Raw genomic sequence first — 144,179 nt, forward strand, 5'->3', positions numbered from 1 at the left:
ATTACCGGTTGAAGACGGCTTAGCATTGATTTAATTAGTTTCGGAATATCATATTTCAATGGTATTTTTCCCCACTCTTCTATGATGAATCTTATTAATTCCGTTTTATTAGTTGGCGAAGTAGGAATTCTTTTTAAATGAACCCACAAATTTTCGATTGGGTTAATATCGGGACTTTGGGCGGGAGTATCAATAACTTTGATGCAGTTGTAGACTAACCAGGGCCTGCATAAATAAGATTTATGTTTGTTATAATTATCTTGATAGTATTTGTATTTAAATTTGTTCGAATTTTCCGGGTCAACAAAGCCGAATTTTCTAATACTGGAAGTCAATTCGTTTTTTAAAATATCAAGATATACTTCCTTGGTCATTATTTCGTCCAAAATTATGATTTCACTCACTTCCATTGTTGATATACATATAACCCCAAACCGTACTGAGAGTTTTCCAAACTTTACGGTAGGGATACTATTTTTGTTTTGTAGTGCTGTGAGAGGCTTACGCCAAACTCTCTGGGGTCCATCATGGTAGTAGAGCATCATTTTCGTCTCATCTAAGAAAATGACGTTATCCCAGTACTCTGTGGGAAGTGATATGTGCTCGGTGGCAAATCGCAAACTTTTACCAGCGTTTTGTGCTGATATCAGGGTTTTTTTCCTAACCACTCTTGAAAAATATTTGTGTTTTTGCAACACTTTTTGAACAGTTTCATAAGAAACTCTTAACCCGTAGTCTTTCTCCACTTGAAGAGCTAAACCTCTTGAACTGCTATGCGGGCTTTTTTAAATAGTTATAATAATTTTGCGTTCAATTCACTGCGTCATTTTTTTTTGGTCTGCCTGTAGATCCTTTCAACTCGAGTCTTTCTTCATTGTCAGCGCGGTTTATTATATTAAAGGGTCAACGATATCACACTGCTTGTAAGAAAGCTCATGACATTAACATTCTAATGACAGTTCAATATATTGTTTATAAGCCATCAAAAGCATTTGCGTCTCAGTTTTGTTGAATTTTTTTTTCTGTGATGGAATTCAAACGTAATAGTGTGATTGCGTTATATTTGGCTCAAAAATCACAACCAGCCATTGTTCGTGAGCTCAGTCACCTCAAAGTGAATGAAATGTTTGTGTATCGCACTATAAATCGTTACAATGATATTAATAGTATTGCAAAACGCTATGGAGGTGGACCAAAAACAACCGCAACAACGCCAGAAATGGTTCGGAAAGTGAAGGCTCCACTTGAACGAAATCCACGTCAAAGTGGAAGAAAAATGGTTGTTGCGCTTGCACGAACGTAGCGAATTTCCTAACATTGTGTTCTCTGATGAAAAAAATTTCCCAATTGAGCATTTCATAAACACTCAAAATGATCGTGTTTACTTGACCGAACGCTCATACGAGAATTTGAGCCTACGTATGGCCACTCGAAGCAATTTCCCATCGCAAGTAATGGTTTGAGCCTCAGCGACCGCTGATGGACGCTCTCTAATCGTTTTTATCCAGCCTGGTGTCAAAGAGAATGCGACTTATTATCGGGAAAATGTTTTAGAAGCTGCCTTAGAGCCGTGGACACGCAAACATTTCGGTCGTAGACCATGGACGTTCCAACAGTACTCGGCACCGTCTCATAAAGCTCGCGTGAACGAAGAATGGTTAAAAAATCATGTTCCACATTTCGTTTCGTCCACACAATGGCTTTCGAATTCGCAGACCCAAATCCGATGGACTATTCCATCTGGTCTATTTTGCAGAGCAAGGTGAGGACTAAGAAATATGCTAGTATGGATGCGCTGGAAAAAGCGATTATATATTACGAGAATGGGCCAAAATACCTCAAGATCACATTCGTGCAGCATGCAACTCATTTTTTGACCGTGTGAAGGCTATAGTCAAGGCAAAAGGTGGTCATATCGAGCTAAAGTGAATTTACATATGTGTATATTAAAATTGTAATCATTTTTGAACAATTTTGTTTTGAAATCAATAAAAAATAATTTTACACAAAAAAGTTAAGGTGTTTTCAATAGATAACACTTCATATCGTTCACCCTGTATATACAGTTCTAATTTTGAGGGAGAACATCGGCGATTTCTCTGGCTGATTCGCCTTTGTAATTATTGAAATACACTAATTGAATAATATATTTTGAAACTCGTTTTCCTTACATTTTTTTTATTAAAATCTGAGATCACTTGTAGAACTGAAGACAATCACTTTATAACTAAATAATTTCTTACCCCTTTCACATTCCAATGGCCACTATTATTTATTATGAACTTTTGGAACCAAACCAGACGATAACTGCTGATTATTATTCGCATCAGCTATCAAATCTGAATGAGGCACTTAAAAAATCGACCGTCTTTAGTGAGTACACGCAAAGTTTTGTTTCACCACGACAACGCAAGACCTCATACCGCAAGGCAAACATTAGGCAAGCTGAACGAGCTCGGCAAGCTGGGAGCTAATGCCGCATCCACCATACTCTCCGGATATTGCAACTTGTGATTAGCACCTTTTCCGTGGACTTCAATCCCATATGAGTAACAAGAACTACTCCTCAAAAGAAGCTCTAAAAAGGGCTATCGAAGCGTATTTTGGTTCCAAGGACAAAAATTGTTTGAGCAGGGAATTAAAAATGTGCCTAAACGTTGGGAAGATATTGTAAATAATGAAGGAAAATATATTATTGATTAATAAATACTTTAAAAATCTTTTTTATTAATTTAAAAAAACGCACGAACTTATGGACTGACTGATATTACGAATGTACATATGTATGCACAAACGTTTCTCATGTTTTATTTTGCACATACGTACCTCAGCCTTCAGTTGAGCCTATCTCTTTTCGACAACTCCAATACTTAATCAGACAGCGTGATTGAATAACTCTGAAATAGTGTTTTGGACACCTTTGACAGCTTGCGCCCATGGGCAGGAGATGTACTGATTTTACCAACGGATAATTTCTTATGAGACGACGGTGATTTTTTAACAAAAAAAAAAAAGAGATTTGACGGTAGGAGACTTTTCTTCGTCATAATTTTTGGTTTTTTTTTCCTCTGTTACATTCTTCATTTGATTTAATTTCACTACTATCTAAATTAATAGTTTCGACGTTTTCAGTCCATATTTTGGTGCATGTGTGTTTGGATTCTTTCACATAAATTTTAGCCAATCTCTCTGCTGAAGACTCAAGCATATCCACAAGTAAATCGTCTCCTACTACTAATGGATCTTCGAGCCTTATAATAATATCCAAAAATGACACTAGACTCAGTTGTTGAAATCGCTTATAAACTCCGGAAAATCGCCTTTCGTCAAAAGTCACCCATCTTTTCAGGATAATTGACTTATTTTACCACGGCTCAGTTAAATTGTTTTTTTCTTGATTGTTTCAGAAATTAGATTTTGTTCCGTTGTAACCAAATGGGTTGGTGTGTGTCATTTGGTAGAGTCCGGAATCGAAACCCAGTGTGGGATGAAACACCAAATGAAAGAAAAGATTTTTTCTAATAAGTGCCTCTATTTTGTGGGAGAACACCATGATGCACACCACAAATAGGAAGAGGAGCTCGGGTGAATACGTAAAAGAGGTATATGCGCAATTATATATACATATATATATTTTTTCCTACTCCCAAAGTTTAAGCCTTGTTCGCAAACGCGTGATCTAAAACGGAAGGCGAAGGTATTGGCCTCAATCAAGTAAAGGGGCCTAAAATATTATAGTGCCGACAAATATGAAAATCGTTCTGACAAGCAGAGCCTTGAAGCAAAGACGTACTAAACTTCTTTACATGTTAACAAAATGTATTTAAAATTTACGAAACGTATGCCTTCATTCAGCATAATATCATCTTTAAAATGTTGGCCTGACATGGACATCAAACATTACTCTACAGCAACCGTGAAATGATACTTCGACAATGTAGTGGATGTGATCTCTAAAAATGTTGCTTAAATGGAACATTACTTCAATGGAAGGTGTTGAAAGGATAATGAAGTCAATTAACCCCTTGAGTGGAAACTACAGGCCTGAGAGATTTTTCGATATTTTCTGTACTATATTCAATTTTGACGGGTATTGTCCGCAGTATATTTTATTGTTTGTTTATTTCACCTTAATTTCATTATTCAATTTTATTTATTTATTCAATATTACCAGTACTTTATAAACAAAAATATTTTTTTTAATTTTTTTTTTATGTGTTATTTTATGTTACTTTTTCGCATAGAATTGAGCTGAAATTAATTGTCTGCATGCTTACTAGCCCTCGGGATTTAATCGTAAGTCAGGGTGTTAACACAAATGGTAGTACATTTTTGTATAACAAGGAAATATTAATTTTTTATGAAAGTATTATAAATATCATTTCTTTCAAAATAAAAATTCTGGACTTTAGTTTTCTTTCCGAAGTTATAGACATTTTTAAGCGTACACATTTTAACTGATTGACTTTTATTGCTTTAATAAAATATTTTTAACTTCTACACAACTTTTGGCTATCGTCTATCGTGCATTCGAACTTATTGCTGCGTTGACGAACAAAACATTTAGATTTTGGCTTAGTTCGGCACATTTTAACTTTCTTTACGCGATCACTTTTCATAAGACACTAATATTTAGGTATAATAAAAAAGCAAGTACACCCTTATTATACATGTATGTAATAGTGGAAGTTATAAAATATCCCTTTTGAGATTTTTGTATTTTTCGACAGTTTTTCATTGCAGAAATGCTATTGGAAAATGTTTCTTTCATTTGAGCTTTCAAGGCCACTGTCGGAATCGTTCCCAGAAACAACAGATTTATTGCCATGCGTCAAGCCAATGACTTATTTAGAGCGAATAAGACATTGGTGATATTTTTCTACAAAAAATGATTCGTGAAATCGAATATTTTCAATCGTTTGTCGAAACCTGTACGGAACTTTACTCACATATCTTCCAAAGAAGCTGCTATTGCTTGCCCTATAAAGAAGTTGTCATTTTCACTGCCATTTTTACTTGTGTTGGGTCCATTATTACTTTTACTTCTTCGTCGTTCATTCCACCATATGAACACGAGCGAGTCAAATGGAGCTATTTTTTAACTGTTTTCACTGCCGGTTTAGTTTAATGTTTTCATTTTACTCGAACTCCCTTGATTATAAATATGGTGCCATCACCTTTTATAGAAAGTGTAGTTGTACTTCCTAAGTTACTACCGCTTTCTCTTTTAATATTTCCGGCTGCAAATTCAGCTTCGTTATTTTTTGTGAAATATCATCCACAGATACTTTTGCTGGATTTTCATAATTTTTTCCGATGTTTTTCTTCAAATCGCGTACCACAGTGTTATCAGAGCATAAAACCTCACTCCCTAAAATTATTTATTTTAAAATTTTAGCATAACCTTTTATTCAACATTTCGCGTTTTCAGGATGGTACAGCTGGCAATGCACGTTCCTCCATTTTCTTTTCGGTTTCCTCGATACTTTCTTGGACTGCTCTGCTTAAGTAATCGTTTCATTCTAAAAGAACTAAAATCATCGCTGCATGAGGGCAACTCATAAAGGCGACCCCATAACGTCTGTTTTCTTGTTTCTTTTATATCTACCAATATTTCGTGGCGTACTTCTGGCGGCAAGCTTTTAAACTGTTCAATACGCACATCAATTTCTTGTGAATTTGCATTATATTCACGCCAGGGTTTGAATTTCTGTGGACGTAGATGTTTCAAATAATGTGATCGTATTTATTGTATCTTTGTATTCACTTGAGAGCTCCGGTAATTTGAAAATATCATCTTTCACTTGCCTTTTGGTAGGTGACTTTAATAAAAGTTGAGCGCTAATACTACGCTAGGGCTTGTTGTATTGCTATTGGAAGGGTTGAGGCAATAGAACCTGTATACTATCATCTTCATTGTTTAATTTACTGCGTTGTTACAGCCATTGGGCCTAAAAATATTCATAATTTCATTCTCTTTCAAAATCAATATTGCACATATGTATGTAAATATTTTAAGATACTTACAATGGTATCCCATTTAAGCTGTCGAAAACAAAAACAGGTCGTACGTGATAATAAGGTAATTTCCATAAACGGTGAAAAAGGCTAAATGGACAGGCGGCAGCAAAGAGCCTTTGTTGTCTTGAAATCCTTTGACAGCCTGATGTAGTCATATGGAAATATCTGAAAAGATGCTGCAATATTTTTAAAAGAATTTCTGAAACCAATTCATTCCCCACCGGCTAGTATTTTGCCCTTTAAAGTTTCTACCGGCACAGGACTACCACACGGTTCAACAAGTTTCCAAAGGTCTGTTACTGCCATAGCTTTTAAAATATTATCTAAGTATGTAAATAGTTATTTAAGTACGTAAGTAGTACAAAATGTATGAATCAACTAAACAGACTTGGCAACTTGGAGCAATAATAAAAAAGTAAAGCTGTCAAACAATCGGCGATAGTATCGATAGTTTGGTCAATTGAAATAATGATCGGTAGTTTTATCGACTATCATTTCATTGATATCGTATTTTCTACCTAGCGTTTTTGACACTTGGACATATCTGTTGGAAGAGAGCAAAACTTGGCAACATTATTTCTAAAACTGTAATTTTCTATATTATTTTAAATAAATAAAATAAATAAAAATAAAATAAATAAAATGCAAGCGACAAAAAATTTGCTAAATGTAACTATTGTGGCAAGAATACCGCACTAGTGGTATAATGAATAATAGGAAAATAGTGAGTATCTAGCTACATATATCTTGCGGTATGTAAACTTCCCGCGGAAAGGAGGTGTAATATTTATAGAAGTGACATGACAAAGCTTGAAATATGCCGCTTATAATACGTTCACATATAAATAGATCTACTTTTTCGCGCTTTACTCAAAATCAGTAATTAAAAAGCGCGATTCCCATAGAAAATTTCTCTCCAGAAATCTGAGTTTATAAAATAATCTCAGATAATAATGATACTTTTTGACATACAACCCTATGTTTTCTGTGTTATCGATAACTATTATTACGAATGTAAGGGGAAACATCACAATAAAAACTAAATTAAATGGATTCATTCATTGGCTGCTAACAATAAACAGTCGAAGGAAATCCGTATGCGACGTTTACTGAGGTTGCAAAAAAGTATGGCAGTAATACATATTCGAAATTGGATATTACGATTTATAGTAAGTAATAAGAGGACAAAACGTTTATGGACACACGCTTTTTTCTCTAAAATGAGTCCCTAATTAATAATATTTAACAAAAACTTTATTAGAATTATGTTTACAGACCAGTTTTCTTTGCCGACATCCATTTCATTTAGTTTTTATGTTCTATGCCAATAAGTATCGTTATTACCTGGGATTATTTGATAATCTCAGATTTTGGGAGAGAAATTTTGTATGGGAAATCGTGCTTTTTAATTACGGAGTTTGAGTTAAGCGCGAAAAAGTAGATCATCTACTTATATGTGAACACACACAGATTATCGCAAGACATCGTTGGTCTCACTAGGTAGAATTTGATTCGCTAAGTGAGCAGTGATGAGCTACTTTTTGGTACCCAATATATCGAAAATTTTTAGGTACTCAATACTTATTATTCGGTATTCTATATCTAATACGCATGTTTACGGTAAAATGTGTGCAGATTGGGTTTGATTACATTCTGCACTATGTATGCGTCCACTATGTCCTTGGTTATGCAAGGATGATATATGTATGTATGTATTACAAAGTTTGGCCATCCAAAGCGAAATGGTGAGAGTAACTTCGATTGCCACGTTATACGGGATTCGGCAGTAGAATTGTAGCCGCTCATTTCATTTAGCTTCGGTAATTTTTTCTTATATCACCAACACAATCTCAGTTTTATCGTAAACAAACCGCTGTCACATCCCCTGCTATGCCAGTAAATCAGTTGAATCCTTCACAATCGCTTAAAGCCGGTTAAGTGCCTAATGCTGGCCATACATTCTGAATTCTCTAAGCCATAGTTATGGAAATTTTGTTTGGCGAACACCGTGCAATTGTTGTTGCACCGAAAGAAAAAACGAGAGAGAGCTAGCCGACTCTCACAGCGAACGAAATTTGTGCAACCCAAGGAGAATTAAGTATCATAGGTGGAGCCTTCTTAAAACGGTTACTTTATTTTTCGCGATTTTGACAAGTCTGACGTCAGTTTCCTTTCCAATATAAAACAAACGCACAGAGCAAACAAACGGAGGAGCAATTACTTCTTTGTGAAAATTCATTTCAATAGTTGTTTCCATTGCTTGCGCCTACTCTTATTCTTCAATTCCCCTTCCTTTTGCTTGTTTATTAACGGGCTCTTACGACACGGCGAATTCGGAAGGCGCAATGGTGCATTCTATCATTCTTGCTTCCCAACTGTCTTTCAGAAGTGCTCCTCCAACGTGCGGTTGAATCTTTCGACCATTCCATCTGATTGGGGGTGCAAGGGTATTGTAGGTGGTTTTTTTAATTCCTTCTTTAGTCTGAAGGGAACTCAACAGGTACTCCAAACTGAGTCACCCAATTCTGACCTCTTGGTTTGCTAGAGCGTACACTTCTGGCCACTTACGAAAGTGTCATAAATTCGTGGTAATAAGTAACTAAGTAAAGAAAAGGTAATAGCATGAGCGATGATGAGGAAGTTATTTATTTATTTTTTAATATTATGGCATTGTATAACACAATGCGGCAAATCTTCAATCAACTATTTGTGGTTACGGCAATTCACTTCTAATCGATTACCATGGTTGGTTTGCCCATAGGTTGGTTTGATCAGCTGATTTATGTGGTTATGGTTATGACATCTCTACAAATCTTCGCCTATCTTCTTCTTTTCATACTTCATACTTCGCTTTTGTCAAACTTCACAAAAATGATTCACACAAGGCGAATTTATTAGAAGGCAAAGTGGATTTATTAAGGTGATGGCAACCACCCAGCTGAACTTTTCGCCGTAGATAATGAACAACGTCAAAATCAGAGAACGTAAATTCAGAGTTGTTGTATTTGCAGAGAACTTAAATTCATAGAAAAGGCTCAGGCTTGCATATATATCTGCAATGTTACAAACTTATAATACGTTCACATATAAGTAGATGATCTACTTCTTCGCGCTTAACTCAAAATCCGTAATTAAAAAGTGCGATTTCCCATACAAAATTTCTCTCCCAAAATCTGAGGTTATCAAATAATCCCAGATAGTAACGATAATTATTGGCATAGAACCCTGTGTTATCGATAATTATTATTACGAATGTAAGGAGAAACATCAAAATAAAAACTAATTGAAATGGATGTCGCCAAAGAAAACAGGTGTGTAAACATAATTCTAATAAAATTTTCGTTAAATATTATTAGTTATGGATTCATTTTACAGAAAAAAGCTTGTGTCCATAAACGTTTTGTCCTCTTTTTACTTACTATAAAATTTAGTATCCAATTTCGAATGTGTATTACTGCCAAATTTTTGCAACCACAGTAAACGTCGCATACGGATTTCCTCCAATTGTTTATTATTAGCAGCCAATTGCGTAATTAAATTAGCTATTCCTTCTCCTTGTATTTTCTTCATATCATTAATAATAATTAAAGAAACCAAAACCACCGAAATATTCCACCAAAATAATTTCAATGAAGAAAACTCTCTCAAAGCAGTACTGACAGCTTTTGTAGATTTTGGATTTATAGGTGAGTAATGCATATGTGAACGTATTATTACTCTGAAATCAGAGATTCGAAGGTTACTGTAAAGGCGAATTTATTACAGGTGACAGCAAACACATATAAGTAAAACCCTACATGTATTTGTTGTTGCATTTGGTGCAAGCATCATGTCAAAATCAGCAAGCAAATGTAAACATACGAATGTAAACATACCAATACATACAAACAAAGCATATCATTTTGACGTAAGCCATACCTACGGCGAAAAATTCAGCTGGGTGAATGCTGTCACCTTATTAAATCCACCTTGGTTACTGTGCATACAATGCTCTGCCTATGAATGTGCGCTGGATGTGGCAAGTGCACATACATACACACAGCATATACATATGTGTATCTGGGTATATGTATATAAATTCTCAAATTTAAATTTGCATATGCCATCTTCCTGTGTGTCTGGTAACGAGCGTTTTCTATAGAGGATTTTGATTCGGTCGAGGGAATTCAACAAAGTTTTACAGAAGGCAGACATAATATATGCATATGTATATATAATTTTATATGATTTGGAAAAAATTCAAATATATAGTCATATGTAAAAGCTACCTAACATTCTTTGCTTCTAGTCCGCAACAAATTCTTATCGACTGCTGCTAAATTTACATAATTCAGTCCCTTACTGTTTTGGTGAAAAATTTGTCTGTGATGATTAGTCTTCACGTGACGAGTACCCCTCAAAATTCCATACATTCCTGTCTTTTAGACTTCTCTATACATTAACGTTCTCTGAGCTCAGAGAAATGTAAACATATGTATGTATGTAAACATACAAATACAAACAAGGCATTGTCATTTTGACGTTGTTCATATCTACGGCGAAAAATTTAGCTGGCTCGTTGCCATCATGTTAATAAATCCACGTTGTGAAAAAAAAATGTGAGGGGAACTTCGGTTGCCACTTCACGGGACTGATCCGTCAGACGAATTCTGCACGATCATTTCAAATGTATTTACGCACTCGTTCTTCATTAGCAAAGAAGAAACATAAGCGAAGGCTGTGTTGATTTTTTTTCATCTATCACTAACACAATCTTATCGGCCAAAATCTGCACGATAACTTCTCACATTCCTACGGGAACTAAAAAGATGGCAAGTCGGAAATAAAACCTATAATTTTGTGAAAGCCTTTCTATTGAATCGCAAATTTGCCGTTTCGATAAACAATTACACTTCCAATACCCATCCCATGCATAATGGCATACCACAAGGCTTACCACACACTGTTTATTATAGCATTCAATGAACTTAGCTCTTTAATATCCTCGAACCCAAATGTAGATCACCTGATTTATGCTGACGATGTCGTTATATTTTATACAGTTAAAGATCTTGGCCAAATTAAAACCTCCTTCACAAATATCTTAAACGAAAACGAACGCAGAAAAAAGTTCAACTTTTCACGTTTGCAGAAAACGCAAATGTTCTTTCCCAACCCTATCCATATCTAACACCCAAATACCCCATACTAACACGCTTAGAACACTTAGTATAATTTTTGATAAAAAACTCACTTATAAGGACCACTGTAAATACATTAGAATAAGTTTAATATCGAGACTTAACATTGTAAAGTACAATACATCTAAACACAGTTGTATTCATATGTCGACGCATGTAAATACAACAAAGGCACTGATGTTATCAAAGATTGACTTTGGACTGGCGATCTACGGACACTGCGCTAAGAAACATCTTGCACTGATTCAAACTCCTTATCATGCAGCAGTTAGAAGAAGCATTCGAGCATTTCCCACTTCACCTCTCAAAGCGGTGTTAACCGAGGCAGGCGTGCCCAGCATTCAAGACAGAATGTTACACAATACAATGTTGCTTATACCAACGATTCTCCAAAGCAAGAATACACACATGTTTGCCTTAACCAACTCAGCAAGACATAAGCGAAATTTGACAAAAGAACCGTCAGTGATCATGCAATGCTTAATGCTCATCAAACATCTCAACATAATATCGATACCAAACCTCACCGCCCTCAGTGGCAGATCCTTAAAGCTTCATTTATATGCAATATCTTCAAATACCAAAAAATAATACTAACAATAACGAATATATACATACAAATATTTAACGAATGCGCTGAACCTCACAAGTCAGAGTGGGAATTTATATATATTATATAAACCGACGCCTCTAAATCCGATACCCACACCACGTTTGCAGTCACAAGCGACCAGAATACGACCATAAAAGTTGGCGCCTTGCCACAGTACTGCTCTATATACACAGCAGAGGCAGCGGCACTGTATGAAGCGGTTGCCTTCGTCTCGCGATCAGATAAAAAATGTATAATTTGCACAGACAGTAAATCGGCAATAGAGGCTCTTCAATATTCTCGATATCCTATATCGCTGCAAAAGCATAATAAAAATTATGTGGGTTCCGGGTCACGCTGGTATCAGAGACAATCACCTAGCAGACGAGCGGGCTAAAGAAGCAGCCAGAGAACCACTGGAACTGTTTACGTATATTACAACGAAAGATATTCGTAAGCATGTTTCAGATAAGAAAGATATTCGTAAGCAGAGTGGAGAAACTACCAACACCATTACAAGGAACAGCCACCAAATTGTTTATGCAGAGATTTAAGAACGTTTACTCGCCTTAGAATAGGCTACCCTTTAAAAACACATTGCCACCTTTTAAATGGTTCCGACAGTCCGAACTGCTCACAGTGTAACTCAAGGCTCCCTAATTGTTATTCACATCCTAAAAATTTTATTCGGAAATCTTCAACCATCCAACCTTCTTAAAGCTACCACCTATGAAAACATCAGTGCCATTATCAAATCTCTTTAATTATGTAATATTAAAGACATTTAGATATATTTCATAGACATACGGTATTATTATTATATCAGTTTGTAAACCAATTTTATACATATATAACGTAAGCCGAAGGCCTTAGCAGCCTGTGCTTATTACCTCAGTGTATCAACAATTTATAGCTGGCTCTCTTGTAAATAAATAAATAAATAAATAAATAAATAAATAAATAAATAAAAATTTCTCACATATTTATATTGGGGCGCACCTACGTTCTCGCAGTTTTTTTGATGAAAATACAATTTTATTCTGAAAAAAATTGTTACACGTGAATCATTGAAAGTATTGCCCATCTCTGGCTACTACTTTTTCCTATCTTTCTGGTAGATCTCGTACACCGTCGCGGTAAAACTGTTCATCTTTTGAGGCTATCCACGGATCAAGCCATTTTTTGACGTCTTCATATGAATGGAACTGCTGGTCAGCTAGACCATGAGCCATCGATCGGAACAGGTGATAATCGGTCGGCGCAATATCTGGAGAATATGGCGGGTAGGGTAGAATTTCCCATTTCAGTGTTTCCAAGTAGGTTTTAACGGCAACGTGAGACCGAACGTTGTCATGCTATAATCACTTCTATAGAATCCCTGCTATAGAATCACTTCCTCGTACCTCTCCGTGTTTGCTGCCGCTTCTTGCTCAGTGCTCGGCTCAATCGCATCAATTGAAGTCGATGCCGATTCCCAGTAATAGTTTCATAATAGTTCATAATAAATAACTACAACTTGGTCCCACCATATACATAACATAACCTTCACAGCGTAAATATTCGGCCGAGGCGATGACGTAGAAGCATGATCGCGCCGTCCCCATGACTTGCTTTTCTTTGGATTGCTGTAATAAATCCATTTTTCATCACCCGTCACGATGCGATGAAGAAAACCCTTCCTTTTTCGCCGCAGGAGCAGTTGTTCACAAGCGAAAAAACGACGTTCAGTATCCCTTGGTTTTGACTCATAAGGAGTCTAAGTCCCCTGTTTCTGAATTATTCCCAAAGCATGCAATCGCTTGGAAATGGATTGGTGGGTAACTCCTAATACTGAAGCAAACTCTTATTGCGTTTGGCACGGATCCTCATTGAGCAATGCTTGCAATTCAGCGTTTTCGAAGGTTTTTGGCCTTCCTTCACGCGGACGGTCGTCAACATTAAAATCACCGTCTTTGAAGCGACGGAATCAATCTCGGCACGTTGTTTCACTCAAAGCAGCATCTCCATACACATTTGTAGTTCTCGATGCGCTTCAGCCGCCGTTTTTTTTCGAATGAAAGAGGAAAATCAACACTTCCCGCAAATGACGATTATTCGGCAAAAGTATATGATACCAAAACAAAATCACTAATGTGTCGAAGCAGTTTGTTTACCATATGTCTAAGCTTGGTCTATGACGTTTAGATTAGCACACACTGCTGGGGGCATCTATTGACAAACAGCTGGAACTTAGTTGCGCTACTAATACATTCCCATATTCCCACATTCGTCCAATCAGTAGTTGTTCAGACGGCAACGAAATGACATTGTAAATTTTTTTCGTATATCACTGACACATTCTTACTTTTTTCGTAAACAAATCGATGCGTAGCCCAACGGCCGATTCTGTCAAATTCGCTGAGAGCCGGTTACCGGTCTTACATTGGCCACACCATAACAATCTTTTCACCATGATGCCAGTATAATTCGAAGTAGTGACTATGTTATTACTTACTCAATGCTAGGGACTGGGACAAAATAAAATTGAAACTAAAATACCATATTGACCGTTTCCCACAGGCATTTCGTTGTCTTGTGAAATGGTCTATTTGCACTTATTCTGAAATTCAATTTCGCTAACGTTGCGACACGTGTAGGGGCTGATCGTGGGAACCGTGTAGTTTGACAGTTGGAAAATAAGCTAAATTGATTGCATAAAAACGAAACGGGTAGAAGTTCAGAAGTCACGAATTGTTCAAGGCGAGGAAATAATGGTCAATTATATTAGATAATATTAGATAATTTTTTTTTATTCAACATGTTTACTTAATATACTTACATAAATATTTTTTCTTGTATATAAAATTTCAATGACAAACAAATATTAAATTTAACTGATTTTTAATTTAAATTCCAACTATCTAAATTTGTATGAATGTAACTTAGCAGTTCTGTATTGTATACATATTTATTTAGGAATATTGTAGCGAAATGTGGTATACAAGTTTTGCTTCTTGTATCTTTTAGTTATACACATACGTAATTTTAAATACGTTAACTTGTACATATGAACATATTTCTTTACATTAGTTACTATGCACATTTTTGTCACAGATATACACACATATACTTATGTATCAGCATCTCATATCAATGTCTTCGTATTTCTTGATTTAATTTTTTATATTCGTAGTCCATGGTATTTCTGGTGATTTTGATAATTTCATCCATATCACCAGGGGCAAATCCGGCAGTATGAATTTCAGGCAAAATTTTTATAATGGCATGGCCTGGACGGAATGTTTTATTTTCACCATTTAAAAAATAGTATTTAGATATAACAACCGGCTGGATAGGACATTGACTCTGGAGAGCAATGTGGAAGGGTCCTTTTTTGAAAGGCAACAATGTATCTTTCATATTACGGGTACCTTCGGGGAAAAATAATAGCTTGCAATTATGTTCTTGAATTGCCTTGGACTCCTTCTGTAAGGCGTTGATAGAATCTTTTTTACTAGAGCGGTTTATGAAAAGCGTACCCCATAGCCACGCGCCCAAGCCAAAGAAAGGAAAGAAAAGGATTTCCTTTTTAGCTACTACTGTTGCTCGCCCAATTATTGGCCATAAATACGCTAGTCCTATAAACAAATAAAAAATATTTGTAGGCATATCTGTGTATAAAATTATTTAATATAAAATTGTATACCACACAGGTCAAGAAAGCTTTGATGATTAATAAGCACAACAGCGCCGTGTTCCACGCGAATATTTTCTAGACCTTGCACCATCATTGTAACACCTAGTGCTTTGCAAAGTTGTCGACAACCCCAAGCTGGTATGCTGTTTAGATAAATATTTAATATTCAGAGAATAGAAATCATGTGTAATAGAAATTGGCAAAGAATTTTTTTCATAATTTATATTACTTACAATGCGTTCCTATAATCACGCGGTCTGAAAAGCATTAGAGGTATGCAAATAAGAACAATAGCACCAGAACCAATCATGAACACAGCCATTTTCAGTTGGTACGGCGCTTTTGAAGAAAAACTCAAGATAAGCGCCAAAATGCAGGCTAGGCCAATCACCTCGCTCACGCAACTCATTCTGTTTTCTAGAAATTGATACAATACAAAAGCGTGTTTAAGTATGAATTGAATTAAAATTTTTTGGTATTATTTACATGGCAAAAATCTAACTAACATTTTTTAAGATACTTATTACTTTATTAATGGAACAAGTTCAGAAGTATAAATACTCGTATAGAACGTACAACATAAAAATATAAAAAATACATAAATAACACTCTACTTTTGATTAATTTATACACTAATTTAATTTTATTCTATGTCGCATGATATTTGTTGAAATAGTCCAAGCACATCTTGCGATTTTGGGCAATTCAAACAATACGTTGTCGTTTTTTAAGGTTTTTTTGCTTGTTGTCGTCCGAAAAATTTCCTCTTCTTTTGGTAACACACTACGCACAACTTTCTTACAGGCTTGCCCTGCTGATTCTTGCGAATCGGCAAGTGGTGAGACAGATTTCCTCTTTTCTGCCTATTAGTGTTGGGCACAGTATTTTTTGAGGACAACCATTCGTTCAATAATTTGTTTGCAAGTTCAGTGAAGACAATTTCTGCTACCTTTTTTTCCGCTAGTATCTCGACCAGAAAATATTTTTGAAGACCATGTGTGGTGGAGTTCGGTGGAGCACCGTTTGAATAGTTTTACGCCGTACTTCTGTGACTTTACTGGAATATACTGCCGAAATACTTGTCGTCTCCTCCAAGGAACGATTGTCTCATCGACAACAATTTCTTTGTCTGAAGAAAAAACCTTCTAATAATTAACCATAAATATGTCTACAAGTGGTAAAACTTTTCCAAGTCTCTTTTTTTGTACTATCGTTTCATTGCTACGTAAATCCAAGTTTGATAGCAGTAATTCAAAACTATTGCGGGACATTGTTCTCCCCGGCAATAAAAAATTGCATATAGGATCCGTTGACCAACATTTCTTTAGCATTGTTTGTACTAGTCCCATCCAAATCATCAATTCTATACATTTTTTAATTTCTTCGGAAGTGGCGAGATTCCATTTACTTTGTCCAGCGTGACCAGTCATTTCATGTTCAAGTAATTTCTGCTCTGTATATCTATTAGTATCTGTGACTAAAAAACTTATTACTGTTTCATTCAAGAATAGCGAAAGAACTTCACCTGGGCTAATGTCAGACGCCAAATCCAACAAAAGTTCGCTTTTCCCAGTGAACGGAAATTATTGTTGCCTGCTATCGAACTCGTTCCATTGGATACTATCCAATGAATCATTAGTTGTGTTCAATTTCTCTTCTGCCAGTTCTGTTAGTAATTCTTGCAATATTTTCACTTACATATGATTAATCAGTATCTAAGCCTGAACTCGACGAAATTCTATTTCTAACTTTTCTCCTAAAACTCACAACGTTTTCATCAGTACTCTTACCAATTTCACGCCGTCCAATGAACATTTTTGGCATAAAAAATTACTGATGTGCCTTTCAGAAAAAGTATGCTTCTCATCTGAATAATCTAGGATACCTGCAGTGAGATCCCTTGCAGATCTCTAGCCGAAAATCAAAAATAAGCTATTTATCAATAAGATTATTTCGGGACAAAACAATTTATCAATTTCATAGGTCGATAGCACTGTAAATTCAGATAATTGACAATGCCCGGACCTACTGGTGTTACATTGTTGGTATTCCCGCATATCTCTGAGCTATCGTTCTAGTGCGCCGACAGTAAGGAAACTTAACAGGTCTTTATTAAACTTATATCGGGGAGGAAATGACAAAATTGCCGAAAGTACCCCCGTTTGTGTGTTAGTTGGGTGTGCGGCAGATTACACCTGGTTTTTTAGGATAGATGAAAGCGTGCTAAACCAATCTACACATTTGAGGTAGTATATATCTTTTCCAAAGAAAGAAATGAAACATATTGCCGCGGCTCTTCGGTCCAACACAATTAAATTTATATATTTACATATCACATATTATCATACATTCAACAGGGGACCGGGTGAACAAATGCATCTGCATACACACGTAGAATAAAAATACGTATCCCTAGATTTGCAGGTTTTGGGTTTGAGGGAATTGTTAACTGTTTCGACTGCGTGCTGGAAATTATGTTTACACTGTAATTCGTTTGTTTACGTACAATCTGTCTAATGGAAGCGGCAAAATTCAAGCTTAAAGCTCCATTATAAAAAAATTAAATGCTGCAAATAGGCGTATTATACCTTTTTGTTGTGCAATTTGTTAGAATTAAAGGGTTAAGAAGCGTACAGTGTTTTTACAAAGTACGTACAAACACTAAGGGTCTAAAAATGTCACGTGTATCTGCAGCAAAATATTGGAAGAAGTCGAAGATGTTGTGTAACGGTATACCGAAGTTAAAAACGTTGACGACTTCCCCGGACGAATCAAGATCAGAAGATCAATGATTTGTTTGTGACAAGCCGAACTTATAGTTGCAGAAGACCTTAAATTCTAGAGCCATTATCACGGATGAATCTTCTTTTTGGGAGTTGCATTCGTCGGTCCTGGTGTACTGATAATAATTGAAACTATCAACGAACTGTTAACCATCCAGTTATGTTTCATGTTTGGAACTGCTTCTCCGAAATATCCATTTGAGTACAGATTTGATGATTAAAATTAGCCAAAAACCATTATTATTGTCAGCTGAGAAGGTATTAGAAAGAATTAGATTTTACAAGAAGGCAACGATGCAAAACATCATTAGAAGAAGGTGTGTAGAGTGGAAACAACTTTGTCCTTCACAGTCCTCTGATGCCAACACTATTGAAAACATTTGGGCAATAGTGAAGAAAAAACTTAGGGTAAAAAAATATGGATGATCAAACAGTTATCAAGGTATATTAAGCTGATTTGGAGCCGATTACCTCCACAACTTGCGCAGAAATTAGCACAAAGTATGACTCGAAGATGTAAAGCCATAATAGATAATGGTGGAGACTATAGATTTTATTGAATATATTGCGTATAATAAATATTATAAGCCCATACAATGCAGTGTGTTAGAATTTAATTGCACACATAGTTTTTGGCGGGCTTCTATTAGACAGACTGTAAATACATATAATAATATACACATAGTCCATAAAGTCTGCGTACACCTTACAAATATTCTTAAATTAATTAAAAACACAATATAAATCTCTAAGAAAAAAGTCTATTTGGCATTAAGTTTACCAACTTCTGTGCTTTCTTAGCTGTAATCTTTGCCAATTCTGCCCGCATATCACTTTGCAAAGCCACCTTACTGGTTATTACATGCTGTCGAATAATTTTTTCCAATGGATTCCACACATGTTCAATAGGATTGAGATTCGGCGACTGTGGGGGTGTTTTGATATATTTTAGAGCGTTGTAAGAGAGTTAAAACTCAACAATCTCGGCTGTGCGTTTTTTTGTCTTGTTGGAAACAAAAGGTTCTTTATAAACCAAGATTTTCTGCACTCTGTTTCGAATTCTTTTTTAAAATGTTCAAATACTTCCATTTATCCATTGTCGATTATAAATTTTAATTGACACACACACCATTAGCCGCCATCATCCCCACACCATATCTCCACAACCGACGTGTTTGCCTGTACTAACAAGATTTTATTTCTCAAGAACAGTGCCTGATTTGCACCTGATTTGGTCTGAAAAAACTACTTGTTTCCAAAACTCTGTAGGCTTATTTATGGTATATAATTATTAGCAAGTTTAATGCGCTTTCAAAAAATGAAATAAAGCGACACTACCAGTATTCAGCTTTACATAAAACTTTTCTAGCAGTTTCCGCATAAATACTTAATGTTTGGTTAACGTTTTTAACAATTGTTTAGAAAATAGTTCAAAGGTTAACCTTTGCCATATTGATTACATTGCATCCTTCTCGGACCGATAGTGGTCTGGGACGGCCATACCTAGGCTTAGATGTGAAAATCCCGGATTGTTTGGAATTTTTTACTGCGTGTTGAACAGAAGAATACATTATCCCAATAGTTTCGCCAACACTTCGGAAGTAATTTCCATCTTTCTCCAATTTTATAATTATTTTTCTTTCTGATACTCTAATTTCTTTTGCTTTGGTTTTCAAATTTTTTAAATAATTAGCAATTTTAAATAAAATGTGCAACTGAGTTTGCTAACCGATCTATTATAATAAGAAATAATGAAAAGTACGCACGAGCGCAAAAAATTCACTAAAGTAATGGTATTATTAAAATAAACAAATGTACGCACACTTTCTGGTGGTTATATTTACAATTTGCTGCAATTACTTACTTACTGTTATGTAAATAATGAAGTGAATCTTGTTATTTTCTTTTGCTTGTGTGGCTTAAGAGGAATAAATAAATAAATAAAATATATTTTCAACTACAAATTAATATTGTGTTTTTAATCAATTTAAAAATATTTATAGGCTATGTGTATTTCAAAGAAAACATTTGGTGCGTTGAAAATCCAATAATGGTATTTCAATGTCCCATACATTATCAAGGTCAAGCGATTTGACGCCGTTTGGTTTTCCGGAACGGAAAGGCGACATTCGACGAGCCACTGATAAAATTGGGTAGTCATTATGCAAAATATTGACTTAAATTGCGACAAAAGTATAAACTACCAATATGCACATACATACATATATACAATGCACGAAATATAATTCCATTTCATCTCCATACAATTATGACAGGTGGAAATGAAAATTCGTCAATTAAATGTAATTAGATTATAACTGTCACCCCCTCTATGTGTAGTATTGAAAAGTATGTGCACTGAGTGTTGTTAAATCATGGACTTAATTTTGGTTGAAATCACATTTAAAATTTTGCGGTTTGTTTAACTACATAGTATGTAACTATTTTCTTTACCAGAAAAAATGCGTCCGTAAACTATTTTTTAACAAATTTTCTAAGTTCTATGTAAGGGAAAGTAAAACTGCGAAACTTTGATTAAATAAAAACTAAAAAAATTAAAATACATCTACAATTACGAACTTAAGTGCAAATGAACAGCAAAAATAACAACAAAAAAGCAGATCACTTCGACATTCAGACCACCAAAACGCACAAAATTTGCTTTTTGCTGCTCTAGTAACGACACCTTTTATGATTGCGCCTTGCTAATTCTCGTCTCAGATTTCAAAATGCAACACAAAATCGAAATAAATAACAATGGAAGCAATTTGCTCAACGGTACTTGTTTCAAAGCTCGTATTTAACACTTGCACCAATTGTCATTGAACGTTCGAACAATACTGAATATTCAATTGTGAACTTCGACAGTTTTCGTGGACGAATTACCTATTGCTCTTATCATTTGAATGAATATTATTTAGATTAAGGGTTGGGAGAGCAGTAGATGTGTTGCCGCGCCGCATATGATTTGTTATGCTTGGGAACGATATACATATATACATTAGAGTGGGCAAATTTTTTTCCCACATCGTTCCTAGCAGAGTGAGACTCTACATAAAATTATAAGAAAGGATGTCTCTTAAGTAATTTTCGAGCTCCCCAAATTTTTAGTTCGACTAATATATAAAAAATATTACATGCAGTGACTTTTCCTATTACAATATTAAAAAATTCTATATATTTTGCTTTGTACCGGATATTTTTCGCAAGATATTTTTAAATTAAAAATACATAGATATCATAAATAAATTTTGTTTGCGTACGTTGCGTATTTGCAAAAAAATACTCAACAACATCGTTTGTAAAAAATTTGTTGAAGCGTTTTTGAAGCGCCTCTAAACCTTCACTTTATACATATATTAGATTTAAAATTAATAAAACTGCATATCCAGAAGTTTTATAAAGATTCTGTTTAAAATTTTTTAAGTTTTGATGCACATTGTTTTTAATTTGTCAAAATTTTTGTGAATTATGTACAATGTTTCTTACTTTGATTTGAAATATTTTTATTATGCAGTGAACTATATTTTAATAAAAAAAATAACGATAAGGAAATTTTAACATAAAATATATTTCGAATATTATAAATGGCTGAATTAAGTGAGCTTCTCTTAAAACATGGGAGTTTCGAAGTTGACTTTAGAGTTATAGTCTAATAGATTTATAGATTAATATAAAATAAAATAAATAAAAGACGAAAATAGATTTATAATTTAATGTAAAATAAAATAAATAAAACACGAAAATAAAAAAAAAATAGTTCCATACAAATTGTTCCGCCCTAATATACATATACATATACGCACTAGCTTACTATTAACTGCTGTTTATGATTGGAGAATTGTTTTCAGTGATAGTATACTTTGATTACAAGTTTCGGAGAAGTTGCCACGAGGGCTCCCTTTGATAACACTAGTTTACCGTCAAAAAATTCCTATCTTAAATCGATTACTGAGTCCAAAAATCCAAATCATTTTCTGTCCTGTAGTTTGTAAGATATCGCCAAATAACGGATTTGGAAAAAAGGATCATAACAATTTCTACTATCTCTAGAATTCGTTAACCGATAAACGATAAACCAAATTAAAGATAATTCGATTTTTTATAGTTTGTTTATGTTTAACTTTTTATTACAATTAAACATTTTCAAGCTATTTACAAAGTAACAAAAAACTGTTTTTCTTTTGCTTAAGTATGGAAATTTTCTATTTATGCGCATTGTAATAAATACTTAAAAAAAGAGTTTGGAACATTTTTTACTCATTTCTTCTAGAAAAAATTTAAGATATAAAAGAAAAAATATCTGGCAATAGATATAAAAGTTATTTGCATGCTATTATTAAGTTAGGTTAAATGAGTGGCCAACACAGAATTGATTTTCGTAATAGCTTTAGTTGCTTTTCGTTGTAAAAAGTTACATACATACTATAGGGTAATAAAATGGAATCACGGACAGCAACGTCGGCATCAGACTTGAATTAACATACCAGAGAAAATTCCAAGATGGACGATAACATTTATTCAAAATTTTATTATTATTTGTGAAATCTAATGAATTTTCAAAGGATATAAAGTATTAATAAAACACTTACAAATACCTGTTTTTCGATATACATATTTCGTTATTCCTATATGAGAAAAAAAATTATATAGATTTTCGGATTCAGCGATCATTTCACATAGGCACTGGATGGTCTGGTTCTTCGGTAGAAAAATAATTAATTAATTGTAAACCAGTGTAATCATTCGATATTTATTTTAGATTAAACGCACATGTACATAAACATAAACATCTTTGCGAATACAGTACAACCCAGGGCGAATCAATGCAAAGTGAAATCTCTAGAGCAACAAGAATATTTATATGTATTTAGTTTCTGAAATTTGGCGATTTGAATGTCAAAATTCAACCAGAATTTAAACAAGCACACGAAATAACAACAAAAAGCAAGTCACTTTGATATTCAAACCACCAAATCGGAATAAAAACAAATCTACTAACTTTACCTTGTGTACAGGGTCGGGCACTCGCAGTGTAACTAATTAAAAAGGCCATAAACTTAGTTTGGAATATTAATTTTCAAAGTAAAAAATAAGTAAAAATTATACAAAATTAAGAATCAATTTACTTTGCTCGATATGACCATCTTGACTAAGGCCTTGAGACGGTCCAGAAACGAATAGTAACTTGCCCCCGAAGCGACTTGCAGGTATTTTAGCCCACTCGCGGACAATGGCTTTCTTCAGGCTCGAGACTGGTGAATCTTTTAGTTCGGACCTTGCTCTCCAAAATGGCCCAAAGGGAATAATCGGATTCGCGTATGGTGAGTTTGAGAGCCATTTTGTGGACGTTATGAAGTTCGGAACGTTATTTTTTAGCCATTCTTTCTTCACTCGAGCTTTGGGAGGGGGTGCCGAGTCCTGTTAAAACGTCCATGATCTGCTACCGGGAGTTTCACTCAAGTCACTTCTTCACTTTTTGAACCATTTCACGTGATGTTGCAGTCTTTTGATGACCACCTTCATGACGTTTCGCGATGCTACCAGCATCATTGTAACGCGTAATGGTGCGATAAACAAAAACTTTATTTACTTTAAGGAGCTCGAGCTCACGAACAATCGCTGGTTGTGATTTTCCAGCCAAATATAATGAAATCACACTACGTTTGAAATGCATTATTCATTTTCTTTTTTCGCGTTTACGCTTGGCAAAATGCTGCCGCGCGCTTATAAACAATACTCTGTATATCCGCCTTGGTACAACTTAAACTTTCCATCTAAAATTACGACTGGGTTCTAATTACTCTCTGAGAGTGCTTGTACGTAACACATAGGATACTAATACTAAGATTTCGTACTTTGGACATGAATTAATAGCATGATAAAATGTTTCGCCTAACCGCGGATATACATATTTATATATGTACGCGCATAAACTTTATTAGTTATTTGAAGTTTCCATCCGAAGAGGGTGACGTACAGTTGTATTCCATTTTCGAATGGCAGAAGGTTTCACGGCAAAACTGAGAGCTTTTACGGCAGAATTTTATTAATTGACATCTCATACCCGCATCGAACAGGGGCATGCCCTTCCCAATTTGATATTGCGGCGGCCCAACGCTTGAAATTCTACATATGAAACTGATACGTACAAATGTATGTGCGCACATAATTAAGTCACTTTATCTTTTTACAATACTTTTCACGCTAACTTTTTGTTATAAAAATATAGTTTATTGCATACCAAAAAGTTTATTGCATCACAAAGACTTAAGAAATTTCAAAAAACTATTACCAAATTTTCGGCTTTTTCAACCGAACCTTTGAAAACTTCTGGGTAAATAGTTTTATAGCCCATTAAATTTTAGTATAATACAGAGTAAGTTTTCAACCCGGATTCATTTTGGATTTTTTTTTAATTTGATTTTTATAATTGTGATGACAACCTTTTTCAATTTTTTAATGTTTGCGTATTTTGTACAAAGTGTGGAACTTTGATTTATAAGGCTTTTATTATTTTATACAATGAAGTACAGTAGCGATCATAATTGAGTGCATGATGATTTGTTTTTAATATATATAACATTTTTCGAGTCAGAATTTTTTGTATAGTATTTTGTAATATTATTCATTCTTTAACATTCTTAATACAATTTTTAAACTGTTTAAAGGCAGATGGTTTCTGAGGAGCTTTTTTCATGTCAGTAATACAATCGGGCGTTTGCCAAAGGCTGCTGGGGTGTTTCATTCCCACAGTGGGCACTACCGAATGGTAGCCACGCACAAACCTACTCGGCTATTGTGGCTACAAATGCGCAAGACCATCTATAAAAATTTGTCAAACCAAAGCGATTTTTGAGACTCTGTATTGTACTAAAATTAAATAAAGTTTTATATTATATACGCAAAAGTTTTCTAAAATTCTGACTAATTCGAGATTTTGTTGAAAATTTCTTGAATAAAGGCTGCATTGATTAATTCCTGCGGCTTTTGTTAAAGAATTAAAATTAAGTGTTAAAATTTATAATCATCGACGGATGCATGCATGTATATAAAGTCTTGCTGAAGTTCGGCTATGTACCCGCGTCATGCTTCAACTGAAATTTCATAATTATAATCAATGAAAAACATACATATATTTAAAGCTTTTACAAACAGTACTTACTACCTTATACTAATACAAGCATACCCACCAAGCTCTTTAAAAGATATCAATATGTGTATAAGCTATGTACATACATATATATGTATGTAAGTAGAATTGTTTGAACGAAATGTATATAAGTATTTGTCACACAAACCGGCAGCCAATTTTACTCATAGTGTCGAAATAATGCCTCTCTTTCTTTCTTTGAGTCAACAGAATTAATGAGTCGCGGAAGCATTCCGGCAATTGAAAAAACATCTGCAGCTCCTCATCCCTGTCGTGTGTCACTACATAAATTAAGAATGTTTAATTCCGTTTTACCATGCGATAAATGGAATGCTCCACCACGGCTAATACAATGCAATCTTTTACAAATCATTGTCATAGGCATATATGATACTAAAGATAAGGTGGCCAGAAACTATATTCAACGACATTCTATGGGAACTGACTAATTATACGCGCATTAATACAAATATTCTGAAAAGAAAACCCACACGCTTAGAAAACCTGCATAAGATATTACGAGGCAAGCCATCAAATAGAACCCACAGAGAATACGCAGAAGGGGACGTCAAGCGCAAGCTTGGTGAAGACAGCTAGAGAAAGTAATAATATCAAGTGAATTGAACTGGAATGAAATAAAAAGAATGCCATTGGATAGGGATAGATTAAAGAGTTTCGTTGTGGCTCTATGCTTCACTATGGGGCGAATAAATAAAATATATACAGATATGGACAGATAAATAGCACAAATTTGAACCTTACCTATATGTTAAGTTAAGTTTTTAGTACGAATTCTGCTTTGATCAAATAAATTTGTTTGTTTACATTTATTACCGTTATTAAGCTTACTTTTATGCGAGGAGTTTACCGTTTTTTTTGGACGGATTTTTTTGCGTTCTATTTTATTTATGCTTATTGCTGAAGTGGACACAAAAATTTTAACTTGTGCAGAGGAGAGTACAACTTTAATATTGTTTCAGCGATTTTTATATTAGTATAATTTTTTGTTTCTTAAATAAAATTTTAAAGTAATTACTAAAAATGGGACGTGGAAAGCTTTGCACGCCGGAGAAAAGAGCTCTTATCTACCGTATGAGTCAAAACGGAAAAAGCTATGCAGAAATAGCTGAAATGATGATATGCTCTCGGAAAATGGTTTATAATACTCCTAATTTAGTTAAGCAAGATTCATCCTATCTAAGCAAACAAAAAAAAAAAGGAAAGAGAACCAATGCCGCGAAAAAGTGATGTTAATGTGGATTGAGGCATAATACGCAAGAGCAAAGCAGATCCTTTTAAGTCGGCACGGCAAGATATGTATATTCTCTCCAAAAGATATATCAAACACCGACTCGCCTTTGCGAAATCCCACAAAAGGGCCGATTACTCGCGTGGTTGGTAAAATGGATAGATTTCAGTATCTGGATAAACTCAAGAATAAAATGGAGCCATTTGTGTTGAAGTTTATGCCATTAAATTGGACATTTATGCTGGGCAATGATCCAAAGCACTCTGCAAACACAGTGAAGCAATGGCTCAGAACAGAAAAAATTAATGTACTATATGTACTGGATTGGCCGGCGCAGAGCCCTGATCTCAATCAAATTGAAAATTTGTGGAATGATGTTAAGGTCAAAATCGCTAACAAAAATTTTAAAAATTTTGATGATTTGTGGGCCGCAGTTGAGGAGGCGTGGTACTCGATTCCAAAGGAAAGATGCCACAAGCTTGTAGAAAGCATGGAGCGACGGCTTGAAGAAGTAATCAAAAACGGTAGATATAGTACAAAATACTAATGTGGTAAAATAATATGATTACTTTAATATCTGATTTGTTTACTATTTTTGCTTTTATTTGATTTTTTTAGGATGCGCTATTTATGTGTCCAGGAGGTTTCGTGAGTTAACAACGTTCTCGTAAACTAAATCAGAACTGAAATCCTTTTTGACCATTTTTTTGTTTTAAAGTGGAAGCAAAAAAGTTTTTTTATTTTTTATGTTGCTTTTTTCCTAATAAAATATAATTATTTAAAAACATATTCAACTCTTTGCTTTCAAAGTCTAAATGTGCTATTTATATGACCATGGCTGTATATGTATCTGGATGACTAAACTGCTTGGGATTTTTATTCAGAATATGACTTTGTGCACCAATATGCTGACCTTTCATATCACTTTCCTTGTTGTATCCTTGTGTATAACGGTCTGTTAGTTTCACAAATCAAATCCGTGGTTATTGCTCCAGTCTTTTTGTTGCAATCAATAGGTTTGCTCATGTAAAAAATATCCAGAGATAAATATCAAAAAGGGTACATGAATGCAAAAACAGTAACAACTTGCAAGTTTTACGAACAGCTGATTAAATTATTGGTGGGAAAAATCATAAAAAGTACAAATTTTTTCAGTTGAGCTACCTCGTATTAAATTAAAAAAAAATAATAATAATAAAGCAAACAAAATGCAACATACCGAGCTTAGCGTCACTTGTTCCCCAGGCGCATTTCGTAATTGTGCATCACGTAAGAAAGTAGGAATAAATTTTACATATGGACATGTAAGCATACAATATATTTGCAGACCCGAAATTCCGAGAGCAAGTCATACAACAAAAACTTCATACGAGACGGTAGTTCTTTACGAACACACCACCGCAAGAAATGCAGCATTATAAGAATGAGAAAAAGATGTCCGATGCTCAATTGTTTCAAATGCTGGAAGAAAACATGAAAAAAAGAATAAAGAGCAGAATGGAAAGCCCATATAGAAAGGGAGAAAGTCGATCTTTCTCAAAAAGTACATACATATGTACTTGAAGTGATATGTGAATGAGAGACTGAGAATTAATTACACCACTGCCTTATAATTTTAATTAAGAGAATGTTGATTTTAATTTTTTTTGTTATTAATTGTAGTATCATACATTTGTTTTTTTAATTTTCTTTTTTAATTCACATTGTTTTTAATTGAATTCAGAAAATTTTTAGTTATATGTGAATGTATGTTACTCACAATAAAAGGTGAGTTTTTTTTTAATAAATTTTTCGTGTTCATAAATTTTGGTGATGTGTTTGTATTTCATGGCATATAGAATCTCTCACTGAATTTCCTCTGCAAACTTCGCCATGGGCTTGCTGTGTTTTGGAGTTTATTTCCGGCATGCCTGCCGAGACATCTGACGAACTTACAATCAGCTGTATCGGCATGCATCTCGGAAATAAACTCTAAAACACAGCAAGCCCTTACGAAAAGGCAAATTTCGGAAGCTGCAGCAATGCAGACTGTGGTTCAGAAGTACATGCCTTTGTACTCGTATCATTGGCCGATTCGTATTTAATATATGACTTCAAATAAATTTTCGAAATTGAAATGATATGTTGGTCACAAACTTTGTTAAATTCGTTTTTTAATCAAGTGACAGATAATAAACTTCCAACCGTTGAGAACATCTAAATTATTCCATTATTATACTGTCTATCTGTCACTTTAAATGTTAGAAGTTAAAAGATAGAAAAAGCTTTAAGCTCTCCAGTCCAAGCGTTTGCAGTTGACGATGCGACTTGCATTCACAATGACCATTAAAAAAGCACAAGGATAAAAGCTTTATTCAAGTGCGTTAATTAAACTGTGAAAGTCCATACTTCTTACATCAGCACTTAATGTGGTAAAGTCTGGTCGAAAACTAGACGTAAAAAATATATATCCAAAAGCACTTTAAAAATAATAAAAATACAATTTCTGCTCGGGTAGCATGTCAATGGGTGTTCTAGTGTTAAATAAATAATATTACAAGATTTGAACTATTTCTATGAAATGTTACCTGACTTTATGTACAGGTGGAAATGAGTTTGGTTTGTTGTTTGTTTTGTTTACGTTGATTTCATTTTAGAAACTTTAGCCTTTATGATTAAAATAAAACGGAATTGTTAAACTATTTCCATTGCAGTTTAATTTAAATATTCGGGCACTTATTTGAAAGTCGGGGCTTCATTAGGAGTATATGACACTTTTTCCTTAGATCACAGAAGGCATTTAATTAATCAAAGTAATGGGTGTTTAATACTTTAAGTAGGTATATTTTGTCGTAAATAGGCAATTTCATAAACGAAGGAAATTTCTTTCATACATATTCTCAATTATATCTGACCATGACTTCTTTTTTCGCTCTTTTGATATTGAATTCTATCACAGAGCGTAACAGTTCATCCTTACAATTTTTTAACTACCGCCTTTGAATGTTGATAATCTTCTAACTGAGCTTTCCCATGTGGATTGGTCTGTATGCTGGGATTTGACAATGGTAAATGGAAAAACTGATTTCTTAAACGAGATTATTTTAAATATACTTAGATCCCATATTTCAATCTGTATTACTGAAAGCAAATCTTCTTCGTGCTTTGGGTTCAACAAAACAGTATGGGCGGGGAGCAGGAATCGTAATAGGCACTGTGCAGTGTGGAAAAGAACAGATGCAAATTAGGGCGCATTTAAAGCAAGAAATTAAGCTACTGCAGGCATTAAACAGGAAAGACGCACATTTTTCTTCAAGAAGTTGAACGCTTTGCTTTGGAATAATACGTGCCACACAAGCAACGAAGCCATTGATCCTTTATGGGAAATGTTTCCGGCCCGTGTTATCTCTCGAAAAGGTGATCACAATTGGCCACCGAGATCTTGCGTGAAAGAGAAGGTCTACGCCAACAGCACAGGGTCGATTCAAGACCTCAAAGATGGAATTCATGAGGCTATCGAGGACATAGGGCAGCTGCTTTGCAATTCGGTTATGGAAAATTTAATGAAAAGCATATTGTCCTGTAAGCGTGGTCGTGGTGGTTATTTGCCTGATGTTATTTTCCACTATGAACGGCATACCTTCCTCTTTATAATGAAACAAACATCCGATCATTTATATTAAAAAATCGCATTTTTCTTTGAATATCAAAATAAAACCTCTTATTGGAAAACCCTATGTTACGAAAATTGACGGCCTGTGAAAAGTGTTTATCACGCGGTCAGGCCAACTTATGGTGATCAGCGATGAGACCCATTTTTGGCTTAATGGCTACATCAATAAGCAAAATTGCCATATTTGGGTTGAAGAGCATCCCGAAACCATCCAATCCATTATTATATCCATTGAAAACAACTGTTTGGTGCGGCCTATGGGTTGGAGGAATCATCGGCCACATAGGGATTATACCATATTTCCATAAACTATGTTTCTTCAAAGACGAGGTTGGCGCCAATGTAACAGTGAATGAATATCGCGCCATAATAAACAATATTTCGATGCTGGAAATTGAAGCCCGTGATCTCCACAGCATTCGGTTCCAATAAGACGGCGTTATTTGCCATACAGCTCGTGAAACAATGGATTTATTGTGCCGTAGTTTCGGTGAATAATTTATCTGCTTGGGCCAGTGGGTTGGCTACCATGATCGTGTGATATCACACCTTTGTGAAGGTGTGTAAAGTCTGAATGGTTTATGGATAAACCAGTTTCGATTGAGGCATTGGAAGCCAACATTACTAAAGTTATTCACAAGATACCGAGTGATTCAAAATTGGTGTTTATGGATGACCGAATTACGGTCGCGGCCAATATTTGAAAGGGATTATCTTTAAAAATAAATGTTATAAATGGTTCTACACAAAATGAATAAAGATTGCCCAATCATTTTGAATTTTCGTTGTTTTATTTAAATTTAAAATTCGATGCCTCTAAATTGATCACCTTTTGCATATACTATACAATCACATTGTCTTGTTGCTTACTTATTTTTCGGATATTCTTGTAGATCTTGTTATTTTTATTCCATTTGGAGTCTTTGTTGTACTATAAAAAGTTCAGTTGGTGAGCTTATTATACTAATAAATGATTAAATAAATAAAATTAAATAAAGGAATAGCAGGCTTACATTTTTTATGCTTCAGTGAATTTTAATAGTATCTGAAGCAAGTCGAATCTATTCAAGGTGACAGTAGTGCAAAAACCAGACTTACAAGAATTTTGTTTTTACTTTCAGCTTTTACATTTTTGCTTGAGTACTTAATTTATTTTCCGAGAATTGTTGATGATTGAAAAATACAATACATTAAATACATAAAATTATAGATATAAGATTTGTATGGCTGAAATCGTTGCTTAAATGAAACTGTCCAAAAAAGTGCTTGCAAGCGTTTTTCCGTTATAATTTAGTAAAATATGTGGATGCCTGCATTAACACGTGTAGTATCTCTGCCCGTTCCAAGACACGCTTGGCCATGTTTCACGATATTAATTTCCACAAAAATATGCAGGCAAAACTGTAAACAATTTTCAAACTAAATTGTAAACAAATAAAGCCATCTCAAATCTGCTGGTATGCTCAAGGCGAATCTATTAAAGGTGGTAGCAGTAGGCCGGCTGATTTAATTTTTTTTCGCCGCATACATTCGGATATCAGCACAAAATTGAATTACGAAACCTATTATTTATAGTCTAGGTTTCCTTGTAAACATAATTAGTTCAGTTTTAGCGAGGTTCGATCCGAGTCCCCTGCTCGGCACGAGTTTGCCTTTAACCGAGATTGCCAACTCATCAGCGTAAGCTGTGATGTGGAAGCTCCCTCTCTTTATGGTTAGCCGCAAGGAGTTCACTGTCAAAATCCAGAGAAGTAGGGGAGGACCCCTCCCTGGGGAGTATTGTGTTGCCTAATCCTGCAGTTAATTTTTTTCTGACAAATATAGCCTCGATTAGAGTAGCAACATTAGATTCGACACCAAAATCGTATAGAGCACCCTCTATGGCGCTTGTATTAATATTTTTGAAGGCTCCAATGTTTACAAAAGCTACCAAAGCAAACTTTTTTTCTGCCAGGTTCTTTTCCACGAACCCGGCAAGTAGTTTCTGTAGATTTGCCTTTAATGTAGGCGTGTTGTGCCGGGGAGAACCTGTCGATTGGTGTGAAGGCCCATAGATACTCATCAATAATCCTTTCCAGAAAATTGAGTAGGAAAGACATTAGACTGATAAGTCTGAAATCTTCAGGATTAGTGTGAGGACCTGCCTGCCTTAGGTATGAAGGAGAATTTCGTCTCTGCTAAATTAAACGGAATGTAGCCCCTATTCAAGCAGCTTCTAACAATGACAGTAATGAACGGAGATTTTACAACCCGTGTTTGCTGTAACTCTGCCGGATGAATACCATCTGGTCCCGGTGATTTATATGGACCAAAAGTGCTAATAGTTCATTCAATTTTCTCGTTTGAAAATATTTGATTTCCTACATTTGATTGCCTCCAATTTTTAGCAGAGTCATTATGCCCCTACCGGCTTTTTGACTTACCAATAAAATAATTCAAAGACTGGTAGTTTTCCAGAGGTGGCTTTGGCAGAGTAGAGAGTGCAAAGTGTGTAACAGACAAACACTATAATAATCAAGCTAAATTGTATGAATTAATATAGGAATAATCCTCAGGAAACCATATGCCCACTGCCAGATCTTAAAAACCGTTCGTATGCAGACGTTCAAATTTTCTTTCTCGTTGCTTAACCCTTATCCTGCGCTCAAAAAAAGAAACATATATTGGGCCAATATTGCTCAATATATGAAAGAAAATATTTTGTTCATAATTCAAGTATAATGGTATTTTATATATTTTTTTAATAGGTATATAATTTATTTATAAAAGTATAAAATATAGGGCTCTTAGGTTTATTTTAAACAAATAATGCCTCAGAATGAACTTAACACATTAATTTTTTTGCAACTATGTATCATATTTATTGCTATACATACATATTTGTGCTGTTGAATCGAATGAAGAAAAGTTCACGTTTTAAATTAGCAGGTTGTCAAATTCTTACAACAGCTTTGACTGGACTACTACGAACTGTCCTCTGCTCCGTGCGATATTTCCTGAGAAACAAGTTCGCTTCGAAGCTCTTCTAGGAATATATGACGGTTACATTTTTATTTTTATTCCATTTACGGTTTATTTTCCTAAAAATTATAAAATCATTTGTGCCCTCAAATCCAACGTACTGTTAAACAAAGACTATTACTGTTAAACAAAGACTATTATCGCACCAAACATCAACGGACAAACTCTGTCACTATCAACCAGTGCAAAGTACTTAGGAGTAATTCTGGACTCCAAACTTAGCTGGAAGTTAAACGTCGAAGAACGGGTAAGGAAAGCAGAAATTGCTTTATATGCCTGCAAACGTATGCTTGGAAGAAGATGGGGTCTTCAACCTAAGCATACATTATGGCTGTATAAGGCGGTTATACGGCCGATTTTAACGTATGGCTCGGTAGTTTGGTGGAAAGCTCTGGAAAGAGAGTACAATACCAAATTACTCGGCAGAATACAAAGATCAGCCTGTGCAATAACGGTCGGTGCAATCAGATCATGTCCTAGAGAGGCTCTCAATGCACTGACACACGTTATTCCAATAGACCTACATATAAAGAAGACGGCAACCATGAGTGCATTTAGGTTAAATGAAGCGGGTCGCTGGAAAGAAAAAACTTATGGTCACGCTAGTCTATTATTGCGACAAACTCAGTTAACCTCGGTGAGGACTGACTACATCGTCCCGATGGTAACGTTCAATAGGAATTTTGCCACACTATTTCCATCTAAAAAAGAATGGAATAAGGGATTCTCTCTAAACACCTTCGATACCACAGTCTATACAGATGGCAGTAAAATGGATTGTGGTGTCGGAGTTGGTATATATTCTCAGAGACTTGGAATTGAAAAATCTGTGCGTCTCCCTAATACCAGTAGCGTCTTCCAAGCGGAAGTACTAGCAATTGGGGAAGCCTGTAGGTTACTAATCGCAGATTTCTCTTTCAAGGGCAATATCGCTATTCTTTCGGATAGCCAAGCTGCAATCCAGGCGCTGGATGCGACTATAACAACCTCTAAAGTGGTGGAGCAAAGTAGGAATAGCCTCACCAACTTGAGTGAAAACCATAGAGTAACCTTAATTTGGGTCCCGGGACACCGGAACATAGAAGGTAACGAAAAAGCTGATGAACTGGCAAGAGGGGGATCTGCCATGAATAGCGCTCTTGCAGTACCAGTACTCACCCCACTAGGTGCGGTCAAGAATGCAATTTCCCTAAAATACCTTCGAATTGCAGAGTGTAGATGGAGAGACCAGACGAAATGCAAAATCAGCAGAACGTTATGGCCCACCTACAACCTCAAGCAATCGTCGACATTAATAAACATGAAACGACGGGACACCTGTAGACTTACGGCAGTCATAACTGGCTTCTGGTCTATCGGAGAACAAGCCGCCAAAATGGGCATCCCTCACAACACATACTGTCATAGTTGTAAACAACCGGAGAAAAAAGAAACAATCTTCCATTTTCTCTGTTAATGCCCTGCCCTATGCAAGGACAGAATGTCAACCCTGGGCAAACCGCTGTTCGAGAGTCTCGAGCAGCTGTCTGGCTTAGACGTCAACAACCTAATAAGGTTCCTAAACCGCACAGACTGGATATAGTCCTGCTGCAAATAACTGTTAAACAATTTGGTAACGAGGATGTGGCAACAAAATGGTGCGGAAGCGCTAGTTGGATTCTGGATGAATCACCACTCTAACCAACCAACCATTATCGCACTGTATCTAGTGTAGCCAACCTTGACTTTGTTTTGTTGTTTTTTGTGTTGAAATTAAATTCGTTATTATTGAGGAGTGTAATTCGTAGGTATACCGTTCAATTATTTTTAATCACATATCGATTGCGGTTTTGTTATTATTATCAAAAAATAAGTGTGCGTAACTTTCTGATCTCTTTTTGCAGGCAAGCATTTTACCTTCCAATTCAATCCTCGACGTGTTATATGTAAAAAAATCCCTCATGTAAAGTTGCCACCTTTTAGTTCTTTTATCAGATAGAGTACGACGTTTTTGTTCTTTTTCAGGTTTACAATTTCGATTGTTATTACAATTACAAATTGGGCTACTTTGCGCAGGGAGTAAATGATAAATTCAGGCAGAGTTTTACTAATATTTACTTCAAACAACTCAATCAAACGCGAAGCTGGAAATACTTTATTTACGTTTCTAATTTTCTTTGCGGCCGCCGTAGCCGAATGGGTTGGTGCGTGACTATCATTCGGAATTCACAGAGAGAACGTAGGTTCGAATCTCGGTGAAACACCAAAATTAAGAAAAAGATTTTTCTAATAGCGGTCGCCCCTCGGCAATGGCAAACCTCTGCGATGAAAAAGCTCCTCATAAAAATATCGGCTTAAAACTGTAGGCCCCTCCATTTCTGGAACAACATCAAGACGCACATCGCAAATAGGAGGAGGAGCTCGGCCAAACACCCAAAAAGGGTGTACGCGCCAATTATATATATATAATTTTCTTTGCACAAGAAATTCGTCGTGAAAACAAATAACATGGATGAATGGATGATGGATCCAAAAAGCAAAAACAAAATACATGTATGTTTTTACTTCAATGCGAATGCTGTAGTAAGTTCGCCTTGCCCAGCTTGTTCCAATACTCGCCCTTCGGACTCTCTTCCTGCTAGTTGTTCGATTATACTCGGTACTGAGATTCAATTTGAGCATCTATATAGTTTTCTAAAACACATATTATAAACCCGACTACGATTTTCAGCTCTCTAAGACTTACTCTCCAATACTGTAGGGGTACTCGGCGACCGACAAACTTGCGTTATTGTTGACATTTAAATTTAAATAAACTAGAATTTATGAAGCTTTTAAGATTTGAAGTCCACAACTACGTAGAACACATTCGGATAGTATAGTATCAATTTAATCAATTAAACACACAGTGGATTAAAGGGAATACATACAATACTGCGCCTGTTTAAAAATGCGTCTATAGGTCAGTTCTATTTATGTATGCATGTATATATGTATGTTATTATATGCTTAATCAAAATGTGTTAACTAATGCTCGGACCAAAGTTCCAAAAACGGTTTTTTCTTGGTATTGTTGTTTCTGATTACGCTCCCACCCGCTACCGCTTTCCTACACTGCTTTGTCTGCGCTGCCTGTTGCTTGGCGCTCTAGAGGTCCGCCTCCATACAAGTTGGCATCGGCATTGCTGACTATGAACACATACATTGAACGCGAACGCCAATGCAAAGCGTAAAAATGAGCAACTCTCATATTTTCGCGTGAATTTTATGACTAATTTACGGTTAGTTATTAACAAAAATGAAGACGACAATTAAAACCGAACCAGTCGAGATCGAGAAACGGACTGACTTTTAGTTTATGCTAAATGGCATTGGTTTCATTTCACTTTAAATAAAATTGCTGATTTTGCTTAAGTAAAATTGTTTGTACTTAGGAAATTTTTATGGATTGCGATTTGTGTGCGTCGCCAATCTTAAATTTGTACATATTTAAATTTAATTCTGATTAAAAACCGTTGGAATTATTTTATTTGTTTACAGCCGTTAAAAAATATTTAAGAACGATAGTCAGTTCCCTATACTTGAGATTTTTTTCAATAAATTCACTTAAATGTTTTGCATTGTATGTTTTATTTTATAAATTTAAGATGATTTCAATCTGTATTAGTCTTTTTTATTTAAGAAAAGCATACATATTTTTACTTCATGCACTTAAGTTAATACAATTCGAAAATCCTTTGAGAAAATGCTTAAGAACGAAGTAAAATAATAGCGAAATAATAAAAAATGCAGGCGAATGGGAAATGTATGTATTGAAATTTTGTTGAAAATTCTTTTTGCTTTATTACTGCTGCCAGTGGCTTTGCAGTGACGTTCTTAAACCTCTACAACGTTTACCAGGAATGGATTTCCATGCTGTCTTAGCCTTTTCAAATAACTGATCTAAATTTGTGATATTCAGCGTGATATTCGTACCAAAGATATTCTATTAGATTTATGTCGGGACTCGAAAATGCCCAATCCCGAAGCGTGGTCGAATTGTTTTTGAAAAACTTTTTTGCAACACGAGAAGTGTGCTTCGGATCATTGCCTTGTTGAAATTTCTAAATCACCGTTAAATTCTCTTCCGCATAAGGAAGCATTACGCTTTGAAGTATCTCAATGTACTTGACCGCATTCATATTACCTTCAATACGATGAATGTCGGACCAAATCATTCCATTATTGCACCTGCCCCGTACTTTATTATTGATGACACGAACTTTGTTCAATGTGACACGTTTTGGCTACCGCACGTACTTCCTACCATCTGGACTAACTCTGATTTTGAGTCCAGGATATGTGCTCTCCAGCAAACTCAGTTCGTTGTCGTTGCAATGCTGGTACCAATGGCTTCTTCCGTACCTGTCGACCATGAAGACCTTTTTCTGCCAATTGAAGCATAACTTTTCGTTATTGGCTTTTCCAGATGAACAACATTTCTGCGATGGATGTAGGCAGCCCTCTTCCTAGAATCTTGTTTTGACAGTCTAACGATTATCTTATCGATGCGGCTAGTAGTCTTTCGCGCTTTCTTTTTTCTGGACACTTTTTCTGCTGTTTTATACTTAGAAAAATTTTTCAAAGCATTAAAAACCATTGTGTTGAAATAACACTGTAGAATAATTCGGTCTTTTGCAACTCTATAATTGCTTTTCAAAGAGCTGGGGTGCAATTATTCGCAATATCGCCATTATTAAATAAAGTAAAGTGCAGTAGTAATACTCCAGATACTTTATTTTTTATTTATTTACCAGTTACAATATAAAACAAGAAACAATTCACAAGACTTGGGAGAAGACCGAATCGTTCTTCAGCACATTTATCACAAAAATATCAGTGCTCCTACTAAAACGCAAACAATCCATGCGAACCCTTCAAGGGAAATAAAGATTAATTTCAATATTCCTCACCGAATCTTACGTTTTCAACTGCCGTTTTATCCTGCCGTAGTTGGAGCTAATTCTTATTCGATAGCTCCAATCTCTATAGCGCTTTTGGAGTTTAATATCGTCTCAATAAGAGTTGATCTATTAGTCCATGCTTAAATTGTTTCACTGCGCCGCGAGAGGAATATTTTGAAAAAGCTAATATTATAAACAGTTAGTCGCCCTAAAATTCGGATTCGCTTCTATATGTCAAATTAGGGCTAGTAGCTAATTTCCTCAGGTCATGCCGCAAAAACATGTCGCAGAAATGTCAGAAATGCAAATTTCTGTGTATATATAAGAAACCTGATACAAGGTGGGCCATATAGCGTTTGCTTTTTGAACCACCTATCTCTTTGAGAATGGTAATACAAATGACATGTCAAATGTGTTCATAATTTACTTAAAGGTTTGACATTTACGAAATGGGACGCTATACGCTTGAACAAAATTGGGAAACATTTTGGTCTGGCGGCATCATCGGGCCATTTTTTTTCGAAAATGAGCGAGGAGCCGCGGTTACAGTAAATGGTGAGCGTTACCGTGACATGCTCAACGAGTTGTTTCCAAAAATTGAAGAGGATGACATGGACGACATTTGGTTTCAACAGGACGGTGCAACTTGTCACACTGCCAAAGTTACACTCGAACTTTTGGCTACCGTTTTTGAAAACCGAATAATCAGCCGAAATTCCGATATCGATTGGCCGCCTCGGAGCTGTGATTTAAGTCCGTTGGACTATTTTTTGTGGGGAGCCGTTAAGGGCAAATGCTATGCGAACCATCCAGAGACGATTGATGCTTTAAAACACGAAATAGAAGTTGCCATTTATGAAATTGGAGCCCAAACAATCGAAAATGTGCTTTAAAATTGGATTGATCGAATGACCTACTGTAAAGCCAGTCGTGGCAGTCATTTGAACGATATTCTTTTTCATTCATAAATGACAATGTTCAATCTTCAAAATAGAAAAACAGTTTGAAAAAATATTGATTAGTTTTTTTTTATAACCGATTCAAAAAGCAAATTTTACATGGCCCATACCTAGAAACGTAGGTAAGAAACCTGATGGAAGCGCTTTCTTGACTGGTTATAAAGACAGCTGTCAACCAAATCATGATACCTGACATATCTACAATATATTGGAGACGAAATAGAAACTGAGACAATGACGAACTTAATGATGAATACGATATTGATGTAAATATGAAGAAAATAATAGTGATTCAAACAACATGTACAACTAATTTATACTTTTTTCTAGCGTTAACTAGTTTTTATTCACGCACAGGCGCATTAACTACAGGTGACGGCATCCACGTACGTATGTGTATGTAAGTAAAAACAAACATGTATTTTGTTTTTGCTTTTTGAATCCCATCACTTCAAAGTCAGCTGTTTGCTTTCAAGGCGAATTACTTGAGCGAAGAAAATTAGAAACGCAAATAAAGGATTTCAAGCTTCGCACTTACATTGTTCAAAGTAAATATAATTTTATTATTCTATTACTTACGGGCGATGAGCAATAAGTAATAGCAATTGCAATAACAAAGTGTCGAAGATTGTTATTAATTGCTAAAGAAGAAGTGGGAAAATGCAATTTCCGTGAACATACATACATATGTATGTAGGTATAAAAGAACATTTTGAGTTTTATTCATATCTTGTAGATGCAAATTATTCATGCCAACTATCGCCAGCAGCAATTTACATGAAAAACAGCGTGCTAAGTTTGGTTTATTCAATTTTTGGGTTTGACTTTTAATCAAGTAAATTGCTTTGATTTTCCATTTGTCGGCATTAATAAAGAACTTTTCTAGCCAATGATGTATTGTGTTGTGGTGATATATAAGTATGCATGTACTCGTATATTCAAATGCAGGTAAGTAGCGGAATACTCACCTTTACTTTCATTTAGATAATATCTCCTTCTAGGTGCAGTGCCGGATATGAGGAATTATACGAGTTCTTGAAACAAATATTAACTCCAAATTAACACCATATATTACTGGCATAGCTGCCGCAAAGCCATTGGACTAAGGGATGCCATCAAAATTTTCGACTTCACTTGCGAAAGCGTCAAACCAATTTTGGAGAAAGATATATGTACATACATTTCCGAGTACATACATATGTATGTATTTTCTATGTTTCTTTCATTTTGGTGCCACTTTTTAGATGCAAAGCCTTTTCTAAAAGTCAATTCAATAACGTCAAGTACACTCAATGTTGAAACTAAAGCTAAATACACACCAGGCAACCGTTGAAGCAACGATTGCAGCAACGTGTTGCCTTTGTTTAAGAAACACGTTGCGACCGTTGCTTCAATCTCAGTATTGTGTATAACTGTGGTGCAGGAAAGGTACAAGCGGAAGATACGTAAAATTAAATTTTTTAAATGATCGACGAAATGCGTAAAATTACTTCTCTTATTATAATTGACGAACTTTTGTGCGAAAATGAGGAATAAGAGATGCAACAAAAGAAGAGAAAAAAAATCTGGTCCAAAAATTGGCTTTTAAAAAAATCGAATTTTCGGACGAGAGGCTGCTGAAAGAACTGAAGGAAAATGAGCCAGCGGACTATAAAAATTATATGAGGATGGACGAAGCCCTGTTTAGAAAATTGTTGGATTTCGTAAAGGCCAAAATAACGAAACAAGATACCATAATGAGAGAGGCAATATCAGCAGAAATTAGACTGGATATAACTTTGCGGTATCTTGCAACAGGAAACGCTTTTGCGGACTTGAAATTTTTATCAATTTTATTGTATTCATTTTTTAATTGTTCGTATGCTTTTTTTCTAAAATTTTTACTTTTATATTTTTCACTACTTATATCCCACAGCTCTCTCAAATTTTTATATTCGTTAATAAAATTAACATAGTTTTCATTATTTTCAATTGCCATTTTTTCCTTTTTCACTTTATTTTACTCCGCACGAACCTTCTTCTTTGCTTGTGTTCAACGAACTGAACGAGTAAAAGCAGTAAACAATGATACACACGAAGCAACGGTTGCAGCAACCTATCCCAAAAATAAAATTTATTTGATATTTCAGGCAACGGTTGCAGCAACACGAAAATCATTTGGCAACACAGCTACAAACGAGGCAACGGTTGCTTCAACATGGCCGAGTTGCTGCAACGGTTGCCTGGTGTGTATTTAGCTTTATAATACGTTCACATATATGTAAGTATATGATCTACTTTTTCGCGCTTAACTCAAAATCCGTAATTAAAAAGCGCGATTTCCCATACAAAATTTCCGTCCCAAAATCTGAGATTATAAAATAATCCCAGGTAATAACGATTCTTATTGGCATAGAACCCTGTGTGTTTTGTGTTATCTATAATTATTATTGCGAATGTAAGAAGAAATATCAAAATAAAACTAAATGAAATGGATGCCGGCAAAGAAAACAGGTCTGTAAACATAATTCTACTCAAATTTTTGCTAAATATTATTAATTATGGATTCCTTTTACAGAAAAAAGCGTGTGTCCATAAACGTTTTGTCCTCTTATTACTTACTATAAAATGTAATATCGAATTTCGAATGTGTATTACTACCATAATTTTTTGCAACCTTAGTAAACGCCGCATACGGATTTCCTCCAACTGTTTATTATTAGCAGCCAATTGCGCAATTAAATTAGCTATTTCTTCTCCTTGTATATTCTTCATATCGTTAATAATAATTAAAGAGACCAAAAACACCGAATATTCCACCAAAATAATTTCTATGAAGAAAAACCTCTCAAAGGAGTATTGACAGTTCATTGTAGATATTGCAGGTAATGTGCCATATGCGAACGGGTGGAGTAATTTGGTGGATTTGTAGGTGATTAATGCATATGCGATCGTATTATTATATATCTTTATTAGATTTATTACATATTTATCGTATACATATATAAAATTTCCCTGAAGGCAATCGCATTGAGTGTGAAGCGGAAGTCATTTCGCCTTTATTTCACTTGTGAGCTTGTTTAATTCATCATTGCTCATATCATGAGCAGAAGTACCAATTGGCATTGGAAGTTCTCGCCAACACTAATATAGTGCCGTTGTCAATGAGCGAAATGAAAATTGCACACACATGCAAATAATTTCAAATGCTTCGGTTATGAAATTTGTGAAGTGAATCCTGGTACATTGTTGGCAGCAGTGGGTTTACTACATATAAGCACATACATATGTATACTCGGTATAAAAGTGTTAGAAGGCGTGACGCCGCCTTTGATATGGGCGTGATCGTCTTGATATATGACCACCTCAGTGTTTTATCGGATGCCTGGTGAGATAAATATAGCTTTCTTCAAATGGAAATTTTAATAGACTTAATTTACAAGGTACGCTTTAGCTGTTTAAAGAAAATTTTATGTATATTTAAAAAGTAAAGAATACAAATTAAATATATTTTATTTTTATGCATTAAAATGCAAACTGTGAATTTCTTTATTTTTTACTATATATGGTACGCAACATTATAAGGCATGGTTGTATAGCGGATCCAAAAAAAAATTATTGTAATACAATTAATATGCATTGTACGTATGCATGGAGAAAACATTGTACATACATATGTATATACTTATGTATATAATACTTATTCATTTTAATAGGCAGACCTATTCTTAGTATCTTCCGAGGAATTTCAGATTCGAAACTGCTTCATTGCTTCCCGATTTGTGCGTCAAACGTAAGGCATCAGTTTATTTACTTTGTTTTTACGGTATCTCGATTATAATCTAGAGAAGACACTTCTGTGGTGATGGTTTATCATAATAACTACATGCAGCATAAGTACATACTTTTTTACTTACATTATGCGCACTGAATTCAGTCATCGTATCGAGGGCTATTGGGAAATATATTAGCTGCATCAACATCGGGATGCGAAAGCAGAGTAGCTAGCAAATTGTCTTATGTAGCGTACGCAGGCTACGATTTCATATGAGATCTCCTACAATCATCTTACTTGGGTCCTTTTGGCGTTCACAGATAGCTTGGAATACGTTTGTGAGCATATATGGTTGCTTTCATGACGTATCTGACCACCCTAAATTAAACAAAGTCATGTAAAAACAAAAACGAAAGACATTTTGACTGCAAAAATACAAGGTGATGCAAAATTAATCGCTATTTCGGAAGATTTATAATTTATAATTGACATCGTAAGTCAATCAAATTCGTCATTTGTGCACTAGACAGCTACAGTTACAAACATACAAGCAATGGAGCGCGTAAAAGTCAAAATAAAGATTTCCATCCCTCAAAATTATTTTTGGTTTTTATTTAGTAAAAAAGTTATTAAAAATAAAATTGGATGATTTGACGAATTTTGTGCCACCTTATAGAATAATAATTTACTTCAATATATTCACTTTTATGTATTACTAATTCATTCAGAGTACAAAGACTCTTAGATCCCTTAAATGTATACCCTAGCAATAAGTTCTTCATTACTTTAATTTTTATGTTATTTGCTTACAATTATTACAAATAATTTTCCTACGCAATGCTTCGAATACATATTGCGATTGCAACAGTGCTTAGAAGCTCTGGATATTATTGATCGGCAAATGAGACAACGCATCCTACAAGGTATGGTATGTTACAAGTGATTGAGTTGGTCATCTTTGATCTAATCGTACCACATCAAGGCATCAAGTTAAAAATATTTGAATTTCTATTTTAGATGGATAGAACCTTGGATACCTTTTCACCTTAGAAAAAAATACTCTAGATTTTATAAACAATTTCTGCCCGTCAGATGACTACACCCAAGCTACATTCCTGCTCTGCTCCATAGTTGCCGTTTTGGTTTCTCAGCAAGAGCGCAAAAAAAGGGTCCCATACCCCGCTTAACTTTTTTGAAGCACAACACGCACTTTTTCATGTTTTATTTTGTTAAATTATTTAGATATTATTTGAATCAAAAGTATTAATACATATACACAAATGGCAAACTAAATGTACGAATGTAAACAAAACAAATCATTTTATCGTTATTCGGCGAAAAGATCAATTGGGTGGATGCCGTAACCTGTAATGAATCCGCCTTGCGCACAGTGCTGCTGGAAATAAAGCAAAAGTACATATATGTATGTGTGTATATATGTAATAGAAGTCTTTGACATATAAAAATATAAGTACACCATGTGATGTGACTTTTTACATGTTTTACATAACCAGACGTAAATCAAACTTAAGGTACATAAGGATATATTTATGTATGTATATGAAGGTTTTTTTTTTGTTTTATATTTATAAATAAAGCGTTCAATTGTATTACTAACTAGTAATTTTCTTTTATGTAAAATCTCTTTTTATAAAAATAGATATTGTTTGGATGTTTTTTTCTCAAATTTTCATGCGAAGTATATAAGTGCACATATCAAAGGTATGAGCGTTTAGTCTCCTTTACAATGTTACACATTTTTTATAAATCGGTTCAAACTTTTTGACCGATTCGATAAGAGGAAAAGGCGGATCATATTGTCACTTTTTAGTTATAGGCCGGATTACTTGATTAGAGGCAATCATTTTTATGGAATAAAATCGTTATTAAAGCAACCATATTTGATCTAGTAACACGAGAGTTTATTGTTTAAAACTTAATAGTTTGTGCTGCCACCTTGCTTAAAAATTACTTCGTAAATACGTTGATGAATGTATTTGTACAAATTCTCAAAAAAAACCTACTGAAATTTCAGACCAGGCCGTTTTAATGAATCGAATTAAAACATTTTAGTCTTCAAATTGTTGCCCATTCTCATAAACTTTACGAGCAAGCCATCCCCATAGATTTTAAATACTGTTCAGATCTGGGGAATAAGGTGACCATACTAAAGTGTCAATGGTTTGGGACGCAATCCAAGTTTTGACCACACTTGAAGTGTGTACAAGTTCAGTATCCTGTTGAAATATCCAATTAATAGGCCCAAATGTTTTACGAATATTTTTAGCAATTTGGCGATAAAGTCGCTTTGAGGTCAAGATATCGATATTCTGTTTTTCGCGATCTGTTAAATCTTTCTGCTTTGACATTTTATAAGAATTTTCGATCAAACACAATGAATGGTTAAAAAACGATTCCTTTTCACAGCTGAGATGCGCAAAAAATGTAGGCAAACTGTGTACCCCTATTCAAGTGAACCCATAAATCAAGCACAATATTACAACTGCTGAAGCTTTACTGCTGCGAAATATCGTTATATAAAATAATATATTGATGCATGCTTATTTTCCAACAGATTTTGGATTATTAGATCAAATACGGTTGCTTATTTACTATTTTATTCTATAAAAACTATTGCCACTAATCAAGTAAACCAGACTGTATTTATTTATTTCAGTCTTTGAAACAGAAGCTCTTACAGAACATGATTTAATATAGATTAATTGAATATTTTGAATAAACTTAATTTGAAACAATGAAGGCTGTCGTTGAAATTAATCAACGCAGCATGTTTGGTACAAATCAGAATAAATATCGCTATCGATTACTTGTGTAGGGACTTATGTGAACCTTCCACAAACAATTTGAGATTTCTAAGATTAATATTAGATTCCTAATTTGAAAAAAAAAATTATATATTTCTGAGCAGACAATATCGCTTGTTAACTAGTTTGATGAAGTTTTTCTGGATTCTCTTTATTCTGTCACAGTGCGTTAAGTAATATGGACTCCATATTATCACTCCGTATTCGACAATACCCCGAGCCAAGGCACAAAGAGCTCTAAGAGTTATAAAATGTTAGGCGTTTGGCCGGGCTCCTCCTCCTTTTTGTGGCGTGCATCTTGATGTAAGTCGACCCTAAAAGGTAAATGGTTTTCTGAGAGGCTTTTTCATGGCAGAAATACTCTCGTAGGTTTGCCAATGCTTGTCGAGGGGTGACTTTTTCTTTTATGTGATGTTCATGCACGGAAATTCGAAATTATGTACTCCCACCCATTCGGCTACGGCGGCCGAACAGTCATAGGGTCCCTAAAATGTTTGGTATTCCTCTTTATGCATCCCACCATCGAATAGGCTTTAAACGAGACTAAATCAATGTATTTCGAAAAGGTAAATTTAGTGTCAAAAATAATTTCCAAGTTATTAATTTCAGATTTACGCAACAAAACAATACCGTTCAGGGAATAGTTAAAAATCCTGACAGATGTGCAACGGGTATATAAAACAATACAACACTAACTGATATTGAGGCTTAGATAAATTACATCCTTTTGATGATTCGACAATCCACTGGACAGTTCATATTGAGGAATAATTTAACATCGTCTGTACAAATTAAGCGATAGGAAATAAGTCGTAAATAAAAAGTAAAAATAATAGATGGCATATGTGAGTTCCTTCAGTAATGCCTCATGTAGGATTGACTTCAATCTGAACGTTCCCCGAACCTTTCTTACTAATAACTTTCTACCGACTAGAAAACTCCTAGAGAAATTGAATGAAGTGCGACATTTTTTTTAATTTATCGAACTTAAATAAAATAATGTTATAGTTGACTTTATCAAAAGCCTTTGAAAAATCGTTATAAAGAACACCAAGTTGGATATGTTGCCCCGTAGCAGTAATAGATTTACGAGGTAAAAACCTATGTTGGCAGCAGGGTAGCAGATACTGTTACGAATTTTCTTACCTTAAAGTTCAAACAATTCTCTTACAATAATTCCTCTGAGTTCGACCGCGGTATTTCCATCGCAGCTCAAAGTGCAATCACGTTAAAGGAGATTGGCCTTTGGAGGCAATCTCTCAAGGGATATGGTAGCATTTTCGGGCAGTTAACACCGTATTTCTCCGAACATCGAACAGTCCGCAAACTAAAGTTTGAGGGTCGTGTTAGGCAGGATTGGATCGAGGGGAAAATCTGCACCGAAGCTTGCACCTCTGTCTTCACTGACGATTTCAAGATGGAATCGGGAGTCGGAGCAGGGTTTTCTCTAAATCAGCCAACTTATCTATCTCCTTTAAACTGCTAACACTGCTAGTGTTTCAAGCATAAGCCTTTGCGATCCTGCAGGCATGCAAAAAGCTTAGGGAATGCGGGAGCGAAGGAGATATTAACAGTTTCTCCGATAGTCAAGCCGCGATTAAGGCTCTGACGATGCCATGGTGTAGAACGAAATTAGTAAACTCCAGTAAGAAGGATATTAAATCTCTTGGGTGTGCAGGTAACATTTGTCTGATCTGGGTTCCAGGTCATAGGAACATAGAGGGGAAAAGAAATTGCTGATGAGCTTGCCAGGAAGGGGACTGAAGTGGTTTCAGAGACCTCCTACTCGGTCATCGGCATCCCCCTGACAATTGTTAAAGGGGAACTGCACAAATTATTTCTCAGGAAAGCGTAAAAAAGATGGAGCTCCATTTCTTCATGTGCGCTCCTTTCTTCGACAGCCTGGGGCAGTGCACCAACCAAAATCCAATCAATCCCCTCCATTATATCAACAGCTCTGGCTGGCTGTAGGAGGTCTCATAATAGTATCAAAACGGCGCTTTAGTGCTACTTGAGGAGTGCCAGACCGGCCCTTCAACCATTTCAGCTACCTACCTCGATCACTAAATTGTCAAATAAAAGCCAAAAATTAATGGCAACACACTTACTATCTTTAGTGAATCACTTTATTAATGCAGAGGAGCACCTCTCCATATATAAATATAAGTAAAATACATATGCTTAATAACTATCGTATTTTTTTAGATCTGGCAACTCGTATTTTCTCGCGAGTTCTGTCTCGCATCAAGGCGAATTTATCGGTTTTTTAGTATCTCGTCCCCGCAATAATAATTTCCAGTCGATTCGCGAAATTTACTGTTTCACTGTCCTTCGCTTAAGTCTAATCTTCCAATTAGACACCAAATTCTTCTGTCCAAAATGGCCAATCTTTCCAGGTTATTTTGATTTTCCCCTGCCTAGTTTTGCATTGCTTTATACGATACACCACATCATTCAACCTTTTAATCACCCAGGCCACTTGCAGTTTCGGAGAAGTCCGTTTCCTCGCCAAACTTGGTTTTATCGCAGTGGATGGAAAGCCTTTAATTCAAGATGAATGTCCTAGCGGTGCTTTCTGACCTCAAAAGAGTCTCCGAGAAGATTGAAAGGAAAAGATGTTTGAAAAAACTGGAATATATTGGTGTAAAGTAGGTAGGTAGGTGAAATGGTTGAAATGCCAGTCTGGCACTCCCCAAGTAGCACTAAAGCGCCGTTTTGATACTATTATGAGACCTCTAACAGGCAGATATCTACAGCCAGCCAGAGCTGTTGATATAATGGAGGGGATTGATTGGATTTAGGTTGGCACCCTGCCTCAGGCTGTTGAAGAAAGGAGCACCCAGTGACCTTAGTCGTTTAGCTGCCAAGCCCGCACATTTACAGATAAAGTGCTCTATAGTATACTTCTCTGAAAGGTACCCATAGCTTCTGCAATGGGGGTTAAATGGTAACCCTAGTTTTCCGCGTGTGAGCCGATCGTCTAGTAAGAGTCCAAAGGACTTTCTGAGTTCTTCGAATATCGTATAGGGGCCAAAGGGTATTCGAAATAGCACATGAAGAAATGGAGCTCCATCTTTTCTGTGCTTTTCTCAGAAATAATTTGTGCAGTTCCCCTTTAACAACTGCCAGGGGGATGCCGATGACCGAGTAGGAGGTCTCTGAAACCACTTCAGTCCCCTTCCTGTCAAGCTCATTAGTAATTTCATTTCCCTCTATGTTCTTATGTCCTGGAACCCAGATCAGAGAATTGATCTCCTCCTTACAGAAATTTACAGGTGTAAAGCATACGAACTGAATTAGTTCTGCAGTTTTCTCTCAGATCACAAGCAACCAACTGCGATTGACTCAATTATATCAATAAAGGTAATCATCCATATTGGTTTACCACATGGCTCGGTGTCAATTCCCATAATATAATATGTAGTATAGGGTTGTTCAATAGGTGCGCCTCAACTTTTTTCCGATAGGGAGGGCGAACGACGCAATATTTTTTATTTTTCGCTTGTCATTTTTAAACTTCATTAGTATACATTTCATTATGGAACGCTACACACTTGAGCAACGATTGCAAATCGTGCAAATTTTTTTATGAAAATAATCGTTCTGTTGCTGTTACTTTAAGAGCATTACGGCCATTTTACGGTCCATTTAACAAGCCGTCCCGTTTTGGGGTTATGTGAAGTCTACATTGGTCTACAGTAACAAGCCGGCGACGATTTGTGAGCTCAGAGCCAATATTGAACGCAAAATTGCTGGAATTTCGGCCGATTTATGCAAAAGAGTGGTCGAAAATTGGGTTCAACGATTGGGCTTCGTAAAACGTGCACGCGGTGGTCATGCAAAAGCAATCGAATTTCATACTTAAATGTATATGTATGTTCAAACTCGATAATAAAAAAAAAAAATTAGTTAAAAAAGTCAAACCGTTTGTGTGTTATTCAAAAAAGTTCAAAAGTTGAAGCGCTCTTATTGAAAAGCCCTTTATTTACACGAGTATGAATGACAGAAATAAGGTACTGAAACATTTTAGTATAAAACTCGTTTAATGATGTTAAAGATGCGTGCGTAAATAAGTGTAAATAAACCTAAATTAAATATGGAAAGAAACAAAGTTTATGACTCTACATACATATACTCGTATAGAGGCAGTTAATGTTTTATATAATTCAATAATAAGTTTTAAATTGCGAAAAAATTGGTCTCATGAAAATATCATGCATGTAAGTACCTATTAAGGAGGTATAAAAACCTGGGTTACAGATCTACTTACATATACTATAGTTGAATCACATTTTATATATGTACACCACACGAAAAAATTATAAGGTCAAGATAATTATAATAATATCTACTAAAGCAATAGTAGAAAAATGTCCCAATATCGTTTCGTTGATTGTATGCTTAAAACGGTATCTCATAACGGAAATTATTCAACATTTATTGTATTTTTGTAATGCGCAAATTCTTTTTCTGTGCAAAAGCATTTGATCGCTTTATCGCGTTCCCATATTTATGTGGTTGTGTTAGTTTAAGAAGAAAAAACATGCCTGCGACGCGGAAAGCTGTGTCTGAATTCAAGCAGGGAAAAATTTTAGCATGGAGAGAGAGCGGCCTTACGAGTACAATGCGACAGATTGCCTCAAAATTAAAAAGATGCAAAACCACAGTTGCTTCAAAATTAAAAAGATGCAAAACTGTGGTCTTTCATTTGAAAGATAAGTACAGGGTTTCAAAGAGGTGGTTAGAACATTAAAATTTTGCGTTAGAGATGCTCGACAAATCAAACGTTTAGCTATAAATAAATCAAATAACCCTGCTGAAACTAAACACACTCTTAATTGGAAGTTATTATCTCTCGTATGCAACAAATTTTGCAAGTGGATTTTAGTATAGAATATGTAAAACGAATACCTAAACGTAAGTTAACCCCGCGACACAAACCGGCCAAATTTACATTTACAGAAAAGTATCAATTTTGGGAAGATTAACGTGGAGAAGTTAATGGAAGATTAAAGAGGAAAGTTTTCCGAGGGTGTTCTGTCTGAGTTTGTGCAGCCATTTGCGTCAAAGGCAAAACGCCTTTATGTTTCATATGCGCAAAAATGAATAGTGTCAAGTATATTGAACTTCTAGACGAACTGCTTGTTACTTTTTTGATGATAGTTTCAATGAAGAATGGATTTTCCAACTTGACAACTCATCCTTTTACGCTTTGAAAGAAAGAGAAGAGTTTTTGGCAACGAAAAAAATACCAATTTTCGAATGACCTGCGTGCAGCCTTGACCTTAACCCAATCGAAAATGTATAGGCAAAACTTTTTCAATCGGATTTCAAAAATGGAAGACAGTTTGATAACGCTAAAAGCCTTAAGCTAAATACACACCAGGCAACCGTTGCAGCAACTCGGCCATGTTGAAGCAACCGTTGCCTCGTGTGTATCATTGTTTACTGCTTTTACTCGTTCAGTTCGTTGAACACAAGCAAAGAAGAAGGTTCGTGCGGAGTAAAATAAAGTGAAAAAGGAAAAAATGGCAATTGAAAATAATGAAAATTATGTTAATTTTATTAACGAATATAAAAATTTGAGAAAGCTGTGGGATATAAGTAGTGAAAAATATAAAAATAAAAAGTTTAGAAAAAAAAGCATACGAACAATTAAAAAATGAATACAATAAAATTGATAAAAATTTCAAGTCCGCAAAAGCGTTTCCTGTTGCAAGATACCGCAAAGTTATTGCCAGTCTAATTTCTGCTGATATTGCCTCTCTCATTATGGTATCTTGTTTCGTTATTTTGGCCTTTACGAAGTCCAACAATTTTCTAAACAGGGCTTCGTCCATCCTCATATAATTTTTATAGTCCGCTGGCTCATTTTCCTTCAGTTCTTTCAGCAGCCTCTCGTCCGAAAATTCGATTTTTTTAAAAGCCAATTTTTGGACCAGATTTTTTTTCTCTTCTTTTGTTGCATCTCTTATTCCTCATTTTCGCACAAAAGTTCGTCAATTATAATAAGAGAAGTAATTTTACGCATTTCGTCGATCATTTAAAAAATTTAATTTTACGTATCTTCCGCTTGTACCTTTCCTGCACCACAGTTACACACAATACAACGATTGAAATGTCACTTTGACAACGAACATAAATTTTAAATAGTTTGATCGAAATAATGGATTTTTTCCCCCCAAACTAATATTTAAAATAAGCAAATTGTATTTTTGGAGTTAGTTTATAATTTGGAACTTATTAATTTGTTGTTTGATATAACAACATTCATCTTATACTGTTCTCATTTTATAGATTTTACTTTTCTTAATAATTAATTTAAATTTAGTGAAATATGTTCTTATTTCTGGTTATTTTTAAAACACTTGACACTTTTTTTCTCATTTAATACCTTTATTTGCAATCTATTCATAGAACAATAAGCAAATTATAAAACATTTTGTCTAAATAACTTGTATTATTGATATCCAGTAAGACCAATAATAATATACCTAAACATACATATGTAAGCTATTTATATATTTACATAATAAAGTTAAGAAAAGCATTTTTAGGGGAATATGGGGAATATGAGTGTATGACTAATTTCGATATGGAAGGTCCAAAACATGATGTCTTTTAAGTCTACGGATTGGTTTCATTGGTTTCATTTCAAAGTATAATTTCCAAAGAATTTTCGTGGTAGCTGATCCTGCGTAAATAGGCTGTGCTAAATCTTTTATTTCATCTTTTACAAAGGGTATGTGTATATCTAAATGGATAGCTTTGTTAGTGATGAACCAGGGAGCATTTGTAATAAGTCTCAAAGTTTTCGACTGATATATCTGTAAGATTTCTATATTTGAATTCGAGGCCGTGCCCCAAGGTTTAATGCCATACTGAAATCCATACTGGCTTTAATATAGCTTTGTGCAATAGTAATTTAGTTTCGAGGTATAGTGGTGACTTATGTCAAAGTAACCAACTGATTAATTTTTGCTTTGATATGGTTTTTCCATGTTAACCTTTTGACCAGATGCAAACCTACAGGGTGGGCCATGTAAAATTTGCTTTTTGAATCAGCTATAAAAAAAAAAAAAACTAATCAAAACTTTTTCAAACTTTTTTTTTATTTTGAAGATTGAACATTGTCATTTATGAATGAAAAATAATATCGTTCGAATGACTGCCACGACTAGCTTTACAGTAGGCCATTCGATCAACCCAATTTTTAAGCACATTTTCGATTGTTTGGGCTCCAATTTCATGAATGGCAACTTCGATTCCATGTTTTAAAGCATCAATCGTCTCTGGATGGTTCGCATAGCATTTGTCCTTAACGGTTCCCCACAAAAAATAGTCCAACGGGCTGAAATCAAAAACGGTAGCCAAAAGTTCGAGTGTAACTTTGGCAGTGTGACAAGTTGCACCGTCCTGTTGAAACCAAATGTCGTCCATGTCATCCTTTTCAATTTTTGGAAACAACTCGTTGAGCATGTCACGGTAACGCTCACCATTTACTGTAACCGCGGATCCTCGCTCATTTCGAAAAAAAAAATGGCCCGATGATGCCGCCAGACCAAAAACCGCACCAAACAGTGACTCGTTGTGGATGCATTTGCTTCTCTACAGTAACGTGTGGATTTTCTGAGCCTCAAATCCGACAATTTTGCTTCTTGACGTAGGCACCGATATGAAAATTAGAAAAGAAGAAGAAGACTGACTACTTTGGAAATAGGTTTTCAATATAATATTTCCCAATTGTTTTCAAGCGTATAGCGTCCCATTTCATAAACCTTTAAGTAAATTATGAACACATTTGACATGCCATTTGTGTTCTATCGCGTTCAATTCTTTCTGTACTAAATTAGAAGCTTTGGTTGGGCACTGAATGGAAGCCAATAAAACAGTGTCGCCAGCATACATATGTAACAATTAATACGTTTATGGTTTCAGGCATATCTGATGTAAAAATTGTATATAGGACAGAGCCCAGAACACTTCCTTGGGGTACTCCAGCTTTGATGTATGCTATACTAGATGTTCATAATTTACCTTTACGCAAAATGATCTATCGGTAAGATATGACTTAAGAGTTAGGTAAATCGGTGAGGGGAAAATTTGTTTCAATTTGTATAACAAACCATCATGCCAAACTTTATCAAATGCTTGTTGTACATATATCCAAAAAAGCAGCTGAACAGTATTATTTTCGTTCAAAAGAATCAGTAATAAAATTTAAAACTCGGTGGCATTGTTCAGGTATGCCGTGATGTCGGCGAAATCCAAATTGATGTTCAGGTATTATATTATTTTCTTTTAATATTGGCGAAATTCTACGCAGAAATATTCTCTCTAATATTTTTGAGAATAGAATCAATTAACAGATAGGTTATTTCAATTTCTGATTTATTTGGTTTCGAAATCATCACTATTTCTGCACATTTCCATTGCGAAGGAAAATGGCTTAACCTTGATATAGAATTGTATATCAGTGTTAAAAACATAATACCTTTCTTTGGTAAGCACTTAGCTACTTTAGCATCAATCTTATTGTACCCTAGTGACTTATTTTTAGGCAATTTTAAGATTTCTGTAGAAACTTCTTTAGGAATAATATGTTTAATTGGCAATGATATTTGACATGGAGTATCAAGAAACTGAATAACATCTGAATCATTATTATTGTTCATAAAAGGTGTAAACGTGTATGCTCAAAAAATGCATTCGCCTTACTCTTATCTGTTCTACACCATATGCCATTGCAATCTTTTATAGGTACATTTCTCTTTTTGCGATGTTTAAGGTATTTCGTGGCTTTCAATATTTTATATTCGTTATTATTATTATCGTTTAAATTTTGAATATGGTCTGCTTCTATTTATTTTTAAAATCTTTCAATTTTGCTTTAAGGGGTAACACCACTGTAGAAATTTCAAAAAATTGATTTTTTTTTTATAAGCTTAAAAACTTCTTTGAACCTTTTAAAATACAGAACAAAAAGTTTTATACGTTACCGAAGTCTATTTCATAAATATTTTAAGCTTTTAACCAAGCGTTAGTCACTGCTACCTAACGACTTCTCCAAATTTCCAAACTTTAAACGCGTTTTTCTCAAAACACGTTTTCTGAAATTGGCACGCAGCATAACTCAAACAATTTTAAATATTTTTAATCAGGTTTTCCACTACGTCTGTATAATAACCTTCTTAAGAGAAGAGCGTAGGGGATTTTCGATAGATTAATTTAAACGATTGTTATAATTATTTAAGTGCCGTTTTTTTAGTCCAAAATAGAGTGTTTTCCTTCAAATGCTTGTTAATTCCACAAAAATAAATATTTTTTAAATCCTCTACGTGTTTCTCTAGCTATTCTTATCTAGATTAAGAAAAAAAAAGTTTCTTTGTTCCAGATTAAAATTTGCACCCTCTGTGCTGCGTGCCGCGGAGTTCCTTCAAGAGAAACCACATTACAAAAATGTCTCCAATGCCGCCATTTTGTAAAATTTTTCGATCAAACTTTGTAGTTTTGTATTTTAGTATATAAGTAATAACTTCCCAAATCAGAGTGATTGTTTTCCCTTCCCTTCTATACAAAAAAATTCTTTAAAAATCGTGTTTATTTTACGGGTGTACAGTGGTGTTACCCCTTAAGTTCGCTTATAGCTTTATTTAATAAAGTTTTATCCCTTGGATTCCTACTAGTTTGCTATTTCTTTCGTAATTGCCTCTTGTGCCGAATCAATGTCCTAACTCCTGCAGATACATGTATATGGGTACGAGGTGTGTTGGTATTGATCATTTTGGGTGTAGCAAGAAAAGCTGCATCATGGATGAGCGAGGTAAAACTTTCAACTGCATTTCGAGTTCTGTTGGACTTTTAATGGAAGTGTTTAGTATCACATTTTGTGTTATAGGTATGTTCTTGAAAAACAGTGCTTTGACTTTTATTGTTGAACACAGCATACTTTCGTTGCTTGGTGTCAGGCCCGTGCGCAGATCCTCAGATTTAGGGGGGGTTTCCAAAAAATGTTACAATAAGCGTTACATTGTGTCATTTCTTAAAGTAATTTTAAACAATGAGATTTTGCATAATTTTTTCTTCTCTGTGCAGATGATGGGAATACAACATGTGTATCTTATATACGTATATTATGATTGGAGCAATACTAGAAAACAATTCAATAAATATTATATATTGATCGAAATTAAATATTTTTCGGAACTGTTAGCAATACAGATTTGAACCTTGACACAGGATGTCTGAGGTTTAACTATATACCTGTTATCTAGAGAGAAGCAAGGGTTGTATTTACACCGAAAGCGGGTAAGAACAACCCGATACTCTCAAAGGACTATAGGCCCATTAGTTTAACCTCATTTATTCTGAAAACGCTTGAGAAAATCCTTGACGCACACATCAGAGAAAATAGGATGTCAGACTTCATGTCTAAGGCACAACACGCATATACTAAAGACAGATCCACAGAGACTGCGTTACACTCACTAGTGTTAGTTATAGAGGAAGCTCTAGAGTACAAGGAATATGCTTTAGGAGTATTTCTAGACATTAGTGGTGCATTCAACAATGTGTCGAGCGAAGCTTAAATACAACGAATACAGAACCCGCCGTTTGTTCATGGATAAAGACCCTGTTAGGTTGTAGAATAATAAGGGCGGAATGGAACGAAGCTAAACTCACTAAAGTAGCATGCGAGGGTACGCCATAGGGTGGTATTCTATCGCCCCTTCTCTGGCTACTCGCTGTTAATGAGTTACTAAAGAAATTTGAAGGTACGGCATCGAAACTAGTAGCATATGCAGATGGCATAGCCATAGTAGTGAGAGACAAATACCTAAACACCGCGAGTGAGTGACATAATAATACACTTGCAGCAGTGCACCAATGGACAACACAGGCAGGCCTAGGGATAAATGCTGATAAAACGGATATGATACTTCAGCGCGACAGGTGAATTTACCGGTAAAACATTCGGACATAGCTCAATAGGTATTAGTTATAGGGTCCAAACGAACTATTTGACTCCTAAATGCAATTGGGTGAAGAAATTCCGAACAACAATAGAAGAGGGATGGAAAAAAGGATTGAAACCTATCCTAAATACTCTTAATATATTTACTGATGGCTCGAAAATGTTAAACGGAGTAGAGGAAGGGAGCTATTGCGCAGAGCTAGGCATCAGGCAGCCAATTAAGCTTCCTGACCACTGTAGTATCTTTCAAGCAGAAGTCTGCTGTGGGTAAGGCTGCGAAAATAGCATTCGCAAAGACATCAAGCAACTCCAAAACAAATATATACGTTGACAGCCAAGCTGCGATAAAAGCAATAAACTCATATGAAATTTCATCTAAAAACGATCTAAGAAGCAGGGAAGCCATAGAGAGATTAGCCGCAGACAGATGGTTGCATATCTATTGGGTACCCGGACATAAGGGCATTGCAGAAAACGAAGTTGTAGATGAGATTGCCAAAACTGCTGTTTACAGACAATTCGAACAAGAAAACGACATACTGACACCTTTAAATACGGCATACAAAGACATCGCTGCGGACATGAAAATACGGATAGATAGGAGGTGGAATAATCTAGCCACTTGCAAAACCGCGAAAATCATGTGTACACAGAGTGCAGATAAATACGTCCGATTCGTACTAGCTCTGCCAAGAAAAGAAAGCAGAACTAGCGTAGGTATGCTGACAGAACACAATTTGCTAGCGGCGCACGCATACAAGATAGGAAATACAAACAACGATAGCTGCAGATTTTGCAATGAACTAGAAGAGAGGGAAACGCTAGACCGCCTTCTATGTTCCTGCCCTGTATTAGCTAGAACCAGATTAAAATGCTTAGAAGCTTTACAATATGAGAAGTTAGAATACCTCTCGGGTGGGTATGGAAATTAAATATAATTATATTTGAATGAGTATTATATTAATTGGAGATGTTTTATTAGTTTAGTTTGTTTATGACAAACTGATTTAAAGTCGTATTGCCTAAACTCTAAAAAGCGAAAGAAGGACAAACGCGTCAACCTCACGGCAGGAACCTGCTACAACAGCAATTGAATTCAGCACTCACCCAGCACGGAAATACAAAACTTCTAAGAGATTGATATAATACATTACAAATTACAAAACAATTAATAAATAGTGTATACATATATATTGTATATAAGCTATGCATATCCTCAACATATTACACTACAATACACATAAATATGTATGTATATTAATAAAATACAGTAAATCATAACGATCTAACCCCAACCTTATTCTTTTTCTTTTATTTGGTATCGGCTACATATTGTCGACAAACTTTATTGTACAAACAGATGCATAAGTAATAGTTTTGCAATATTTATATGCTATATATGTATGTATGTATGCATTTGGATATTTATAAGTCATAAGACTGTAATAAATAAACCAATAAATACATATTGATTTAGAACTTTGAATTTCTTATGGATATTTTTATGTTTTATTAACACAATTTTTAAGACAGAAAACGCTATTTCACCCGTTACTTGTGTAGCTGGAATTGCGTGCACAATATGTGCGTGTTGCCTTAAGTATGGGAAGCGAAATTTATTCTCCCTCCACTATTGCAATATACCTTTGTATGTATCTGCATCCATATCCAGACGCTGGAAAATATTGTAACTCGTATCGAGAACGTAAGCAAATATTTCTCAAGGGTAACAGTTATAAGACAACGTAAAATAAACTTTGCTATATAACTCTTATTAACAACGTAAAAAATAGTGAATCTATTGACCGTTATTGCTTAAGCGTCTTCCGCTAAAGTGCATTCTCGTCTGTAAGGATGCAGCAAGTTGTATTTCTGTTTCATGTCATTTCATTGACAGAAAAGATCCGTTGCATGTCTCCAAGGTCTTATGAAATGGTAAATTTACAAATTGCAAAAACAAAATGCGTGTATATGTGGTTGTTGCTCTAGCGAAGTTACCTTCTATCACGATGCATGGTGAAAAAAATTCGGAAGGTGTAGCCAATATCAGACTGTTCACCGACTCTCAGCGAGTATGAATGAATCAGCTGATTGGCTTACGTAACCGGGATTATGTCAACGTTTTGTTTACGAAAACACTGAGATTGTGTTGGTGATATACAAATAAAAGCAACACAGCCTCCGCCTATGATATTTCATTGCTGCCTGAACAACGACTGGTTGGGCGAGTGTGTGAAATGAGTGGGCAGAATTCTGCTGCTGAGTCTCCGAGTGTATGGCAACAGAAGTGACTCCAACAATTTTGCTTCGGATGGCCAAACCTTGTAATAATCATCTTTGCCTCCTGTGAATTGCGACGTCCGTGAGAGTATTTCTGGCTGCTCGTAACAATTGGATAAACAAGAAAGAGATCGACGTAGTAAAATAAAAATTCGCTGGTGAATAATAGTCAATCAAGAATGATAGAAACAAGATTGCGCGCTTCAGAGAGGGCTCAGTACATTTTTCAACAGTTGTTTAGCTGTACCACTCATGGTTTATGAGCTATGAAGCTCAAATAAACAAATATGTACATACTTAAATGAAGCTCAGGTGCACTCACTCAATTCTCGGTTCCCCAATACTCCTTAAGCTAATCAGTAATTAAGTAACTTTTTTGAGACAAACTTATAACTTTTATGCACTTTTTACACGACTTATAATTTGTCCTGATTGGTTATGGAAAATCAAAAGTACCTAAACTACAACAATACCTTAGAAAATATTAATATGTATTTTACTTATTGTTATACTTTGCAAATAAAATAAGGAGTTAGAAACATAAGAAACTGAGTCAAATTGACATAGCAATCCAATTGTTAAACCAATGGATAATTCTTTGTGCAGCGGGTTTTAATTGAAATTATTATAGGGCCATTCAAAGGTGATACAGATCTTTGACAGAAGTTATTCGTTTTTTGTGTTTGGTGTGGTTTTTGGGCTGGTGAAGTCATCGGACCATACTTATGATAACAAATTTAGATGACATTGACTTGTGCAATATGCGGTTTCATCAAGGCATATTATCCCACGATACAAAGAAGTCAAATGGCCACCGAGATATTGTGATTTGATTTGGAGTGCTTTGTCTGGGGCTACGTGAAAAATATGGCCTAGCCCTGTGTTGGCAGATGAGTCGGGGTGGGCATTTAATAGATGCGGCCGCCGTAGCCGAATGGATTGGTGCGGGATTACCATTCGGAATTCACAGAGAAAACGTTGGTTCGAATCTCGGTGAAACACCAAAATTAAGAAAAACATTTTTCTAATAGCGGTCGTCCCTCGGCAGGCAATGGCAAACCTCCGAGTGTATTTCTGCCATGAAAAAGCTCCTCATAAAAATATCAGCCGTTGGGAGTTGGCTTGAAACTGTAGGTCCTTCCATTTGTGGAACAACATCAAGACACACCACAAATAGGAGGAGGAGCTCGGCCAAACACCCAAAAAGGGTACACGCGCCAATCATATACATATATATATAAATAATTATTGTATATGGACACATTTTGTTGTGTTTTATTTTTAAAGGAAAATCTACAGTCTTATTGAATAACCCTACACATGTAAATGACATAGAGATAAAGTGGCACATTTCTCGGGACCGCCACTCGGTGAATTTGACAGAACTAGCTGAGGGGCTGACGAAATTGTAGAGTTTTGTTTACATTTTTTTGGCTACAAAGACTTTTTTCTTATTATTAGCTTCCTTTTATTTTTTTATATAATCTATAGTAATTTTACATTTTGGTTTACAAAAGCTTATTATTTTGAAACTCCCTTCGTTCTTCTCTCACGCACCTCATCAAAATTACGTCAAAGTTACACTCATTTTTTCACTTCAATCTATGAAAGCTACATCGCTTTACTAATTCCAATATGAACATAGTTAATGAGCGAAATATTCATATTCGTGGCTTAATCACTCGATTATAAATAATTATTTCCTGCATGTTATTTAATTGCACAATTACACCATTCAAAATACCGGGTAGTTCAACTGGTAGGCAAACTTTGGGTTTTATTATATTTTGCATTTTCTTATTTCAAATGTACTCACAAACGAGCAAACAGCGACAAGTTGCCAACAATTCAATCATTTTGTGGGCGCAAAAGTTAAGCTTTAATGTATTAAAGATTTTGATAAAAGTATGTACAATACATATACATATATGTTCGTATATACGCCACAGTATTTGCTTATATATATTAAATTAAACGGTATTATCTGAAATATTACAATACTTACAACTTCGATTATGTGGAAAGAAGTTTAGAATTTTCTGCTATCGTTCACACTTTTATGCTATTTTTCTTCCTTTCCTTATTTGAGTTTCTAGTCTACAAGTTTGTTATAAATTGTTCGTAGGCAACCAACGGGTGTGTACCAGTTTGGGTGGCAACGAAGTTTAATTCATCATAAATTTCTTGTAGGATGTGTTGAAATCTGTGATATATTCTTTTTATATTTTATTCCCCTAATATTAATGAAATATGTGATAAAGCAAGCGCTCTTGTCCTTTGTTGAGGAATAACTAGAAAATAATCACTAATCACACAAGAAGTATGGCACTGATAATGCCGAGGGTGGTTTTTATAAACATCCACCTTCTTTCATTTTAAGTTTACAATAGTAAAAAAAATTGAAGGGTAGTTTTGCTTCGTTGTACTATTGACGCTTCCTACTCTTTCTCTTAATTAACTAGTTTGATTCATAGAAATATATGTTAAGTACGAGTACATATTAAGGAACTGTAATATCACACGACTTCACTGAACTCTCGTTGCGTGTGTAATCACACACTGTCCGTTGAGTACATACGTTAGCGGTAGCCGAAATACTAAATAATAATAAGAACATCGTGGGCAGTGAAGCTGCATTCTAGGCCCGTTTCTCTACCGAAACTTGCGAACAAATTTCACCACACTACACTAAAACCAATTGGTTCTAATTTGATTGTTCCGCGTTTTTTAGCAAAATGAATACCACTTGCGAATTTTAGTACAATCGCGTAGCTTCTCTGTTTTCCGTATCAGCTGACACAACCTAGATTACCAGCCGAGACGTATCTAAGTATACAGATAGTATTTTTAAAACAGTTGATTTCTTGTTCCTCTAATCGCTTTAAATTAAAAATGTTAGTAAAATTCGAAAGAGTAAACAAAATTGAGCGTAAAACAGCGCCCGTAAATTGAGGTTCAACCGCTGGACAAGGCGCACCATGCCACATTCGGTGATTTTGACTGCGAGGGTATCAATTGTCATTCAGTTTTTGGAAAGAGGATAAAAAATTTCGATTTGCTTCCACCCAACCACAACCTATCATCTCATTGGACAAGAAGTAGCACCGGAGACTCAATCGAGCAAACCTTTATCAATATTCAGGTGACGAAGAAACGTATACTAGATCAGCAACAACAGATGGATAAATGCGCTCTGCAACATTACCAAGACGTTGTTAATAAACCACAAAATCCTCAAGCACGTATCAAATATCACCAGACTCTAATTGCAGGAAGCAGTGTGAATGTTGAAGTTCAGTGGTAATTCATGCAAACAATTACAATACTATTGAACTATTAATGTACGCTTGAAATAACGACAGCTTTTTGTCTTTGCATTAATTTGTAATAAGTATTTTAATTCCATTAATTTATAATAATATTTTTATTATTTAAGTGAATCACATGATCACGACTGTATTGTTAACTATTTGAACTGATGTTGAATAAAACCACATAACTGCATAATATTGAAAACATAATTATGAATTATAATTACAATATGCAGGCATAAGTAAGTATACTTTAGCTGTCATTGAATTGCCCCATCTCTGCCCATTACGTTTGAACTCTGCTTCCTTGACGAAAGGTTTGCGAAAGAAACAACAAAAGCCCTCTTCTATTCGCCACTTCTCTGCTCTCTATATTTATTCTCGATTAATTTGATGAAAAATTTGCGTGCAAAAGCAACAACAAAGTTATCGAGCAAGATTCGCCGCTAGCGAATGTGGTTATACCTCATAAAACTGGTATAACTTACTATTTTTCAAGCACATGCAATTTTAGGCAGCTCTATTCCAGCGCAGCCAAGATTTGTTTATTTATACCAGTTGTTTCAACTTTTCTCCACTTGCTAACGCTTGGCGAAAATAAGAGGCCTTATATTTCTTAAAACTAGATTAATTAACTATGTATATTCAATGCAGTCAACTCTCTTATCTGACGTTAGGCAAGTTTCATTACCAATACTCATTATGTGCTTCGAAATAAATCTAATTTTTGGCAGCTCTTTTCCAGTGTTGCCAATATATATTTATTTGTGCCAGTTGCTTCATCTTGAAAATTAGACGACTTTTTTAAGGAAGTGGCCACCTGTTGAAAAGTAAAATAGAATAACAAATTTAAAAAATCAATAATTCAGTAATATATTGTGCTTTTATCTCACTGCTAAAATTTACTTTATTAACGATAAGCTCGTTATTTCGTTTTGGCTTTAAGGGGACCCGGTGATCTAGAAATTTCGGAACATCGATTTTTTGTTTTTTCGATATTTCGAAAGTATAGTATCTTAAGAATATACTGTGAAATTTTCATGCGGATATTCTCAATATTATAGCTTCTACAGCCCATTAACTCGGTAGAGAGCGGTCGGCGCGCTCCTGTACCCCGACTTTTTTCGGCCTAGTGTTGTCAAAAAAACTATTCAACCGAATCGTCTGAAATTCTAATATGTAATATTTCAATTATTTCGTATTTTTTGTATTAAAAAACTGAAAAAAACCGATTTTCAGAGTGTCAAATTCAAAATCGTGCAATTTTGTCAATTTTTTTTTTATTTTAGTACGGGACAGTCATACTGATTAATAATTTTTTTTGGTTTTTGTTTTTCAGATAAAAAGAAGAGCCAAATTATTTTATATTTATTGTAAAGAAAAATTCCTGGTATTTTTTCGAGCTCTAGACCAGCGGGGACCCCTTAATTGGACATAGTTCTGTGCCTTTCTAAATTTTCTTTCTGTTTTATGCCATGAGCCCGGTTTTGAATATATTTAAACACGCCGAGAGAACGAAAATCCAATTTTTTAGAGGGAAATAAACTTCCACTCAAGCGGAGCTGAGAAGGACTGTGCAAGTGTCCACATGAATTTTATTGAAAAAGTAGCAAGTTATAACTTTTTTGACCTGAATATTAAGATATTGGAATCAAGCAGTTATAATACAATAATAGCATTTTTTTATATAAATAAATTTCTTACAAAATACGTTATTCGTAAAATGCTATATATTGCATATATTCATGTAAAGATAAATTCAATAATATTTTTAAATGGTGTTGCCACTAATTTTAGAGAAAAAATTTTAATAAAATCAAAAATAATAAAAGATCAGAATAAAATGTTATGCGCTCAAAAGAATGAAAAAAGATTTAACTAAAATGATTTGTGTGTGGCGTTGCCACTTAAGAAAAGGATAAATTACATTACAAATAAATTAAGTATAAGAATGTCTGATAACTGCAAATTATAATTGGGATCGTTATAATGAAAATTATTATTTGAATGACTTTGGCAATTATTTCTTGATTCAAAAAGTATTGCCTATCTTATAATATTATATAAAGTATATTCATTTATTGTTCGTATTCACAATTAATTGGACAACAATATTAGTAAACTGTATATACAGTCGAATTTTGATATAGCATAAAAGTTTGATGACCCCCAGTACACTAAACTACATTTAAATATTAGAATTCCCATAACACTTTTTAAAATCTCTTAGGTTGTGTAATGCCATTCTGTAAGTTAAAAAGATTTTCAGTGTGGCAAGAAGGCACAAATGCCATTGCTCTCCATAAACCTCAGGAAAACAGACTGGCAGAAGTTTAGGGGGGCGTTGCGGGGCTTTGACGTGACTCCACCAAGACTTCGGAAAGAACAGGAGATTGAGGTGGCAGTTGAGAAACTCAGTGCTGCCTTACTTGAGTGTTTTGAGCCAGCCTGTCCAATTCGACCTCTCCTTGATCGGACTTCCGTTCCGTGGTGGAATCGAGAGCTCCAGATGTTGAGGCGTGAGTCGAGAAAACTTCTAAACCAGGCACTCAAGACTAATCTTGCCGAGGACTTGGAGCGATACCGTCATATTCAGAGGAACTACAAGAAGCTAATTCGTGAGTTGAAAAGGGCTTCTTTTAGGAGATTCTGTGGCGGTATTGAGTCTCTGAGAGACACGGCGAAATTGGTTATGATCCTGAAAAGGAATCTAACCGCAAAGCTGGGGTAACTTAGGAAATCTGACGGAGAAGAAAAAGGAGACATTCAGCTTGCTAATGGACTCTCACTTTCCAGGAAGTCAGATGAGCATTGGCCGGCAACAGCCCTTAACGAAAGAGGCTGTTGTCAGAGTTGCTACACCTTCTCGGCGAGACTGGTACGTTGCCAGATCTGTGGTGAATGAAACCGCCATTCGATTTTCCACCGAATCTTTTGGCGGCTACAAGTCTCCCGAGCCAGATGGCATTTATTCCGCTGAAGAAAGGCATAGAGTCAGTGATTGCAGCCCTGAAGGCATTCTTCACTGCATGCCTGGCACTGGCTTATATACCACGCTCAGGCTGCCCCGAAGGTGATGTGCTGTCTCCTATGCCCTGGTGCATAGTGATCGATCCTCTACTCACTACCTTAAATGATGCTGTAGTCTACACACAAGAATATGCGGACGACGTTGCCTGTCTGATAACGGGCCTTTCGCTTATGAACATCTGTAGAAAAGTGCAGAAAACTCTGGATATGATTGACACTTGGTGCTGTGCGAATGGGCTACCGGCAAACCCCACCAAAACTGGTATTGTCCTCTTTACCAGAGGAGGAGCTCGATGGACTCGTTCTGCCTAAGCTAAAAGGAGTCACAATCCAGCTATCCAAAGAAATCAAATATTTTGGAGTAATCCTCGATAGTAAACTTCTTTGGAAGTCACACGTTGAAACAAAGACATCCAAATCACTGACAGCTTTCTGGCAGTGCAAAGGTGTCTTTGGGAAAACGTGTGGTCTTTCTCCTAGCAAGGTCCTATGTATCTACACGGCTATGATAGGACCTATTATCACCTATGCATCAGTGGTCTGGATAAGTAGACTCTCTCTCGTGGGAGTCAGGAGGACCTTGTCGAAAATAGAGACTACAACGCACTGTGGCCATCTGTTGCACCGGAGCTTTTCTGACTACTTCAGGCCCGGCATTAGATGTTCTGATTGGTTTACCACCACTTGATGCTTTCATATAAGGAGAGGCCTTGAAGGCCATCTGCAGGCCGAAACACAATGGGAACTGGTACGGCCCCTGTCCGGAATTGGAAAACAGAGAATGCATGGACTTCGATCCAAGGATTCTCTCCATGCCCCTTGACTCCACGCCATCACGAGTCGTACTTGAAAAGAGATACAGTGTTGTGCTGCCAGGGGCTCAATTGTGGCCACACTCCGAAAATGAGCCCGGCAAACACTGTTTTCGCATTTTCATGCATGGTTCCAGGAACGAGCACGGCTCCGGCTTTGGACAAAACTGCACTTTGCTCTTGAAATGCATGCATCTGTGTTTCAGGCAGAGGTGTATGCAGTTCAAGAAGTGATGTACTTTGTTATGAAAAACTGATGGAGCGGCAGATCTATATGTGTCTGCAGCGACAGCCAAGCTGCGCTCATGGCCTTAGACAATCCCCCAACTACATAAGGGGTAGTAGAGTCCTGTAAATCCAGGCTGAACTATGTCGGCAGACATAATAGCCTGATGCTAACATGGGTCCCAGGACACGTGGGTATCGTGGGTAACGAGACCTCAGCCTTATTAGCTAAGATAGGCTCTGAGGCCAACTTCTTTGGGAGTGACTACAACCCACAAGCGAGCTTGGCATGCTGAGAGAGGCTGCAGATGGACTAAACTGATGTTACCTGTGATGTCCAATTGACTGTCGCTAACTCTTCTGTCATTAAGCAGAAGGGAGTGCAGACGGCTGGTTGGACTGATTACGGGTCACTTTCTGTGGGCGAAGCACATGGAAAGGTTGGGCATCTCAAACAGTGAAATTTGTCCAGCTTGTTAAGAGGAGGATGAGACGGCGGACCACTTCCTGTGCGTCTGCTCCGCCTTCGCTCGAATCAGGTTTGAGGTCTTTGGCACTGATGTGTTAAGAAGCGAGATCTACTCAGATTTCTTCGGAGATCGGGTAGATTTAAAAAAAATTCAAAGGGAATCCAAGTGTCGTACAATGGACTTAATTAATGTCTGAGTGCTGCACTTGCTAGGTGTCCCGACAGAAAAAAAAAGTTAAAAAGCTGTGAAAGAATTTTATCCAAACAACTATTGGCGTCCCCCGTAGCCGAATGGTTGGCGCGTGACTACCGTTCGGGAATGCATTCAAAACTTCGTGCATGAAACAGCAAAATGATAGAACAAGTTTGTTCTAATAGCTGTCGCCCCTCGATAGGCAATGGTAAACCTCCGAGTGTACATATTTCTGCCAAGAAAAAGCTCCTCAAAAAAAACTATTTCGGAATCGGTTTAAACTGTATGCTCCATCATTTGTGGGACAACATTAAGACGCACACCACAAATAGGAGGAGAAGCTTCTCCGGCTCCGAACGGTAGACATTTCCTATGAGAATATTTTTCATGGCAGAAGTACACTTGGAGATTTGCCATTGCTTATCGAGAGACGATCGCTATTAGAAAAACTTTTTCTTCATTTTGGTGTTTCACGGAGATTTGAACCTACGTACTCCGAATGGTGGTCACGCACCAATCCATTCGCTTACGGCGGTGAGCTATGGTATGTTATACAGTGAGCAAAAAAAATGTTTTTTTTTACAAATCGATCTTGCCTAATGTTCATCGCTGTAGGTAAGTATGTGTTTGCAATGCTCCTTTACAAATTCCGTAAGAATTTTACGTTTTCGGTGGCCCTCAGTTAAATTGTTTGCTTAAAATTTCTGTAAAACCCTTAAACCCTCTAACCGCCTATTTTTGATTAACTTTCATTATACATATTTGGACCTTTTCTCGTGCCTATTTAATTAGAAGGTACAAAAGTACATTCTAGTTAAATTATTTTCCAGAAGTCTTAAGACAAAAATTATATTTAAAGTTTTTTGTAGAATAAATAATGCTTTTCATAAATTATTCCCGCTTTCGCCCAAATTTTTAAAAATTTACACGTTCCGTAAAAAAATTCAGAACCTCTGGATTAGTACTGCACTCAGAAAAAATTCCCTCCCTAAAATAAAGAAAACCATTCTTTATTTTGAACTCTTCCAAATTCATTACATTTTATCGCTTTTGAGTATTTTTTCTTTTAAATGACTATAAATGTGTTTGAAACATAAACCCGTAGTCCTCATTTTGATGTTACATTCTTCTTTGTTATTTTTTACTTTACTTACAATTATCTTATCGAATGCTCATTGCTTTTACGAACATACGTAGTTGATTGTTTTTTTTCTTCGTGATTATATATTTTGTCGTGCAATGGATGAATTAATAGAAATTTTAATTGAGTTGGAAGGCGAACCGTTTTTGAACGTGTTTATTGGTAAGTTTATGGATATTTTGTTTTGCTCATTTTAGTTATTGCTAATCATTTCAATTATAGAAAGCGGTCTAACTAAGGAATCATTGAAGCTCCTAAAGCCAAGCCATTTGGATACATTGATCGACACATCGCAGTTTGGACCAAGGGTAATTTTTGAGCATAATCTGCTCAATTGGCAAGCGCAACAGGTATTTTGTTATTTTGTGCATATACACACATACAGAATGCATGCAAAAATTCATAATCTTCGTTTTACTTCACTAGGGAATAAAAACACAAGCCATTCACACTGAGGCATGCGCTTTATTGGCAAATGAATATCGTGGCGAGGTAAATGTTTTTTTTTATTACTTTTAATTTAGTTATTTATTTATTTTAAATATACATTTCTGTACTTCATATAAGGAATCTTTTGAAGCAATACTCAGTAAGTCGGTGGGTGGATCACAAATCCTGAAATACTATGCGCAAAAAAAGTGTCTCACTCCAAAGTATAGGAAATTTCTAGCTGCAACAGTTGCAAATTATTTTATTTCTGCTGAAGTACATCCAAACCCTAAAACATTTGAAGCTTTCGCCAATAAAATTGTGGATTTATTTACGAGTGAATCTAAAGTCTGATCACAACCTAAAATTTTTATTAAAAAAAAGTTTTCTAACCTCGATTTCATTTACACAGGATATATATTACATTCATAAGAAAGGAAAAAAGCCAGGTGGATCTCTGTATGCTAAGTACCACAGTGTATTATTGAAACTTAGACGGGATGGTCTTATTTCCAAAAGAGATGTAGAACCAACAACAAAAGGAACGGAGATTAATTCTTGCGTAACAGGTATATATGTACATAGGTACATACATATATCATCGTTGCGAAAGCAATACCGCGTATATCCAATATACAAAACTACATAAGTGGTGAAGGAAGAGAAAACTGATTTTTTACAAAAGTATAGCTCAATTTTTTCACTGAACTTATAATTTATTAATATTATGACAGAGATCAATATACAAATAGTAATTCTGCAAATGAGTGTACGTGAAACTTCAGTTTCTTTGGTCAATTCGTTTTGGTTTTATGCAGTTTTGCAATCGCAACGACGTTATGGTTTTCTTAACTCATGAGTATATTTTGGTTTAATTTAAATTTTAAATGAGAGATTATTAAATATTATAATCTGCATTTAATGTAACCTTCATTTAATAAAAAAAAAATACATTTAGATTGCATTCAAGAAAAATCATGGTTAAAGTATAACGTTGAACCATTCGATGAAGTTCAACTAAAATGGGAAGCGACTTTTGCTGTGCGACGACAAATGCTACAAAAAGATGCCAATTTAAATACAATTTTAGAAGTATGGCCTCAGTATAAGCAGAGTTTTGGACATTTAATGGTATAATTCGTGAGTTTTATTTACATAAAAAATAATTTATTGTTCTTCATTCCTATCTTAGATAGAACTGGATTTTAAGAAGCTGTACCCCGAAAAGCAAAATTTGTTATTTGATAAATGGGAGAGCTTCTGCCAAGCGATTCCACCTTTGCTAGAAATTTACATTAAAGATTCAAACAGCTTAACTACTTGGAGGCAGTTTAAAGAAGGAAGCATCAATGCTGGTATTTAATATGTCTTAAGCCCTCATTTTTTTTAACAATCTAATTTCAGATGCAAAAGACTTAGTCATTTTTTATCTTCTACACTCTGTCTTAATTCCAACTGGCCGAACATATAGAACATGCAAACAGACAAAAAAAAAACACTTCATCATGTACACTATTGCAGATTCAAGAAATAGTTTCTTACTGTGGGCACCGACAAGTAGTGAACTTCAGTCAAAATTGAAATTAATGGTAGATGCAAATTATATGGATAAAAGTACGATTCAGCCAATTATATGTCCCATTGGATTGGATTATTGCAAGGAATATTATGTGTATTTCGCCGATATATTTTATAAGTTCGATAACCTAATCAAGTGTATTGATGTGTGTTTTAAAACATTCCATGTACTTAACCTTGAGTATCCGCCCGAATGTAGGTCCATTTGGCTTTTTGTCCAGCAGTATTTCTATAACATTTCCTTGAAATCTCGCAAGAAAAATGGGTCTATTTGTGCAATTTTAAATGATTTGGAAAAACAAAATAAGACTTAAAATAAGAAATAATTGGAATGGATGTACACGATGTTCTCAATGCTTACAAATGCGAAAATAAAAAACTAAAACCAAATTTTTTGCATTTTTATTCAATATTTAAAACATTTCATAATCTGAAAATTCAGGTAGATTTTTAAAATTGAGAAAAAAGCTATTTTTCTTTTAGTAAATTTTTACTAGAAACAAAATAACAGTTTCCCTAATTCCAGCAAATTTTACTCTGAAATGAGTAATATTTTTATTTTCTTTTAGCAAAATATTATCTATTTCAAACATAAAATTTATTACAAACATAAAAACAAATTCCTTAAATCGGGAAAGTTTTTCTCGAAAGCATGTAAACATTTTTGCTTCATTTTGAGAAAATATCAGATACTGAAAAGAGGATGCCTTTTCATAGGCGCCAAATCATTCCCATATTTCTTCATTTCAATAGTCGTTTTAACTTGAACCGAAGAAGTTTTTTTTTGAGTGTGACTGCGGCAAAAATGACCGCAGAGATGTTCTATTTCGTAATTACTAGCGTTCTGTTTTGCAAAATTGTTGGACTGTGTTATTATGTCAAAAATCTATTGCAGAAACTAAGCTTTAAAATTGTTTAAATCTGCAGTAGACAATGCGATGCAGGCGATGAAACAATGAGCTGTTTGAGCTTTATGGACTGGACATAATGCAATAAATAAAGATCTAGCGGCTCCGCTGGCTAGATCGTGTCGTCCGAATGGATACAAACTCTTCAGCTCTGAAAGTATTCATTGCGGTACTTGCTGGTGGTAGCAGAGGAAAAAGGTAGGTCTCCTTTGCGTTGGAAATATTAGGTGGAATTAGGCGCCGGTTAGCACGAGAAAGAAACGATTGGCACGCTTTGTTAAACTCGGCCAAAATCGCGGAAGCGGTTATCGCCCCAATTAAGAAAAAGAGACATATGTACATATATGTACCGGGAGTTTTCTTATCTGCTTGAGAAGTATCGCCCAAATGGCGCTGATTAGCACAAAAAAAAAAACAACTGGTGCGCTTTGTTAAACTCGTCCAAATCAATTTAAGAAACCAAATGTAAACAAAACTAACATATCGTACGTTATACTCGTGTACCGTAGCAAACGACCATACACTATTTTCAGTGACTCAAATCTGTTCACTGACTAAATATTCACCCTAGAACGACTAAAACCAGAGAACGTAAAACCAACGTGTTTTTATGTTCCACATTTTTTTACGCTCATTGACTAAATATTAACCATAAAACGACTATAATCAGAGAACGTAAAAAATTCCTTTTACAACCAATTGGTTTTTAATATGATACATTTGTTTCGTGCAGTTGTACCAGAGAATGTTAATGGTTGCACCTTATCTGTCTTAGACCAGTGAATCTTAGATTTTCTCTCGTAAAGCTAAACGTTTCTGGATTTAGCTTTTTTAATAGCAATTTTGTCCCTGACGTTAGCTAAAGGCAGATAACGTTAATTTTGCAAAGACAGTATGAATGCATTCACTATTTTTTACTACCACATTAAAAATTCTCTCATTGTCTTCGTTACTGCCTATGATTTTTCGAAGGCGGTAAATTTGGCAATTCGCGAAAGAATGGAAGTCAGAGAACGCAATTTGTACGAAACGACTCTTACGGCGGTTGTTTAAAAGTGAATTGTCCTTATAACAGTCTAGACGCCTATGCTACGCAAACTGTTTTCCTCCCTTTTGACAGCTTGTGCGTATTTTCAATTATTTTCAGAGTGTCATGTCTTGTGTAAATCCAAGATTAGGCATACTTTTTTAGCGTCTGTATTTCGTGGCATTTCGCAAACTTACTGAACTATGGCATGGATGTCAGTGTGGATTGCTTGCGTCGATTCACAATCCATGGTGAAAAAGTCTTAGCATCCAACGGAGAATAGCTTCCAATTCATATTTCCACCTTCTCATCTTTTAACGTTCGTTATTAGAATTTATGCATCCTAATTTTCGAAGTACAATGTGATTCATTAAACTTCCGCCAGGGCCCATGACAACTTATCAAAGTTTCAAAGTAATGAAATATTATAGTTTCAGTTCAAAAAATGCAATAGAAAACCAGTTTAGCTTTTGTACACACCAATGTCCGTAACCTCACTTCACAGTCGCACACCATGCGCTTTTTGGAATAGATGTTGTTGAAAATTTGCTGAATTATCTTATTTGTAGATAAGGTTAGTTAGTACTTTCTCCTTCTCTTCCAAGAAAAACTTTTAATTTCATTCTAATTATCTTCAGATTTAAAGCTTTTGGAAATCATCGAATTGAATTTTCCCCAGTTCAAAGATTTAACTTTATTTTCCAATAAGCTTACTAAAAATAACTCAAAGTAAAGAATAATGTAAAAGTTTCACTATTATTTACGTAGAAATGAGTGGTTATCATGAGTTTTGGGGCATTGCTCATTGGCTGTTTAAATTTTATATAAAAGAAACGCCCCTTGCCAATGAAATGTCAGTTGGGGCTCGACGCTCGGCAAGAGCGGAGCTTATTTCTTGTGTAATGAGAGCAAATTTTTACATAATTAATATTTTTAAGAAAAAAATGCACCCAAAAATTAAAAAATTATTTTATTTTTTTTTATCTTAAAAATATTGAATCGTTCTATTTGCACGTACGTTTTAATAATTGAGTATCAGTTTGGGTTTATAGACGGCATATTCACTAAGAAAAAAAATGTATTAGTTATGAAAATTTCAAAAAAAATTTACTAAAATTTGTACTTCTGCATTGACGTCACATGAAAATGAACTCTGTTTGGCTGCAGTTTTTTTAATTCGTTGAATGTTAAGCAAAAATGTAAACAAAATACAAGAATTTTTGCATTATTAGAACATATTTACATCGGGATCCGCCTAGCAGAATAGCATCAACCTACGTGACTACTAATCGAAATTCGGAGAGAATGTAGGTTCGAATCTCGGTGAAAGACCAAAATGTGGAAAAAGTTTTTTCTAATAGCAGTCGCCTCTCGTCAGGCAATGGCAAACCTTTGAGAGTATTTCTGCGATGAAAAAGCTCCTCATAAAAAATATTTGCCATCGGAGTCGGCTTGAAACTGTAGGTCCCTCCATTTGTGGAACAACATCAAGTCGCACGCCAAAAAAGGGTGTACGCACCAATTATACTATATATAAATAATGATATAATGAGGGATTTTATTATGAAGTACCGTCAAATCTGAAGCTAATAATGGAATGACGAGTACAGCACAGAAGCAACGTATTTTAAAACACTGCGATTTCTCAAAATTATTTTCTGCGTGACTCATACATGTACATATAAGTTTGTAAACTTTTCTTACTAATTTCCCCGTTTACTTAAACACCTCTATTGTAGTAAATACTTTGCCCCGTCCCAACCGAAATAATTTGATTTGCAATGATTTGTACAATTTAATTTTGATAAGAGAAAAATGTCACTAGTTTCAACAAAGGTTAAGTACTTATAAGTTGAGTTGGTTTAACTTATTGGTGGCGCTGGGACCCAAGCGATGGCGATTTTTTGGTGAATCCTGTGCTTATCATTCGTTATGAGTTTACACTTTGTGAGAATTTAGATAAAGTTATATGTTCTCTCCAGGACCCCAAACGGTCTTTCTATTCAATGATCAATTAGATGAATGGAAAGTAATTCTTTTACCGATATGTTATATGTATTACGAAAAAGTTAAGAGACAGAGAAACACATATGTATGTATTTTAGCTTAAGAGCTGGATCCGATGGGTAATTCTGAAATGATTAGGAACAAGGAGGCTTAAAAATATTTGATTAGGCTAATGCTTACCATTGATTTTAATTTTCGTGAAACATTGATAAAAATTGGTTTTTGGATTAGAGTGCTTAATTATTTTAATTTAACCAGTTGCTAATGTTGAATAAAGAAACTTATGATTCCTTATTTCACGCGCAATACATAGGGTTTATTGCAATATCACTGCACGCTGTCTTGGACCTTACACAGTATATTCGAATTTTTCGTTGTTTTTTAAGATAGCTGTACTCTGAAAATTTTCTTTAAGACTAATTTAAAGCTCTTCTCCTCCTCTTCTTAATTGGCGCTATAACCGGTTACGCGATTTTGGCCGAGTTTAACAAAGCGCGCCAGTCGTTTCTTTCTCGTGCTAACCGAAGCCAGTTGGACACACCAAGCCAAGTGAAGCCAAGTCCTTCTCCACCTGATCTTTCCAACGCAGAGGAGGAAGAGAAAGCTCTTAGTTGAAGATAATTCCAATTTGCCATGCAATCAGCCTGAATATGCAGGCAGTTTGAATATTTCTGCCCAAGGCGTTCAAATGGCAAAGCATTTAGTAGCAATATATTGATTCTGAATTCAAGATTTCTACGCTTGTCTCGGTTACAGTTAATTGAATTTAAATTATGGTGCAACCTAAAATGTACATACATACATATGTGGACACTGCAATATGCATATCTATGCCTGCGAAGAGTGCTTTCTGTGTAGGGATGCAAAGCTACTCTTAAAACTGTGAGTTATGAGAGCGATGTAGAAACTTAGTATTAATGGCAGAATAGCATTATTCAAATCCACGAACTACTTCCTACTTACTCTTGCAATTTTATCTGCCTTTACAAATCTTCCTGAATTCAAAATGTAATATTTTCCCGTTTTTCATACAGCAATAATCTTAGTAGCCGTTCAAATATTAATTTTGTATAAGAAATCTTATTTTTGTACTTTTAATGAACAATTAACATTTTATGTTATGTGAAAACCGGATTCGGTGCAAGTTTCGAGGCTGTCGCAAGTACTGAGGTTTTTTTCCATAAAAATTAAAATAGGTTTTTTACTGATAGCATTCCAGGTTTATTGGTTTTTATTTTATATTAATTAAATACACTTCTACCTCCGTTGCACACCTCTTTTCGTCCTGTTCGAGGACCCTTTGGGATGACATGGAGCAATATCAATAAGAAAAGTGCTTTTTCCGGAAGATTTTGCGCATGAAGGAACTCTTTTACAAGTTTATTTAAGCGATTTTTGATTAAAAGAGAATTCCTTGTTTTGACAAAAATTGAACATATGTATCTCTGTGACAAATGTTCTGTGAAACCATTGTTCAAATAAAGGTAAGGTAATCCAAGTCCTTTTATTTCTATTGCTGACAACAGGGATATCAGTACAATTTTGTAATGAACACGCATTCGCCGACTTCCCAATAACCATTATTTTTACTTTACAATTTCCAGCAGCATTTGCACAAGCAAGGAACGTTATTCTCTCCTTACTGATCTTATGAGTTTTATTAGGTAAGATATTCCAAAATGAGCCAGACTCATCGGCATTGTTTATCTGCTATTTTGTCAAACCTAAATCCATAATTCTTTAGTTAAATTTGTCCAAAAATGAGTTGATGGAATCACTCTTATTTGATAATTTTCTTCGCAAATTTTTAGCCATGGTATTCCATGCCTCTTTTTAAAGTTGGCAACCCAACCATTGCCAATGTTGAAGCTTCCAGGGTTTCCCTGAATTTTGGCATGCAATAACGGCTTTTTCATTTAGCATACCACTTGTAGTTGGTAAGTTGCTGGCCCTTTGATCCGCAAACCCATTGAACAACGCCTTTTCAATTTTGGGAACTCAGAAATCTTAAGAGTTTTCCTTTTGCCTGGACCGGATTCAGATCGCGTAACACATTTTTTTTTTTTTTTTTTTAAATTTTAGGTTATGCATTGATGGAAATTCTCGAATTTAATTTGTTCAGAATGTCCGCTTTTTCTTTTATTGTAAACAGCATAAATCTTCTCTTTGCTATTATGAGAGCACATCGTGCAAAAGTTAATGCAAGATTGTCATTTCGTCAGCAAATGAATTAGACGGTACTTCCCCAAAATTTATTCAGCTGATTCAATTCCAAAAATGCCACTACCAGAATGACCTCGACGGTACTTCCTCGAGCTTTATTTTCAAAAATGCAACATAAAAATTTTCTAATGTCACAAGTACTGAGTACGCAATTAAAAAAAAAAAACTGTGTCGTAGTGTGCAAGTATCGAGTTTCTACTGTATATTAACCCTGGCAAAAACAAATCGAAAATGAAGTGAATTAGATTCCGATAGATGCTACTATTAAACGAGATGAATCAACCGTTTATCAAGTTCAGTTTTTAAAAATTCGGAAAGCTTCAGGACGACCAACGCAGCAACTTACATAAAAATTTAAAATCCGACAATACTTTTAAGAACTTTAAAACCTCCTAGGTTGTGCGATGGCACAATTATGAGAGCTAAGGAATTGCAAAATAATGTTATTAAGTGCATAACTAAGTTCTCGCTGTTTTTTTTATTCTGAAGAAATGATTACAAGTGAATCATTGAAAGTATTGTCCATCGCTGGCTACTACTTTTTCTCATCTTTCTGGTAGATCCCGTATACCGTATCTTTTCAGGCTATCCACGGATCAAGCCATTTTTTGATGTCTTTTATATGAATAGAACTGCTGGTTATCTAGACCATGTGCCATCGATCGAAACAGGTGATAATCGGCGCAATATATGGAGAATATGGCGGGTAGAGTAGGATTTCCCATTTCAGTGTTTCCAGGTAGCTTTTAACGGGTTTGGCAACGTGAGGCCGAGCGTTGTCATGCTATAGAATCACTTTTTCATGCCTATCCGCATATTGCGGCCGCTTCTCGCGCAGTACTTGGCTCAATCGCATCAATTGAAGTCGATGCCGATTCCCAGTAATGGTTTCGCTTGGTTTTGACAGTTCATAATAAATAACACCAACTTGGTCCCACCAAATACATATCATAACCTTCGCAGCGTGAATATTCGGCCGGGGCGACGACGTAGAAGCATGATCGGGCCGTCGCCATGACTTGCTTTTCTTTGGATTGCTGTAATGAATCCATTTTTCTTCACCCGTCACGATGCGATGAAGAAACCCCTTCCTTTTTTGCCGCTGGAGCAGTTGTTCACAGGCGAAAAAACGACGTTCAACATCCCTTGGTTTTAACTCATAAGGAATCCAAGTCCCCTGTTTCTGAATTATTCCCAAAGCATGCAATCGCTTGGAAATAGATTGGTGGGTAACTCCTAATACTGAAGCAAACTCTTCTTGCGTTTGGCACGGATCCTTCTTGAGCAATGCCTCCAATTCAGCGTTTTCGAAGGCTTTTGGCCTTCCTTCACGCGGACGGTCGTCAACATTAAAATCACCGTCTTTGAAGCGACGGAACCAATCTCGGCACGTTATTTCACTTAAAGCAGCATCTCCATAAACTTTTTGTAGCCCTGGATGGGCTTCAGCCGCCATTTTGTTCGAATGAAAGAGGAAAATCAACACTTGGCGCAAATGACGGTTATTGGTAAGATTTGTCTATGACGTTTAGGTTATGTTAGAATCGACTAGCACACACTGCTAGCGACGTCTATTGACAAACAGCGGAAACTTAAATGCGCACTTAATAATAAAACAATGGTTCTGACTGATATCCGCAAAGCAGAATCTGTTTTAATTCCCCAAATCCCAATTATCCCAACGTATAACTCATCCCAATTCAAGCAACATGCCATTTATTTCTGATTGCTACAAAAAGACTGGAGCAATAATCGCGCACAAGGATACGGTAGCAATAAGGAAGGTCACCCTGAGCAGCTCACAGTCTCAGTTTATGTGGTGTTGGACTCTGCGGAATGTTTTGCAGCCGTACTCACTTTTTTTGGAGTTGTACAATAGTCTGTAAAGTTGGAAAAAGTTCTAACTCAAACTCTCTGATACCAGATGATCAGCCAGGATTCAAGCAGAGAATTCTTTCGTAAATCATCTTAAAGGAGTGCAAACTGCACAGAAAGATTTGTCTGAAGTTGCTTTGTCAGCAGAAACTCGGTGAGATTTAAATGCTTTTTTAAAAATGGTGCGAGATTTCGAACGCTATTAGTCAAAGGCACATCCTTCCATCCTAGAGACATAACCTATTTTAAGGGACCTACAGTTTTTTCACCGACTTCGAACGGCCGAGGGTTTTCCATTGCCTGCGGAGGAGCGACAGCTATTAGAAGATATTTTTTCTAGCAATAGGTGGTTTGTGCCCGGGGTCTTGAACCTATGCACTCCCGAATAGTAGTCACGCACACCTATTCGGCTTCTGCGGTCGCATGCCGTCCTGCCCTTCCGAACGATTAATTTATGGGATAGATGGAAAATTTACAGGTAAGAAAATTAAATAAAACCGCTGAAATAGGAGGAGAAAATAAGATAAGTAATAAGTATACTTATATATTACTTCTTAACTACAATCAAATGCATTTTTATAAGAGCTGATCTTATTTTACGTCTTTTGAACTTAATGCAATAAATTCTTGTACACAGTTCCTATATACTCATATTTAAATATTAAAGAATATATTCAACTAAACATTGTTGAACGAATTTAAATTGTTACTGAAAACCGCTAAGATGAGCATCAGTAAAGCAAAGTAATAAATGCGTAAGGTAAACTTTTTGTTGTCGGTTCTTCCTAAGTCGAAATCAAGTGGATATATTCATGTATGTGCGCATGTGTTTGTATTTGTGTGTAAATACATTCTTATGGAAGGCTAAGGTCGCAGGCTGATATTATCGCTGTATTATTTATTCATGAATTGTCGAATAACAAGCTCAAACAAGCATCCCTTTTAACTCTAATGGGAATATGATATCTTCAACAAAGCAAATGAAAGCAAAAGCAAAATAAACTTACGGTACTCGTATGTACACCCCCGAAATTATTATAAAGGCACCACACATTGACACGTTTTGGTTATTGACTTATTTATTTTTTAATTTCAATTACTTTTTATAAAAATATAGTTCACCCAAATCCAAGGTTCGAACTTTGTACAACATTTATTATTTAATAATATGTATTTAAAAACTTTTAATCAGAATTAAAAAAAATTTGGGTACGTAGTTTTGGTAATGTAATAAAACGAAAGTTTGAAAATCGTAGGAACGCCATATCACTGCGGTCCATTTAGCTGTGCACCTTGAAAATGGATAACTAGTGTATTTCAAGTTTCGAATTTGAATTTAACGCAGATATCCATTGATTTTGATAGAGGACTTATACTTGATGACGTTCTGCAAGATATTGTAGGAATTAGATTCGGATAAGTGCTGCATTTAATCGAGAATTTGAACGACAGCAGCAATACGATCGAGAGAACAACATTGCCGGTCAAATCTGCTTCATGGTAATGAAATGGCACTAGCACTAGCTCCAATAGGAGCTTATTGAAAAAATAAATGCAAATTGATAATTGTGTGATCACTAAACTAGTAGATTGTGGAATGGGAGAAAAAACATGCGCCTAAAACTGAGATCGTAAAAAAGGTTGAAATAAGTAAGAGTCATCATTAAAGAACGACGTAACGGGATACGTAAATCAAAATCAGCGTTCCGAGCGATCATCACCAAATTATAGGACACAAATAGCACCGGATTTCGCTCCCATTTTGAGGCAAAAGTTAAATCGTTCTACAAAAGCGGTATTAGATTGCGTTGCTTTTGATGGTAATTACCTTGATCAATAAAGCTAATTTAGAAAAAAAGTGTTTTCTTTGTTAGGCGTTTTAGTTATTTGAGGAGCTGTGCCTAAGTATGGATATTCCCGTGTTATTGACAGTATGATTAAAAAGGAATATAAGTTGAAATTATCTACAATTTCTTCTAAATTGTCAAAATTCAATCAAATCCTTTTAGCTTTATAACTGTCACTTTTTTCTGGACGAGATGATCAGTAATCTCGACAACTGGCTTGTGGTTTTATTCCCATTAAAAGGTTGATTAAAAATTAACACGTATTTCTGACATATTTGTCGGAATGTATGCCATAATATATTGTTGGGTATATAAATTAGTTAGGAATACGATGCGCTCAATAATTTCTGACGTTATAATTGAACTAGAAATTACAAAATTGTTACAGGATGGTATGTTTTGGATAATTTGCGTAGGGACATGCTTCGCACCATCAAATACTTTTAGAGTTTTCATTGAATTTATATTATTACATTATAAATAGTTCATACCGCAGTAAATTTCTTGCCAATTTTGTATTCTTCCACATTCTGGTTCATTGCTTATGCAATATATGCAAAGTATTACTGTGCTGTTTAGTCATAATCGCATAATCCAGTGGTACATATGTATATTATACCAAAAACTTTAAACAATTACCAAAGCAGCTATTTGGCTTTCTTATATCACTGCGCCTGCAGCACGATTAGTACTTATTTATGCATTAAACATTTTGGCAAACAAATGTCACACGTATCTTCTGTAACAAAATGTGATAAAAGGTGGGCAATATTTTTGACACTTCACTAATGTACGCTGGACCCAAACTTTTATGCAATACAGTCATTTCTTCATCGCATGCCTGAAGTCTTAGATGCAGTTAATTGCGCTCTTTCTGAACTTCTCTGAAAATGTTTACCTGTTTCTTAGTGTAACATACTTGGGATGCAATTTTTGCATGGGTGGGCTTCTAACGTAAAACACCAATATGCCATTATCGATGAATCATTCCCAAACACATTAAATTTGACTTACCATTAAAGATCATTCATTTTCAAACTCCAGGGTCTTTATTCCCATATTTTTTGGCAAGACCAACGGTTTTCGAAATTTGTTTTTGTACACATTGTGTTTGGACGTAGAAATACGTCCACTCAAACAATTTTCCTGAAGCCGTCTTTGGACAGTTTGGGCTGATATACTTACTCTATAATTTACTTTCATCAATCAATTCAACCTGACCAGTTTACGGTCATCTGCCATTATCATCTTCCTTAGCTTATTTCGTTGCAAATTTTCAAATGTTCCATTTTTAGTAAAATATGCTACTGCGTTATTGCCTTTTCATCTAGAAAAGCCCAACAATTTATTTTTCCTTTCCTACCGCTTGCAATTTAAATGAATTCCATATGATATTCCTTTTGAAAATGATTAATAATTATAAAATTCTGCTGCGAATTTTCTTAAATTGATGAAAGTTAAAAATATAAAAAATAATAAATTCAATTGATTAAAGTTAAAAATATAAGTACATACATATAGTATAACAAGGGTTACTATGTCAGTACGTCAATGTCCCTGGTAATGCCGACGTCATTTCGCAATTGGCTTGTGACAATTATTTTTGTTGCAACGCCATATATGGCATGTTGCTCCTTAGTGAAAGTGTTGTACATGCTGAAGATGTTCTAAAATTGTTTGTCTGCAGTAGTGTCTTTACGCTTACTGACAAAATTAGAAATTTAGGCTTCGTTGTTAATTCTTTGTTAAGCTGTTTTGACCATACTCGTAGATGTAAATAATATTGAAAGCAATGTGTATTCTGTTTTACGCAGATTGAGAATGTCCGCGTTGTTTCGCCTTTGGAGGCAAGGATACAGCTAGCAAAATCAACTCATTGTACCCACACAACGTACACTGCGCTTGTGTATAGTAAACTTGACTCTATTTCGTATCACAAAACTATTGTTACGTTCTGCTTGTGGCCTCTCATCCGTCGACTGAAGCATGTGGTTCGCCACACCACAGGAAATTGAGAACGTGAGTTAACAAAACCGAGCGCAGTGTATTCTCACTAAGGTATATTGCTCTGGGTAATTCTTTATTTAATTTATAAAAAAATTATGGTTATCAATTGATTTGATTGATACATTAATTCATTTAATATATGTATTAAAGTAAATAAAGTAAATAAAGAAATAAATAAAAATGTTTGTGGCAATAACGATGATGTCTGTCACAGCTCTTAAATTAATTAATAATTGAACTCTGCTATAAGAAAATCTCTATAGTGCCAGGATGCGTATATGAAACCAGTTAGTGTTCTCCAATTTTGGCCATTTAGTATATATTATATATTACTTCAGCGTCGTTTAGTTTCTCTGCATTTAAGTACCTTTGTCTGATTTCCTTCAGTACAGGGCACCTTCCTAAGAAGTGATACATATCTTCTTCTTCGTTTGAGTTGCATAGTGTGCAAATTTTTACCGTGTTTCCATAACCTATTCCATTCAGTTTTAACAAACTACATCTTGCTTCAAATATTGTTGTTATGTCAGCTAACTGCATATCTTCTCTAAAGTATGATTCTCCTTTTTAGTGGTCTAAGTGTTTATATATTCGTGTGGTGCTTGATAGCGCTTTATGTTTTGCCATGTTTAAAGTTTGTAGTTTAATGTTTGATAAAAGCTGGGTACAGCGATTTTGCCAGTCCGTAGCAGTTATGTTTTCTTCAAGCTTTAGGCAAAACTCCGTACCTAAGTCATTGAGTTGTTTGAGCCAAAACACGTTTTTTCGTAATATGCACTGTGTAAGTTTGTGCGTGAGTCTATTGCTGTTGTATTTATAGATAGTTTTTCAAATGTATTTCAAATGTAGTTCTAACGAATATAAGTACCTATCTTCTAGGTTAGTTTCTAGCGTTATTGCATAATTCGGGGTGAAGTAAGATAATTTGAAAATTCTTTTAATAAAATAGCGCTGAAGTTTATTTATTTCTTTGAACAGCGTATAACCCCAGATTTGAGCGGCGTATGTTTGTATGGCTCTGCACACAGCCTAAAACAGCTTCTATTTAGCTTTGTATGATACTATTAATGCTAGCTTTTGCTGAATTATTTCTGACTTGCACATGGCTAACAAACGCCATATTGGATGTGAGAATGACACCAAGATATTTATATTCTGCTACCACTTTTATTTCCCTACCTTTGTACCACCACTTTTTCGCCTTGGCTAGTTAACCACCTTTTCTAAAGACCGTCATCTCAGATTTCATTAAATTTACTTCCATGTTCCACTCAGCGCAATATATTTGTATTTTTGTTTTTACTTGCTTTGGTGGATTCAAAATATTTACTGTAACAAAATCCTGGTAACTACGTAAGTAAGTGAAATAATTTTAAAAAGCTCCCCAAATTCAATCAGAAACGATGGTTTTAGTTAAAGAAGCGCAAATAACTGGAGTATTTTAGTATGTCAAAACATTTTTTTGACAAACTGTATATTTCGATCAGTAACGAAATCTGTGCATAAAATCTAATATATATAAGAAGTTTATCTAGTTCTGCTTATGTAAAAATGAAAAGAAACACATGTTTGTACATTTCTGCGCTTTCTTACCTTTAGATGTTCTTTGGTATTTCAACGTTATGTGCTGCTATATGTAAAGGTACAAAAATGGTGACGAACGCATTAATTGTTTCAATTTTCTAACCATATGAGTATATTCACACATAATATGTTTTTTTATTTTATTTTAAGCTTTAACCTGAACTAAAACTCCTACCGTCAATGCATCGATTCCCTCCCGGTACCACCGTTAAATAAATCGTCGTGAGGCGGTTGAGCACTAGGCCCTACATCACACTTACTATTCTCATGTAGTTCGTCTAAATTGGATTTACTTTAATATTCCCACAGTTTAGCCTTTTTCGAAGGAAACCTTCCCAGCTGGGCCTGCCCACACCCTCCAACTATATTTGTCTCACGCTGACTTAAGAGTCGCAAAGCCTGTAGGAGGCCTCGTATAGTCTTCTACATGCTTTAATATCGAAGGATTTCGGCCATACTGGATAGACCCATAGACTAATAGTTATACTATACGTATGTGTATACACGAAAGACCAATTGATAGAAACATTTTTATCTAATGGCGGTCGCTCCTTGGCAGACAATGGCAAACCTCCGAGTGTATTTCTGCCATGGAAAAGCTTCTCATAAAAAACCATCTGCAGTTCGGAGTCTTCTTAAATCTGTAAGCCCCTCCATTTGTGGCAAAACATCAATACACACATCACAAATAGGGTAAGGAGCTCAGCCAAACACCCAAAAGGAATGTGATACAATGCAGTATTTGTTTAACAATTGACTCTCGTATTTGTTTATTTTGAAATATAAGTAGGTACCCACTTTTAGCAACGTCATTTAGATATGTATATAGTAAGTCGATCAGATCAATAGCCGGACAGTATAAGAGCCAGTATTAAAGAAAAATGCGATAATTTTGATAATGTCGATAATTTTTTCTTCTACACTTCTTCTTCTTAATTGGCGCGATAACCGCCAAGTCCTTCTCCACCTGATCTTTCCAACGCAGAGGAGGCCTTCCTCTTCCTCTGCTACCACCAGCTGGTACCGCATCGAATACTTTCAAAGCCGGAGCGTTTGTATCCATTCGGACGACATGACCCAGCCAACGAAGCCGCTGGATCTTTATTCGCTGCGCTATGTCTATGTCGTCGTAAAGCTCATACAGCTCATCGTTCCATCGTCTGCGATATTCGCCGTTGCCAACGTGCAAAGGTCCAAAAATCTTACGCAGAATCTTTCTCTCGAACACTCCAAGCGTCGTTTCATCGGATGTTGTCATCGTCCAAGCTTCTGCGCCATACGTCAGGACGGGCATGATGAGAGTCTTTTAGAGTGTTAGTTTTGTTCGTCGAGAGAGGACTTTTTTTTTCTTCTACACTATCAATTGATAAAAGCTTATTGCTTAACTTTCTATACTAGTTTGAAGTTGTAACTTATGGCACGACCAATACAACATTCCTGCAGTGTGTGTGGGTGCATATGATATTCTGAAATTTTTGTCATGATATTTATTGATTCTCCCAAGGCTATTTCGTACGTTTCTCTAAACTAAATTGCTTCATATGTAGCTGGGCCACCTGGGTGATTTTTCACCATGGTTACACGCCTCTTAAGCAGTCTGACATCTGTCCTATGGCCGCAATAAATATCTTCACATATTTATCAAATGCCCCGTTTTCCCTCATCCCCTTGTTCTTATAGTTGTCTGCCTTCAAGAGTTTGAACTGAACCACTTCCTTTTCCTAAATGCAGTAAATCAGCTCATTAAGAAAATTATCGCTGCTACACGTTTTTCGTATGTTCTTATACTTGGGTAGCATCTACAAACACAAGCACAAACATTTTCTCCTTATCCTTCCAAATTTAGTGCAAGCGTTTGGGTGTTTGGGTATCGTCAAGCCTCATTTAATCAAAGCTAAAATGAATTGTATACAAGCTTGGACTTGGGGTGGGTTCGAACGATACTGAATATTATATATCAAGCTTGTGCCTAAGTCAATTGCCAACAGTGCGGAGTAATATACAAATCTTTTATTTGGCTTTAAAATTATTAAATATAAAATAAAGCATTCACGCTTGCATTCATGTGATTTGTATATACCAGATGTGTTACTTTACTACGAGAATTCCAGAATCGTTGAAATCTTCTGAAAATAACGATGGGAAACTGTACAAATAACTTGACCAATTGTATTGGTGGCGAATGCCTAATTCTCAAACTCATATTTTATCGTAGCGAGCTTTTCATCATATAACGCACCTAGACCTGCAAACACGAGATTTTTACTAATAGCTAAAGCTGATGTTTGGCAGGTTTTTAAATAAGATTTTAATTTCGTTTTGTGTAGGCTTAGTTATTTACCAGAAAGCATTCCTTCCACAGAAAGCTGTGAATTCGAGTTACTTTACTTTAACTGGTCCGAGGGCCAACAATTTATCTTAACGTGTATCGTGCGATACATTATTGTAACTCGTTGAACTATTTAATGTTATATTAACTCAGCCGAACACGACTATTTCATTTTATGTCAATACTGTCTGGCAAAGTATCATAACTCTTACGTGCCTATTTACTTTGCCCTAGCTCCTGGAGTTCTAAGTATTAAACGGTATCACTATTTTTCACAAGTGATGCCTAGATGTCAGTATTGAGTAATTCCTAGACGGTACTTTTTTCAAATGTCATATTTGATATTTGTTAGCTAGACAGATGCACTTAGTCCTGCCATAAGTTCTCTGACAAGTAAAGTGCGTTATAGATATGAAATTATAATACTTTTTTACTGAAGTTAGTTTTATTTAATTATATAAATATTAAAAATGCAAATATTAAATGGTCACCATTTGCCTTTACGCAAGCCATCAAACGATTAGGCCATTCAGCTATTGCAGTACACACGGTTTCCATGGATATTGACGTCGCTGCCCGAACCAAAGATTGTTTGAGACTCTCCAAATTTCTGTGAGGTCTTCGCCATATTCTCCAATTCTGACCACAAACTGTAGCCCAACGTATTCAGATCTGCACTTCCAGACGGCTAATGTTTTGCGAATATGAACACAGTAATATTGTTTTTTAGCTGCTGCTGGGTTGTTTTTGCTTTATGGAGCAATCTTGCTGGAAGATCCAACGCTCCCCATTGAAGGAAGTACTGCTCAACTGCTTCACCACAGCCCTTGGTATACTTTATCCCAGTTTTAACCGCTTTTTCGCAGAAATGAAGAGATGTAACGCTTTTACAAGACACTCCCCACTAAACCATTACGGAGGCTCAATGGTGACCACATTGGAACAACATTTTTTGCGTCTTTAGAAGTTTTAGCATAGATTTTGTCGGTATTAAAAACTTCTTCAACGGTGAAAATTTTCTCATCTGTGAAACAAATATTGATCGCGTGACACCGAAGTACCTGGTTGCATCTTTCGAGTCTAACTTTCTTCAAGTCAAAAGATGACCAACCAAAAGATGATCAGTTCATTCTAAGTTCTGAGACGATTTCTGCGAATTCTTTCTCGAACGACTTTTATGGCTGCACTGGTTCGAACCTTAGACGTTTGGGAAAAACGATTGATCGTGCGGTGAACAAACATTCTCGAAATATTAAGTTTCTTCAACAATTCCTAAATCTCATTGCAATCACTGCAATGCGATTTTCCTTAGCCCCCCACTCCATTGTTAACAAGCGGAATTTGCCACGAAGCTGAGTATAATTTATGAGTAGACAAAGCAAATGAGCAAAAGCAGAAATAAGGGAACTTTTTTTTGTGAATTGGTTCTCGCCGTAGCATTGTAAAATTTGTCACAGAATTTACGGCAAGACTAAGTATATACATATGTATATAGGTATGCAGTATAATTGGTGCGTTCACCCTTTGTTGGATGTTTAGCCGAGTTCGTCTTCCTATAGGTGGCGAGCATCTTAATGGAGATCTGGTTTGCTACGTTGGCAGAACGTCCGTAGTTTTTGTTTTTCTCTTTATATATGTAAAAAGAATGATATGAACGAAGAGTTCTGGAACTGAATAGCGCGCAGAAATGAGGTTCAATCAATACTGCCATTAACACGTCAAACGCAAAAGGCAGAGAGACGATAGGACTTCTGTTTTCAAGCAAATTTAGGTTAAATAAAAGGAGACGGGATTTATAGTGAGGGGTGTGATTAGAAAATTTCAGGGAACTAAGGGCATATCTTTGGTCTTGGGGCGATTGACGTACAGGAGTATAAAAGTACAAGGATCTGAGAAGGTGCGACTATTTTGACGCAAAAATCATAGCGTGGTGATTATTAAACGAACAATTCGAATCAAATATAACACCCACATATGTCTTTGATTTAATCAAGCTTTGGAAGAGCAGTATCGATAGATGATAATACTTATTTATATTTGAATACAAATTAATGCTACTGCACCAACAATATAATTCAGTAAGCAATTTACATATATAACTTAAGCTAATGAGGCGATCTTGAAGAGCGCGAAATAGGTGAAGTCCACGTTTTTTGTTTTTATGGTTTGAAGAGGTGTACCATGTTTGAGGCGCGGTACGTAGATGCTTAGCTGAGTCATGGCTTTGAAGGGGCTCGACAAACGACTGCTGTATTTATCACTGAATCGTTTTATCTCTTCCGGTACTGAAGATATCATCGTTTTGTTGCGCATTAGCTCGAGTAAATCGAGTCTCCAGTGATTATTCGCAGTGTCTTTGCTTGGAATCTCTTTATGATGTCAATGTCTGTCGCTCCCCATAAATGGATGCCGTAAGTCCAAATGGGCTTAATTCCGGCTCTGTACAGAAAAAGTTTGTTTTCGAGAGACAGGTTATCCGCTTGTGGAAGCTGCTGATCGAATAGGGGCGGCAGCACATGTTTCTCGTTTCAATATGGGACTCCAGGGACTTTCTTGGGTTTACCTGTATACGCCATCTATTGAGTAATTTCTCTATATCTTTAATGTTTTCGTGTAGAAAACGTGCCGTCAAAATACTGTTGTGACTAGTAAACATAATGACGGTATTGTCAGCGTAAGTTGCAGTCTAAACCATTCTTGAGAGTGGTAGATCCGTAGTAAATATTTTGTATAATACGGGGCCAAGAACACTTCTTGTGGGACACCTGCAGAGATCGGGGCTAAGTCCGTGACTTCGTCTCCCAGTTTCATTCTAAAAGATGTGTCATTGAGATAGGAACGTAACACTTCTTAGTAATTGTGTGGCAATTTTTTTTTTTTTAATTTATACAGTGAACCGGGGTGCCAAACTTTATCGAATGCTTGTGAAACATCGTGGAAAGCAGCCGTACAAAATTGTTTTTCTTTCAAAGTAAATTTGTTCCTTTGTTGTGTTTCTGATATTGTTGTAGGTATAATCGGAAGAGACATTTGCTGAGGTGCATCAAGATACCCAATGTTGAGCCAGCCGCTCAAATTACCTCTTAGTGGAGGAACTCATGTTGACGAATGGGCCAAGTTTTTCGTTGCCTTCCATAGAAAGTAATCAGTATTTTTGTTTGCAGACAGTCCAGACACATATTTTAAAAATTCGCGATTATTCTTTTCCGAAGCATGTTTTTGAGACTATGTGCTGCGGCATTGAATTTTTGTTACTCTCCAGGGTGTTGAGTTTCTTTAAATAGTTTGCGCACCTTTCGCTTTTCTTCTTCTAATTAATTGCATTATAGAAGCACTTAAGCGCTTTTTACCATTAAAGTTAGGTGGAGCGGGTGTGCATGATCATGATGCGTGTTAAACTATATGGTGATAAAACTTCAGCTGCAGTATACAAACGGAGAAGCATGGAGCGCGTAAAGATCGAAATAAATATTTTCGTCACTGAAATTATTTTTATTTTTTTTTTAATTTAGTAAAAAAGTTTTTCAAAAACAAAATTGGATAACTAATTTGGTATATTTACTGTATGAACGTATGACTTGTGTTAGGCCAGTCAAATGGTCATCTTTACGAAAGTAATCATTGAAAACTGAGATGCGAGCCACCATTTGACTTCTGCATAATCATTTAAGGTCTCCAGGTGAATAACATACTTCATTGACGGCTTGATATACATACCCACATATTGAAATATTCGGCTACTATTTAATAATTTCCTTTATTAAATGTAACATCGTTCAAGTTCCAAGAAATATAATAGTTTAAATATTTCCAGTATTGAAAAAATTACTTTCACGTTTTAAATGCATTTGTATTTTAAGCAAATACTTAGTACGAACTTCTTTTCAGAACTACAATAATTCAAAATATAACTGAAGGGTACGAAAGCAATGGTGAATCGCGGCGTTGATAATGAACGTAAAGGGAAAGTCAGTGATGTTGACGACTTGAAGGTTCTACTGTGTTAATCTTAATTACTTTTGTTTAATTACTTTGACGCGTTTTTCGCCTGAAGATGCTGTGTTAGCCAAGCGAAAAGTTATAGCAGTATTACAGCAGTCCTAGCTACCTTTAACCATGGAAGCAAATGTTAATAATGTGTTAGTTGGGCACGAGTTAATATTATTTTGGAGAGTCCAAGGATGCATGAATATATTTTTCGCCCTGGGCCTATGCCGTTAAAACTTCTTGCATATTATTTTTTCACTTTGGTTCTTTTGCCTCATTTGCCATTAATTTACATAAACTAATGTTCTTTTCTTTGAGGCTTTTTTGTTTATGCTTTAAAAGTCTACCTTTCCGGTAGTCACTGGCATCTGTTAGCCGCCAACTTGATATGTTTAATAGGCAAATAAACAAAGCACATCCAAAGCCGCTACGGCTAAGTATGCATCTTCATTGTACTTTTATTTTGTGGCTGCAGGTAACATATTTTGCGTTAACGAGCTTCAGTGATTAAAATCTGCCACAGTTCTTTCTATTATTACCAGAACAACTGGATTGGGGGAAAAATTAATAGCTGATAAAAATGTTGGAAGGAAAAATTGTGATGATTTGAAAAGGTTCTTTTGTGCGACAAAGTTCCCCTGAATTTACAAAAACACCATTTTGTTATTGGCTACATTGCTTCGCTTATATTTATATATATTGAAGTGTTCTCGCAACTGTTTATTCAGTGACGAAAATAATGCAGAGTCTTATATATCCATTCGCCTTTCACTATTGCGGCCAATTAACATAATAATAATTTTTATTGTTGTGTTAAACTTTTGTCATTTCAATTTGTAAATTGCTAATGTGTTTTGCTGGCTTCACCCACTGAATTTCCACAGCAGAGTCCAATAACTGCTACCCCACTTCAGTGGCAGGAGCAGGTGTGAGCATTTATGTAGCTACCGTGGGCCGTCAAGCTTTTTGTTTGCATTTCTTGAATGCTACGCCAATTGTTCATGGTGCTTATTTTCAGTAGAAATAAATTTACAAAGCATTAAATGACGTTTCCTTTTGAGTGGACGGTCCTTCCTACTAATTGTCATCATACCTGACATCATTTAGAGGCAATTACCATTTGGCAATTGTGACTGATTCAATTTAAGTGTTCGCAGAGCATAAATAACATAACAAAGTGGAATTCATATATAATTAAAAATTATAGCTTCACGCTTTCAAATAGGTTTGATCGCATTATAATTCTATGTATATAAGGATTTGATATCACTTGCTAAGTTTTGTATCTTTTGTTTAAATATTGTAAATATTAAAATATGTGCATTTATATAAGTGTGTGTGCATACATTACATAGACATGGGCAGTTTTCGGGCTCACCCAAACACTTCAATCACAATTGAAGAATTCCAACTCAAAGATTTTTGAAACAAATGCTTAGGTTAAGTACTTTATTTATAAGTAATATCTTGTTACAGTTTAATTTAAACTGACGACGCTCCATATACACCGCACGAAAATATTATAAGACCAAATTTTTTATATTTTTATTATATGCCTAGGCCTAACAATTTGTGTTTTTAATATTTAAACTTTTAATGGTAAATGTTTTAACAGTATCCAGAAACAAGCATGCATTTCACGAAGCTTAAATTAATTATTAAGGGGACAGATACCTGTGAAATTTCGAATAAAATTTTTTTTTTTCATAACATGTTAATACATATGGCCCACATAGCGTGTGCCACCTATTTTTTTGAGAATGGTAACACAAATGACATGTCAAATGTGTTCATAATTTAGTTAAAGGTTTGACATTTACGAAATGCGACGCTATACGCTTGAACAGAATTGGGAAATATTGAAAACCTATTTCCAAAGTGGTGAGTCTTCTTCTTCTTCCGCGGTTACAGTACATGGTGAGCGTTACCGTGACATGCTCAACGAGTTTTTGTTTCCAAAAATTGAAGACATTTAGTTTTAACAGGACGGTGCAACTTGTCATACTGCCAAAGTTACACTTGAACTTTTGGCTACCGTTTTTGAATTCCGATATCAATTGGCCGCCTCGGAGCTGTGATTTAAGCCCGTTGGACTATTTTTTGTGGGGAGCCGTTAAGGACAAATGCTATGCGAACCATCAAGAGACGATTGATGCTTTAAAACACGAAATCGAAGTTGCCATTCATGATTGGAGCCCAAACCATCGAAAATGTGCTTAAAAATTAGGTTGATCGAATGGCCTACTGTAAAGCCAGTCGTGACAGTCATTTGAACGATATTATTTTTCATTCATAAATGACAATGTTCAATCTTCAAAATAAAAAAAAAAGTTTGAAAAAATATTGATTAGTTTTTTTTATAGCCGATTCAAAAAGAAAATTTTACATGGCCCACCCTATATAATCCTTTAAGAATATGTAAAAAAATTTTTAGAACGTAAATTTAAGTATTTCAAGTTGGCACTACTTTTTTCGTAGATGGTCTTTTTGACAGCTGTCACTTGATTTATGCTCAGTTCGGTTTGCCATTTCATAATGAATAGACTTACACCTGAACAACGTTTGCAAATCGTGCAAATTTATTACGAAAATAATGCTTCGGTTCGCGCGACGCATCGAAGAAAATTTTGTTCAGCGATGAAGCTCACTTTTGGTTGAATGGGTATGTCAATAAGCAAAATTGTCGCATTTGGAGTGAACATAATCCACAAGCCATTGCTGAGACGCCGTTACATCCTCAAAAAGTCACTGTTTGGTGTGCTCTATGGGCAGAGGGAATCATTGGTCCATATTTCTTTAAAAATGAAGCCGGCCATAATGTTACAGTCAATGGAGAGCGCTATAGAGCCATGATTAATGACTTTTTCGTGCCTGAATTGGACGATGTTGATGTGGACGACCTTTGGTTCCAACAAGACGGCGCTACATGCCATACAGCCAACGCAACAATCGATTTATTGAAGGAAACTTTTGGTGAGCGCATTATCTCGCGCCGTGGACCTGTGGCGTGGCCTTCAAGATCGTGCGATATAACACCGCTGGACTATTTCTTGTGGGGCTATGTGAAGTCGCTTGCCTACGCAGATAAGCCCGAGACGATTGACGTCTTGGAAGAGAATATTCGGCGCGTTATTGCTGACATACGGCCCCAATTGCTGCAAAAAGTGGTCGAAAATTGGGCCTCTCGGCTGGAATTCATTCGAGCCAGCCGCGGCGGCTACTTGCCCGAAATCATTTTTAAAACATAATGGCAAACCCTTATCTTTATAATAAAGCTAAATTCTTGGCCATAACATTAAATTATATACGTTTTATTTCATCTTGAAAACCTAACCTCTAAAAAAAACACCCTTTATTATAGATCGTCAACCGTGACGACTCTATTCTTTGCGTTCGAGCGCTGGGAGAGGTTGAATTTTCATGTATTCAAACTTTAAATGGCATACACGATAACTCGAAAATTATTGACCGATCTCCTTTGCACACATTTTTTTATGATACTCTATGTGGATTTAAAGTTTTCGAAAAATTTTTGAAAAATAATTTTTTCGAAGCAAAAATAGTAGGAAAATTCACAATGAAATTCATTTTTTCTAAGCATTTTATTCCGCGAATCATTTTAAATAATTTTAATGAAAATCAGGGAAAATATGGCCGTTTACAGGAAAGAAAAGAAAAATCTACAGAACGAAACAAATATAAGACCAATGTTATTACATTTAAAATAAACAAATAGAATTTTTATACATTGGAGCTTAGTAATTTGTGTTGGATCCTCTTTTCATTATAACTTGTTGTTATTATATCTTTTGTTATAACTTGTTGTTGAGTATTATACAAATTTTGGTAAATTTTTAACCATTCGTCATTATTCGCTCTTCTAAGGCTTTTAGCATTATCAAACTGTCTACCATTTTTGAAAACCGATTAAAAAAGTATTGCCTATACATTTTCGATTGCGTTAAGGTCAACGCTGCAGGTAGGCCATTCTACAATTGGTATTGTTTTCGCTTCCAAAAACGCATTGAACAGTTCACAGGCACCTGGTTCAGTTGGGAAAAGTTTCAAAGCTGGGAAAATGGGTTCCGCATAGACTTTTCGTCGCCAACCTTCAGCAGAGAGTGAATGTGTGTTCTCGGCTGTTGCAACGGCTTGAAAATGAAAGTTTTTTGAACCGTATCGTTACTGGTGATGAAAAATGGGTCATTTACGATAATCCTGTTCGTAAACGCCAATGGTTAGATAAAGATGAAACACCAGAACCGACCCCTAGAGATGGCCTTTACCCGAAGAAGATTCTTCTGTATATTTGGTGGGATATGGCCGGTATTGTTTATTATGAACTTCTGGAACCATACCAGACGATAACTGCTGATTATTATTCACTTCAGCTATCAAACCTGAATGAGGCACTTAAAAAAATCGACCGTCTTTAGTGAATAGACGCAAAGTTTTGTTTCACCACGACAACGCAAGACCTCATACCGCAAGGGAAACATTAGGCAAGCTAAACGAGCTCGGATGGGAGCTAATGCCGCATCCAGCATATTCTCTGGATATTGCACCTTGTGATTTTCACATTTTCCGTGGGCTTCAATTCCATATGAGTAACAAGAACTACTCCTCAAAAGAAGATATAAAAAGGGATACCGAAGCGCATTTTGGTTCCAAGGACAAACAATTTTTTGAGCAGGGAATTAAAAATTTGCATAAATGTTGGGAAGACATTGTAAATAATGAAGGAAAATATATTATTGATTAATAAATACTTTCTACATCTTTTTTTATTAATTTTAAAACCACCTTTAAAAACTCACGAACTTGTGGGTTGACCTGATACTTCTTAACTTTTTTCTAATATAAAAATGTATATTTTGTTTTTTGTAGGTAATTGCACATTTATTTATAACATACATTTTTAAAGCTTTAGAAGTGATACTTTTTACCTCTTCTCCGCCACCTCTTTCTGAACGCCTGAATCTAACCTGGCTAATAATGCTTACGCAATTGTAAGCCCTTTTTTGGCATTCAACTGTAAGACGCCTATTGAATCCAAAATCGAGTCAACAGCGTTATTATTGTTTTATTTATTATAAATTATTTATATATATGTACATATATATATATATATAATTGGGGCGCACACTCTTTCTGGGTGTTTGGTCGAGCTCCTCCTCCTATTTGTGGTGTGCGTCTTGATGTTGTTCCACAAATGGAGGGACTTACAGTTTCAAGCCGACTCCAAACAGCAGATATTTTTATGAGGAGCTTTTTCATGGCAAAGTAAGGCTATCTGCTTTATTATCATTTATTTATCATAACATTTATTTACTTCATTTATATTCTACTTAAAATGTAACACCTGTTCTTGCCTCCGCATCTCTTTCGGAATTGAGCTACCATTTGCCTTTTGTTTCAACACAAATATCTTACAAATTATAAAAATAGCTGGTTTATAGCTAGCTTAGAATTAAAGCTTTAATTTCTATTAAACCTTAAGCGGGACAAATTTTGATTTCGTCGGCTTACCACAAAGCGCTTTTAAGAGTTGATCACAAATTGGCGTTACTGTTCGTACGAACTACATGTTTACATATGTATCCTACAAAGTACTTACATACAATTATTAGGAAATTTCATTGCATATCACACATAAACTATTTCAACATTGCGCCGCAAAGTATGCCATAAAATCAAAGTATGGACACTTGCACACAGCTTAACTAACAATACTGCTGCCGGTGCATAAAAATTTTATTATGACATTTCCGTGCCACTTAAGTTCAGCAAATTGTTCTCGCCCACGCTAAATTTGTTGGATATCAGATATGAGTGGAATTCTCCGAAGTACACCAGTATTTGAAAAGTTGTTTTTATTTTTATTGTTGTGTGCATTTATGTACATATGTTTCGCTGTTGTTAAACACTAGTGAATAGGATGGTTTTATTGCGGTCGTAGAATTGATTGTGGCTTACCAACCATAACAAAGTGCCACAAAAAATAACACAGTTTTATGAACAACCTGTGAAATTCATATCCATGCTCACAGAGTTTTTTTGATTTTGAATTTTCACAGATCCAGGACCTGAAATGTTTAGTTAAATTTCAAGTGCGATTTAAGAAAAGCGAGTATAAGAAAGCAAGGCATGTGAATGATTGAATTTGCGTTTTAGATGGAAAATAATTGAAAATATAAAAGCAATGCAAGTAAAGGTATTCCGAAGAAGTCACAAAAAGCTCATAGGTATGCAATCAAAATGTTGTTATCTATTTTGTGCTAACAAGAAGATTTCAAAGAAAATAACGCCTGATTAAATTTGTTTGCCAGTTTTGTGACAACTTCACACAATAAAAGGGTGCCACACCACAGAAGAAATAAACACAGAGAAGACAAAAACAATAAATGGGTTGCTTTTTGAATAGAAACTCACAATTTCCACATCCCCGATTTCATTTCCGTCTTCCACTGTGTTTCTATTTTCATTTCCGTTGGTGCTGATAGTTACTTGCTTTGTTTTCACATATTTTTAGCACATATTCCCTGGTTCATCTCTGCAGCCGAACCTACTAGTTTTGAACTAATTTACTTCCATTTTGCAGTTGAAGTAAATCGTCTCATAACAGTACATACATATATTTGTTTACTGCTATCAGCAAGTAAATGTCCTATAACTGACAGCCTATGCATCAGCATAATATCATTTAACGAATTAGTCAGCTTCAGCGTTATAGACGTTCCGAACTAGTTCATAATGGTCATTTTGCAACTGGATGTGGTTACATATGTATGTATGTTCAGTGAAACCCCTCCTAACAGACACTTCTATAAGACGGACATCTCCTTTGAACGCACAGTTTTTTCACTATATATTTAAGTTTCAAGTATAAATTTCGGAACAAATTACTCTCTCTTAAGCGGACACTCACTTGACCGGACGCGGACACTTATTTTCGTAAAATTGGCACAAAAGTCTATATTGAGCGGACGCGAACATCTTATCAAAAGACATTAACATTTATTTTCGTAATAAATAAAAAAAACACCTCTGTTGAGCGGACGTGCACTCCTTATAGGCGGACAAAATATAAGAAATGGAAAAATGGTACATCCCGGGTAAAGCGTAATGTTTTTCATGTTACGACTCGTTTATGCCAGTTACGACCCTTGGGGCGACATTTAGGAAATGGTGTAAAGTAACGTTCATTCGATTTCAACCACTTAGAAATAAAAAATCAAACATATAACACTGTACAATACAAACTTGGAACTTGTTTTGTCATTGTATAGGCTCAATTTTCGCAACTAAACCCATAATGTTGTCGCTTGTCTGTAATACATATATGATCGGTGGAATTGTTCTCTTACTATCGCTACATCTTTTTCCATTCACATTGAAAGCAATAGTGAATCCGAATTTGATCAGCCGATGCCCAACAACGCACTTACAAACGTAGTGGTTCCCCTTTTACTTGATATGAATAAAATAGAGGGGATACTTTTAAGGCTTTTTGTGCTCTTTTCTCATCACAGCACCTCATCCATAAGCCTGAGATGAAGCTGGGTCGAACTGAGCGTATGTGGCCGAGATGGAGAAGGTGTGCTGGAGGTTCCTAGGATGGAGCCTGAAACCGATAGGAGTCACTGAACCATATCCCGAGGTTGTGCAGATGCCTATGCAATCTCTAGAGACCTGTGAGAATGCCAGTGAGCATTCTCAGTTTGTCCTTAGGGAGGCTTATGTGATGCCTAAATCTCTTTAGTTATACCCCCTTTTATATTATATTTAGTTCCATTCTTTGTCGCTTAGTTTTATTAAAATTAAAATCAAGAAATGACACTACTTCTAAAATGAAAAAGAATTTTTGAAAATATAGCTTAGTTACAATAAATGAATTTTCCTGTAGGTGTATAAGAAGGAACCAGTGAACTGTTGTACAGATGTATTGGTGTAAATATACTCGTATATCTACATACGTAGGTACATATAAATGTGATGTGCATGTATCTGTTACCAAACTACAATACAATTCTTAGTTCAGATATGTATCTGTTAAGGTCCTTCATCAGCATATCCGGTGTATTGGCGACATAGTACGAACATAAGTTAAGTATAGCAAGTGAAAATGTGAAATCCAAAACTGAAATTCGGAACGGGAATGTCTAGCAAAAAATTTTAATACTTATATAACAAGTTATGCTTGAGAGGCATGCAAGCAAAGTTTTTTCGAAATGTAGCAAGTACATATGTATGCATGCCATGCAACACCTTTTCGCTACATACATGTGTATGCAACAGCTACAAAGAGCTCTACGCCTGCATATCTGCTCTTAAGCTAAAACGAATACGTATCCTTGCTCATCGGATGGTTGCAATTTTCACACCGTATATATCAAATACCTTACGTGGATTGCTGGCATGAAGAATGGTTGCATCGCCTGCCGGCATCATTCGCACTTGTTTATGCTTTTGCCAACAGTTTTAAATGTTGGGTGAAGTAAAAAGTTCTCAACGTTGGTTCGTTTTATTTTGACGATGAAATTAAAATAGTTATATATTTCCATAATTCTATCAACATCTTTTACGGTTGGCTCACCAAAACGGAATTGCTGAAATCACTGATTTTCTGCTGTATTCGAAACTCTATTGGGATCCATAAATAGCACAACTCTTTTTTAACACCTGCTCCACCTTGTTCGAGGCGGTACTGAAGAATGTATCAATTTTCCCCTATTTTGCCTTTATTTTGGAACGCTACAGTATTTACGAAATAGAAAACTATTATATATAATATGTAATGTGGTTACCCCACATATCTGTCGCATGTGGCAACACCGAACAACTGGCAGTAGTGACACGAAGAGAGTAGAAGTCGAGTAAGAGTTGCGAAAGACAGCCGCACTGTGGGCGGAGATTTATTTTTTTTTATCTTAATTTTTCGGTTCGTTTTCTTCACCGAAATACTCCTCGTTTATTAATTAACGATTATACTATATATTAAATAAGCAATTTAACTGTAACATTATGTAGATTCGATAAATTAAATTATATTTGTGGGGAGCTTGGACAAGTCCAAGCACTCAGTCAGGAAGACTGAGAGAATTATACTGCACCCGGATTGATTACCGTGGAAGGAATAGAGAGGCAGAAAAGGCATATTGGGTCGTCAATGATTCCCATGGTAATTGTTACTTACGTATACATGTATGTAACGTAAAATATGTCTCACATTAGATATCTAGCGGAAAACATTCAGAACTCTTTACTTCACCTAATATGTTACTCATATTTTCTCCAGCCCATTCGTATCGTTGCAATTCGTGATTGCAATTAGAAAATGCGTTCACGTACATATGGGTATATATATCCGTACAAAATTGCCCTGAACATAATAATTTTATGACATATAGTACTTATATATACATATGCACATACTTAATTTTTTAATGACGTCAGAATGTGTTGTTTTTCTTGAAATTTTAGCCCATGACATTAAAGACGGTATATTATTATTATTACAAATGGCTATTTGTTAAATGAGACTTAAAAAGATATATTAATAAATCCCAAAACTGCTGTAGGCTTAATTTTTATCTGGAGGTTTGGATCTATAACCCCGCTTCCCTGGTTATTTAGTCTGCGTCGTGCCTTTGCTCTGCAGTTGCATAGAACATGTTTGTTGTTTCTTGTGCTCTTTGCAGAGTCTACAAGAATCATTTTCTATCACACTAATTTTTTTCATGTGGTAATTGAGTTTACAATGTCCTCCCAGTAGTTCAGTGTAGAATTGTATGTTTTTTTTAGGCAATGTCTCTACCTTTATACATGCTGGATCAATTAGCTTTTTTGATTGCCGCACTCCCGTTTGGTCTCTCCAGTCCTCGATTAAGCCTCGTTGTTTCCGCTCATGTAGAAAGGCACTTTCGAAGCTGTTATTTACCACGCAGAAAGGTTCAGGATCTATGAATGTTTGCAGCCTTTTTCGCTAAAATGTCCTCAATTTCATTCCCTTCGTGTCCTTCAAGTGCCGGTACTCACATCAGAGTACCAAAGTTTCTTGAGGTAGAGTTTCGAGTATTTTAAAACATTGCCAGACCAACCTTGATTTAAAGATATTTTATTATTTCTCCACGCTAAGCGATCAATGATGACCACCTTGAAATTCTTAGAGAATTCTAGTTTTCATTCCATCTTGTCATGGACCGTCAGGCATGGAGAGTTCAGGATTGAATCCAGAATTCTTACATGCCTTGTAAGATTGTCTTCTTTAAAATGAAATAGAATAGTACGCCTTAGGACTGAACTGTCTGCCGATCGTTTGGCCTCAAGGTGGACTGGAATGAGGTCAGTGGCCATTCCTAAGGCCGTTGTGGGGCAAGTACGCATTGCTCCCGTTACGCTCAGACAGGCTATTCTACATACCTTGTTAGTTGTCATCTGAGTATTAATTTGGTCTACTTTAGACCACCATACCGTAGGTGATCATTGGCACTGTAATTGTCTTATAATACCATGCCATCAGCTTTGGCCGCAGACCTCATGTTTTACCGTAAGGCCTTTGGCACGTGTATGTTGCTCTCAAAGCTTTATTTGTGATGTATGATAAATGATTTTTCCAGGTCAAGGTTTTGTCAGGGATTTTTCCCAGATACTTCATATCCCCGGATAGAGTTAAGTCTGTGCCCGCTAGTTCCTAACCTAGCTTCGTTCATCGGGTGATGATATTTTCTTCAGATTTATCGAAAGTTCTTTTTCTTGACACCAATCTTGCGTAATATTATATAAGGAGCTATGTAGTTGCATGGGATCAGCTATAATCTTTTAAGCCCGGTTTCAAATATTATTGTTCTATTCTTAAGAATGTTGAGAGCCCACATTATGATTAGTCTATCTATTTCCTTCCGAACCATCCCTTCAATAAGAACTGAAAGTAATGTCAACCACTGTACAGCGTGCAATTTCCTTACTAGCTCAACCCTTTTCGATCTTAATCGTAATGCTATGCTTATAGAAGCCAGCTTTCGGAATGAATCATATCTTTACTCCAATTCTTAGGCACTGTGCCTGATTCCAGTCTTATTCTAATAAAATATGAAGGCGGTATATAATGTCCGTTGAAACCCGATTTTTCCTAGAACTGGTCTTTTAGTAAAGGACGAATCACAAGTGTGTTCAACTATTCCTCAACTTCTGAAAAAAATTACAAAAAATTGCGCCAACAAATAAAAAAAAATTGCTAGTATAACAGTGAAAAAGTACGTGATATCAATAAAATAGCCATGTTTTTTCGGTCGTATGTATCTGTGCTTAAGCAAAAAAAAAAACACATCGGCAATTCTCTAAATTCGCAAAACATTTGACATCATTGTTCGAGTCAATCAATATTTATTGAAGTAAATTACAAACCGAATCAGCCAGGAAAGTTTGAAATTAATAGAAAAATGCGTATTGATACGTATACCTTCATTGTTTTCAGAATTCTGAAAGTGTGCTGCACGATATCAACGTACGTTCTAAATAGTTAGCCGAAGTCCGAAAAATCTACATAAGAAAATTTGGAAGCACCGATTCCATCCACAACTATTTCATAATCGCATTTAAAACTTTGCGCTTACTGCTTCATACAAATTTTAAGCTCAGACGCATACGCGTTTAATTTACATACGCTCCCATGGGGCACGTTGTCTCTAATATAGGATACATTTTAGGTTGGGGAAAAAGAAATCCATTATTTTCTTGGTAGATGGCTGTAGAGATCGATATCTCCAAAAGCGTCGTTCAATTTCACACTAAAAAAATCGTATGCTGTTTTTTGTTTGTTCCATTCAGTTGTGAGTTACAGGGTGTTAACAATCTAAGTCAGAGAAAATCCGGTACTTTTACAATTTTTGTTTGATAAGATCGAAAATGCAAGTAAGTCCGCTGAAGTTGTGAATGGTGTGTATGGTGCCGATAATCTAATAGCTAATTACGTGCAATTTTTGTTTGGTCGATTCCATTAAGGCATTTTTGATGTTCGAGAAAATATCGATACTGTCGAAGATGTTGATAAAATCACAAAATATTGAAGTTGACTGACAAGTTGGTAGTCGTAGCATCGCAAAGGAGCTAAAAATCGACCATAAAACAGTTTTAAACTATTTGCGCAAAAATTGTACGCGAAAATAATGGATTTATTTTTCCCTAAACTAATATATGAATGTAAAGGGTGTTTTTACGCGGTTGAGAACTTAAAATGATGTACAAAAAAAAGAATATTGTTGTAATAAATCTGAATGAGATCAATCTGCAAAATGCTACACAAAAGATAGTCATTTGGCTTAAACTCTTTCATGAACTGTATTTCATAGGCACGAAACCCAAGATCCTTTCCAATTTTCCACATAGTCGAAGAACAAAGGTCAACAAGTTGAGAGCTTTGACGAATCGACAAATCGGCGTCTTCTTCAACACTTCGCTCTATGAACTTCGATAAAACAGATTTATTTTTTTCTAAAAGTAAATTTATACAATTTGGAAGCGCTGTTCTGGCGTTAACCGATATATGATCACTTGCCAAAGCTAAATATAAACCAAAACGAAATATAAACACAGTTTGCCATTCTCAGCTGTAAAATCATAGTTATCGATAGTTCTCATGCAGATAAGAAAACTCCCGGTACATATATGCACATATGTCTCTTCTTCTTAATTGGGGCGACAACCGCTTCCGCGATTTTGGCCGAGTTTAACAAAGCGTGTCAATTGTTTCTTTCTCTCTTTCTTGCGATATTCACCATCGCCAACGTTCAAATGTCTAAACATCTTCGCAGAATATTTCTCTCAAACACTCCAAGTGACGCTGTATCGGATGTTGTCATCATCCACGATTCTGTGCCATACGTTAGGACAGATATGATGAGAGCCTTGTAGAGTGTTAGTTTTGTTCGACGAGAGAGGACCTTACTACTCAATTACTTATATAGTTCAAAGTTGCATTTGTTGGCAAGAGAGATTCTACCGGATTCCGGGCGGACATTGTTATCTGTGTTAATGCTGGTTCCTAAATATTAATTTTGCGGGGATACCAAATTCAGACATGGCGGCATATAGGCAACTTTTTTTCGTACTGTCAAATGCAGCTTTGAAGTCTACGAAAAGATGGTGAGTTTCGATTCTCCTTTCATGGGGTTTTTCCAAGATTTGGCATATTGTGAATAGACTTTCCAGGTCTAAAGCTGCACTGATAAAATCCAATCAGTTGGTTGATGGTGGGCTTCAGTCTTTCACACAATACGCTCGCTAGAACCTTATACGCGATATTTAGAATACTAGGATCACCTTTCTTATGGATTGAGCAGAGCACACTTAAATTTCAATCGGCAGTCATACTTTCATCCGACCATATTTTGCATAGAAGCTGAGGCATGCACCTTACCGGCTCATCGTCGCCATGTTTCAATAGCTCAGCCGGCAGTTGTTGTACTTTAGTCGCGTTGTCGCTTTTCTCACCTCGTCATGGTTGAGTAGCGGAACGACAGTTCCGTCGTCATCGTCCTCATAATTTAAGTAAGCTCTGGATGTCAACCCCCAGATCGCCGTCTTTGTTCTTACAGGAAAACACTCCGGTCTTGAACCCTTCTGTCAGCCGTCGGACTTTCTAGTAAAATTTTCGGGCATTGTTCCTGTTGGCCAAAATCTCAAGCTCCACGTGCTCACGTATTTTGGCCTCTCGTTTTTTCTTTCGACTCGTGCATACCGGCAGTGATCTCTGAGAGCAGGATTGAGATTCGAGTGGCGAATCTTCTGGCTGTCTGTTGTGTTTGCAGGTTTTCGATGTCGAAAATTTTTCGCGTACTTAGATGTGCGTTTTTTGCTGGACAGAGGCGTGCTCTTAGTTTGCCTGCAACTAAGTAATGATCCGAGTCGATGTTGGGTCCTCGGATCGTACGTACAACTAAAACACTAGAAGCGTGTCTATCACAACATTACCGGATGTTTCGTTGTGTAGGCTGAATTTTCCTACTGTAGGACTGTGGCGGGGGCAGCGCTCATAGGAACGTTCCAGGTGCTCATAGAAGTAATCGCTTGTCGCAACATCCTTCTCTTCCGTCGGGGCGTGGCACGAGTGAGCGAGATGTTAAAAAATCCCGCTTTGATACGGAATAGTGCGAGACGCTCGCCCACCGACGGTACTTGGCGACGAAGTCTCTCTCCCACAACAAATCCAACACCAAATTTGCGCTCCTTTACATGGCAGCTGTAGTAGACGTCGCAAGTTCCTATGTTTTCTTGCCTTACCCCGCCCATCTCATCTCTCGAATGGCAGTGATGTCATCCTTTACTCCCACGAGGACAATAACCAACCGGGCAAAGGCACCTTCGCCAAATAGTAGCCCTTGGTTCGTTTTCAGGGGTCGTCATCAGTATAGGAAGTTCTTATCCGAGGCTTTGTTCGTGTTTTCATTGCAGGGGGATTTTTAAAAATAGTATTTTTCTCGAAACTTTTGTTATAAAGGTCATTAGTCAAAGTACTTAACTGATATTCATACATATAACTACTACTTTAGTTCTATTATTACGTTCACTAAATATGGATTTTGCTTTCAAAACATAAATTAAGGAATCCAGCTATGTGTATATAAGTATCTCGTATAAGCACGAGTATGTATGGCGGAGAAAGTTCAAACGTCCATACTTCGAAACTAAAACTGTTACCAAAGCAAATGGTAAAAATATGTTTTGTAAAGGCGTTGAATTGTAATTTATTCTTAGAGTTTCCTTAGTGATGTGTTGTTGGTGTTTTTAGTAATATTCGTTATTCTGTATGTCATTTCCGTTTCTGAGTTGCTTTCTCCTTGCTAGTTCTGATTGGTTTTAGTTAGTTGTCTATTATACACAAGAATTCTCGGCTTCGAAAAAGTCATTAGCATTTTTCTATTTCCCTTTCTCAGTGGTTATTTGGTTATTTACACTTTTATTTTTAAGTGTTTTTTGTTTTTCCTTCTATCTGTGTTTGAATACTTTTTTGCGATGGGAAGATCTTTATTTTTCGACTAAGTTGTTTTGCGCTTCTGTTATTTTCCTAGTTGAATGTAATTTTCGTTTTTACTGTCATTCTCAATGTCCGGAAAGTAGTTATAATTTACATTTTCTTTTTCGCAATTTTATCTGAGCGCAACCTGCTTCATGAGATTAGGAAAGCAAAGATGATTGAGAAGAAGAAGGAAGGAAGTTTCATTGTTTAAACTTTGGTAGGTTCATGAGGCATTTGTAATTATATATGTAGGTATCTAACGACCGTAATCGAGTTGTGCGTGACTATATTTCAGTAAGACCCAGTTTCGAAACCCGCAGTGAATATGAAAAACCAAATCATAGAAAACGTTTTTCTAAAAGCGTCTAATCTAGGTCGACGACATTAATATAGAAAATTTCTTACATTATCATGGTGGGCGGATATCATCAATACTAGCATCTTATAAATTTTTAACAAAAGCAACGAGCCGACATTTGTCTAGTCAATCGAGACTTATCTCAAACTGAAGTACTTTATCGAGGCATCTACAGTGAGTCAAAAAAGTATTGGCACACTCGAAAAATAAAAGTTCTCAGTTTCTTCTAATGAAAGTATAAAAAAAAATAGAAAACGGTATTTTCTAAACGTATTTCGTAATGCATTATTGCAATACTGACAAAATAGCTACACACATAAAATAACACCTTCCGAAACTTCAAATCTGGGAAATAGTATGAAGAGACGTTTGCAAGCCGTTATTCAGTCTAAAGGAGGACCCATAAAGTATTAGCCCGTTACAGCTGCTCATTACGCTACCTGTCCCAATACTTTTTTGATGTGCATGTTGCATACCATAAAGTGAAAATGAAAATATGTTCAAGTAAATATAATCTACCAATGTAGCCGAATGGGTTGGTGCGTGACTACCATTCGGAATCCAGAGAGAGAACGTAGGTTCGAGTCTCGGTGAAACACCAAAATTAAAAGAAAAAGAAAAACATTTTTCTAATAGCGGTCGCCCCTCGGCAGGCAATGGCAAACTTCCGAGTGTATTTGTGCCATGAAAAAGCTCCTCATAAAAATATCTGCCGTTCGGAGTCGGCTTAAACTGTAGGTCGCTCCATTTTGTGGAACAACATCAAGACGCACACCACAAATAGGAGGAGGAGCTCGGCCAAACACCCAAAAAGGGTGTACGCGCCAATTATATATATTATATATATATTAACCATAAAAAGACAGCTGTTAAAATTTCATGATGATCTATTCATTAGTTCGTGAGTTATTGTGCTACCTTTTATATTTTCAAAACAATGGACCAAAAAGAATTTCGTGCTTTAATTTTTCACTGCTTCTTGATGGGGAAAAATACCGTTCAAGCGAAGCAATGGCTTGAAAAGTATTACGGGGACTACATCAGAAACGACAATAAAATGATGCTTTGCTGAATTCAAACGTGGTCGTGGAGACACTTAAAACATCGAAAAAATACACAAAATCGTTTCGAATGGTTGAAAAGTGAAGTTGCGTGAGTTAGCTGACATCATAAAGAACTTGTTAGCTTTATATTGCATGAGCATTTGACTATGAGAAATCTCTGTTCAAAGTGGATGCCGCGCTTGCTCACTGCTTTGTTTAATCAAGACAACGCACCGCGTCATAAGTCAATCAAAACAATGGCAAAACTACTTGAATTTAACTTCCAATTGGTCCCACATCTACCGTATTTGCTAGATTTGGTTCCCAGCGACTATTAGCTATTTACAGACCTAAATAAAATGCTCGCCGGGAAGAAATTTTGCTTGAACGAAGAGGTTATTGTTCTACAAAAGTGGTATTGAAAAGTTAGAACAGCGTTGGAATGATTGCGTTGTTCTTGATGGAATATATAGTACGTTGCTGAATAAAGCAAATTTTGAAAACGTGTTTTCTTTGTTGGGCCCGGGAGTTTTCAGCCCATGTGTTATAAATATTAAAAAATCGGCTACACCGACCACAGTATTTTTACGATAGATTTTTTTTCGCGTGGGCGGCTTTCGACCGCGCTTTTAAAAAAACTCATCAGTCCAACATCGGTTACGCTGCCCATAGTATTTTGGCGAGAGGTTGATTTTTAGCTGCTCTTCAAAAGAAAATTAATATTGTATTTAAATAAATATAGCCAATATATGTACATAAATGTTTTAGAAGCTATAAGCCCCAAGCCCCTAGTTGTTATTAAACTTCTAACAGAAAAGGATGTATGTATGTATGTAAATTTTATTCCTATCATATATTGTTCGTTTTATTCCCATTCAATTTGTTTTCTTTGCGCCTGGCAGTGCACTGTTTCAACCATGCTTTTCAGTTATTGTTAATTCGGCTGGTATGTCAAGAGTTTGCAATTTGTAAATTCAATTTGAATTGTTAAGTTATTGCACATATAAATAAAAAGTGTTCTAAGCGTGTATGTATGTTACAAATTAATATTAGTAAAATAAACGTTAAACCAACATTTCCTGTGAGTTTCATTTGAAAATTCCACAGGTCAACAACGTTTTGTTTTCGAAGTAATTTTTTGCGTAGAATCCGAATCCGGGGCTTAAATTGCTCTATCACGTCAGAATTTTGAGATATCCTAACCTAAAAGTGCAAAAAACGCTGTTTTTGCCCATTTTTGAGGTTATGTAGCTACGAGGGTTTTGCTCTTCACAAAAAAATAGACGTGGCATTTTAAATTATAAGTCTTTCTCTTTTAAATGCCGTTGAGTTTGCTTAAATATCTTTATTTTTCACTGAGATATCGCATTTTGAAGTTTCCATGTTTGTGAATTTTTCGATATTCGAAAATCCATTGAGATAACATGAGACGTGATACGGTCGATTACATAGTCACAAACATGGATAAATAACTTCTAACAAGACTAAGTTAAAAATCGAAAGAAGCTCCTCATCAATTTTCGACATCAAATTTTTGATAGAGGTATTTAATTTTTTTTCAGTATTTGACGTAGTTCCGACTTATCCATAACAAATACCCTACCACATCAGATTTTTTGGTGTTTTCAGTTTGACGCTAAATTTCAAATATTGCGTGGTAAAATTTAGCCGAGTAGGTTTACAAGTTTATAAGTTTTCTTTGCATATCGCAAATATAATATTATATTTAGTGGACTAGGTATTCTGTTATCACACACAACCGCATGAATTTTTATTGCAAGAGTCGTGCTAATATAGGGTGAGCCATGTAAAATTTGCTTTTTGAATCGGCTATAAAAAAAAACTAAGCAATATTTTTTCAAACTTTTGTTTTTTATTTTGAAGATTGAACATTGTAATTTATGAATGAAAAATAATATCGTTCAAATGACTGCCACGACTAGCTTTACAGTAGGCAATTCGATCAACCTAATTTTTCAGCACATTTTCGATTGTTTGGGCTCCAATTTCATGAATGGCAACTTCGATTTCGTGTTTTAAAGCATCAATCGTCTCTGGATGGTTCGCATAGCATTTGTCCTTAACGGCTCCCCACAAAAAATAGTCCAACCGTCCTGTTGAAACCAAATGTCGTCCATGTCATCCTCTTCAATTTTTGGAAACAAAAACTCGTTGAGCATGTCGCGGTAACGCTCGCCATTTACTGTAACCGCGGAAGGAGAAGAAGACTCACTACTTTGGAAATAGGTTTTCAATATTTCCCAATTTTGTTCAAGCGTATAGCGTCCCATTTCGTACATGTCAAACCTTTAAGTAAATTATGAACACATTTGACATGTAATTTGTGTTACTATTCTCAAAAAAATAGGTGGTTCAAAAAGCAAACGCTATATGGCCCATCCGATATGTACGATAAACCTGTTTAGGGATGATACAGATTTTAACACATAAACCAGTAAAATAATGATTTTCTTTATTATTTATTACTTTCATTTCTTAAGTCGGTAGGTTAAAGTATTGAACTGATGAAAACTATGCTTATTGAGAAAGTGTTTAGTGAAATTGTTTTTCGGTAGCTATTGCTAAATAAGAATACATGTTAGTTCAGAAGATTTCGTAACATATTTTCTGCATCCTTTATGCAACAGAAATGTCATATTCCTTGAAATGTAATTCAAATTTTGTGATAGACGGTAAACATGGGAGTAGGTATTATTCTTATTGTAATATAGCTCAATGCAATGCCACATATTTCGCATAAAATTTGTGATACGCTTTTATAGTGTGACATTTTGCACTACATACCATATTATTTTCCACCCATGTACTTTATGCAAGGTTGCGCAAAATTAATCGGAAGATTTATAACTTTTGTAAATAGCGTCGCACGTCAATCATATTTTACACTTGAGAACTAGACAATTGTAGTATACAAACAAACAAGCAATGGAGTGCAAAGTTCAAAACAAAGATTCCACTACTGAAAATATTTATTGTTTTATTTATTAAAAAAGGTATTCAAAACCAAAATCAATTTTGCGCCACTTTTAAGTTGAAAATTTTGATTTCTTGGAATGATTTGCGCCGATATAATGATCATTTTTGATAATGCGCCCAAATTAGTCTTGTTGCTATCAATGATATAATAATAATCTCTTCATTTCGAAGGTAGCTTTATTAATATTTAAGGCTACACAATTCTTACAACTAAGTTAACAAATGCAAATTTTTGTTGCTGTTATGTAACAAAGAGAAAGAGATTGTTTTAGATAATGTCATTAAATAAAAGATCAGTTAGTAAACGAGCAAATTAAGAAATGTGAAGTAGAGGTGTGAGAATATAAGTAGGAGAGGTAAGGAGAAAACGAGTAAGGAAGTGTGTGTTGTTGGCAGCGGGAGCATGGGTATGTGACTATATTTTATTTCCGGTTTCTGAATAAGTTTTGTCAACAAATCCCGAAGAGTCACATAGCACACAGTTATACGAGTATGTACGGCTATAGGCATGCCCCATTTATAAGGTTTGTTGTGATGTATTAGTTCAGAAAGTTTCGAAAATGTAAAAATTTAAACTTTTCATTGAAATAAATTGCTAAAAATTGGTTTTCAGATAAAAAACTAGCAACAAGGGTCAACTAGACTTACTCACAAACGAAATCCAATGAAATCCTGGAATAGCGAGAGAATATTGCTAACAAGTTATGAAACTTCAAAAATAACAGTATCCGTACAAAAATTTGAAGTGAAACTACCTTCTTTTTTATATATTGGTTACAGTAATGTTTTTTATAGAGAATTGTAAAAATTTTAACGACGTTTTTACAAATACACTCAAAATTAAATTAAATCAGAAATGTTAGAACAAATTTTACTTTCAGGCGGACGCCGTAGCCGATTGGGTTGGTACGTGATTGCAATTCGGAAGTGCATAGATGCGAATATCCGTACATTTTTTCCATCGATTTCAATTAAAATGTGTGCTTCTTTTTGATGTGTTTATTAGTCTTTCTTTATGAACTACTGCAATCTTAGCGATTTCAGTGTTGACGGAGTTTATTTTAAGGTCGCCCTCAATGTCCAAACATCTTCAGTACTATGTTGCCTTGACAATACTCCTAAGGACCTTATTTTGGAACTGTTGGATTTGGTTTTTCGTATTTTGACCGGTATACCCCCATAGTTGGGCAGCATAACTCCATACTGGTCTTGCCACATCGAGGAATACCCCGGAACATAATATACTTTATTGTTTTCGAGTGCTTTTTCTATTTCGTGCATAATCCTGTGTACCTGATAGATTGAGGAGTATTTACTTCGAAAACCAGTCGTTAAGTCGCTTGATCAACAGCTTTAAGATCGCAGGTAGGAGTGATATGGGCCTATACGATGAAACCTCGTAACCTCGTTTCTGCCACGAAAAAGCTCCTAATAAAAAATATCTGCCGTTTGGAGTCAGCTTAAAACTTTAAGTTGCTCAATTTATGGAAAACTTAGAAGACGAATACTACAAAGAGGAGGAGAAGCTTGGCACGCCAATTATATATTATATATACATAAATACTTTCCTTTCATCCAAGCCATAACTTCTTTTGTTGGTAGCCATAAACTCTTGATTTCTTCCTTAGCGCTCTGCCAAAATGTTATTACTTCTTCCTTGGAATAGGTCACAAATCCTTGGGCCATATGTGGCTTCGTCTGTAAAAGTTCAGCAAGGGAGCATAATGTTTAGTGCTTGACTGAATTTTAAAAAGTGCACTACTTTTAAAAAATTGTTTATTTAAATGCTTGCTATTTCTTTGTTATAAATTTTAAAGATTTCGCGCTTTCTTAACATTTCCCGCCAATAATTACTTGTCGTAGAAAATATCTACACGATTGATGGTCTTAATTTTAAATTAATAACTAAAATATTTATGCACGTTTGCTAATATCTACTACTAATATACTTTGGGAAGACCACCTGAGAGGGTAGATAAAGTTCTTCATTTTTCGCTGGAACGCTCACAACTAATAAACCACTAATAAAGTTATATTTAAAGACTACATGTAAATGCATATTCCCAAGCAAACAGAAGATGCGCCTTTGAAGTCTAAAATTTTAGATTGATTGCAGTTATCTAACTTTGATCCCTTTACTTTTGCAGAGCCCCAAAATGTCATTTTGACTGCAATGCGACAGAAACTGATGTGTTGAAAAACACAAGCCTGTTATACTGCGTTCACTCCGAGTCATTTGTGACAGCCTTTGACAAGGCATTACAAATAAAAGGCTGTCAAATGTGAACCCTATCACATTTTCTGTAGAACACTATGCATATAAATTTAGATGTATGTATGTACATACATATGTATGTATGAACAAGTATAGAAAACATTTTGTTTGGATGCAAAAGTACTTACTCACTACATGCGAGTATATGTAACTAAGTGTGTACATAGTTACAGCGGCTAAATATCAAGTAAAACAGAGTGAAAATGGATGCGAGCCGAGACTCATCGGGAGTGATACAAATATGTACACAAATATACATATGTATGTCTATCTTTTCATATCTCATCCACGCATATGCACGTAAATATATGTATATGTTTGGCTTTATGAACATTTTTATTAACACATACACGCATGCATCTAAAGATAGAAATATCTTGCAAACGCGGCATAACATATACAGAACAAGGTGCTTAATCGTGCTTATACTTTACATATTCAAGATAATTTTGCCAAATTCCTTGTTATTTGGAAAAACCGCATTTATGTATTTTTGGCTAATCATAATATTTGTTTTCATATGAAATTAATTTTCACTGACGTTAACAAAGTCCTTTCTTTAATGCGATAACTGGCATTAGTTGGTCAAGTGAAGCCGATTCTTTCTCCACTTGTTCTTTCCAACAGAGATTGGCGGGCGCCTCTTCCTGCGTTAGCTCCAACCGGTACCGTAGGGATTATTTTTCGAGCTGGAGTGTTGTATGCGTTCTTTATGGTTTAGGCGGGAGCCGTAAAGTTTATACATATCACCGTTACATCGGCTACAATATTTAAGGTATATTTTTCTTGAAAGGATGTTGACATCGTCCAAGCTTCTGCGACATAAAATATTACAGATAAGGTTAGGTTAGGTTAAGGTTGCAAGGGGCTCACTTGGATAAAAATTTTAAACTAGTCTGTTGTGATACCATACAGGGCGAAGGGAGGGGGAAAGTAGAAGGGAAGGAATAAGACAGGTGGAAGAAAAAGGAAGAAGGGGCTTTGATTAGAGGATGACGGCCAACAGATGTGTGATATTTAAACCCGTAATATCCGCCGGTGTATCGAAAAGGTGAGAGTCCAGATGTCCCGACGAGAGCAGGGCAGCTGAGAAGAAGGTGTTGAGATTTTTCCCCATCGTCCTTCAGACAGCTTCTGCAGAAAGGACTTGAAGCAATCCCAAGCCTCGCCGCATGGACTCCTAATGGACAATGTCCGGTAAGCATACCTACCAAATTCGATAGTTGCGGCTTTGTTAGCTTTAGAAGTTCTCTCGAGCGCCCCCGATCTACCCGTGGACAGAAGGATTTCGCGACTTTACATGTTTGCCCACTAGCCCAGCGCTCGCTGAGTTGACACGAGGAGCGTCTTTCCACTAGCAGACCAGAGGTTCTCAAGGCAACAGGGAGGATAATGCGATAAAGACAATCTTCTCATATTGCGAAAAAAATACTACGGGGCTGATGATAGACTTATAAAATGTTGTTTTTGCTTCTCGAGTGAGAGCTTTACTGCTCAATTTCCTACTTGGACTAAATACAACTTGTTGTCGAAATAGATTATAATCTATATTCGTTGATTTGCAAGACTTACGTTATTTTTGATGTTAATGCTGGTTCATAAATTAACGACGTCACTGAAGACACACTGACTGCTTGCTTAATTACAGCATGCACTCTGTCGTGTGCCTGTTCACCACCACATTTATTCCCTTCTTTTAACTAGTTTGGAAAAGGCAGAACAAATTGTGCGGCTGTGTTTTCTGTTTTTAGTAATTATATTTAAAAAATGACATCATTAAAATGTCCGCCATGAGGACATCTATATTGTGTGTATTGAAATATTTTCACCAACCTTTGAATTGTTGACTCTTCGGACGATTATTTCCACCAAAAAATCACGAATTTTGCAATATGTTGTTCTGAAAGATCGACCCTTTTCATCGTAAGTTTCAACAACTTTAACGCGCTGTTCTTTAAAAAAAATTGTACATCTGCATTGATAAATGTCAAAGAATACAAAAAAAGGTATTTTTTTTTTGGTGAGGTAGGGTTCAAAATGCCTTCACACTTGCAGCGACCGTCGTCTACTGCGCCGTGTGGTGTGGCCACTAAAACGGTCCTTAATCTTCTTCTGGGGAGACACTCTTCCCGGAACTGCTTTCTATATTATTATGTTGCTGTATATTGTGAATATCTAATCGGCAATAATAAGGCTCGGTAGAACTGTACATGCAATGTTCACAACAGTATTTGTGACTCCGGAATAGTTACCCAGATAGAAGGAAGAAGAATCACAATTCACATAGATTAGGAAGAGCATTGCCAAATTCCGATCGACAGGCTTGCATTCATCTGACCACAGTTTCCAAGGAAACTGGTGCATGTACTTTCCCAGTTCTTCACCGCCTTACTTGAAGCTCGTCAGAACTTTGTTATTCGCTATTTCGCGTTCGTCAGATTGGAGAAGTATCCACTCGATAAGTAAAGCATGATACCAGCTCGCCGAACATAATTGCACAGTGCAATGCCAAGCTTTTAAAACTATCTGTATTTTTAATTTATATTTTGTACACTTTTGTCCAATTACGCGAAGATCTAATTTCACTGGCTTCCCAGTTTACATTTTTGAAACTATAACTATAGACCATTTTCAAGGCGTCATTGACTTATCAAATTGCGAAGTGACAAACTTAGATAAAATCCTTTTAGATCGATACTACCATATACTGCAGTGCTTGTTTCCGGTTACACGATAAATATCGAAAGAATTTCAGAATGCGCATTAGAAATTGCACAAGAATTGGATAAGGCGAACCCAAAGCACAATTTGCATTCATCCGTTTATAAAATCTTAATTCATGGGTCTGAAGGAATTTATTATGATGCTTTGTTATCTACAGGGGAGTTATTAGAAGATGCGGCCGAAGCTATACATAATTATGAATTCTTTATGCCGATCTATTCTCTACACTCTCAATAAAAATATTGTTGTTAAGAAATGTTTTTTTTATAAATAAGTTTAAGACTTAATTAAATAATTATCTTTTTAATAAAAAGCACGATTTAATTGTTCCATTTTAATTTTTGAAGACGGGTGTGCAACTAAACACATTTTGCCGTATATGCTCGTATAACTAGATGTACAGTCTGTCTAATGGAAGCGTGATCGCCATAACTTGGAAACTATTTGATCAATTCGATTCTAACAAACTGTATTGTATGGGCTTATAATATTTATTATCCCTTAATATTTTAATAATATGTATTGTTCACCATTATTTACAATTTCTTCACATCTTCGAGTCATACCATGTGTTAATTTCTGTGCCAAATTTGCCTTGATAATTGTTTGATCGCCCATATTTGTTTTCCTTTGAGTTCTTGTTTAACTATTCCCAAAACATTTTCAATAGGGTTAGCATAAGGCGACTGTGAAGGCCAATCCAACATTTCTATTCTAATTTGCTGTTTCCCCTCTATACACCTTTGGCTTCGATGTTTTGGTACGCTGTCTTCTTGTAATATCCAAGGGTGGCTAGTTCTTCTAAACATCTTTGAAGCTAACGCTAATAAAGCGTTTTGTTAAATTGTATTCATTAAACCTACATTCAAATTTGCGGTAACCACAAATAAATTACTAAATCCTTTTTCGGAGAAGCAGCCTCTAACAGGAACCTTAAGTGGATGCTTAACAGTTCGTTGAAGTTGTCGATTATCAGTAGTACACCAAGACCAACGTATGCAACTATCCTCCCAAAATAAAGATTCATCCGTGAATATTACGTTGGCCAAATCCGTTCTGAATTTGCCTTAGCCCATGCACATATTTTTCAATGAGTTCCGGAATTTTCAGCACGCAAACCTCCTCTAATTGCATTTTCGATACAATAATACCACTTTTTTTAAACTGTTTCAGCTTCACACAACGATAAGTTCGGCTAAGTTCTGTCAGAAACAAATCAATGATGTGATCCTACTTTGTCGTACTTCTTCTTTCGACCTCGTTTAGGAAAGTCGTCAACATTTTTAACTTCGGTATACCGTTGTATCCATTTATGTATGAACGTTTTCAACTTCTTCAAATATTTTGCTGCAGATGCATGTGGCATTTTTAGACGTTTAGGTTGTGTAGTTAGGAACACTACTTCTAATCGTTTTTCATATACGAAACTCATTTTGTAAAAACAACGTACGCTTTCTAAATTTCTCACAAAACTAACAAATTGCACAACGCGTATTGCGAAAAGGATACATCTACATACTTAGCATCATTAACATTTTTTTATAGCGGAACTCTAAGTTTGAACCTTGACGGCCACACTTCCATTAGACAGACTGTATGCATAATAAATATTTATGCAAGTACATACATGCTCATGAAATAAAGCAATTCGACACACCCCGCTGCTGGAGTGTGTGCGTGCTGATGTGTTTCAGGTCTTTCCTGCTTTTGAGGAATATCCTTGGGCGTCTTGCCGCATTTATATTATTGTTTGAATTTAGATTTGAATTTGATTATCTCACGCATGACACGTCAGAAGCAGTGGCGTCTTATAGACTTTCTCGTAGTAGATATTATATAACGTCAGGTAAGTTAATGCCGAAGTCAAGAGAAATGATTTTGGGTTGCATTGAAGCAACGAGGAAAATTATGACGAAGGAAAACGTAAAATCATACAACAAATAACCATATAATAAGAGTGTTAAATGTATAAATGTACAGGTACAATATGTGTGCACAGAGGAGAGTAGAATGATGTTACATGCACTCGTATGTATGGTATGTTGAAACTATGGGTGTAAATTTTATGCTAATTTAATTTGTAACTGTTAAAGCTTTAAATATAAAAAGGATCAGAGGTGTTACTAGTTGCGTCTTATGCGGTCTGCCGGTCAGGACGATTATAGTTCAACCATTCAGTTCGGTTGAACTTTATGCATTAATTATTTGTACTTGTATTGAGAAGAGGACGAAATAACTTATCACAAGTGAGCATAATGATAATATAATCGCATCGGTTCCTTGACACATATGCATAAGATTCTTTCTAGATCCTGTTTGATATGAATATGTACGCACAACCATGGTATGATTCATTTGTAAATATTGCGAGCTATTAGGAAGTTTAAAATATCGCAAAGACTATAGTACTAGGTTGCTCAATAAGTTTTGCAGCTCGATAGGAAAACAAAATTTTATGGTTTGAAATACATTTTATTATTCAGTTCCAATTTATGAAATTCTTCCCTGAAGTGAAAATTTGGAAGGGCTGCAAAATACGCTTCCGCAGTTGTTATGACTTCATCATTTGATGAAAAACACTTTCCTCGCACGAATTTGTTTAGGTCTGGAAACAGGTGAAAGTCGCTAGGGACCAAATCTGCATAATACGGTAGAAGCTCCAACGATTCAAACTTAAATTCATGGATCATAGCCATCAAAATACTTTTGTGATACGGTGAATTGCCCTGGTAAAAAATAATTCTTTTCTTTTGCAAACTGGGTATTTTTCACGATTTTTTTCCTTCCTTCCTGGTTTAAAAGGTTACAATAATATTCAGAATTTATTGTTTTACTAGTTTACAAGTAGTCCACAAACAAAATTTCTTTCGCATCCCAAAAAACTGATGTTAATACCTTTTTCTTCTTCAACACCAAAGTAAAGAACAACTTTTTTCGGGCTGACCGCTACCTCGGCAGGCAATGGCAATGTATTTCTGCCATGAAGAAGCTCTTCATAAAAATATCTGCCGTTTGGATTCGCCTTAAAACTGTAGATCCCCCCATTTGTGGAACAACATCAAGACGCACACCACAAATGGGAGGAGGACCTCAGCCAAACATCAAAAAAGGGTGTAAGCGCCAATTATATATATACATATATATATATGATACCTTCTTGGCAGATTTCTGAAACGAACTGGATTCTGAAACGAACTGGATTCATATCATCCTTTAGCCTCTTGTGTTGATTGACGATGTACAAAATACCCTATATCTTTTCGAATACGCTCTAAATGTAGCTGAGCAAGTCGCATTCGAATGTGTTTTTGTTTCATTGTTAGCGAATGCCGCACTCATCGTGCACACTGCTTTCTGAAACCCAATACTTCAGTCAAAATATTGCTTTCACTGCACAATGAGAAGGGTTGTCACTCGCTGCTTTGCTAATACGATTCTATGTTTTGCTACGATTTCCGGTATTGTTTCTGTTTTTGGGCATGAATCGTCTTGAAGGCTTCTGCGGCTACTTTTAAATTCAGCAACCCACCTTTCTACCGTACTAATTAATGGCTAAAACTCCTTATGCACTTTCAACATTCGTTCATAAATTTCCTTTGCTTTTAAACTTTCTGAAACTAAAAATTGAATCTCTGAACGATGCTTGATTTTTTCCATTGTAGAAAACACTGTGACATGTCGATACTAAATGGCTTGTAAGCAATTAATGAATTGACAGATTGAAATGAAACTTCACAGACGTTCATATAAGGAGTGTACCAATATAATGCAAAAAAATTGTAGGCTAGTAGCAACGCACTTTCTTATCACTATCAAATTTCATTGAAGAACCTAGTATATATATGTTTTAGATAGGCTATTTACTCTAGGCTATTTACTCTATTATCTATTTACTCATTATACTCCGCGGGGTAGTTTTTTTTTTTTTTTTTTTTTTTTTTTTTTTTTTTTATGAGGAGGAAGCATCGAAAGCCTTACCCCGTCAGTGTGGGACTTTAACCCGAACTAAACCTCCTACCGTCAAAGTACCGATCCCCCCGGTACTACCGTCAAGTATTTCGTCGGGAGGCGGTTTGAGCGTTGCACTCAACGTCAGTTACTGTTCTGATGCAATATGTCACAAGCTGCATCTGCCTATTACCACCACTGTTAGGTCATATCAGAAGACAACCACCCCTGTCGGATCTATACGCCCCCTCCCCCCATGTCCCTGTTCGTAACCATAGAGCTAGTTTCTAATAGTGGTATCGTCAGTTTACCTGTGTTTTCATCTCTGGATAGGTGTGCTGCTTCACGTTCTTATTTGACGTTCGCGCATCCTCCTTGCCTGCTCGCTATTTCGAAGTTGCTGCATTATTTCAGCAGCCATGTTTTGGACTTTGCTCCAATTGTCCTGGCTCATCAACATCAGTGGCACTAAATTCTCGGGCGTGATGCTGCTGCCAAGGTTGCCTTCTAGTTTAGCCCTTACTCTTCTGAAGCGGGGACACGTGAAAAGCACATGTTCTGCGTCCTCCTCAACTGCTGGTGTGCACTGCTCGCAGTATGGGCTTTCTTCGTGTCCAAAGCGGTGAAGGTACGCTTTAAAGCAACCATGGCCACTTAGGATTTGGCAGACATAGAAGTCTACTTCTCCGTGCTTTCTCTGGAGCCAAGCTTCAACGTTGGGGATGAGACGGTGGGTCCACCTGCCTTTATTTGCAATGTCCCATCGCGTCTGCCATTGGTCCACGCAGCGGTGGTTTATGGATTTTCTCAGTGCCAGCTGATCGCATTGGGCTTGGTTGTTCCTCATACGTCTCATTTCATACATCTCCTGCGCTATCAAGTCGAGTGGGCATAGACCGGCTATGATGAGCGCCGCATCCTCTGAGACTGTCCTGAAGGCAGAGCAGACTCTAAGAGCACACAAGCGGTACGTGGAGTTACTACTTCGTACGTATGAAGCGTGTTGGAATGCATCGCGCCAAACTGTCGCGCCATATAAAAGGATAGACCTCACTACTCCAGCCAGGACCTGTCTTGCCTGCTGCCTTGGTCCCCCAATGTTCGCCATTATTCTAGCCAGGGCTGCTGTCGCAGTCGCAGCTTTGTTGCTAGCGTATTCCAAGTGGTATCGGAAGCTAATTCGGTGGTCTACCAAGACGCCTAAGTATTTTATGTATGGCTTTGACTCGATAATGCTGTCCCCAACTCTAATCTTGACCTTTTCAACTCTCTTTCGGCTGCTGATGAGTACGGCTTCTGTTTTATGCGTAGCTAGCTTTAAACCATTCACGCCTAGCCATCTTTGAGCCGCGCCTATAGCTTGTTGCGCGATATTTACAATTTCCGCGAGCGTTTTCGCGGTTACAACGATTGATATATCGTCCGCGAAGCCAACGAATGTTGCTCTCTTGTGTACCTTTAGTCGCAAAATGCCGTCGTACATAATGTTCCACAGGAGGGGCCCTAGTACGGATCCTTGTGGCACACCAGCTGTGACCTGGTAGTCAACAATTCCGCTGTCGCTGCCGTAACGTAACACCCTATCAGACAGGTAGCTGGATATGATACGCTGTAGATAGGTAGGCACTTGCATCGCGCGGAGGGCGTGTAGTATGTCTATCCATCTGGCACTGTTGAACGCATTTTTGACATCTAATGTTATTACTAGGCAATATTCTTTTGCACCACCTAACCATCGCTTGCCTTCAATTGCCTTTTCCGCAATTACTTTTACGGCCTCTATCGCGTCTGTGGTAGATCGCTTCCTCCTAAAGCCAAACTGGTAGCTTGACAGCTGTCCGTCTAGATATATTTCCAGCCGGTTTTTAATCACAAGCTCAAACAACTTACCAATGGAGTCCAGCATACACAGTGGACGGTATTCATTTGGAGCGCAAGCACCTGGTTTTTTAGGTACAAGTACCAATTTTTGTAGTTTCCAGATATTTGGAAAGACGCCTTCTTGCAGGTACACATTAAAAATTCTCGCAAACAAGCACGGGTTTTGCAGCACGGCTTTTTTCAACGCAATGTTTGGAATTCCATCTGGCCCAGGCGCTTTTCGAGACGATAATTTGCTACTTAGTTTGAGCACTTCGGCTACATTTACCGCCGGGATGTTGGTGGCTGGTTCGCTATCTATCTTTCTCACAAAGTCAGGCTGCGGAGGGAAGAGTTCTCGTACAATCTGGTCCAAGAGAATTGGGCATGTTGGTTGTACCGTCTGTTTCATCTTGTTCCGCACTATTTTATAGGTTGAGCCCCATGGGTTATTATTGACGTCGTCACATAGCTCTTTGAACATATTGCGCTTGCTATCGCGAATGGCCAGTTTAAGCGCTTTACGCTTATTTTTGTAGTTGAGCCTGAGTTCTACAGTGTTGGTTGCATTCCGTGAGCGCTGACATAGCCTTCTGGCCCGATTGCATTGTGCTCGCAACTCAGCAATCTCGTCGTTCCACCAGTATGCTGGCTTACGTGTTTGGTGTCTTCCTTGTCGGACCATAGCGGTATCGCATGCTTTGGTGATGGCTGACCTTATCTCCGACGCTGCAGTTTCAACCGTGCATATTACCTCGGTGTTGTCGAAGGCTATCTCAAAGAGCTTCTCGTCGAAGCTTTTCGCTTTCCACCCCTTTTGCCGTTTGTAGGGTATCGTGCCTGCTTGAGCTTTTTCGATGGCAATGACTATTGCCTTATGATCGCTATGTGTGTAGAAGTCGCTGAGGTACCATCTTGTAGCTCTACTTAGTCCCCTGCTTATGAAAGAAAGGTCTATGATGGAACCAGTACCATTTTTGCTAAATGTGTTCTCCGTACCACTGTTGAGTAGAACAAAATCAAGCGCTGCTAGTGCATTTAAAAGCTCCCTGCCTTTCGGGTTTGTTCTCTTACATCCCCACTCTGCTGCCCACGCATTGAAGTCACCTGCTATGAGTGCCGCGCTTCTTTGCTTAGCGTCATTAACCAGTTCGTCCATGATACTGGCAAAGGTACACAAATCTGTACTGGGTGGTATGTAACAGCTGTATATGTGTATATTATCTATTTTGGCACGCACATAGCCGGTTGTTGCAACTGGTTTCCCCAGATGGGTTGGGTTACTCCCGCAGCTCCATATGGCACACTTGCCATTTACGTTGCTGGCCCATGACGCCTCGTGCCTGTTTCTATATTGCTCGCTGAGTATAGCAACATCGATGCCCAGTTCGTATACTGTTTGAGTAAGCAGGCTTTGCGCTGCTTCGCAGTGGTTGAGGTTAAGTTGCAAGACCTTCATACTTTCTTCTGTTGGGCTGCTCTCTGGAATGCGGGGCATGTTCGCCCTCCCGACACATGGTTAGTGTCACTTTCGCCGTGCTGTAGGCATAGCGCACACCTCGGCGTATTTACGCAGTTTTTAACCTTATGGTCTTGCCCTCCACATCTGAAGCACTGAGTAGTGCGGTCATCTTCGCTCTTGCAGTTCCTTGCCAGGTGGCCAAAATCGTGACATTTGTAGCACCTTGTTATAGCTGCCTTTTCCCTAATGCGGCAGTAGACCCAGCCAATACGTATTTTGGATAGGCTTATCAGCTTTTGGGCGGATGCTGGTGGTAGGCTGATGGTGCATGTCTGCGTGCCACCGTATGCTGTATGCATTGCTCGAATGACTGATAGCGTAACTTTTCCGTCCGGGAGGCTATTTTTTATCGCCTCTAGCACTTCTTCTCTGGACGTCACTTCATCAATATCCTTTATTTGTAAGGCCGTTTCTTGGGTTAGTGAGCGAACCTGTGCACTTTCGCCAAGGACACATTCTATTGCTGTCTTGAGCTTTTCAGTAGCTGGATCAGCTTGCCGCTTTAGTTCGAATAATAATTCGTCCTTCGCCGTCTTTCTAATGCCCTTTACTATATGGCTCAGTTCCTTGAGGTCAGGTTGCGATTTAATTTTTTTTAACATTTCCGCGTATGTAAGTTCACCGACTTTCTTCAGGACCAATGCGTCAGGTTTCGTTGGTATTTTTTGAGTGGTTTTGGTCTTACGTTTGACCACTGTTGACCAGCCTTCACGTGATTGGATGCCCTCCACGCCTAGGGGCGCATTCATGTCTATCGCTGCCACGCTTTGCTTCTTTACAGCATCCCCCTCTTTTGGTTGGTTGGTGCAGTGTTGTTGCTCTTTGGGCCTGGCCTCTATTGCTCCTCTCGGCGATTCTAAGCGGATGCACTTTGCTATTTGCTGCGGCGAATTGGGCGCATCCCGTCCGCTATTGGCCGACGTGCGGGCTCTCTTTGCATGCTTTTTGCGATCGTTCTCTAATTTGTCAGTTTGTGTGCTTTGATTGGCGCGCACAGTGGGTGGCTTAGATATGCTGTGCATGTCCAATGCTTTCTTATGCAGCCTCTCTATTGCACTCACCAAGTCTAGGTATTTGTGTGTGATATGTAGATTCCAGGTTCGATCCTCCCTGAGAAAACTAAAAATCAATAAATTAAATAAAGGTGTTTTATGCTTCGGCTATCTTACTCTCTCCTAATATACCTATGCATTTATATAAATGTTATTCAATTTCCAAAATATATTCAAACCGCCAGATGTGGACACAGCTGTGGAAATTTATGTCTTCTTTGAAACAAATTTGGTATATATTTACTTGTGTTTAAAAAGTACACATATTTTGCCAAAAAATGCAAAATGTTCAATAATTACAATTAATTGATATATACTATACATTAATCCTTCCGATGAAATTTTTATGTTAATCAATATTCATATTCCTACACTTCTTCCAATCATATTAAACCCGGTATTTTTATCGAATTTTTGACTTAGTTGGCTCATCTCGATATCATAGTCAGAGAGTGAGTGATAAAGACCGCAAAGGGTACCGAAAAAATTCGAAGATACTCAACTACAACAATTATTGGATGAAGGCGCATGCGAATCCTTGATGATGTATCTATAGAGATGGATGTAGACAGATCAACCGTCGGTAAACGTTTGCACGCGATGGGAATGGTCCAGAAAGCAGGTAACTGGGTGCCACATCAATTGAAGGAGAGAGATATCGAGAGACGTTTGGTGATGCGTGAGATACTTCTTGGGCGGCAGAAAAGAAAAGATTTTCTGCATCGCATCGTCACTGGCGATAAAAAATGGATCTGTTATGATAACCCTAAGCGTCGAAAATGTTGGAGTCTGCCAGATGAACCAGATCTATCGACAGCGGAAACAAATATTCATGCTTCAAAGTTTATGTTATGCATCTGGTGGGATCAGAAGGGTGTCGTCTCCTTTGAACTCCTTAAACCATCTGAAACCATCACTGGCGGTCGTTACCGACTGCAGCTAATGCGTTTAAATCGAGCTCTCAAAGAAAAGCGGCCGGAATGGGACGGTAGACATGACAAACTGATTTTGCTGTATGACAACGCTAAGGCACACGTTGCTAAATCGGCCCAAAAATATTTAGAGGGACTGAATTGGGAAATCTTGCCCCACCCGCCATATTCCCTAGACATTGCACTTTCGGATTACCATCTGTTCTGATCAATACAGTCAGTCCTTATTGGCGAGCGGTTCACTTCTTAAGAGAGCATCGCAAACTGGCTCAATGGCTGGATCCAGTCGAAAGAACTCGAATTTTATAAAATGTGAACCGAATACATATAGCACATTTCTGACCTTTTCAAAACCTAGCGGGTCGACATTTTTCGGGAGAAATCTCGTTCTTGATATATTGCGTTAAAAAGTAAAAACCAAAATAGCCATGGCTAAAAGCGGAGTTATCCAGGTATGTGGACGTAAAATGTTACATATGGATGGCACCACTAGAAAATTATCTATTTCAAGTCCCCTTTTTACTTTTAAAAACACCTTCTGCTTCGCTATTAGCGCACAACCCTTATTTAAGTCATGTCAAGCAAACAACATTTATTTTGTACTACTTCGATAAAAAAGTAGCAAAAGTGATCCACGATTCAGAAACAATTTCTGTACTTCATTGATCGCAAGAAAAAAATTAGATTAGTAATCGCTGATGAATGCAACATTCCTCTGATAGATATGTATTTACAATATGATAACGGTAGCAATGCGAAAGATCAAAACAATAGTGCATAAAGAATGTACAATTTCCATAGTCGGGCATAGCACACTAAATTTTAAGTGCACTGAACGTTTTATTATCTTTATTCATTTATTAGTAGTGAAATAAAAAATTGACTATCACTAACCATATATTGGTGTGAAATTTGAAATGCAACAAAACTAACACTAAACATCTAGTAAAAATTCCTCTATCTCTATAAGGTTAGTGGAAATAAATTGTTTAAGGGGACAGATACCTGTAAAATTTCGAATTGGTGTACACGATAACTCAAAAATTTATTGACCGATCTCCCTGAAATTTTGCACACATCTTTTTATCTTTTATGATATTACTTTCTATGTGAATTTACAAGTTTTCGAAAATTTTTCGAAAAAATAATATTTTCGAAGCAAAAATAGTAGGAAAATTCGCCCCAAAATTCATTTCTTTTTTAAGCATTTTATTCCGCGAATTTTTTTTTCATTTTTTTTAAATTCATATAGAAATAATGACATTAATAAACAACAAAATTTTTGGTTTTTTGTATTCAGGTCACTGACGCCGATGTCACAATGCGCGCCGATTGAGAAGCCCCGCTGCGACCTTCCTGGAAGAATTGAGTGTACATCCGCCATTTTAAATGATTAAAATAAAAAAAAAATTGTTATATTATTTTAATGTATAAATAAACTGTAAGCAAATTTTGAAAAAAATATATTGACTTCTTCATTTTAAATAATTTTAATGAAAGTCAGGGGAAATATGGCCGTTTACAGGCCGTCTGTCCATTTAATAAAGCTGTATTCAGACATACCACATGTAATATTTACATGTTTTTAATTTTTGTATAAAATTTTACACTGTAAATATTTCATATATGTATCTAAAATATGTTACATATATTACAGCTGTATAATGCTACATTTAGTGCCTAGTGTTGTGTGAAGTGTTTTTACTGTAACATAACTTGTATTACAAAATACATAAGCAAGTATCCGGTGTTGATTTGATGAAGACTTTTTTTAAATTTAGTGTTTTTAACTTTTTTACGGGTCCAAATAAAAAACGAAACGTATGCTTAACAATGCTTAATACCTATTTAAGTTCCTTCGAGATGGAACTAATTCCTCTGGCGATAATACGAGTAGCAAATGAGTTACTAAATCTTTATTCGTATGAGTGTATTATAATAAACCTCTCAAATCACGTTGATACGTGTAATTAGACAAATAAATAAATAGCTTAGAAAATATTATCTTTTGGTAAATCAAAAAGCTTTATTACGTCGCAACGTGTATTAAAACTTAAGACACAGAACGAGGCATGCTGTACCAACTATAATTTCTGGTCTAGTATAAGTCCCTTGTTTCACTTACCAAATTACTGAGCTCATATGTTTTTATTTCTTTTCCACAGAAGAGGACTTTTAGCAACAGAGAAAAATGGTGAATTAAAAATGTATCCAGACGAGTAATTTCTGCGGCAACGCCAATATTTGCAAAAAAAAAAAGCGCAGAGCAGTGTTTCCATCATTTGTTGTTTGACTTGATCAATTATTAAGCCCGTTTTGGTTTTGAACTCTTTTTGGATTCGGGTTTTATTTCAGGAAATATTACACATAACTTGGGTATAATTAATTTAGATATCACTTTCAAAATAGGTGGCAATCTTCTCTAAAAATATATTTAAATGAAATTCTTCTTAAACCTCTTGTATTTGACACCCATATTGTGGTACATGGGTATATCAATTAACTGATGAATTAAGTTAAATTTCACTTTTTAATTGATAGTGTGCACAAATTACTTGTGTGTACAAATTGGAGGGGATGTATGGATAATGCTTAAGGTATATTTTATCACAAAAAAGGACAGAAACTTTTTTTAATTGAAGTTGTAGCTTGCAAATGCCACCATAAAATCCAAGCTCCAAGACTTTCGAGTTTTGTCGACGTTTGGAGCACTGTGCGGTGGCCAAAATTAGTAAACATGCTTCGATTTGAAAGTTAGCAAATTGTCTACTTTTACTCAGGAAAGAAGAAATTTGGTTGACATGTTAAAAATTATCTGATTTTGATTAAATTTGGTTTGGTTTCAGCCCATACAAAATGTGGCTCGCAGCTTTTTTTCTTCATTTGCACTTAACGCCTCAAAAGTAGAAAATTATAAGTGTAAGTGTATCTGTAAGAAGCTAAGTAAAGGGTCTTTCAAAAGACGAGCCTAGATGATTTAAAATGCAATATGTAATAATTTAGATTATTTCAGGTTTCACTATTTTTATTCAAAATACCGCTATGTGGAAAATTTTACCATTAAAATGCTCACCATGAGCGCGTCTACAGCTAAAATGCGCCACGCAATCGATTCATGAATGCTTTATTGTTGAGAACGTCGAGATATCGATGTTGAAGGTTGTTCAGCAACACTTTGCGCTACATCACCAATATTCTTAACAGAACGTAAAATTTTTGACCTGCCAGTCCCTTTTTATCTTCGACAGAACCAGTTTCCTGACATTTACATTTCTGAGTCATTCGGACTTATACTTCCAACAAAAAAATCACAAATTTTGTGATCGCGATTTCGATTTGCGATTACTTAAAGATCGACCATTTTCATAATAAGTTTCAGTAGTTTTAACGCGCTGCTTTATCGTGTACATCTGCCTACATGACAAATATCGAAGATGACATTAAATTAAAAAGGTCCCGTATCGGAATTATTCACTTGCTTTCCAATAAGTGCCCTACAGCCGACGATAACTACAGCGCAATCAGTCTCAATAGTCGCAATAAGGCATCTAGAAATTTGTTGAGAAATGAACGTGATGGGCTTTCTCAGTGTGTCTTAAGATATACACTAAAGCCTTGTTTTTAGCAGTGAATTGAAGATTTAGTGATAATGAAACCCTTACTTTAAATACCAGTAAAAAATTAGTGATAGTGCAATTTAGTGGTAGTGCAAAATGCCCAACCCTGGTTTTTAGAAAAGGCTCTTAGAAAAATAATCGGCACACATCACCTCCATGAAGGATTTTAAAACTGCTGCGGTGCTGTCAAACACGGAAGAACGTTCACTCTTCAACCTAATTCTGAATTTAGTATCCGTGTAAAAGATATATGGCTGTGAGAAATATCATCAACCACACCAGATCTGTTAAGTACCAGTGCTACGTTTTTTAAATTTGTTGTAGATGATAACCAAATCGCTCAATTACCATTTTTTAACCGCGACCCAAAATTATAGTTATTATATTTAAAAAAAAAATCAAGGACAAAATATTATTATAGACAAAAATGTTTAATGTTCGCCTGTCCCTCGGTAGGCAACGGCAAACCTTCGGAGGTATTTCTGCAAGTTTCTGAAATAAAAAGCTCCTCACAAAAAACTATCTGCCATTCTGAGGCGGTATAAAACTTTATTTTCCTTCATTTTTGAAATTCGGCCAAACACCAACGAAGCTCTGTCAGCTGAAAGATTTTTGCGTAATGCATCCAAAATTATCTATATAACTGTAATTAAAGCTTTAAAGTGGTCAATTGCTATTGTGTGATTTTTACAAAAATTGGCTGGAAATAACACTTCAGATCCAAAATATTGATAGCGTAGCAAAAAAATGTTTGAGTTGTGTTGAGTACAGGTGTTATTAGCATACTCGGTGCGGTGTTAGTTTTGCATCGAAGATCAAGGCAAGTTCTTGGAGCATTTGAGAGATGTTGCTTTTTGATGTTTTTCAAAACATTTAATGTTATTTTAAATAATCTTTGCAATTCATTTTCCATTTAGAATCTCGATTAATCGTCTTAAGTCCAAGTGAAGATTTGTTATATTTGATTGATTAATATTCGAACTTGAATTATCTGACAGCTTGCTTTTGTTATCCATTCAGCATCTGCATAGCAAGTTAATGTTGAAGGGGTTTTTACGGCATTGAAGCTATTTTAACGGACTTACGTTATAATGTGTTCGACCATAATGTGGAAACAATTTTCATTTTGAATCTTAGTAACCATATTTTTTCAAAGAAAGGAACTGAAATAGGATAATTTATTTTTGGTTTGGGAAGGAGCAAAAAGTTTTAATTCCGAGTTAGAGTTGCAAATTAAAGTTGTAAATGCATGGGGTTGAACGAATTTCTTTTAACAAATCAAAGAATCTCCGATATGGAGCTTTTCAATATGGATCATATGATTCTCTATAATAAGTCTTGCGTGGCCTTCTATAAAAAAATTATGAAATCAATTCCGCATTATCTTCATTTACTTAGTATTAAAATATGACCACAATGAAAACTTTTGATCTCATTCACAAAAATTCGCTCGCTCTTTAAAAAAAAAATGTTCGAAGTTAACAACCTTTGACATCAGATATAAGATTAGCAGAAGGCAAACGAACTTAATTTTTTGTTTTATTTTAATAATCTACAGTGCAAAGTACCTTAAGACTAGACAAAACCATAAAACAAAACAAGCCAAGTTTACCAACTAAAATATTAGCAATCAATATTAATACTTTTATTAAGCAACTAAATTTAAAGTTTTTACAAAATTAGGTCTAGATAAAGCGGATTTTCGTTAAGAATCAGGATTTACTAGCAGCTACTTTTTTTCTCGTTTGCTGAGTTAGAATTATATATTTTTGAGATCTCGAAGCCAAGACGAAAGGCCTGGAACCAAATTTACTTTAATTGAACTGAATACTGTTTTGTAATTTAGGCCTTTTATTTTTGCCAGAGCCGGGACTGTTCCACTTTGGAATCTAAAATCGTTAGGCGGTTGTTTTAGTTATAATAAAGAAAAAAATTCGGAGTCGTGGCTTCGGGGTCGTGGTTCTTTGACAATGTTATATTAACAAGATGCTAATTTTATACTTCTTCTTCTTAATTGGCGCGATAACCGCTTACGCGATTTTGGCCGAGTTTAACAAAGCGCGCCAGTCGTTTCTTTCTCTCCGGCGCCAGTTGGACACACCAGGTTAAAGAAGTCACACGACAGCGAGTCACCCTGTCTGAAACCTCGTTTGGTATCAAACGGCTCGGAGAGGTCCTTCCCAATTCTGACGGCGCTGCTGGTGTTGAGCAACGTCATCCTACATAGCCGTATTAGTTTTGCGGGGATACCAAATTCAGACATCGCGGCATACAGGTAACTCCTTTCCGTACTGTCGAATGCAGCTTTGAAGTCGACGAAAAGATGGTGCGTGTCGATTCTTCTTTCATGGGTCTTTTCCAAGATTTGGCGTATTGTGAATATTTGGTCGATGGTAGACTTTCCAGGTCTGAAGCCACACTGATAAGGTCCAATCAGTTGGTTGACGGTGGGCTTCAGCCTTTCACACAATACGCTCGCTAGAACCTTATAGGCGATATTTAGAAGACTAATCCCGCGGTAATTGGCACAAATTGCAGGATCGCCCTTCTTATGGATTGGGCAGAGCACACTTAAATTCCAATCGGCAGGCATGCTTTCATCCGACCATATTTTGCATAGGAGCTGATGCATGCACCTTACCAGCTCCTCGCCGCCATGTTTGAATAGCTCAGCCGGCAGTCCGTCGGCGCCCGCGGCTTTGTTGTTCTTTAGCCGCGTTATCGCTATTCTCACCTCGTCATGATCGGGTAGCGGAACGACAATTCCGTCGTCAACGATTGGGGTATCGGGATCTTCACTTTCTCGGTGACATGCGCAGCTGTCACTGTTTAATAGGTTCGAGAAGTGTTCCCTCCATAATCTAAGATTGCTCTGTACGTCAGTCACCAGTTCGCCGTCTTTGTTCTTACAGGAAAACGCCCCGGTCTTGAAACCTTCTGTAAGCCGCCGAACTTTCTGGTAGAATTTTCGGGCGTTGTTCCTGTTGGCCAGCATCTCAAGCTCTTCGCACTCACGTATTTCGGCCTCTCGTTTCTTCTTTCGGATAATACGTCTCTCTTCCTTTTTCAGCTCTCTGTAGCGATCCCACATGGCTCGCGTTGCGCCCGATCGCAGCGTGGCTCTATAGGCGGCATCCTTTCTTTCTGCGGCAGCATGACATTCCTCGTCGTACCAATTGTTTTTTCGGGCTCGCCGGAATCCGATTTCTTCTTCGGCGGCGGTACGTAGGGAACGAGAAATGTTGCTCCATTGCTCGCGCATGCCGGTTTGTTGGGCAGTGCTCTCCGAGAGCAGGAGTGAGAGTCGAGTGGCGAATCTTCTGGCTGTCTGTTGTGATTGCAGCTTTTCGATGTCGAACATTCTTTGCGTAGGTAGATGTACGTTTTTTGCTGCACAGAGGCGGGTGCGCAGTTTGGCTGCAACAAGGTAATGATCCGAGTCGATGTTGGGTCCTCGGATCGTACGTCCATCTAATACACTAGAAGCGTGTCTTCCATCTATCACAACATGATCGATCTGGTTTCGCGTTTTTCGATCAGGAGACAGCCAGGTGGCTTGGTGAATCTTCTTATGCTGGAATCTGGTGCTGCAGACTACCATGTTTCGGGCCCCGGCGAAGTCGATCAGCCTCTGTCCGTTACCGGATGTTTCGTTGTGCAGGCTGAATTTTCCGACTGTGGGACCAAAAATTCCCTCCTTGCCCACCCTGGCGTTGAAGTCGCCAAGCACGATTTTTATGTCGTGGCGGGGGCAGCGCTCATAGGAACGTTCCAGGCGCTCATAGAAGGAATCTTTGGTCGCATCGTCCTTCTCTTCCGTCGGGGCGTGGGCGCAAATTAGCGATATGTTGAAGAAACGGGCTTTGATGCGGATTGTTGCGAGACGCTCGTCCACCGGAGTGAACGACAGTACTTGGCGACGAAGTCTCTCTCCCACAACAAATCCGACACCGAATTTGCGCTCCTTTACATGGCAGCTGTAGTAGACGTCGCAAGGTCCCATGGTTTTCTTTCCTTGCCCCGTCCATCGCATCTCTTGGATGGCAGTGATGTCAGCCTTTACTCTCACGAGGACATCAACCAGCCGGGCAGAGGCACCTTCCCCATTAAGGGACCGGACATTCCAGGTGCATGCCCTCAAATCATAATCCTTAGTTCGTTTGCAGGGGTCGTCATCAGTATAGGGAGGTCTCATCCGAGGCTTTTTAAAACTTTTCATTGGGGGCGATTTTTAAGTGGCGGGTCCCAAACCCAACGCACAACCAGCTATCCTGGAATGTTTCGCCTTCTCACGTTAGCTCACTCCCGAACGGATGTTCGGAAGCTACCCAGAGGATACGTGGGCTAATCCCGGCCGTTGTGAGCTGCTTGAACCATATGCAGAAGAATCGTCCTGGCCATTCCCAAGTGAATGGCGATCAGTAACTTTCCCCACTTGCGTGGACTTCTACACATGGAACCATCCTAATTTTATACTACGAAGTTTTAATTGTGCTTTCAATAATTGAGAACAGTAAATAGTTTCACGCGATTTCACAGCACTTATATTTTTAATAATTACATGTGTCAACTTTTTAGATACCCTTCTTTGTAAATATATTCGTTCTTTGCAATACTTATTTAACCACCCTATTTGCAACTATGCAGCTATGTAAGTGCTTACCTCATGTATCTTGCTAGCCATTCGATGGTATCAATGGCTGCAATAAAAAGTGCCTAATCGTGAATTCAGAATTCCTTGGCGTGCGGCCGTCAACATTGGTTGCGATAGCAATCTCGGTAAGTCATTGCAATTTCTCCGGCATTCCAGCAGAATATCCTTTTAGCACCCCACATTTAAATTTGCAGCGAGTACTCAAGTGAATGGCGAAGAGTTTTCCGGAACTTTTTATTTTTGCCGATGTGCACAGTTGTAGTGTTTACTGTACATTCTATGCTTTTTGAAGTAACCGAAAAGGGCTAAAAACAAAACTTTTTGTAAGTACTACAGTTTATTTTGTTTTTAATAGCACTGTGGCAGAATTTTTTGAGACTGCTGTTGACATTTTGATCTGAATCATCAGTGCAATAAGAGCTGCTTAAATAAGCTAGAGTGCGAAATATGCAAATATATAAAGGTTATACATGTTGGTTGAAAAGTAATGAAATTGGGTCTTAATAAGTAGTAAGAAATCAAACGAAGTTAACGTTTTATAATTGGAAGGCTTGGCAATAGTTAAGTATTTATACGTCTCCAAAGATGTGCAATCATTTCTTTTTGTGCTAAATACGGAAGGGCAAACAGCATATTCAAGTTCGATATTCTAAATGAATATTAGAGACTCTGGATATCCGTTGCAGCCGTTGCTAATGACTTCATTCAAGAATGTGTAGAATGTCAGTCAGCGAAGAGCCGTATAAAATACTACACTACATTACACTAATAACACTTCTGTACTCAATTCGACTCATTTTTGTACAGAAACACAAAAAGTATCAAATCGAGAACTTGATCAATAATAATAAATGAAGGCAATAGTAGCTGAATATGTGAAGTAATTTTAAGTTTAATATTTTATGAAGTAAATGAATTCAATTTGGGATTTTAATTTATTTTTTATGAACTTAGATTAATTTTTAATTTTACCTATATGTAATGTAGAATTCAAAAGTTTTAAATGAAATAAACAAACACAATGAAATAAGTAAATGATTTTGAATCGTAATATGCGTTCCATCAACGCAGCCAATCACATTTGGTATTCCTGATCTAGAGAAATATTTGTTCCTTCCTTGTTGCTTCTCTTGTTCGGTCATTTCTGTGCTTATCGAGGCTCTGCAAATTTCACTTTCCAAAATAGGTAGTATCTCCTTTAAAATAATCGAAACTGTGAATTTGAATTCATTCCCCACAGTTTGTTGGTAACTGCCATGAGCAAATAATCTTAGCACACAACACAATTTTAGCATAGCGTTTTGGATGATGACTGGCGGAAATTTATCCTTAATTTTGTCCAGCAGTCCTTACTTGGTCGAAAGTTTGTTATGAATCTATAAATGCAAATATGTAAGCATATATGTAAATAATATAATTTGCTTAATAACATTCATATTTCTTCGAATCGATTCTTCTTCTTCTTAATTGGCGCGATAACCGCTTACGCGATTTTGGCCGAGTTTAACAAAGCGCGCCAGTCGTTTCTTTCTCGTGCTAACCGGCGCCAGTTGGACACACCAATTGAAGCCAAGTCCTTCTCCACCTGCTACCACCAGCTGGTACCGCATCGAATACTTTCAAAGCCGGAGCGTTTGTATCCATTCGGACGACATGACCCAGCCAACGTAGCCGCTGGACCTTTATTCGCTGCGCTATGTATATGTCGTCGTAAAGCTCATACAGCTCATCGTTCCATCGTCTGCGATATTCGCCGTTGCCAACGTGCAAAGATCCAAAAATCTTCCGCAGAATCTTTCTCTCAAACACTCCAAGCGTCGCTGCATCGGATGTTGTCATCGTCCAAGCTTCTGCGCCATACGTTAGGACGGGCATGATAAGAGCCTTGTAGAGTGTTAGTTTTGTTCGTCGAGAGAGGACTTTACTACTCAATTGCCTACTTAGTCCAAAGTAGCACTTGTTGGCAAGAGAGATTCTACGTTGGATTCTTAGGCTGACATTATTATCGGTGTTAATGTTGGTTCCTAAATAAACGAAGTCCTTTATAACCTCGAAATTATAACTGCCAACAGTGACGTGGGTGCCGATACGCGAATGCGCCGACTGTTTGTTTGAAGACAGGAGGTACTTCGTTTTGTCTTCGTTTACCACCAGACCCATTCGCTTTGCCTCTTTATCCAGGCAAAACTAACAGCGCCCTTGTTAAGACCGATGATGTTAATATCATCGGCATACGCCAATTGTACGCTCTTATAAAATATTGTGCCTGAGCGATTAAGTTCTGCGGCTCGTACGATGCTCTCCAACAGCAGGTTAAAGAAGTCATACGACAGCGAGTCACTCTGTCTGAAACCTCGTTTGGTATCAAACGGCTCGGAGAGGACCTTCCTAATTCGGACGGCGCTCCTAGTGTTGAGCAACGTCATCTTGCAAAGCCGTATTAGTTTTGTGGGGATACCAAATTCAGACATCGCGGCATACAGATAACTCCTTTTCGTACTGTCGAATGCAGCTTTGAAATCGACGAAAAGATGGTGTGTGTCAATTCTCCTTTCGTGGGTCTTTTCCAAGATTTGGCGTATTGTAAATATTTGGTCGATGGTAAACTTTCCAGGTCTAAAGCCACACTGATAAGGTCCTATCAGTTGGTTGACGGTGGGCTTCAGCCTTTCACACAATATGCTCGCTAGAACCTTATAGGCGATATTTAGAGGACTAATGCCGCGGTAATTGGCACAGATTGCAGGATCGCCCTTCTTATGGATTGGGCAGAGCACACTTAAATTCCAATCGGCAGGCGTACTTTCATCCGACCATATTTTGCATAGAAGCTGATGCATGCACCTTACCAGCTCCTCGCCGTCATGTTTGAATAGCTCAGTCGGCAGTCCGTAGGCGCCCGCGGCGTTGTTGTTCTTCAGCCGCGTTATCGCTATTCTCACCTCGTCATGGTCGGGTAGCAGAACGTCAATTCCGTCATCAACGATTGGAATATCGGGATCTTCACATTCTTTGTGACATGCGCAGCTGTCACTATTTAGAAGGTTCGAGAAGTGTGGCTCGCGTTGCGCCCGATCGCAGCGTGACTCTATATGCAGCATCTTTTCTTTCGGCGGCAGTATGACATTCCTCGTGGCGTTGAAGTCGCCAAGCACGATTTTTGTGTCGTGGCGGGGGCAGCGCTCATAGGAACGTTCCAAGCGCTCGAAGAAGGAATCTTTGGTCGCGTCGTCCTTCTCTTTCGTCGAGGCGTGGGGATTATTGCGAGACGCTCGTTCACCGGAGTGAACGACAGTACTTGGCGACAAAGTCTCTCTCCCACAACAAATCCGACACCGAATTTGCGCTACTTTACAAGGCAGCTGTAGTAGACGTCGCAAGGTCCTATGTTTTTCTTGCCTTGCCCCGTCCATCGCATTTCTTGAATGGCAGTGATGTCAGCCTTTACTCTCACGAGGATATTAACCAGATCAAATTTCAATTCGTATAAGACCAAAATGTTTAAGCATAGTCTCGGTGAATAAGTTCACACAATGAAAATTTTAGATATGTTCGCAAACCGTTCGCTTCGTCACATTTGTGCGCTTCACAAGTGACAATACGAATTTGGCTGAGCGTGAAAGTGCTGATATAATAGGCATCTCAGCAGCATTCATAAAGAATTCAACAAAAAGCTGTGGAACAATCTTTTGAAGAGCTGCCGGAAAATATTATTATTGGAGGATAATTAGAATAAGTGTATTGAAGTTGAGACAAATTTCGCAAAGAAACTAATTTCCCTCGAAAAATGCAAATTTTTAAGTTCTATTTTCGTATTTTTCAACCAACCTGTGTACCTATAAAGAAACCAGTATTATACACTTCAAGCTCAAAGGTATTATGAGCAGCAATATTTCACCACATTGCGCCACGGACTTCTCCGAAACATTTTGTAAAATATATTAAGTTAAAAAGAAATAACGTGCGTAATACAAATCGATTTTTTAAGAGTTTGAGAATTTTAAATGAGAGAGAGAAATATTGCTAGAATACATTTTTTTGTTAGCCTACCCACTCCAATCTAGTATCGTTACCTTGGCCAGCTTTTGTTTAGCCTTTTCGTCAATGATGCATTCTTTGTGTGTTAGTATGTCAATGCCCACGTTTATGCTGATGACATCCAGTTGAACTAATCCAGTCGTCTGGGTCTTGCTGAGAATTCATGTTTTCAAGTTAACACTGATCTGTCTGCAATTTCACGATGGGACTATGATAATTTTTTGCCTAAATATTGAAATACGTTACAAAACTGAATAAACTGAAGAATAATTCTGTAACATTTATTAACAAGGTAAGACATTTCGATTTTATTGTGAATTCTACGTTGAGTTGCTCTGACCACACTAATAAAGTTGTTAGTTATGTTTATGCTGTTTTACGTAGATAAAGTACGCCAGTTTCGTTTACACCTTTGAAGACAAGTTAGCTGTTCAACTAATTTTGCTGACTTTACGTATTCTGAGCACGTACATATAAAGCAAACTTAATTCTGTCTCGTCTCACAAAATTGATGTTGCATTCAACAATGTTACACGTAAAGCATATGGCCTTAAAAGCTATGAGTACATCTCTTTGTGGAAAACTAACATTTATGGTTGCAGCATTTCTGAATTTGTATATTCATATACAAACTTATAGAATGTATAACTCCAGAATATATATATGAGAAATTAAAATTAACAAAGTCTAGCAGGCATCAAAGCCTAGTTATTCCTACGAGATGTGTTCAAAAAATAAGGTGAATTTTCAAATTCTGTGGGCTACGTACATTCGACTTTCAATTATTATTTTTTTCATGTTGGTACACTCGTCTCGAAGATATGTTCACAGTTTTAGCAATATACTTGCAGCATGTTTAGTTTGTTTGTGAGAGGCATAAATAAGACAAGTAATTTGCGTGTTCGGCGATTTTCTGCTGATTTTGCTGAATTTTGACCACAAACAATGTCGTATAAGCATCGCTCAGGAATTGTTGAACGATGATCTAGATTTGCTTAAAAGGGTCATAATTGGTCACGAATCATGTGTATATGGTTATGACATCGAGGCTAAAGCCCAACCGTCCCAATGGAAGAGTCCAGAAGAGCCAAGACCAAAAAAAGCACGTCAAGTTCGATCAAATGCCACGGTTTTGCTTACTTTCTTTAATTACCATGGCGTAGTGCATTAGGAGTTATTACCACAAGGTCGCATGATTAATAAGGAGTATTACTAGTCCAGTCAAAAGAGACGAAAAAAATAGCAAACTTCGTAATTTTAGGAGTATGCGAGTTTATGGTTTTATTATGTAAAACCCATCACTGTGAACTTAAATTTGAGTTTTCGGGGTCGGGGGTTGTGTCCCTCGGCCGCCATCTTGGAAATAAGGGTGCAACTGGTTTTTTGCGATTATCTCGTGAATTTCGAAAGTTACGAAAATTTTGTAAACTACTTTTTTGTAGATAATAATATTATCTACAACTTTCATTCAAAACGTTTTATTGTAAAATTAATAATAAAAAAGTTATAAACAAAATTACGCGAAAAATTAAGGGATGCATTGTTTTAAAGCGTAATAACTTTTTTTTTATTGATTTTATGGAAAATATACATCAGAGCTTTTTTATAGAGCATTCTTTTGTGAACATTTTTGTCTAAAAGTTTTTTCCGCTATCTTTATTTAGTCGTATGATTTTGAGCTGCTAAGCGGAGCAACCAATACATTAGCGAAGCGCGTACATGATTACACAGGCCGACAAAATTTAACCAACATTCAGACCCAGAAACCAGACTATATATTTCCAAAGGTTTATGATGCGCTAAATCCAAATCTGGCCTCAGAATTGCTCTATCAGCTCTGGTTTTCGAGATATCCTAACCTAAAAGTGCAAAAAACACCATTTTTGCCCATATTTGAGGTTATGTAGCCTTGCAGATGTTTTCTTTCACCAAAATTAAAGGATGGCATCTTTAAATACAATCCTTCTTTTTTCAAATGGCGTTTTGTTTGCTCAAATATCTTTTTTTTTTCGCAGAGATATCGCATTTTGAAATTTTCATGTTTCGAAATTTTCCTACACCTGAAAATCGATTAAGATAACATAGACATGATATAGTCGCTTACTAATTTTCTTGGGTTTGAGGGCCTGAAATATATGGATTAATAGTATGTAAATTTGGAGTTTGTGGGAAAGCCTGCTCGCGGTATGATAGGGGTGGTTTCTAGGGGTTAGGGCTGTGTGTGACTCGGTACCCAAAGGTTAGATAGTGTAGGGATGTGGTGAGTCAGGACACTTATGGTGTGAGACAAAATTTTAAGAAAAATAAGACTCAATTCAAGAAAATTAGTAATCGAATATATCATGTCTATGTTATCTTAATCGATTTTCAGGTGTAGGAAAATTTCGAAACATGAAAATTTCAAAATGCGATATCTCTGCGAAAAAAATGATATTTGAGCAAACAAAACGCCATTTGAAAAAAGAAGGATTGTATTTAAAGATGCCATCCTTTAATTTTGGTGAAAGAAAACATCTGCAAGGCTACATAACCTCAAATATGGGCAAAAATGGTGTTTTTTGCACTTTTAGGTTAGGATATCTCGAAAACCAGAGCTGATAGAGCAATTCTGAGGCCAGATTTGGATTTAGCGCATCATAAACCTTTGGAAATATATAGTCTGGTTTCTGGGTCTGAATGTTGGTTAAATTTTGTCGGCCTGTGTAATCATGTACGCGCTTCGCTAATGTATTGGTTGCTCCGCTTAGCAGCTCAAAATCATACGACTAAATAAAGATAGCGGAAAAAACTTTTAGACAAAAATGTTCACAAAAGAATGCTCTATAAAAAAGCTCTGATGTATATTTTCCATAAAATCAATAAAAAAAAAGTTATTACGCTTTAAAACAATGCATCCCTTAATTTTTCGCGTAATTTTGTTTATAACTTTTTTATTATTAATTTTACAATAAAATGTTTTGAATGAAAGTTGTAGATAATATTATTATCTACAAAAAAGTAGTTTACAAAATTTTCGTAACTTTCGAAATTCACGAGATAATCGCAAAAAACCAGTTGCACCCTTATTTCCAAGATGGCGGCCGCGGGACACAACCCCTGACCCCGAAAACTCAAACTTAAGTTCACAGTGATGGGCTTTACATAATAAAACCATAAACTCGCATACTCCTAAAATTACGAAGTTAAATCCTCTTTTGGCTGGACTATACCTTGAAGTTATGCACCGTTTGTGCTCGGAATTGTGGGAAAAAAAATCATGACTTTTGCATCATGGTAATGCACCTCCTCACTCATAAGCATGGCTTGTGAGAGATTATTTGGCTAAAAACAACACCATGCCTCAGCCACCGTACTCTCCAAATTGGGCCCTCTGCGACTTTTTCCTGTTCCCCAAGATTGAAGAGACCCATGAAAGGAAGGCGTTTTGCGACGATTGAATATATATAAACCGAATTGCTAAAAGAGCTCAAGGATATACCAAAAAGTGCATATCAGAATTGCTTCGAGAATTGAAAAATAATACAGATGGCTATAAAACTTTAAACGGAGTGGGAGCGGGTATTTACTGCTAAAAATTAGGATGAAGGCAGTCAATCAAGCTGCCAGACCACAGCAGTATTTTCCAAGCGGAAGTTTTTGCTGTAGGGAAAGCTGCGGACCTGCAGCAATAAAAGCAAAAAGCTCATATTGTATTAAGTCCAAAAGTGTTCTACGGAGCAGAGAGGCCATAGAAAGGCTAGCCGCAAACATTAGGCTGCATATCTACTGGGTACCTGGTCACAAAGGCATTTTAGGGCACGAAATAGTAGATGAGATAGCAAAAAGTGCTGTTAGACTACCACTTGAACAAGATAATGACATACCAAAACCGCCAAATACCATATACAACGAAATGGACGACTACATGAAAAAACTAGTGGAACCTAGGTGGACTAATTTGACCACATGGAAAACAGCAAAAGTGTGTAGAACTAACGATAAAAAACTGACTCAATTCGTACTTACGCTCTCGCGAAAGGACTGCGGAATTATTATAGGTACGAGTATGATATAGGTCATAATCTATTGGCTGCACATGCGTACAAGATAGGTATTGCTAACACGGACAAATGCAGGAAGTGCAGAAAGGAGGTTAAGGAAACTTTAGAACACATTCTGTGCGTCTGTCCGGCATTATTAAAAACGCGTTTAAAAAGCCTGGAACCCTCTTTGCTTGTTTGAGGGTCTGGAGGACATTTCAAAAGCAAATCTCTCAGCTCTGCTTAGATTCGCCATCCTACATGATGTCTACTTTCAGTATTCATAAAGGCCGTTTTCCATCTGGTATCGCTAGGGACCAAAAGGTCTATGCGTGGCTTATTGCCAACCAGGCTAACCTAACCTAACCTAAGATGTCGTGATTTAATTAAATTGGCGACCAAAAAATGTGATGGAACTACCTTCTTAAAAACACTTAGCAAATATTACATCATGCTAAAAAAATCGGAAATTCTAAATATAAAATTAATATATTCGGGAAAGTAAGGTCCAAATACAGTAAAACTGCGTTTAGTTCATCTTTACGTTTTTATTACCTTTTCGAAATATAGAGAATTTTCTATTTATGTTACTGAAATATTTAATATCTATGCTCAGTTAGAATACAAAACGTGTGATTCTGAATTAACAGCAGAGTCTAGAAAAGTCGAAATTTTTTTATTCTTAAGATTGTATAAAAACGGAGGTATGAACGCAGACAAAGACTCAGAAATAAAAGCAGTAAGAGGCTTCATATTTTACATTAGCCATTATCTATTTAATCATATTCTTGCAATTTCAAAATTCTTTAAAAGAAGTCTTGATATGAGAGAGAAAAACGAAAAACGCAGTTTTACTATATTTCGCTTCTAGCTTCTCGATTTATTATTGATTTTTTTGTGTGTAGATTTGAATGTCACACGGTGTTATATAATATTTTTTTTTTGGAACAAATTTATAAGTATTTATAAAATGCATAAAAGCAAACCGATTTTTTTTTTCTTTGTAAATTCTACATCTTTGATTTGAAGATGAAGCCTAAGAAATAATTGGCATTACTCTATTCATTCAATGCAGCACGCAGCCCTACATACATCTGCTTCAATTGCGAGTAGCGAATATTCAACAAGCAAATGGCATTGAGATGCTCCCAAAGTTTGCAAAACTTTACTAATAATAATTACAAGCAGATAGAATTTAAACAAAAATTTGCAATATTGCTATATTTAGCTCAAATAAAACTGTGCCACCAATTACCATTGCTGATGACAAAAATAATGGAAAAACCATTTTATGCCTGAAAGAAATGATTGCACTTAAAAGCGACCTTTGCTTGGAGGTACATAAATGCTTTCGAATATACATATAATATTTGATATTTTAGTGGACAGTACAAAAATTTGCAAGTTCGATAGTTCGCCTCCAAAAAATATATTTTAAGATACATTTTGTTCATAAAAATATTTACTTAATATACATAATAAAGGTGTTTGAACACGACGGGGAACACCAAAAGGGAATTCGCAATGCTGAAACAACAAAAGTCTACTTGTATGAACGCGGTCTAATGAATCTCACTTGAAGGACAGTTGGCAGCATTGAAAATAGGTATAATAAATATGTGTTATGAGGTACAACTATACTCGCTAGCGGCGAATCTTGCTCGATAACTTTGTTGTTGCTTGAAAATTTTTCTCAAGAGAGCAGAGTCAAGATTTAGGGAGCAGAGAAGCGGCGAATCGACGGCTATAGTTACGTAAATTACCAATACCTGTCTTATTCTGAAAAGTTGTGGGTTTTGGAAAGGGGGGCGTAACACCTACAGTTACATAAATTACGGCTGCCGTACCTAATGCGAAAAGCAATTTTTGTGGATCTCTACCGGGATAACAGGATAGGATAACACCCACTACTTATTGTGAAAATTACTGTAAAGGCTAATTAACCTTAATCTTAATATTTAGTTTTTGAAATTAAATAGCTTATAAAAATATAGCTTACAGTACAACAAAAACAATTTTTCAAACCAGAATTTTTAGAATATTTCTAGGTAAAACCATAACCCATATGGTTCAAGCAGCTCACAACGTCCGGGATTAGCCCACGTATCCTCTGGTTAGCTTCCGAACACCCGTTCGGGAGTGAGCTAACGTGAGAAGGCGAAGCATCCCAGCATAGCTGGTTGTGCGCTGGGTTTGGGACCCGCCACTTAAAAAGCCCCCCCAATGAAAACAGCAACAAAGCCTCGGATGAGATCTTCCAATACTGATGACGACCCCTGCAAGCGAAATAAGGAATACGATTTGAGGGCATGCACCTGGAATGTCCGGTCCCTTAATGGGGAAGGTGCCTCTGCCCGGCTGGTTGATGTCCTCGTGAGAGTAAAGGCTGACATCACTGCCATCCAAGAGATGCGATGGACGGGGCAAGGTAAGAAAAACATAGGACCTTGCGACGTCTACTACAGCTGCCATGTAAAGGAGCGCAAATTCGGTGTCGGATTTGTTGTGGGAGAGAGACTTCGTCGCCAAGTACTGTCGTTCACTCCGGTGGACGAGCGTCTCACAACAATCCCCATCAAAGCGCGATTTTTTAACATCTCGCTAATTTGCGCCCACGCCCGACGGAAGAGAAGGACGATGCGACCAAGGATTCTTTCTATGAGCGCTTGGAACGTTCCTATGAGCGCTGCCCCCGCCACGACATAAAAATCGTGCTTGGCGACTTCAACGCCAGAGTGGGCAAGGAGGGAATTTTTGGTCCCACAGTCGGAAAATTCAGCCTACACAACGAAACATCCGGTAATGGACAGAGGCTGGTCGAATTCGCCGCGGCCCGAAACATAGTAGTCTGCAGTACCAGATTCCAGCATAAAAAGATACACCAAGCTACCTGGCTGTCTCCTGATCGAAAAACGCGAAACGAGATCGATCATTTTGTGATAGATGGAAGACACGCTTCTAGTGTATTAGATGTACGTACGATCCGAGGACCCAACATCGACTCGGATCATTACCTTGTGGCAGCCAAACTGCGAACCCGCCTCTGTGCAGCAAAAAGCGTACATCTGCGCAAAGAATGTTCGACATCGAAAAGCTGCAATCACAACAAACAGCCAGAAGATTCGCCACTCGACTCTCACTCCTGCTCTCGGAGAGCACTGCCCAACAAACCGGCATGCGCGAGCAATGGAGCAACATTTCTCGTTCCCTACGTACCGCCGCCGAAGAAGAAATCGGATTCCGGCGAGCCCGAAAAAACAATTGGTACGACGAGGAATGTCATGCTGCCGCCGAAAGAAAAGATGCCGCCTATAGAGCCACGCTGCGATCGGGCGCAACGCGATCCATGTGGGATCGCTACAGAGAGCTGAAAAAGGAAGAGAGACGTATTATCCGACAGAAGAAACGAGAGGCCGAAATACGTGAGTGCGAGGAGCTTGAGATGCTGGCCAATAGGAACAACGCCCGAAAATTTTACCAGAAAGTTCGGCGGCTTACAGAAGGTTTTAAGACCGGGGCGTTTTCCTGTAAGAACAAAGACGGCGATCTGGTGACTGACGTACAGAGCAATCTTAAATTATGGAGGGAACACTTCTCGAACCTATTAAACGGTGACAGCTGCGCATGTCATAGAGAATGTGAAGATCCCTATACCCCAATCGTTGACGACGGAATTGTCGTTCCGTTACCCGACCATGACGAGGTGAGAATAGCAATATCACGGCTAAAGAACAACAAAGCCGCGAGCGCCGACTGACTTCCGGCTGAGCTATTCAAACATGGCGGCGAGGAGCTGGTAAGGTGCATGCATCAGCTCCTATGCAGAATATGGTCGGATGAAAGCATGCCTGCCGATTGGAATTTAAGTGTGCTCTGCCCAATCCATAAGAAGGGCGATCCTGCAATTTGTGCCAATTACCGCGGGATTAGTCTTCTAAATATCGCCTATAAGGTTCTAGCGAGCGTATTGTGTGAAAGGCTGAAGCCCACCGTCAACCAACTGATTGGACCTTATCAGTGTGGCTTCAGACCTGGAAAGTCTACCATCGACCAAATATTCACAATACGCCAAATCTTGAAAAATACTCATGAAATGAGAA

General features: G+C 36.5%; 2 protein-coding genes across 4 annotated transcripts; one reads left to right on the top strand and one right to left on the bottom strand.

The window, feature by feature from the left end:
• Positions 1-14,656: 14,656 nt before the first annotated feature.
• On the bottom strand, positions 14,657-61,625 carry LOC129247627 (1-acyl-sn-glycerol-3-phosphate acyltransferase alpha). Of its 3 annotated transcripts, none has more exons than XM_054886825.1 (4): positions 61,048-61,625; positions 15,703-15,886; positions 15,479-15,612; positions 14,657-15,410 (listed from the first exon to the last, which is right to left on the bottom strand). In XM_054886825.1, the coding sequence occupies exons 2-4, from the start codon at positions 15,876-15,878 to the stop codon at positions 14,923-14,925; spliced, it is 798 nt and encodes a 265-aa protein (XP_054742800.1). In that variant the 5' UTR covers positions 15,879-15,886; positions 61,048-61,625; the 3' UTR covers positions 14,657-14,922. The 3 variants fall into 3 exon arrangements, with proteins under 3 accessions (XP_054742800.1, XP_054742801.1, XP_054742798.1); XM_054886826.1 differs by lacking the exon at positions 61,048-61,625 and adding an exon at positions 21,035-21,110; XM_054886823.1 differs by lacking the exon at positions 61,048-61,625 and adding an exon at positions 20,906-21,105.
• Positions 61,626-68,254: 6,629 nt separating this feature from the next.
• Positions 68,255-71,921, top strand: LOC129248779 (uncharacterized). Its single transcript, XM_054888395.1, has 9 exons — positions 68,255-68,385; positions 68,446-68,573; positions 68,650-68,715; positions 68,791-69,000; positions 69,065-69,221; positions 69,611-69,783; positions 69,845-70,007; positions 70,057-70,425; positions 71,872-71,921. Exons 1-9 carry the CDS (start codon positions 68,322-68,324, stop codon positions 71,919-71,921), a joined length of 1,380 nt encoding a protein of 459 aa, XP_054744370.1. The 5' UTR covers positions 68,255-68,321.
• Positions 71,922-144,179: the final 72,258 nt, after the last annotated feature.

This window comes from Anastrepha obliqua, chromosome 5 (genome assembly GCF_027943255.1).
Source record: "Anastrepha obliqua isolate idAnaObli1 chromosome 5, idAnaObli1_1.0, whole genome shotgun sequence".
In the NCBI taxonomy this organism is placed as follows: Eukaryota; Metazoa; Arthropoda; class Insecta; order Diptera; family Tephritidae; genus Anastrepha; species Anastrepha obliqua.

What these genes read in the sequence shown, in the direction of transcription:
- LOC129248779 (XM_054888395.1), top strand. Translation starts at nt 68,322, where the DNA reads ATGGATGAATTAATAGAAATTTTAATTGAGTTGGAAGGCGAACCGTTT. An exon ending in TCAATTGGCAAGCGCAACAG is followed by an intron (nt 68,574 to 68,649) that starts GTATTTTGTTAT and finishes TTACTTCACTAG; the next exon opens with GGAATAAAAACACAAGCCAT. An exon ending in AGAGTTTTGGACATTTAATG is followed by an intron (nt 69,784 to 69,844) that starts GTATAATTCGTG and finishes TTCCTATCTTAG; the next exon opens with ATAGAACTGGATTTTAAGAA.
- LOC129247627 (XM_054886825.1), bottom strand. Translation starts at nt 15,878, where the DNA reads ATGAGTTGCGTGAGCGAGGTGATTGGCCTAGCCTGCATTTTGGCGCTT. An exon ending in CGTGATTATAGGAACGCATT is followed by an intron (nt 15,613 to 15,702) that starts GTAAGTAATATA and finishes TTATCTAAACAG; the next exon opens with CATACCAGCTTGGGGTTGTC. An exon ending in AAGCTTTCTTGACCTGTGTG is followed by an intron (nt 15,411 to 15,478) that starts GTATACAATTTT and finishes ATTTGTTTATAG; the next exon opens with GACTAGCGTATTTATGGCCA.